Here is a 120,479-nt window from a genome sequence, read left to right as displayed (position 1 = left end):
TAAAATCAGAATATACTAAAAATCATATGATTCATCATATTAGGATTTGAATAGGTATCTATAATAGTTTATAAATAATATCATGTAAATGAGTGATCCATTATAATATTTTGATCACCACAATAAAAATAATCATTATCATCTTGTTATTAATATATTATCCTTTTTTTATTGTAATGTGGTGTGTTGCCTCACATGGTAATCTGCATCTGGTTAATTCTGATGCTTCTTGGTTGACAGGAGGAAGACAAATGGGAACTCATCGTCCTCAACTCAGCCTTTGATGCAGCAACAACAAAGAGCTCCATCCATACTGCTTATAAAGTTCAGCTGATCTAAATGTACTACTTTCTGGCATTGAGTTTGGCAGGAATGATGAGACCATGGATGATATAGTAGCTACTGTGGAGGGAGCACAAGGTGAACTGCTCAAGTACCTCAACAGTGTATCCAGCAACAGGTGGCTGATGGTCAAAATATTCTTTGTTCTCATGGGGTTCAATTCAGTGTTAATAGATTTACTTATTTTCTATATGAATAGCTTTCCTACGTTCTCAAGCTCTCTTGCTATGTGACATTGGATCATCACCTGCAGGTCAAATGGAACTCTCAAATAGCAGTGATACTAACACCAAAAATAAGTATCCAGAAACAGTTGAAGCTTGCAATGACCAACTAGCATGTTCCATATTGTCTAGCTTTTATAATGATTTTAAGTTTTATAATGGGATTATAACTTTTTTTATTTGTACTCATTTCCATTAGGTTTATGTATTTGCTATGTCCATACATGGCTGAAGCACTTCCTTCCTCATTGATGGATTGTTTGTTAGATTTGAACATTGATTGTAAGTTGTCTTCTTTAATTGTAGACAATTGCTCTACCAATGATGTTGTGATTTCTATTTTGTTAGATAATTTTTTTTAGAATTCAGAATTATTTCATATGTGTTGTTGTGCCTACATATTGAATCTGATAGAGATGTTTTTATAATGTAGAAGAAGATTAGATTGTTGTGATAAATTGAAGTTATTTTTATAATGTTATAGAGATATTTTCAAGAACCAATATCCCATGGTGAATCTTTTCTTCTTTGCTAAGGTTTGTGAGCTGAGATTAGTAATTTCTAGTTGCAATGAAATTAGAACAGTAACATATAATATGGTAGAAAAGTTTGCAAAATATTGGAATGCAATTCATGAGATAACAGGAGTTACAACCATTTTGGATCCAAAATTTAAGATGAAATTGATTGAGTATTATTTTTCAAAGATTTAATATGCTGATTCATCCTAAAAATATTCTCATTTTGATATTCTCTAAATTAGATATCCTTTTTTTTAGAATAAAATAGTAATCCTTTGTCAATTTTCGATAATATTACCAGTGATAATGTCAAATAAGAGAGAAACAAATATTTGGATGAATTTTTCTTGCCATGACTTTCTAATAAAAATGAATGAGATTAAGTACCCTTCATTACAATATATATTGATTGAGATATTTTAATAATTCTAATATATATTTATTGCATTAGAGTCTATCTTTAGCACTGGTGGTAGGTTTGTGAGTCCACAATGTCAAATTAGAAGCTTTAATATATATCCAAGATTGGTTATGGATGAAATATATGGTATCAATTTTAATTTGAGTAAAAAAAATTTTAATTTTATTTATTTAATATTAATTATTTATACTTATTTAATAAATTAATATTTAATAGTAGAGGATAAAGATGATTGGGAGATAATTTATACATATTTTATTTTAATAATATTATTTATTTTTAAGTTTTTATTGATTGATAATTTATACTTTTTCTTATTTACATTGGTTCCATCTTGCATGGATATATGAGCATCAATTATTAATTTATAGATTTTATTTGGACATATTTATAATAGAAAAAATAATATTTTAATATTATATTTATTTAGTCATAATTATATTTGGATATATTTGTATTTGAATATTATTACAATGTGTAAACCTTATAAATATTATTGTTATTATTTTATAATAATAATTATTATTAATTAATTTGATATTATTTATATATCTTCTATTTTACCATAATATATAATTATAATTATTATTTTTTAATTATATTATATTATGGCCGACTAATAATTCGTATTTTGTGATTTGGCCTCTGCATGTGCTTGCTCGACTGGACGTCTCTTTTCATTAGGCTTTAGCCCATTCTTCATCATCCCGCCCGGCCCACGATAACGGCCTTTTGCACCAAACTTGTGCGCGTTTCTCTTCATCACCCCTCGTCGGCGGATGGTCTCCGTGGCTTATCAACCTTGATTCGTCGCTGCATCTTCGCCTCCGTCGACCCTCATTTGGATCTTGAAATCTATCGAACGGGATCCCCTACTACTGTTCTGTCTCCGGGACTACGAGCCCGGATCTAGGGTTATCTTCTCCTGAAATCGCAGATTTTCGTTGATTCGAGCCGCAAGAGAGGTTGAGGTTGGTTTTTTTTCTGGCGATTGTAGATCTGGCAAGTTGATTCGACTCTGAGTCTTGGTAGCGATTCTGCCAGTGGATTGATTTGGGATCCCTAGGATCAAGATTGGCAGTTAGAATTTGTACTTCTTTGAGGTGATTGTTGGGGCTCTAGGGCTAGTTGGCGATGAATGCGAGGCATGGGCAAACGTCTTACCGCGATCGGACGCAGGAGTTCATCAAGACAATCGAGAATCTAAAGAAGTCCTCATCCACACCGGATGCACCGAGCAGCAACGCTGTATCAAGGTTGGAAGTACCGAAATCGGCTGCCTCGATCCAGTCGGAGTTCAGTAAGCGAGCTTCGCAAATTGGTCTCGGGATCCATCATACCTCCCAGAAACTTACCAATCTTGCGAAGTGTAAGTATTTTACCATTCTCACGAGAAATTGCTTTCGTTTTTGGAGTTGAATGTGAACGTGAGATGCTTGTCATCAGTTGAGAATCTCCGTTTGATATGAACTGTTTAGGGCTGCTATAATAATTAGATTAGCATGTATGCTCTATACAAATCCATCACATTTTGAATTCCGATTCATTTGTATGTGTCTTTCAGTCTCCTCGTCCGGTAGTTAATGCTTCTATATGAGTTCCCAGATCTTGGTGATGATTTAAGTTACTGTACGCACCAGTATGTTTAGTAACACTATGCAGCACCAGTATTCTTCTGGCAGCCCCGAACTAGGCAGTTTAGAACACGCCATAAATTGGAACGTCTTAAAAATTATCACCAATAAATAAAACTTGATACCCAGCTAAAGATATTGCCTTTTGTAATTCTGATTTCCATATTACTACTGCTTTTTGCTCCTCCTCTCCACCTCTCCCTAAAGGCCAAATGTTATCCCTAATCACTAAAAGGGTCCACTTGCTAGCATGATTCAGCATATGACAGCTTTGTATAGTTTCAGTGTGTTGATCCAAGAGAGCAAGTCAGGTCTAGCTTTTAGTTCTCAATTAAAGAAGAACTTCTACTTGGTTTTGGTGAGAAAAAGGACTCTCAAACTTTGGTAGAGAGTGTACAACTCATAAAGGGATTGGACTGATTTTTCAGTCTAATATTTAAAATATTGAATTTATCAGGATTTGGATTGTGTTTGTAATTCATAAAGGGCTTAGATTGGTTTATCATCAGAAAGTGGACAAAGATGTGAATCATAAGATGTTCTCTAATGATTTTTATGATCGTGAGTGTTTTAGTAATTATAAACAAACAATAAGATCTATCATTCAGCTGGGAACCATATGAAGTGAGAACAAGTAAGAACCACCTCTTACAAACATAACCTAGAAAAAACTTACCAATATTATTTTCTGTAAAATGCCTTAATTTCATGAAAATTCAAAACAATTCTGTCAATTGGTAAATTTTAAAACATTATCTTTGAAATGCTGAATTATAGTTTTCTCTTTTCCTAAAAGTTAAATAACATAATATTACCTTTTTAAAAATATCTTATCAGCTCCATATGGCAAATAACTTCGAAAATGAGAAGTTATAGAACACAATTGATTCAAACAAGATAATACTTTGTGCTCTTTATATCAGAAAAGTTGCTTGAACCATGCAACAGTTAGCTGGCTTTGGCTATATGGCATGTCTTGGAGATCCCAGGCACAAGCGCACATAAGAATCTCTTGGATGGCCATACTTCAGTAATGATGGGATGCTTCTGTTTTACTATGCTCACCTTTCGTAATTTCTAACCATATTTAGGACTGTTTACTCACAGCTAATTGTTTACTAGACAAATATAGTCAAGTGCCATATGTTGAGATGCTTTTGTTTTTCTAGTGGCAAAAAGGACATCGGTTTTTGATGACCCTACTGTTGAGATTCAGGAACTGACAGCAGTTATCAAGCAGGATATTACTGCCCTGAATTCTGCAGTTGTAGACCTGCAACATCTTTGTGATTCACAGAACAAAGGTGGAAATATGTCCAGGGACACTACCAATCACTCAACAACTGTTGTTGATAATTTGAAGAACCGTTTGATGAGCACAACGAAGGAGTTTAAAGAAGTTTTAACCATGCGGACTGAGGTAAACCAAATGTTACCTCTTCTAGCTCTGTCTTGGTCACGCATTCCCCTTTCTTTTTTTAATATCACCAGAATCATTAACTAATGTGTTCTTTTCATATTCTTTTTGAAAATTTACCTATAGAATTTGAAGGTTCATGAGAACAGAAGACAGTTATTTTCTTCATCAGCCTCAAAGGATGCAACCAATCCTTTCCTTAGACAACGCCCACTGGTTTCCAAGGGAAGTAATGACTCTTCTGCTCTGGCTCCCCCAGCACCATGGGAAAATAGCTCAACATCTTCTTCTCCTTTGTTTCCCAGGTAATTTTACGAACTGCTCAATTAATACTCTTAACTTATTACTGGTTATCATAATTTCCATAATTCAATTTGAATCTTCATATTACAATAATCTATCTATCAAGATGGAATTGTCAAGGTTAATTATCATTTTGTTATTAATATGATATCCTTTTTTAATTGAAATGTGGTGTGTGCCTCCAGTAATTTCTGAGTTCAGTCTACATTGTCCATATGGTGATCTGCATCTAGTTAATTCTGATGATTCTTGGTTGACAGGAGGAAGACAAATGAGGACCCGTCATCCTCAACTCAGCCTTTGATACAACAACAGCAGCAACAACAACAAATAGTTCCAGTACAGGATAGTTACATGCAGAGCAGAGCAGAAGCTCTTCAGAATGTTGAGTCAACAATTCATGAGCTGAGCAATATTTTCACACAACTAGCTACCATGGTTTCACAGCAGGGAGAGCTTGCAATCAGGTCACTTTTTTTCTTGCTATGATAGTTTTCTTGTTAGGATTTGCATTCTTGTTAGGATTTACCCCTCAATCATCTTAGTCATGAGCCATTTAGAATCATCCTTTAGTAAAATATAAGAACACTCAAGATTCTCGAATACACATATTATTGGATTATGTACTTGCTTTACAGAAAGGTTGCTCTTTTGGTGATTGGGATTTCAGTCATGGAAATAGAGTTGCTACTTGTAGGGTTAAAGCTGCATATATAGACACCTTCCAAACATCACATCAGTGGGAGCTTTGTATACTAGACTACCATATTTTTATTTGATTATTTGTGTTTATATATCTCACCTGCCATGATAAATCGTAAACCAATGTACCATAGTTATCTTGGTATTGACACCGTTACTTGTATTGATGGATGGAGTATATGTTCTTAATCTTCATTTGATTACCATGGTTGTAACTTTGTCTGGAATCTCCAAAGAGTACATGTTCTTAATTTTCATTTGATTACTCTAGTTGTAACTTTGTCTAGAATCTTCAAGTTTAATCATGCATGAATTCTTTGCGACAAATATTCACAAAGCCTGTCTGCTGTTATATATGCTGAGTTGAACCAATTGTGTTTTCTCTGGCATCTCTTGTTCAACCTATTCATGCAGTTCATGTTGTTTAAAGTTCTAATCTTAGATTATTTCGTTTTTGAATCTCGATTTGGATCAATTTCTTCATCTTTAAAAATGGACGTTATAAAAAATCATCAATGCTGTCGCGGTTAGCTTTTTAAGGATGAAGACTTTGGTATATAACTAGCAGCAAGACTGCTGGTGGCAGGGATAGAATAAATAAGATACCTTGGTTGAACATAGTCAGTGGTGTGGTAATGCATAAGTTGAGCTGATCCAACTGCTTATAAAGTTTATAGTACTTTTATGTGTGGAAACTAATTAACTGGTATTGACTATCTCAGGATCGATGAGAACATGGATGACACATTAGCTAACGTGGAGGGAGCACAAGGTGCACTCCTCCGGTACCTCAACAGCATATCCAGCAACAGGTGGCTGATGATCAAAATATTCTTCGTCCTCATGGTTTTCCTTATGATCTTCCTCTTTTTTGTTGCATAATTCTACCACACACCTTCAACCGAACAATCTCCGGTACCCATGATCTGCATTCTTTGTACCCTTTTCGTTTCCACAATTATTTTTCCCTCGTTACCTCTGGTGATTGACAGAATACATGTTCTTCCATCTGGGGCTTCTTTTCCCATTTTCCTAGCAGATCCAAGGTGCAGGTTAAGTGGGAGTTAGGAATTGTAGGATCAAGTGAAAATACTCTACAATACAGTGATTGTATCTTATCTGTTCTTAAGTGGCCATTCACTTCTCCCGCGAATGATCATTCCACCATTGATAACTGTGTTCTTAAACGGTGAATATCTCGTGTTATGTAACTATTCCTTTCCCTAATAGACTTTTGATACTTAGCCATCGATAATATAGCATCTTCCCATCAGCTTTGTGGTGTTCTTGGTTAAAGAAGTACGCCATTTTGAGGCTTCCATCCCTAGCTTTCGTCGTGTGTCAGTCAAAACCTCATTGTTTGTCCCTTTTCTTAATGGAGGTCTTCGTACCGTGCCACTTGTTCGGTAATTCAAGAAACAAAGAAAACCCTACATTTGGGTCAAATCAAATTTGTCATGAGCCTTTAGCATGCTCGATCTTCAAATAACAAATATTATTTCTGAGATCAAAATATTATAGACGTAACGAAATGTAGTTCTTGAATTTAATATACTGTTCTCTTCCTAAAAGCTGGTCGTGAGTAGTGTACCAATCAACAACTAATGTTACGTTCTGATCGTGTACCAAAAGAGCTACCAGCTGAGTTGTAAATAAAATAAATTGAAGTAATTAGATCTTTTTTATTTTCCAAGTGGTTGGTAATATTGTTATTACATTTTCCCCTTTTTTTTTTCTTGTTGTTATCGTTGTTGATGGTGGTACTATTGTTACTCGAAACCATCTACCCATTGGAATCTCGTTGAGGACGAATCTAAAGATTCTCCCGCGAATGATCCGAGAATCGTTTGTATTAAGACAGCGCTAAAACTAGCCCAAGCAAAAGCCACAATTACCAACCTATCCTTGGACCACAAGTCATATATCCAAGCAGAGGACGTCCCGGGCCCCACCCAACTTATATTGCATCGGAGCAAGAGAAGAGGAAGGGGCACGTATACCTCCCCAATGGCATTGCACCGTAAATCACTGTGATGGTTGGGGCATTTAAGATGTGGATTCGACCAGAAAAAGTAAAAGAGTCGAGGCGCCTTTTAGAAATTTCCGTTAACGATGACCTGTCGCACGGCAGGCCCAAACTCTCGCTATTGCTTGATCGGATCCCACCCGTCCGTAGCATCAACGAAAACGATCTCCACCGTTCGTTTCTTCGCGGTGGAATAAAGATTTTGGAATCCAGCTTGATGCCGTTAGCTCCCCGGTCGTCGCCACAAGGAATTCAGACCGTCCGATCGAGATCTGACGGGCGGATCGTGCCTAGTCCTTTTCCGAGTAACTCGCTCTTTTTCTCATTTTCCTTTTTTTTCTTTTTTTTTTCCGTCCCGAGCCCTCACGTCCCTTGGAATGAATGAAACCCTAGGCCCCGTCTCTTTCTAGGGTTGAAAAAATCACCGTCGAGAACCTCGATCAATCGGGCGATTCCTGCGGAGGGAAGGTGGGATTGGACTGCGGAACCGGTTTGTCCGTCGATTGCGGATCCTATCGATGGGGGATTTGGCTTGCGTCGTCGTTCCCGGTCCAGGTATGTGGTTGTGTCATCTCCGCTCTTGATCGCTTCGATTTTGTTGGGGGATCGATGGGGGAAATGGTTGTGATCGGTGATTTTTGTTGTTTAGGTTTGATTTGGGAGAATTTTGGGATCATGCGCTTGGTGTTATGCGTCCGGATCCGAAATTAGGGATTCAGTTTCCTCGTCATGTATGATGGGTGGTAAAATTTGGGGGTTTTCTTTCTTTCATTGGGATTCAGGAATTGTAGATGGAAATTAGCCTCGAGAGAGCTGAAGCATCCGACATACCTAAGAAGCCGAGATCTTTGGATCTCCAGAGCATTTACGTGAAGAAATCAAGTAGTTCAGTTATAAAATCCTGGGCTGGGAGAGAGGTTTCGAGGTTGGAACAAGAATCCAAAGTTCCCAAGAAGAAGCTTGGGTCATCATTCGATGAGGTAGGAGAGATTCTTTCAGAATCCACAAGGAAACCAAGTAGAAAAGAGGTTTCTTTGAGCAATCTCCAGCCTGATTCTAGGAGGCAGCGCGGCAGTTTGAATGTCTCAAGGCCAAAGCGAAACTACATTTCCACCAGTGGAAGCGATGCCACACATGATCTGGATGGGTCAAATGGGAATGCACAATATTTAGCAAGCGATCTTTATTCGCCACTGCCAAACAAGACAGATCATGAATCTCCGAGTGGTGTAACCTCTAAAATCAAGAGCTATTTCGGAGAAGATCTCTTTATACCGAAGCGGCCTAGGGGTATTTCTAAGTGGAGAAAAGCTAAAGATCCTATCAGCTTCGAAGTAGCTTTTAGTAATTCTAGTTATGAGAGGATTAATACTGATGCTCAGAATAACAAATCTTCCATCGGTGAAAATTCGAATTCACAGGTGTTAAATGACAAGCAGATGTTGGAAGCTGATGATTTTGAGCTGAATGGGTATCAGAAAGATGATTCTGCTCCTTGCACCAGTGTTGAAAATGACAGTCATTTTAAGTCTGATTATAGAAATTACGGAAGCAGAATAAACTTGAAGATGTCTGAACAGGGTTGTCTCGAGAGCGATGCACCTCTGATAGATGACAGTGGGGATTCAGTTGAGGTTTCTCAGGATGATGACGAGGGAAACCTTGAAGTGGATGCTGCTAGAATGCTTTCTTCACGATTCGATCCAAGTTGCACTGGTTTCTCCGGGAAAAGGACTACATGTATGGCAGAACCAGTAGAAGGTTTAACATATTTGCAGTCCGACCATGCAATGTCGAAGGTCTCACAGGCTGAAGCTTGTTCAGTAGATGCTACAGGCCGGGTGCTGCGGCCAAGGAGACACATTGGTAAAAGCTTTGCTAGGAAGCGTCGCCACTTTTATGAGGTCTGCTCGAGGGATATGGATCCCTATTATATCGTTAAGCAGCGGATCAGAGTGTTCTGGCCTTTGGATAAAAATTGGTATTTTGGCCTGGTTAAGGGTTATGATCCTGTAACTAGGTTGCATCATGTTAAGTATGATGATCGTGATGAAGAATGGATTAATCTCCAAAAGGAGAGATTCAAGTTATTGCTTTTCCCCAGTGAAGTTTCTAGCAAGTTTAATTTTGGGAAACAGGGGTCGGAATCAAGACAGAATAACACAGAGGGAGAGCCAGAAGCCATGGAGAGCAGTTACATAGGCAGCCTCCTGGAATCAGAACCCATTATTTCATGGTTGTCACGAACTACTCGCCGCGTTACATCCTCCCCTTCTAGTACCATAAAGAAGCATCTCAGAGTTAGTCCTCTGAAGGACATCAGTCCTGTGTTACTAGAATCAAAGGAAAGTATGTCTATGAATCCATTGGATAAGAATCCAAATAAATTATTTTTTAATTGCAATGAGTCGGAGCAGTCATGTGATCAGAACTTTAACAGATTTTCTGAGCTGAAGAGGAGTGTTGACTCTGAATGCAGGAAGTTACCTTATGTTTATTTCAGGAAACGGTTTCGCAGTAAAAGGGACGTTTTGGACACTAGAGTGGTGCAGGGTGCTGCTCCTGGTGGTCCAGGTGGTTCAGTGAGAATTCATGCCTCAGTTGCTAACAGCAAAGCAGCTGCAGAGGAACTCAATATGATTGTGACATGGAAAGAATTTAAAGTAGTGATATTTAAACTGAACCTACCGCCTCAGTGTACTCTGGAACTCACTTTTCAAAGAGAAAGTCTTTGGCTCTGCCAAGCCCTTTATATTATGCATCATGGTGAACTAGTTCATGCATGGCCGGTTGTTCGCATGGAAATATTTTTTATTGACACTGTTCCTGGATTAAGGTTTCTTTTGTTTGAGGGTTCTTTAAAGCGTGCAGTGTCTCTTTTATGTTTGATCATCACAACAGTCAGTGGACATGTTGTGAAGAGTGACTTTGCCGAGCCAGAAAGTCCTTGCTCATCAATTGGACTTAGGATTTCAAGCTTACACAATTTAGGTAGGAAACTTCTTTTTGTTTTGAGTACCCTTTCCAAGATAGAGAGTTCAAAATGGAGATATCTTGAAGATAAACTGAAAAAGCTTTTCGCAAAGGAGGCATTATCTACAGCTGAGTACATGTGTTCAAACATCCAGAACCTTGCTAGTAGTCAAATACTCAGCAGTTCTATTAAATCAATCAAGGTACTCGTTTCTGTTTGTTAGGCTTGTTTTGCTGATTAAATGTAGTCGTTCTGAGTATTTTTATTTATTTCTTTTTACTGTTCTTGTCTGCAAAAAAATTGTTTTGGATTATATGAATTCAGATGATGACACATGGAAAATTCTTTGAGGCTTATTTCCTATTAATGAAAAATGCCTATTCGCTTGTTTCGAGATTGGAGAAACCTAGACTGATTCCAATGTAGGTTTGGTTATAATTGGGCAGTTGTGAAATAAATGTTATGGGAGCACATCTTGGACATTTACTTGGTTGGCAAGTGGTGGTATATGAAATTTCTTCTATATGTTACATTATCACTATCTACATGTTATTCAATTACATATTCATCTACTTCATGGTTCTTATGCCTATATGTGGAATTTTTTTAGCCAATAAATTTGCCTGCATGCATTGTTCTATCATGTTTTTATTTTAGCTTAATAAGCAAACATGTTTTTCATTCATCATGTGGAGGATCAGAACCATAATTTACCTAAATGCAACTAAAAGCAGTTGACATATTCCATGCAGTGTTTTCTGAAAATTTTGACTGCATCTCTGGGAGTCTGGAATCTATATCACCACAGAATTTTGAATTTTGATGGATTTTAGTTGCTTCTGCTAACTAAATCCTGTGAATAGTGTTGCACTTATTTTTGCATTTAGTATAGTTCAAGGCATCATGTGTTGGAGATTTGTCATACAAAGAAAATAGTTGTGCTATTAGTTTCTTTTGGACAAGCACCTAATTACCAAGGAGCAATGCCTAGCTCCTTGAAATATAACACTTATCTATTTACGGACTAGATATATTTTGTCTTGTTTTCATTGAAGTACTACCGAAGTAGACTTGACTGGATCCAGAGACCTTATTGTTGTTACTAGTCTATTTTCAAAGGGTTAATAATTGTGCCAGATGGGCTGGACGCAATATTTGCTAAACCTGGAATTTGTAGTTTGATAAAATCAGAGAAGTATGTTGTCAGCTATCCTTACCTAGTTGGTTTCATGGACTGCACCTTGTTGGTTTAGGCAATTCTTAGTGTCTTTGCACTTTCCTCGTGATTTTTGTGCAGTTTAAAAGGATAACTTTCTTTTAGAAAGGTTTTCTTCACGTCACTTTAATAAACTTGCAGTCAAGCCAATATTTACTTTGTCTATATCTATTAGTGAATTTGGTTTGACAAATTTCTCTATGTTTTTGCTTCTTTTTCAGAGATTCTGGGGAAGATCAAGCCTAGTTCATAGATTCAATCTGAAGAAATTGGTTGATCCAAATGTGAATTCTGTCATTCATTATTTGGCTCAAGATCAGAAGAAGCCTCTTCTCTGTTCCCTTTATTTTGCTGCTGCGCCTTCATTTTCACTCGGTCTTCATCTCAAGTTGTTGAATGAGAAAGACACAGCTTCTCTTTGTTCTGGAGACTTCAATATAGTTTCTTCACAAAATTATGCAGACAATAATGATAAATTGACAGCTGATGGTCACACTTCTCTTGAGGATCCTTTTAAGCATGCTCTGGAAAAGCTTGATAACTTAATATCCTCTTTGAGCGAGGCTGAAGCAACTCATGGAAGACCAAGCTTAGATGCTTTGTCTGCTGGGAGTAATAGCGATTTGAATAGAGTTACTAAGAATTTCTTTACTAGCGAGGATAATGTGATTCAGAATTCTGTAGATAGTAGTGCTGTGGGGAAAAGCATTAGTGGTGAGGGAGTTGTTCAATATGGAAGATTCCAATGTGAGGATGGAACATCTCAATTTGCTGAGGATACTTGTTCTGAATGTCCTGAACAGTCTTCTTTTACAGACAAGTCTCTTGCTGGAGGATGCAGTTCTTTTGTCAAAACTGCCAATGTGGAGGTTCAATTGTTTGAAGTTGAAAAACATTCTCTTCATAAGGGATTGCTGTCTGCTGACTCTACATCCAACTTGGTTCTTGATCTGAATGAACACACAATCCACAGTCCAACTGCTCCACGAAGCATGTGGCATCGCAATCGGCACACTTCACTTTCACGGACATTTATTCACCACCCAAGATTGGGTTCAAAAGATGATGTAGAAAATGCTTTCACTAGTGGCTACAAAAGGCCCCGGACCCAGGTTTCATATTCACAATTATCTGGAAGTTATGGACACGCTGCAAAATCCCAAAGCAATCACCAGAAGGTACAATCTCATAAAAAAGTTAAGACTGTTATTGCAAATGTTTCATCCAATTGTTCCAGAAGTCATCAAAGTTACCTGGACTCGTTAGCCTGTGATGCTAATGTCCTTGTCACTCATGGAGACAAATGTTGGAGAGAATTTGGAGCCAAGGTTCAACTTGACTGTGATGATCAGAAGAATTGGAGGATAATCATAAAGGTTTCAGGGGCTATTAAATATGCCTACAAGGCACACCATGTTCTGCAGCCTGGAACCACAAATCGTTACACTCATGCTATGATGTGGAAAGGGGGAAAAGAATGGATGTTAGAGTTCACTGACAGAAACCAGTGGTATATTTTCAAACAAATGCATGAAGAATGCTACAACCAGAACGTTAGGGCTGCTTCTGTTAAGAACATTCCCATTCCGGGAGTTCGCCTACTTCCAAATGGTGATGATGGTTGTGTTGAAGTGCCTTTCATTCTCAGTTCATCGAAGTACTTTCGGCAGGTGGGAACTGAGGTTGACTTGGCCCTGGATTCTTCTCATGTGTTGTATGACATGGACAGTGAGGACGAGGAATGGATATCCACAGTGAGAGCTAATATGGATGCCAAGGATAATAAAATGACTGAGGTTACAGATGATATGTTTGAGAGGGTCATGGACATGCTTGAAAAATTTGCATACACTCAACAATGTGAAGAGATCACCAATGATGACATAGAAAAATACATGGCTGATGATGGACCAGCAGACACAATTGAAGTTATTTACGAGCATTGGAGGCAAAAGAGAAGGAAAAAAGGTTTACCTCTGATTCGGCAATTTCAGGTGAGTCTAAATTGGTTTACATTTTTTATGCTAGTCTGTTCTCTTTCTCATATGAATAAACTTAAGTATGCTGCTTGATTAAGTCTGCTGCCAGATAGCTGATTTGCTCATCAATTGTTTTAGGGTTTAGACTATATATGTTAAGGTGCTAAATGTCTGCTAATTTCTTGAAGTCTATTTCCTATCACTTTATTCATGAAAATTGTACTTTCTTTTCATGCATCACATGTTTGCAGCATACACAAACTATATGACTATGGTCGCCTGTTAGTGTTAAACAATTAGCATGTTGATTAAGTTAATGTAGCTCTTTTACTAGATTATGACAGACACAGATTCAAAGTTGCTAGCAGTTCTATTGGAACTGGTGTTGTATTTATCACACATTGAATTGGTTCCAGGAAAGCAAAGGCCTGGAAGTACTTTAATGTTTGACTACATGAGAGCAATCAGAACTTCAGAAGTTTCCAAGATGCCTAGTTCTTGAAAACTTGAATTTGGCTAGGAATCAGCTGTAGTTAAGCTCCAAGAACTGATGCATGAGAAGAATTTTTTTTTTTAATGCACTTAATCTTGAGCATGATTGCATGCTGATTTAGCTTTTTTTTTTAAAGTTGGGTTTTAACCAAAATGATAAAAAAAAAATATTTTTTGGAAATTTCATTGAACTTTCATGTCTTACTCTCATATACCAACCAATAGAAGCCTAATTTTGGTAGTTTGAAGTTTTAGTTCCATGAGACTATATTTCCGAAATTCCTATACCCCGGCATGCTCATCAATTGATGGGATTTATTTCAAAGTTGATTCTTAAAGTTCTGATGCCTGGATCTTGTTTTGAGCACTTTGCATTTTAATGAAATTGCTGCTATCTTCTAATTCTCCTGTATTATTTTTTTTGTCTTACTATGTTTTCAAGTCATTTGCATATGAATGCTATGTAATGTCATATTTGTGTTACCTTGAGAAATTACTATACAGTAAGTAAGCACGACAAAATGTCCAGTGCTTATTTTACCACCTTTTGTCAAGAAAAACCAAAAGCGACAAATCCAAGGAGAAATCTTAGGATATCTAAGTTAGTGAGGACTACTTATTCAACTGTTTCGATCATTATCGACTGCCAAGCATTACAACTTATTCAACTGTTTCTATCATTGTCAGCTAACAAGCATGACAATGAAATCCCTATTCTTCCATTGAATTGCCAACTACGTATGAAGTTGGAACGAACTGTGATTCCATCACAATGATTGAAACTGATTTTACTTAATCTGATCGATTTTGACAGATCTAATTGTAGTCTTTTTCCATTTATTTAACAAATGACCTATTATTAAACTATGCTGGATCTGTTTAAATGCTCATTTGCTTCTCTTTTCTTCGAAAGTTAAGGATGACCCTTGGCCCGTGGTTGTAATCATCTGATGATTGCAACAATCCTTAAACGCCTCTTTTTGGTACGATAAAGTGCTTAATCTCATCTATTCTTATTTCATGGCTTTTCAGCCTCCTCTGTGGGAACTTCACCAGCAGCAACTAAACCAATGGGAATCAAACATGAACAAAACGCCACTGCAGCCCGTAGGCTGCCATGAGAAAGCACATTCATTGAAGAAACCGCCTATGTTTGCCTTCTGTTTGAGACCGCGAGGCTTGGAAATACCAAACAAAGGTTCAAAGCAGAGGTCTCACAAGAAGCTCATATTCACTGGCCACCATAATGTTTTAATGAGAGAACAAGATTGTTTCCATACACCGGGTACTTCTATTATTTTTTATTTTTTATCCTAATTCTTTGGCTTCTTTGTTGATAGTGTTCCTGTTTCTTGTTGTACCAGGGAGAAAAACGGATGGAATTTCAGTTGGGGAGGTTGCTATCTCGAGCTATGAATCTTCCGATTCTTATCATGGGCCTCAGTCTCGATCTACCTTTTCACCAAGGGATACTGCAAGCACAGAATCCTTTTTCACTAATGATGGATCAGAGAGATGTCCAGACCCAAAATTTTACAGAAGTACTTCAAAGAAGTTTGATCCGTTCCTGTCTCCCAGGGATCCTCAAGGGTCACCATTCTCAGGTAATCAAAGATCAAATAGGAATGGACTTAATAGATGGAGTTCTGAACTTTGTGAATGGTCCAACACAAGGCAATCTCAATCTACTGGTTTTCATAGACATCATGCCGACATGGATGAGTTCAGGTTGCGCGATGCAACAAGTGCAGCTCAGCATGCATTAAACATGGCCAAGCTTAAGAGAGAGAAAGCACAGTGGTTGCTACACAAAGCAGATCTTGCCCTTCATAGAGCTACGGTTGCACTTATGACTGCAGAGGCAATAAAAGCGTCTGAGAAAGATATTATCGGTGATGGATAATATATCGATATCGTGGATTTACTGGTCAGCAGTTTTTCATAAGTTTTATATCATTTTGCTGGACAACAGCTCTTTTGGAAAGTGACTTTGGCATCATTTTCTTGCAAGAGATCATTATAGTCGAATGAATACCCATGAATTCAAAGTGATATTGACACATGGACGCTGCGTGCAGACAGAATTGCTCTTTGAAAATTTTGCTCAGCTGCTTCAGTTTAACGATATCAGCTTCCTGCTGTAGCTTGCGTCGATGGGGATTCGTATCCCCGGAGGTAGTGTGTAGTTTTTGGTGCTAATTTTGTACAGAAATTTTCCGTCTTCTACCTGTATTCCTGAAATCTCTAATGATAGCGCCTTTCGTACTAAATTTTACGCTCACTGAAATTTTCTTTCTTATTGGATTACTGGCTATCTGATGAGTGAAGTCGATAATATGTTGTTCGTTTGTACTCGTCATTTCTGAAATTATATATTACCCAGTGTTGATCACTTCAAAATTCCAAAATGTAAGTGAAGTGTGTGAACTTAATGTTATGAGCATCACGAGATACGGAGATCTCTCCATCATTTTATACTGTTGTATGTTTTCTAAGTTTAGATTAATAATATATCCATGTGAAATCTTTCATTCATGACAGTCTTTTATTTGCTTTTAGAGAAATGGAAATGGATTTTTAATTTGAATATTGGATGACTATGAACTGCAATAATGGGAAACATTGGATGTTTTCGATCAGATGTTGTCGTACATTAGATCTCCACTTGGCTCGGTATGTACCACCAATTGCAGGCGCTCGTCAGCCATATATAACCATTGACAGCAGAGTCATCGTCGTCCACAGGCTCACACCCACAGTTCTTGGTGGCCACTCGGTAATGGAGCTGAAGCAGCAGCAGCACTTCTTGGTGGCCACCTTCCCCTTCCAAGGCCACATCAATCCGGTCCTCCACCTCGCCAAGCACCTCGCCCACTCCGCCGCCGGCCCCCTCGTCACCTTCTCCACCACCCTCTCGGCTCACCGACGCATGTTCCCCTCGGCCCCCGACCACCACGACGTCTACGACGGCCTCCTTTCCTATGTCCCCTTCTCCGACGGCTTCGACGACGGCGACCGTGGCGGCTTTGCCGGGTTCAACCGTTTCATGGCCGAGTTCAAGGTCACCGGGCCCCGCAGCCTCTCCAGCATCGTCGCCGGCCTCGCCGCCCGCGGCCGCCCCGTCACGTGTATCGTCTACACCATGCTCCTCCCTTGGGCCGCCGACGCGGCGCGCGAGTACGGCATCCCCTCCATCCATTACTGGATCCAGCCGGCCACCGTGTTCGCCGTATATTACCACTACTTCCATGACTACGGTGCTGTCGTGGACGCCCACCGCGACGACCCCTCGTTTACGGTGACCTTCCCGCGGCTGCCGCCCATCAAGATTAGCGACGTCCCGTCCTTCCTCACCTCGCCTGTGGATCACCCTCTCTCCTCCGTCTACCTGACCTTGCGCGAGGCGTTTGCGGCGCTGGACACTGAGAAGGCCGCATCCTCGTCGAAGCCGAGGGTCCTCGTTAACACGTTCGACGAGCTGGAGCCGGACGCGCTGGCGGCGGTGGACGAGATCGACATGCTGACCATCGGGCCACTGATTCCGTCCTGGTCGTTCTCTGGCACCGCCGCTCCCAAAGACACCGAGACTGGCGCCGGCGGCGACATCTTCAAGCCAGACGACAAGGGGTACATGGAGTGGCTGGACTCGCAGCCGGAGTGGTCGGTGGTGTACGTCTCCTTCGGGAGCTTGCACCACTTCACCAAGCGAGAGCTGGACGAACTGTCGGCGGGCCTGGAGGAATGCGGCCGGCCGTACATGTGGGTGGTGCGGCGGGACAATAGGGAAGAGGGGAACCTACGAGAAGGGAGCGGTCAAGGGATGGTAGTGGAGTGGTGTTCGCAGGTGAAGGTGCTGTCGCACGCGGCGGTGGGCTGCTTCGTGACCCACTGCGGGTGGAACTCGATGCTGGAGAGCCTAGCGTGCGGCGTGCCGACGGTGGGCGCGCCGCGGCTGTCGGATCAGAGGACGAACGCGAGGATGGCTGACGGCGCGTGGGGGACCGGGGTGACCGCGGAGCTCAGCGAGGACGGCGTGGTCGAGGCCGAGGAACTGAAGCGGTGCGTGGAACTGGTGATGGGGGAGGGGGAGGGAGGCAAGGAGATGAGGAAGAAGGCAGAGCAGTGGAAGGAGAGAGCCCGGGCGGCCGTCAGCGAAGGAGGGTCGTCGGATCGGAATCTGACGGCATTCCTTGAGGAGATCGGTAAAGGGTCGTAACGAACATTTGCAGTGGCAAGCAATATTTAGAATAAATAAACCTCTTTTATTTTCGATACCGAACGTTTGTCATTGATGACCGTAATGTAACTCTTTTGTGGTGTCTCGTGGGTTCAATCTGATCACGTTTATCTCACCGTCCGATGGAACGAATCATCATTGATCTCGTCCAAAGCTTCCAATCGCTACACACCAGATCGATGGGACCCAGACGTGACCCTGTTGCCCACAGGACAGCTGACACCGCACCGCTCGTCACGTGAGTGGGAAGGAGGCGGCACTCGCTCGGAAAACAAAGGCGCCGATGAATATCTCACCGTCCGATGGAACCAAGCATCATTGATCTCGTCAAGATTCCAATCGCTACACCACAGATGGATGGGACCCAGACGTGACCCTGTTGCCGACAGGACCGTTTACCTCACCCCTCGCGTCGCTCTCTGCGTCGTCACGTGAGTGGGAAGGAGGCGGCACTCGCGCGGGAAAACAAAGGCGCCGATGAAATGGGAAGAAGACTAAGTCAGAAAGGGCACTCGGTTGCGTCGTCTCGTCTTCCTCTTCTGTTTCTCCTTCAATCTTTCGAGGGTACAAACGAAAAAGAGAGGAGCGCACTCTTTTCCGCCACAGGTCATCGAGACTTCGAGACTATCGAGCAAGTCCAACAGGCCTTGCCCAATCTCCGCATTCGGAGTTGTTCATGTCGTCTTGGGTTCCCCTCCGAATCCCCAGTTGGAAGCCAAAATCGGTAAGGTCTTGATCATCTCTGCTTTATGTCTTAGATAGCCGTGAGATCCGGTTGATGTAGGCATACTCCATTTTGGCCGCTAATTTGAATTTCGAAAGGAATGGCTGACTTTAGAGGAAATAGTGATGCTCGATGAGGATTAGAAGAATGAGAAGATAATTCGAGGGCATCAATTGGACTGATATGGTGTTATTGGATAACGGGACAAAATGATTTTATATTGACGCAGATCTATTAACACAGATCTATTATTTGGATTTCTCAATTTTAATGTGCTAAAAACCTGACGGTATGGGATGGTTGTATTTTTGTAGCACATTCTTGTATCATACAAAATTGGTTCTGTTCTAAATCACATTAGGTTTTGACTGTATTGGACTACTCTTAAGCTACTGTACTTTGTAGAGGAAGTTAATTCTGATAAATCTGCAGCAATCAATTATTGTTGTTAGTTTCTACAGTCTAAGTTTCCTTAGACCGGCCAAACTCGTAGTCAACTGACTTTTATTTTCCCTGCTAGGAGAATAAATGTAAAGTCATGCATATATTGTGAAGTTAGATCTGTAGACAAATTGAATACACAACTTTGATCAATAGTGTTAGGTATATGCATAAGAAATGCAAAAGAATAAGTAGGACACATTAATATTAGAACTAAATGATCGAATGTAAAGGTCAAAGTAATCGATCTTCTAGAAAAGTCTAACTCAGTAGTTTGAGACTTGGAGGAAAATGGTATGCTATTATCAGAGTAGTATGAGACTTGCAAGAAAAATGATATAGTATCACATGGAAATATATTGCTTGGAGATTATAACAGTCATCGCATATCTTTGAGGACGATGAATTGGTGGTTTGATGAAATCCAAGATGAAACTATGATGGAAGAACATGAGATAATGTTGCTATTAGTTTACCTAAGGAGATAAAGATGAAGTAGAACAAAAATATTACAAAAAATTGGCCAGGATTACTGAAATTGGCCTTACTATTCAAGAAGAAATTGTACTACCAAGATTATATTGTCTTAAAGAAAGCTATGATGTTTTCTCCTTTTTTTTGTTTTTCTTATTAAAGGTTTTACTTTATGTTGACCTAGACTGATGAGATAAGATAATTGTTAATGGATTATACTTTCTTATGATATGTATTCCCACAGCTTAGAGTATAGATAATAAGACTTCTCTTCCGGCTTCCTATGCTTTTAGGTTGGGGTGTCTATTCTGTTTTATTCACTTTTTTCACTGGGTCCTGGGAGTTCTGTATGAATGGCTGATCTTGAATACTCTTGTATTAGGATGGTTCTCATGGGAGTCTTGATGATTATAGTAAAAGAAATGAGCTTTTGCTTAAGTAATTTTTTTTCCTTGTTTAGGAGTTCTGTGGTTTGCATCTTATCAAGGAGATTGTTATTTAGGAAACTAAATTGTGAGAAGCCCTCTCTGGCAGAGTCCATACCTTGTCCCAGATAATTCTAACCTATGTACGCATGACTGTACTGTTGAAAGTGAGGCATCGCCCGACATGTCTAGTCAACTCACTAACAGAGAAAAGGATTAGGTGTTTTATGATGGCCTCAAATTTAAATCTACAAGTGAGTTGACTCAACCCAAAAAATCAGAAATTAAAATATATTGTTTGACAATAAGAACAAAAGAGAGCATAGAACGAAGTCAAAACAAATACATCTTAATCTGTCAATGGTGATGATCTGGTGGTTGCTAGATTTTGTGATGGTCGGTCATGGATGCCTGAGTAATGACTATATTTTAATACATGAGATCCTGTGAGAAAAAGGTCCAATAAACTAGATTGTCAGATTCTTGGTAGCTTTGATCTGCTGACAACTTTACTGGAAATTTAACCTGGACGTAGTGGTGTGGCTTGTATGTTCCACCTTGAGTCAATGGAGAAGGGTACATGACTTGAGTCAGAGGGAGCATGGAATACCATACTCAGGTTTATATTAAGAAAAAAAGAATGAGAAGGAAAAAACTGCAGGTGTGCAAACAGAGACTATTGAACTTGGGTTGCCAGTAGGTGTGCTTCCATATCTTAATCTATTTCAGTCAGTATAAAAAAAATAAATAGATGTTGTGTTGAACTTGGGTTGGTAGTAGATGTGCTGCCAAATTTTAATATATGTCAGCCGGTATAGACACCTCTCCTTATATTGCATCGTCAGCAATATAGTGTGGTATACATCAGGGTTATGTCCGGTACACACTGAAACTATGATCCTTGCATCTAATTTCCTGGAATCAGCTGACAATGCTGTCATAGACCTTCTATCATATTCTACAATGAGATATGATGGACTAAGACATGTATGCATCAGATCTTGTAATATGTCACTGAATCACACCCTAGTGTCATTTGATTTTTTTTTTTTTTATCTGCAGGGAGGGTCAGTAAGTCCCAAAAGACATACTAGCTGTAACATTGATGTTTATGTTCATTGTAGTGCAAGATTATGGTGTTTTAAGAATAGTCATTGATTTCTTTTCGCTCTATAGGCATATATATGCCCCAAAGTACATTCTAGCTGTAATTTTGATTATTTTTTTCATCGTAGTGCAAACTTTTTGTGTTCCGCTAAATAGTTTCTTTGTATTTCTTTGTATTATTCCTGTTAAGTAACATTTGCATAGTTTTTTAAACTCTGATTTTGTTGGTCTAACAACGCTAACATACAAAATCTTGACAGGAGCCACAGTATGTTTGCACAAACCTCTGGACTTGTATTCTTTGTCAGCATGGTATCATTCCCACTTAATTTAGCTTTCTTGTAAATTTGTTCTCCTGTTGTGGTTCACCCACCATGTTAAACCCATTTGTTTCTAAATTTACTGCTCTTCAAGGAAATGATCAGATATTTCATAAAAGTAATAACATGAAGCCTATTAAGGTGCCCTCTGTGAGAGACATCTTGGGTGATGTAATGGACTCAGTGTTGCTGATGATTCTGCACGGACGAAGGTGAGTTTTTAAGTTGCTGATGGAATGACTACTTGCATATCAAACTGATGTCGCATCTTTGTTTCACGCAAGTCGTATTAGAAGCCATACTACCAATCAGGGATGTTTTGCATATCACATGCTTATTGCGTATCTTCTTTCGAGTATACTTGTTCCTGCCATATGAATTTGATAACTCATCAATGTCTTGTGATTGTTGTCCCCTTTGTCATTAGCCAAAGCTGCTCTTACTTAAGTTGATGTATTCTTATTTCTTTGGTGTTAAAGCAAACAAAGCTGGCAAAAAGAAGATGAATCATTTTCCAAGGATACAACAACAACAACAACAACAACAAAGTCAAAAATCATAACTATCGGGAGGTGGTCATATGAATCTTTTATCGTCTACAATTGTCTCCCATAGCCAGCGATGATGAAGGAAGGGACTTTCCCCACATTGCAGCAGCAACGTGATAGGTAGGTGGCTTTCATAAAGGTGGAGGCCCTCTTTCATTCGACAGGTAGATCTGTAGTCGCAGTCGATCGCAATTTCTTTCCACTTCCTTGGAAGGGGGTAAAACTACTTACCATCGACTGCTTCCTAATCGTGCACTCTTCTTTTTAGTTGGTCAGTGGCTTAAATGTGCATGCAAACGATCTAATTTTCTGTGCCATTGAAGTTTGTCCTTTGTCTTGTTCCACAGGAACAGTCTTTAAGCATCTGCTTCCGTGCTCTGTACCATGCAGAGACAAGTTCTGTACTGTTTACAGCAACGAGGACTCCGTGCAGATGCCTGAAATCTCACCCTCCGCAGCTCATCGGAAATAGCCAGTATGTAAGAGCTGCCATTCTCTCACATTGAAGTCTTTTCCTAACTTTATGAGGTAATCGATTGCATGATTTATGATTGTTGTCCACAGAATTATTTGGAGAGCGACACAAAAATCCAAGGAAATGAAAAGACGTTCCTCCATCCATCTCGTCCTTTTGCGCCTTCTTTTATCAATGCCCATCTGGTATACGATGATAGTGTGGAAGCAAATGGGATTCGGTGAACATGGGTGGGAATCATTGGATCCTTCTCGATCTGACATCGTTATTCCACGACGAGTACCTGATGAAATGCGCTCAAACGAGGAACAACTGCTAGGCCGAGTTGGGACAGACTTCCACCGATGAAGATGCTAATCCATGTATGTATGCATTGGTGCAACGTATGTGAGTATCGGTGTCATATAAGTTTTTTTTTATTTTTATGAATTAAATTTAGATCGATCCATCCATCTATCCGCTAAGTGTTTATGTACGTATGACAGTGACTCTGTTTCTCTCTCTTGCCGCAGCAGCGAATCAATACAGCTTATGGCCACCGCTCTTAACTCGTCCTCGACTCGGTGGGCCCCACGGCCCAGCTGGGCTGCAGCCCTTTCCGTGGACGACACGCAACACGAGAAAGAAGCCCGCGCTCGCGACTTGCGGCACGACGTCAACGTCACGAGTTGGACTCCACCGTTATCGTGATGGTGCCGCGGAGTTAACGCCCTCATGTGCCGCTGCTGCCGTTCCTCGTCGGCTCATCACAGCGGAGCGGGGCGGGGCGGGGCCCGCCGCATGTGCAAGGTAGGTGCTTTAATCGACGGCGATGCCCTTCTTCCTATTCCCCGCTAAGCGTGGTGGGCAAGCCGATCACCAAGTCAACACTGGTATCATCATCTTTGTCACCGCCGCATAAAGAATTAGGCATGCGGCGAAAGAAGCTCGCAATCATCACCGACGGGTTCTCGATCCAACCAATGGAGGAATTCCCACATCCAAACCCACATGCTGCATCTCAGTACTTGATGTAGAATGCGTCCAGCTCAAGGTTTTCTCCTACTGAATCCAAAGCTTGATCTACAGAAACGATGGAGGTTGAGAAGATTTTAGCAAAAGAAGGCAGCTTTACGTGATATAAACCCAATCGAGAGTAATCCACCGGTGTTCATAATATGAGAAATACAAGTGAGAAGAACAAACAAAGTATAGCAAGAAGATAGTGATGCCACAATTTGATCTGCATGTCTGCAATCTCTCATGTTCTCTATACATACATTTGACGCTGCACCCTACGATCTCGATCTGTCAACCATTTATTCACAAGCCCAAACCATTAAATTACTGTGGAGAGGTTCCTGCTCTTCCCCTTCGTCTTGCACAGTGTCCGCCGATTCTCTGAGCTGTAGTGGTAGGAAATGCTAATTGGCGGAGAATAATGACGGTAAGGATTGCTGCCTGATAATGGAGGAGGAGGAGGAGGAGGCTAGCAATCAACGAATGAATTAATAGAAAGGAGGGGGAGGAGGCGAGGCGTATGTGACTCCGACGACGGGTGGCAATGGAGCTTCGTAGTAAGGTGTTGGCGGAGGTGGTGAGGTCTCCGGTGGTCCTGTACATGGTGGAGGCGGGGGTGGAGATGGCGGTGGTGGCGGAGGGGGATAAACTGGTGGAGGTGGTGGTGGCGGCGATGGAGGAGGCGGGGATGGGGGTGGCGGAGATGGAGGTGGAGGGGACGGTGGAGGCGGAGGAGGTGGTGACGGCGGTGGCGGAAATGGCGGAGGTGGTGACGGAGGTGGAGGTGATGGTGGAGGCGGGGAAGGTGGCGGCGGTGGGGGAGAGTAAACCGGCGGCGGGGGAGACGGCGGAGGCGGGGAAGGTGGCGGCGGCGGGGGAGAGTATACCGGCGGGGGCGGAGACGGCGGAGGCGGAAGCGACCGCACGAACGGCTTGCACCGGAACGAACTACAGTGCACCGGGTGCGACAAGAACGACCCGCACTGCTTGCCCGACCGCTGCAACGGCCGCTCGGGCAGGCAGTTTCTCCGGTCGTCGAATGATTGCACCTTCAAGCACGACGGCGGCTCGCCGGTGAAGAAGTTGTAGGAGAAGGTGAAGTTCTGCAGGTGCGGGAGCTCGCAGATGGATTCTGGAATGCACCCTGACAGCAGGTTGTGAGCGACGTCCAGCTGCTCGAGGCTGACCATGCCGCCGATCTCCTCCGGCAGCGGCCCCAGCAGCTCGTTGAAGCTGACGTCGAACACGGTGAGCTTCTTGAGAAGGCCGATCTCGGGCGGGAGGCAGGACCGCAGCCCGTTGTTCATGAGGATGATCTCGTTCAAGGTGTTCGACATATTGCCGATGCTGGCCGGAAAGCAGCCGCGGAAGCGGTTGTTGGCGAGGACGATGACGGAGACAGGGGAGTTGCCGAAGTTGTCAGGGATGTCGAAGGCGAACCGGTTGTGGTTGATGAAGATGGCGTCGAGGGGCTTGTCGAACAGCTCGCGAGGGACGCCGCCCTCGAACTCGTTGAACCGGATGTCGAGGAATTTCAGCGACGGAAGCTCAAGGAGGACCCCGGGGAACTTGCCGGCGAAGCGGTTGTTGCTGATGTCGATCTCGAAGAGACGAGTGAGCTGGCGGAACTTGTGGGGGACGGTGCCGCAGAAGCGGTTGGAGTTGATGTGGAAGAGGGCTAGATCGGTCAAGAGACCGAGCTCCTCGGGTAGGTACCCGGCAATGTCGCCGTGGTTGAGGTCGATGCCGGCGACGACGGTGAGGGAGCCGTTGCAGGGGAGCGAGGCGCAGTAGACGCCGTAGTAGTGGCAGACGTCGGGGCCGACCCAGTTGCCGGTGAAGTTGTGGGGATCGGAGAGGATGGCCTGCTTCCAAGCCTGCAGGGCGACGTAGGCGGCGCGAAGACCGGGGTTGGCGAAGTGGAAGGACGGGTCGACCGTCACCCGCTCGCCGCGGTCGCCGTACTCGTCGAGGTAGTACAGCAGCTGCCGCCTACGGATGAGTCCGGCCTCGGCGTCCGTGAGGCCATGGCGGCTGAAAGCAGCCGCTCTCACCGCCGCAAATGCCGCGAACGAGACGAGGAAGAGGAGGAAGAGGAGATGCGTCGCTGATCCGCTTCTTCTCCTCATCTCATTCTGAAGACAACAATCACGCGTATGGGAGGGGAGAAGGAGATCCAGATAGGGGAGGAGGAGTGGGGAGAGCAGGGAAAGGCGTTCGTTCTCAAGGTGTTCGGAGGAAAGCGTAGGAAAGGGAAGAAGAAGACCGAGGACAGCTGAAGCGCAGCTCAAAGCCCACCCAACAACAATGAAGGCGCTGCTTCTCGCATCCGTACTTGGCTCCTCGCCTCCTCTGTGCTCCGCATGATCATATACGGACGGTGCCCCCTCGCCCTTATTAATAATGAGCGCGACTCGCCTTGCGCTCCTGTCTACTCCCAAAGATGCTGCGTTCCCGTCACTCGCGGTGGGCTACGTCAGCGACTCTTCCTCTGCAAGCCAACTCGCTCGTAGTTGGTGGAAGGCGTTAAAAGATGAATGCTTTTGATGCTATAAATAAAGAGAGGAGGATTCGCTCACCACGCTTTTCCGAACGAGTGGCAGCAGTGGTGGGGATTAGAATAAGCAAAAGGCCAAAAGGGGGTTCGACGCGGCAAGCATCGTTAGGCGGTAAGAAGACCGCGGTTGCTCGGAAGCTCAAACCCGGTTTAATTTATGGAAATAAAAAGACTTGTAGGCCGGGTTTATTTATCGATCGATGGAATTGGACCGGCGCACGGAACGCGGGCGGGGGGCAATTCCGTCATCGTGTGGTCTAAAATGCATGGATCGATCCATGCATGCATGGCGATGCGGATGTCGATGTCGACGGGCGACGGCATCACGCAACAGGCGGGGCCCTTCGAGGCCCACCATCCCATGTGAGCGGGGCCCACATTTCGCGCGGATCCCCGTCACGACCCCTGTTACGAATCCAGCCCAAGATTTGGTAGCCACCCGGCTGCAATCAAACTGTTAATAGGATTATTACGGCAGTAATTAACGGCCAGTTAAGCTCTCATCTCCCTTCTCTTAGATCTTAAACCAAAGAGTTAATGACAACCGGAAACATAATGCCGGATCCAACTAACGCAATGGACCACAGTCCACGAGCACTGCAGCTGAGACTAATACAACGCTAAGCCATTAATCATATGACCTCCCCATCAATACGCGGTTGCTTCGTCACGTCAATCTGATGCTGCTGCTGACTAACAATCTCGGTGGGAGGCCACACGGCTCATGTTCTCATCAGAACCACAGTGTCTCGGGTGTGCACAGCCTGAGAAAGAACATCGATGAAGATAAGAAGTTGGAATTTTGGGGATTGGAGGCTAAGCAATTTGTGATGCGGATGCAAAACGTATTGACCTGGGATGCCAGTCGACAGCTATGCCACATATGTTCTACGATAAGGATCGATTCGGCCGCTTTGGAAGGAAGGAAGGAAGGAAGGAAGGGTTCGTAAGGAAAGCATGCATGATTAGTGGAGTTTTGAGGGTGCAAGATACACATGGAGGGTGGGAGAAGCAGATGTATTGGGCGAGTCACAACGCATACATGGAGCCTACTATAACTACAAAAGCGTGTCACAGGTACCCTCCATTAAACAAAGGTTGGAAGCTTCCAAACGAGGGTGGGCATGTGGTTGTATTCCATTAATCTTTCTTCCGTGGCTTCTCCTCCTCTCGTTCCTCGGTAACGTTTACTTTCGACGGTAGGCGTAGTTTATTCTTAGCTCAGTAGTGTCGTAGACATGTTAAACGAATCCTTGATTCCATGGTCAGCTTGGTCTTACACAGAGAGAGAGAGAGAGAAAGGGGTATAACACAGAGAAAGTAGAGTGAAGGTTAAGGGGGGAACGAAGAGCGGAAATTACGATGGGAGGCGAATTAAAAGATGCCGCAGAAAGCGTGGAAAGTGGTGTCGGTCGTCGTCTCTCTCTCTCTCTCTCTTCACGGATGTGGGAAAGGAAAGGAGAGAGAGATGAGGAGATAAGTAAACTCGTGCAAGGGTAAGCAGTGAACACTACTATTGGGAACTTGGAAGGGAGAATGCGAGCCAATCATGTTGATGATGATGACGACGACACGATGGCATGTCCATCAGTCATCACCATGTATCATGCTGTCAGCCTTTTTTTTCTTTTATATTATCCTTATATATTTCAAAAATAACATATATTATCTGTATAGATATAATATTATTAAAACATGCTATGGAGAGAGATTCCGATCCAATCGAAAAGTATGTATTTCCATGCTTCTCATAGGTTGAAATGACAAATAAACAGGATACATAACGATAAATATGTTACTGTTGGAATAGAATGAAGACAAATATAAAACCAATCAATAAGTTGACATCATGATACATGGTGGTGACCGATGGCCATGCCGTCATCGCTCCCACCATGGTCATCATCATCGTCATGGTTGGCTCCCATTCATCCTTCCGAGTCCTTTCCCACCTCTAGAGAAAGAGAGGCGATGGGCGACACCACTTTCCACGCCTTCTGCGGCTCCTTTGTCGAATCATCAACATTTTAATCACGATGAGGTTTGATTTCAGCATAAAATCTAGAAGAAAAAGGAAAGAATGAAGAAGAAGAAGAAGAAGAAGAAGAAGAAGAACATAGTGGAGGCAGAAGAATGACAGTGTAGGCTTGTCATGGATGATGATGCGCTTAAAAAAAGGATGCATGCATGTGTTTGTGCATTAGAAATGGGGTGGGATGCTCTCTTGTTTGTCTATATGGAGAACTCATCAGCAATTCCCAGTTCAAGTAGTAGTAGAAAGGCAAGGAAACATCACACAAACTTAGAGATATACATGCCAATAAAGCCTTGCATTGCATGACTTGGTTTTGAGGTGGCCTTAAGAATAGCCACCATATATATGAGCCATTTTCTCTTATCTTCCTATCTCCGACAGCTACATCAACCTAAAACATCAGCATGGAGAGCAAGTATATGTCTCTCTCTGAGGAACGGAACCTATGGTACCCACAAAACATGATCAGGCTCAGCTCTTTGGACTGCACAAGTAAAACCATTTGATTTATTTTGCTTAAACACTTGGTTTAGATTGATGAGGAAGGGAGCCAAAGAAATAATTGCAGTCATCAAATAGATCTTAGTGTGTAATGTTGTAGGGTTGGAGTTTAAATTGAGGTTAGAGGCTTTTAATGAAGTTTTAGGAAGTTGGATTTCAATATATTTTATAGATACATAATTTATAATAAATATGATTGGTATGGATTTTGACTAATTAAAACTTGACTATAATGTTGTTGTTGTTGTTGTTCACTAACAAAAAAAAAAAATCCTAATTTCATTGCTACTAATGTCTCATGTTTTTTATAATTTTTTGAAATATATAGACCTAGATTTAATATATAATGGAAAGAGTAAGGTTTTTCCATCTATTATTATGAAATATCCCAAAATAATCATAATTTTCATTTAAATTTATTAAAAAGCTCTCTTACAAATTAATCATTAATAATAATTTGATTTTTTTTTTGTACTCAAATTTACTAAGTCAATTTGATAATCAAATTTGATTTTATAATATATATATTTATATATTTATATGTATATATTTCACATGCATGTGTACATGGTGCAGATACGAGTATGTGCATGTTCTCTTCGTATCATGCAGATATCTCAGGACACTTGCGTTCTTATGAGGCATCAACGGCGCGTCAGATCATCGAAGGCCCTCCGGATGTCGTCATGGACGCTTCGATCGTTGAGCTCGAGGTAGCGGTCGAGCAGCCTCCGCATGAAATCCCAGTCGGTCTTCTCCCCCAAATTCACGCAGTTCTCCTCCATCATCTCCATCATCGACTGCCGGAAGTCGAAGTAGGGTTCCTTCGAGTACTTGACCACGGCCACGCCGCGGGTCCTGGGATGGCCGGGGCTGCGGATGTCGCCTCCCGTGGGCCTGACATCGGTACTGCCTCCGTTGCCGTCGTCGTTGCTGTTCGGATGATGATCGTGAAGGGTATCGGACCTCTCGACGACTAGATCGGCGAGGGAGACGTCGACGCCGGTGTCCGGATCGTTCCTGGAGTCGAAGGACAGGGTTTTGGGGCGCTTGCAGCTGCTGAAGAACCACTCCGCCATGATGGTCGGTGAGGGGCTTTGTCTTCCTCGGAGGAAAGCTCGGGTTATAGAGAGAAGGGAAGGGGAATTGCACCGAACGACGGAGGAAGAAAGCAGTGATGAGCGTATCCAGGATGAGATGTGCTGCTGCTTCTCGGTGTCTCCATCGGTACGTGCATGGGGAGGAACGAAGGAATGTACCTTCTGGCAATCTTCTCTTGGATGCGGTGAAGTGGGTGAAGGATTTAGGATACCAAGGCAATAGATATTGGCAGAAAGGATCAGAGTGCATCGATCTTTGTTGTGTGTACGAGATCTGCAAGGAAGAGCGGTAGATCTTCGTACATAGGAATCGCACTGCAAAAGGGTTGACTCAAAAGTCAAACTGTGTGGTCATAATCAACATAGCCAATAGAAAGATCAACATCAAAAATTGAGATTTTCGAAGCCGAATTCGATAATTTAGGTTTGGGATTCAACTTACGATTTAATCTCCATGAGGCCAACAGTGAGTGCAACGACTGCTTTCACTCCTTAAACTTATTTAAGAACCAACAACAAATAACATCCAAAATAAAAAGAATATTAATATGCATGAGATAAATATTTATCCCAACAACACGTGACAAATGAGATTCACATTTGAGCCACGTGCATGGTAGTCCAAAATAAAAATATTTCACTCATATTATAAAATATTTTTCGATTAAATTCACTGTAATTTTTCATTTCAATGCTAACTAAAACATTATAAGGTGAACAAGTATTTAAGTATTTTTTTGACTACATCAAACTTCTTATATACATGTGCTTAGATTAAGTCAGACTAATTTAACTATCATTCACATTCATCGTATTATTTTAACGTTAAAAAGACTATAGGAGCACTGATAAATATGTTTAGTTTTATTTCGATCGATGAATAAAAGAATCAATACCTTATTAGTCTCATGGTCATATTTTATCCGCGAGACACCTTTTAAGCTCCTTGAAAGGGTAAAATCATACTAGCTTATTTAAATCGGATAATTTTTCGTGAGTGCTTGTACTTACGCTTAATGACAAGAAATAGTGATTCATTAAATATTATTAATTTTTATATTAATATGAAATAGTGGGCTTGGGAAAGTGGCAACTCAACCACTGTAAAGTGCAGTCAACTTTCAAAGTAAGGCATTGGAAAAAAGCTCATAGTAATAGAAAGGTGGCAAATGCTTTCCTTGGATCACAAGAAACGTACAAGACTTGGTGGACTATTTTATGCTTCCACCTACTCATTGATTTTGTTTATTTCATGTGTGTTTGATGAAGATTTCGAATTGGGTGAATCCTAAAAGCTGAGATCGATAAGAAATGATTTGATATGTATTAAACTCTTGACATATTCGCATGTAAGATTTGTATTGAAACATATTATATAGATATCGATGAAACACCGAATAAAATAGAGATGGCTAAGACAAAAAGTAAATATCTCGATTGATTTACCAAAAATCTCATAAGCTTAATATGGTACATAAAGAAATATTTATTAAGAATATAAATCAGATTACATTATTTGTGGCCTTAAGCTTGTAGGTGAGATGAACAAAAAGGTCTTGTGTTTTCAATATTATTATTCTATAGATGACATTAATGCAAATATATTCATAAATTTGTCTTCTCCATCACATAATATTGTCTTTATATAAATATTTATGATAGAATATTATAGCCAGAAAAAAAATCAGATTAGAATCATAATTTTTTTTATATTTAATTAAAAAAAATTAAAAGTTATAAAAAATAATAACTAATTTATTTTCTAAAAAAAATTAAAATTGATGTAAAACTATAATAAACAAAGTTGATGTAAAAAAATTATAATCAAACTAAATACCTCTTTTGAAAAGAAAAATAGAATTAAAAAATTTGTAGTCAAACTAAATTTCTATATGACATCCCAGATTAAAAAAAAATTACAGAAGATTATTTTCTTTAAATTCAATTCCTTATCTTTATAATACTAAATATTTTTAACTTAAAAGATAATAATATCTTCTTAATAGGTTCACAAAAAATATTTTCCACACAAAAAAAACCATACATCTATTATTATAAAACAGTGAACCACTTTTAATTTTAAGTTCTATACACATCATAGATTAGGTGGATTATCAAATTGGAGTTAGAATTGGATCAGTTTTATTATATTATAAATAAATTTTGGATCTAAAAGCCCTCCTATTATATTCTTTATATTATTAATTATTTACATAATTGCAATAGTTTTACCGATCCTTTTTTTTACGAGGAAATATTTCGCAAATGTATATTATTTGGATGTGATCACTCACCCAGATCATTGGGGTTCATCTCGACCGTCCGATGCTCCATCGACGGACGTGATGGATCGTCCAAAGCTAGGCGGCCCAGGAAGCAGGCTTGTAAATGGGTCGGATATCTAATCGTAACAGGTTTGATCCGTTTTCGAGTTGAATCGGGTTTGCGTTAGATCCTGAAACCCTATATAAAGCCGAATGCTGTCGACCAAAACCTAAAGCGCCCATCACAACCAACTCATTTTGCTTCTTGGAATCCCCCGAATTCATCGGGGCCGCCGTCTTCGTCTCTCGAGTGTAATCTCTTCCTCTCTATCTCTCGATCGCCCATGGCGGACGGAATCGAAGAGGCGGCGAACAGCGTCTCCAATCTCTCCGTTACTGATACTACCGCCGCGGAAGCCCCGAGCAAGAAGTAGTCCCTTCGGTTACTCGGTCTCTTTCCATCTGTTGTGCTCTACTGATTGATCATTATTCTCTGTTCTTTTATCTTTTTCAGTGCTCTGAAGAAAGAACTGAAGAAAAAGAAGAAGGAAGAGGAGAACCGCCTGAAAGAGGAAGAGAAGAAGAAGAAGGTTCTTGTTTTGTGCCTGCCGATTTCTTTTCTTTGAATCCTTTTTTTGTTTACTTCTTTGCTTTGGTTGATGTTCTAAAAAGACCTAATTTTGCTGCTGATTGAGAAAAACCTTACTTGGGATTCAATATGCCGAAAGCTGGTCAAGAAAAGTTGGCCTTTGGAATCTAAATGTATTCTAAGTTCTCACTTTTTATTGCTTAATTTTCAGGTTGCTGCAATGCCACAGTCGCAGAAGCCGTCGTCAGCGGACGATGAGGATATGGACCCAACGGTTCGTTTGGCCTCCCTTTTCTTTAGCAGAAAAATAGGAGGTTTTAAGCATCTTTGGTTTGAATGTCTCAATCTTGGTGCATACTCTTTGTCACAGCAATATTATGAAAATAGGTTGAAAGTCCTTGCATCAGTGAAAGTGGCCGGCGGCAATCCTTATCCTCACAAGTTTCAAGTATCCATGACTATTACAGAATATATCGAGAAATATAGAGTTTTGAATGAGGGAGACCACCTTAAGGATGTTGAAGTCAACATTGCAGGTAGTGTTGCTGTCTGGTATGATTACTGTACAAGTATTTGATTTACATGCTTCTTCTGGTAGCTATTGTTGATTGTTCACTGGATTTGTTGCTTATTTTAAGGGAGGATTATGAACAAGCGAACATCTTCATCAAAGCTTTTCTTCTATGACTTGTATGGAGGTGGTCTAAAAGTGCAAGTGATGGCTGATGCTAGGTATCACTTGCTGAGATCAATTTCTAGTTTTGGCCCATTTCTTCTTCTTCTTCTTCTTTTTACCATATTTGTTTCTTCAGCTAAATTTAGCCACTGATGCATATTGGGATGGAGCTTTACTATTAGGGTTGAACTTGGACTGGAACTTAACAGTCAAGTATTCGGCTCATATCTTTCTCTATCTTATAGTTGGCACTAAGGGCTTGTATTACCTTTATTTGGCTAGTATTAAGTACGAACACATGCTATGCGTAAATCATCACTTTTTTTAACTACATGCTGTGGAAATACACTGTTCTGCATTTTTTCATTATAAAGCAAGCCTTGTGTATAAGAATATCTTATAATATTTGTACTTATTGCATATTATCCATTACACATAGAATGGACTTTCATCATTAGCTAAAAAGAGTGATATGCAACATCCTGATTGGTTTGAAGCGGGCATGATTAAGATTGGCTTTTAAGGATCTGATGAGTATCATAATATCAATTTTAGTTTAAACATTTTGGCCAGTGATTTGGGCCAAGCGAAGTTGATAGGTCAATTAACCCATTAGGTCCAGGTCGTGACATTTGATATCAGAGCCGATCTAGTATTGAGTATGGTGAGGCGGCTCGAGTAGGAAAGAATTACTTGTGGATGGAGTCAGAGGACTCGTCATGGTGTGAAGTCACCACTGGGCTACGCCTCACATGCACCATACTAGGATTTGATATGAGCTATGCACCATGCCAGTGATTTGGGCCAAGCGAAGTTGATAGGTCAATTAGCCCATTAGGTCCATATCGTGACATTTGATATCAGAGCCGATCTAATATTTAGTAGAGTGAGAGGGCTCGAGTAGGAAATGATTACTCGTGGATGGAGTCAGAGGATTTGTCACGGTGTGGAGTCACCATTGGGCTATGCCTCATATGCACCATGCTAGGATTTGATTTGGGCTATCTATGCAGGGTCTTGAGGAAGTCGTCAAGCCCTTGAGTGGGGAAAATTATAATACCCCGATTAGTCGCATATCGGAAGTGGACAAGATTAAGATTGACTTATAAGGGTTTGATGAGTGTACTACTATCTACTTCAGCGTAAGCATCTTGGCCAGTGGTCTGGGCTAAACGAAGTTGATAGACCAGTTAGCCCATCAGGCTCGGGTCGTGACATGATACCTATGCTATGTAGAAGTGGTTTTTCAAAAGATTCACATAGCAAATCTAAAGCATTGTATCTATTCCAGACACGATACGGAGAAAGAATACCATGATTGCCATTATCTTATACCTTCGTGCTTTGTCGTTACCATGTCTTTGAGAAAGGAACTGAAGGCAACTTTTGTTGATTAAATGGAGACTCAAGATTGATTATTGATTTTACTTTTCATGGAATCCAATGATATAATTTTGATGCAACTAGGCTTATCACATACATCAATTTCATGTATGCGTCTTAACTATATTGTTTAAGCGGTGACTTGACGTCAATCTTGCATCATGCAGTCAAAGTCTAGTTTGCATCTCTCTTTTCTGTCATGAATAAAATAATATGTTATGCTAAAATATTTGCTTTTACTTCACCAAAGACTGTTCAACATCTTGATTTTACTGTTAACTAGGGAGTCAGATATGGATGAAATTGAATTTGCAAAATACCATTCTGGTGTGAAGCGCGGTGACATTGTCGGGATATGTGGTTATCCAGGTTGGTAGCATTTTATTTAGGTACTAAAATAGTCTTACAATATTTAGAGGACTCTTTCCAGTATCATTTTTATTTTTATTGATCTTCCTGTTAAAATCAGGGATATAAATCTCAGTCCAATATCACAGATTGGTAGTGCTAATATATCGGGTGATATATCTGTGCATATCATCTGTTAACATTGAATAAATCAATAAAAAGTATTTTAGCAGTATCAAGATATAACTTTGATACCATAACTTGGTTGGGTGGATAGATACCTATCCATAGATATAATTGAGTTTTGAAACCTTGGTTATGGCTATATCCTTTAAGAGGTTTTGTATGTAGATAGTTATTCATAGATCTGTAAAAGCATTTGTAATAGGTCGAATGAAGTAATGGCATCAGTTTATTTGGTTAGACTAATTTCTGGCACTAATGATCATTTCTGAACTAAAAAAAATGTAAAATGAATGAAATTCAATTACAATTGTAGATATGGCAACACTAGTTGTGTTCTGCAATACAATTTTGAACTAATTCAAAATTTTTTGGTATTAAAATTCACCTTTCATGAAGCAAGAAAACTCAGTGTAACTTAATATTCATTTTCTAGCAAGGTTTGATGAACCATGTTTATTATGCTGAACTTTATCTTTTAACATGTCTTGATTGAAGATGCCCTCTCTCTACAAAAGCTCTGCATAGAATCAAAAGTTTTGCAGGTTGATTGTTGTCACGATTGGCCTTAATCAATAATCTAGACTTTTAAAGGAAAACACAACACTAAAATTGAAATCAAATTAGAGAATACTGCTTTTTGAAAAGTGGCGATTACAACAAGACGTTATGGATCCTTAAGTTTTCTTTTTGTATTTTTTGGTTCAAAGTTGCAACATTAGCCTGGAAAAAGGAACATGTACTGTCCTTACTTTCTTCATATGCAGGTAAGAGCAAAAGAGGAGAGCTTAGTATTTTCCCAAAAAGATTTACTGTTCTGTCCCCATGCCTTCATATGATGCCAAGGCAGAAAGCTGGTCCTGGCATTGAGAATGCTTCTGTTAAGGTATAAGCACATATAATAACTCTTTGATGCAAGTATAATACTATAAGCTTTAGTTCATATGATCTCATATAGTTTGTCTGTTCACTCACTAAAAATGGTTATGACCACTTCACAGAAGAATGAAGGGAAAGTGGCATCAGATGTTTGGGTTCCTGGAATGACAAGGAACCCTGAAACATATATTCTGAAAGATCAGGTATCTAAATTTTTTTTGGTTTGCTTGAACGTTTTTTTCCTTAAATATGCCAACAGCATGTATGATACTATGATTTGTGCTTTCCTAACATACAATTTTACTAACTGGTGCTATGTTCATGCATATTTTGGTACTGAGGGGGAATTGTTTGTCTACCATTACATGTGTCAAATCAGAGGATCTCTTGATGCTGACATAATATTACTCTGATTTCTGCAATGTCACCCTTTCTTAGTATATTTGTGCTTTCTTACATGCAGTTGACCATTACTTATGTACTATTCCAAAAGAGCTATGTGGTCAACATTATTGCTTTTAAAAGTCATATAATGATTGCTTTGATCAGATCATGGCCTATTTTCCATGAAGATCCTTGCAAAATTCAACTGTTTTTTTTAATGAAATCATTCTCAAATTTTTGTGTACCAAACGAGGTCAAATCTGCATTTATCTGCTTTGTTGAGTTTTCTTGTACATAATTAAATTGGATATAATTTGATAGAATTTTATTTCCAAATTCAATCAAGAGGTATATGGGAGAGCCTGGTGTCACACACTTTATATTCTAGTTGACTGGGATTCAAGTCACAGAAACAACTTCTCTACTAGGAGGGATATTGCTCATTATGTTGACTTTCCCAAGATCTTGCATTGACAGGATCCTTGTGCATGGGACTGCCGCTTAAATGAAATTGATTGACCAAATCAAATTCTTATGCTATTTAGTCTTATGTCTTTAATGCTTGTTTTCAGATACCTTGTGTCTTCTGGGTTGTCTTCTCCCTCAATTGGCACTTGAAATATTTTCATTTTTTCAATGTGTTGCATGACATTTTCTGTATGTTTAGATGAAGATCCTTTTCTGAACTATCAGTGTGTAATATATATTTGGTTTGTACTTTCCTTTCAGATTTTACTATCATTTTGGTAGCTGAACATTGGCTTTATGTTTGTGGTCTGAACTTTCATTTAACTAGTATCTGTTTGGTGCAATTTAATTTAACTGAACAAGGAGGAATGCTGAACTTTTAAATTTTTGGTGCTAGGAAACACGTTATCGTCAACGTTATCTGGATCTGATGTTAAACCATGAGGTTAGACAAATATTTAAGACTCGTGCGAAAATTATCAATTATATCCGGGATTTCCTCAACAAACTTGATTTCTTGGAGGTTGGCTCTAATCCCCCAATATTTTTTATTTTATGGTAACTTCGATGCAATTTTTGGCTATAAACTTTTGCTTTACCAGGTGGAAACACCTATGATGAACATGATTGCTGGAGGAGCAGCTGCCAAGCCCTTTGTCACTCACCACAATGAATTGAACATGAAGTTGTTCATGCGCATTGCCCCTGAACTTTACTTGAAGGAGTTGGTTGTTGGTGGGTTGGACCGTGTTTATGAAATTGGAAAGCAGTTTAGGAATGAGGGTATTGATTTGACTCATAATCCTGAATTTACTACGTGCGAGTTTTATATGGCTTTTGCGGATTACAATGATTTAATGGCTCTCACAGAAGAAATGTTATCTGGTAAGAATTTCACCTTCATGTGATTTTTTTTTAATTGGGTGTCAAAATGATTTCTAGTGTTGAAATTATTAAACAGGAATGGTCAAATCTTTAACTGGTGGTTATAAGATTAAATACCATGCAAATGGAGTGGACAAGGATCCGATAGAGATTGACTTTACTCCCCCATTTAGGTGCGACTGTAAAACAGTTCTTTTGTATAATTTTTCAGAGTATCCGGATGTAAGAGAATTAAACATACTTGATTCCCTTTTTCAGACGGATTGACATGATTGAGGGATTGGAGACTATGGCTAATCTTTCTATACCAAAAGATATTTCAAGTGAAGCAGCAAACAAGTACTTGTTGGATGCTTGTGTGAAGTTTGATGTTAAATGTCCCCCTCCTCAGACAACAACAAGGTTATTGGACAAGGTTGACTCGTCATTCTGTTATCTCACAATTCTTAGCTTAGAGAAGTGACAATTGATTTCTTCTACATGATTGGAGAAGAGCTGTATGGGCGGTAGAAGCATTAGAAAGCTGCATGGGGTGGCAAATGAGATGGAAAAAAAATCTATCTTCTTTTGATGGAAGAATATAGCTATCTTAATAACAAAAAAAGATCAACCACAAGTCTTTATGTTTCATTCGTACAATTTAATCATCAGTTTTCATGGATGATTATCTGATCGAGTAGATCCTACTTTCATTCTATTAGTGCATGACTTACTAAATTATTTTATATGGACTTGTTCAATAGCTTGTTGGGCATTTCCTGGAGGAGACATGCGTCAACCCTACATTTATCATTAATCACCCTGAGATCATGAGTCCATTGGCAAAGTGGCATAGATCGAAACCAGGTCTGACTGAGCGGTTTGAATTGTTCATCAACAAACACGAGGTATGTGACTTCAATCTTATCTTTTGCTATAAACTAATACATCATTTTGATGATGTTAACATGGGATTCAGGTTTGTAATGCATACACGGAATTGAATGATCCAGTTGTACAGCGTCAACGATTTGCTGAACAACTTAAGGTACTTGTGAAAAATTACTGAATATCATAACTGGGTGTTATTGAACTTTGGCTCTTTAAATTTATTAAACTTACCCAGATTCTAAATCAATGTCTAGTTGTAATTTGTTGGTGGTGATATCAGGACCGACAATCAGGTGATGATGAGGCAATGGCTTTAGATGAAACATTTTGTACTGCTCTTGAATATGGCTTGCCTCCAACTGGTGGATGGGGTTTGGGGGTAGATCGCCTTGCAATGTTGTTTACAGATTCTCAGAATATAAAGGTCTCATTTATATCATTGATTCACACATCCCTTTTATAGTCATGAATTTTTACCAAACTTGTGTTACATCTAGCTAAATGATTAATGAATATACTCGAATATGCGTCACAGGAAGTTCTGCTTTTTCCTGCCATGAAGCCTCAAGATGAGCCTTTGACGAAAGGTTAGCTGGTATCTCATCGCTCTACTTTGTTCTACGTTGTGAACTTTGATTTGGGTGCTTAACTTTCTAGCTGAAAGTATGGAGAACAAGAAAATTATGTCTAGTATCATCCTAGTTTCTGCTTTTTTTAGTTCTAAATAATGACCTGAGTGATGACACTTGGTGATGTCATAAAATTGATGATCCCACATCAGCTAGACGTTGGGGAGCTTAAGGGTCTCGAAAGAGCTGACAACTACTCTCCAAAAGGCTGTTATAGGGCTGGACCCTAGACGACAACACTGTGCAGGTTGTAGCCCAAAATTGGAGTACCTTTCTTTGGGATGTGCATTGAGGGTGGACCTCAAGGGACAAAACCATGCATGCAGCTATCATTCAAAGTGGGATGGTACCTTGTGCCTTGTGGTGCCCAGGCTTCATTGGCCATAGATTTGTGCATCATCACCAATTAGCGCTGATAATTTGGATGTTCTTTAGCATGTAGACGATGATGCATGTAGCAAAGTTCTGGAACTTGCATGAGTTTTAAATGAGTCAAACTAACACATCACCTCAGATTTTTAATAGCCTTCAAGGTGTGGGTAAGTTGATTATGCTAACACATCACCTCAGATTTTTAATAGCCTTCAAGGTGTGGGTAAGTTGATTATGCCCTAGAGACTCGTAGTTGTAGTTGAATCAGTTGTTCAATCAAGTCAAGATGTTACGGTTATCATACATTCTTTGGAATTGTGTCCAGGTCAACAACTAGCTAAGATGGAGCTTGGTCATACTTACTAATATTGTGTATAACGTTAGTAATCCACTATTATTGCAAGCAGACATGGAAAATTATTTCCTTTGCTTAAATGCCAATAATGATTTTTACACTAAATCATTTTCGCTTTTGCAGGTTAGTCTGCTGAAGGATTGCCCATGTATTTATTTTGGAGAGGCCAGCAAGGATCGAGAAAATACACTTCTTATCTGAGATTTGGATACTCGAGACTTGTTATCTGAGATTTGGATACTGGAGAAAACACGTTTGGCATTTGCGCAAATATTTTGTCCTCCGTCTCATTTCCTGCCGGTGGTGTTAGAAATCTGGTCTGCCAGTATTTATACTGATGTAGTTCTTACCCATCTCGATTGACAGTGACTATCCATTTCGACTACATCTTGTCAATATTATTTGGCGTTTGTTTCTGAAACACATTGACAATGTTGGCTTGCTGTTTCTTTTCCTGGCTTGCTAAAGCCTTTTGTTGGATCTTGTCCATGAACATGCGTGACATCAAAAGATATTACTAGATTTATTTGCTTCAGCATCTTGAACTTAAACAGGTGTTCTTATGATACCATAAAAGAATTATTATGCAAAATGACTTCAGCAGCATGCAGCTATCACAAACGCTATATTGCTAGTTAGGTTTGTTGTATATTTTGCTTTAAATAAATATATTTCTCGTAATGAATTCTAAGCATATTGTATCCTCATCAATCCCAATGAGCACACGACTTATACCATTTCTTTGATGGGTTGTTGTTCATAAAATTATGTTAATGTAATTATTAGATATTTGTTTTAGCCTTTAGATGTAAAATCCGATATATCTAGAAAGTGTGAGTAAGAAAACGTATAAAATCGGAAACAAATATTTATTTCCAAATTAATCATTCGCAGTTTTCTGAAAATGAAAAGGAATTGATGCACATTCCAAGAAAAGCTTTGAAGCTTAAGCTCCGCATATGAAGTCAACGCCGACCAAAGGTCGGCTTGGTTACGGTGGTTGTTGGTGGGAAACGCTCGAACAATTGGACGGTGGGGCGTTGACCACAATGCGCTTGGATGCCGCGTGTCCCACCGTAGAAATGCCTACGCCGGAGCCAACGAAGGCAGGACCGCCTCCCACGGGATCCCACCGCAATAAAGAGCCTCGACTCGCGGGCCGGAACGGAGTCGTGTGCTGTCTTCGGTTAGGTTCTCGTGTCGCGTGCGTCTCCGGCGGCCGAGAGCTTCTATCCTGCTCGTCTTGCATCCTCTCGGTATGCCCCGCGGCCTCCCTCTGTTCCGTTCGTCTCCCCTATCGATTCGCTTCTTCCGAGCAAAGTCCATCGGTTGCATTCCTTTTCCTATAGTCTCTTCACTTTGGGATTTCGATTCGTCTTCCTTCTCGATCGGGTTTGCAAGAAGAAAAGGCGGCCTTGTTTCTGCTCTGCTATATATGTCTCTGCTCTGGAGTTCGATTCCAACGAGCATTTGGGTTCTTTCTTGCAGAGAATCGTCGGTTCATGTGGGGTTTGGCCTCGACGGTCTGTTGTTCGGTTGTTTCTTCGTTCTTCTCTACTTTCCTTGGGGGTTGTTCGGCAAAGATGGGAGTAGCCGAGATTGCGGAGGCGATCGAGGTCGCGGAGCGGATTCCCAAGGAAGCGAAGCGGATCCTCTACGATTTGGCGTCGGCGTGGGTCGACGTCAAGGATTCCAAGGCGTTGGAGGTGGTGCAGCTCAAGGGGGCGATGACGAACGAGGTGTACCAGGTCAACTGGCCCACCCAGTCCAAGGACGGCGTCTCCCGGAAGGTGCTGGTCCGGATCTACGGCGAGGGAGTGGACGTCTTCTTCGATCGCGAGAACGAGATCCAGACGTTCGAGTGCATGTCGCAGCACGGGCAGGGGCCGCTGCTGCTCGGTCGCTTCGCCAACGGCCGCGTCGAGGAGTTCATCCATGCTCGCGTACGTTCCTCTTCCATCAAAAACTCCCCCCTTCCCCTCAAAGCTTAATAATTGCTGTTGATTGAAATATTGCATTGCTCCAATTGATGAATCCTGAAATGCTACTTTTACTGTTTGGGTAAACTAATGAAGATTAATAACTTACAAGTACAACTTTATTATTTCTTGAATTTAATCAATTGATTTCTATATTATCCTTTATGTGATGTGCCTGAGATGCTGTCTGGAGAAACCTTGAAGCATCTTCTGCCTTTCTGGAATCATAGGTTGGGGGGGGGGGGGGGGGGGGCGGTTCCTTTTTCTCTTGGTTTCATTTTAGATGTTTTGGACTTCATGTGCTTGTGGGGTCTGCTCAGTATATTATGGTTTATGCTGTCCCAAATGCTATGCTACAACACATAACCTCAACTTTTTAAGTTGTGGAAAGAGGTGCAATCAGGACCTTATTCCCTGCTATTATTGCCTGTGGATTGTTAAAATAACGCTAGATCGGAGTCCTGTTTTTGTGAGCTAATTGTCAATTAGCAGCCTGATGGCACATAGAACAATCATGTATCTTGTCGTATTCCTTATGTGTGTTCTCATAACATTTGGTTCAGTTTGCTTTTAATTTTTGTTCATCGGTAGCCGTATCTTACAGCTTATCTGATTCTTTTTCTTGTTTGGATATTCTTATAAAGGCATAAGGAAACTATTAGTAGAATGCCAGAAGTTGATTCTTTAGTTTGCCACCTGGGAAGCCCACCACCTAGAATCAGTCATTTATCAATGAGAAATCACTGTTTCGGTCGTATCCAAGTTGGGGTGCATTAAAAAAATACCACCATCAGAAAAATATTTAATGTGCTACACATGACTTGATACAGCTTACCCTTATTATACTCTCTTCGGTCAGACTTTTGGCATCTAATCAGGGCAATTCTTTGTCATGGTATCATTGTGAGCATGTTTTTGTAAGGAGACGCTCATGAAAAACATGCTTTAAAAATTCTGAGAAACGCCTTTTTCAAGGGACATTTTTAAGGAGACATTCTTTGTGTTCAAATCTCATGCAAAACATGCTTCAATTTTTTGGTCACACCTTTTTAAAAATACATTGTCCTCCATAAGTTTAACTCATGTATATGGAATAGCAGAAGTTAGGGCTGTGGGAAAATAATCTTTAATGATATGAAAATTTAGTTTTTCATTGCTCTCATACTATGAAGGAAGTAACTGTGGGTCCCTTTGGTATCCAGGAAACTTGCTGATTATTATAACCTTTGTAGATACCTGGTAGAGAGTGGAGTCAATCTGGGGAAGTTTTCCTCTAATGCATCTTAAAAGATTGAAGGATGGACCCAGTTATAGTACACATACCACAAGCTTTAATGCATATCAAACTCATGGCAGTCATGTTGTTGTAGTCTTGATGCAGTGGAACAATCTTGACTCTAGTAATTAAAAAAGATAAAAACAGTAGCACAACCAGTATACTATGTTTCCTCTCACTTTTAGCCGCTCACTAGAAGTTATCCACAATAAACAGTTAGCATAGAGCAATGTCACACTCGAAATACTGTGGTGATATCCAAAACATAATCTGGGTGTGGACCCAATTGTTGCATTAATATCATGTCTGAGGATATGGAATCCTTCAACATCTTTATTTTAAATGTAGATATAAGGTTAGTGTCCTTGCCATGCATGCTCTTAATAGATTGGTCACGCAAGTATATATTTTTCTATGGTAATACCAAACTAATCCTGATGCTTTTGTTATTTCAGACTCTCTCTGCACCTGATCTTCGTGACCCTGAAGTATCTGCTCTCATCGCATCAAAGTTGAGGGAGTTCCATGTTCTTAACATGCCTGGTCCAAGAAAAGTTTTCTTGTGGGAAAGATTAAGGTATATCATCGTTGTTTATAGGATTTCAAACTTGAATGTGAGCACTGAAGTGGTGGCTCATGCTACCTACTCTTTTGTCAGACATTGGCACAAAGAAGCCATCAAAATGTGCTCCTCTGAGGAAATCGAAGAATTTCGTTTGGATACATTTGATGATGAGATAACTACTCTGGAAAACATATTGTCCACAGAAGATCAGAGCATTGGATTTTGCCATAACGATCTTCAATATGGCAATATCATGATGGATGAGGAGTTCAGACAAGTGACTATCATTGTAAGTTTAACCTGATCTTGATGGCCTCTTGAACTCTCTGTATTTTCATGGCTAGGCTGCATCCTTTGGCATTCTGAATCATTATTTCTATAGTTTTTTCAAATCTGAAGAAGGCATTTTCTGAATTTGTGTCCAAATCATCTTTCTCACTCTTTGGTTTGTTGTAGGACTACGAGTATGCAAGTTTTAATCCTATCGCGTATGATCTCGCCAATCATTTTTGCGAGATGGCTGCAAATTATCATACAGAAACACCGCACATTTTGGATTACAATAAGTACCCAGGTTGGTGATTGTTATCATTGTGACTTTATGACTACTCTGTTATAAAAGTTTTTAGTATTTTGGTGATCAAATTTCGCTAAAATTGCTTATTTGGCAACAGATGTCGAGGAGCGCAAAAGATTTATTCAGATATATCTTTCTTCAGGTAATCTCTCTACAATCAAGAAAGCACAACTGTCTACTGACCTTGTGTATCGTAAAATAGTTCAATAGGCATAAACTATTCCCGCTCCTGATTAATCAGACAATTTGTCTGAATGATAAGGCACATCTGTTCTGATATTCAATATAAGTGAACGAGTCACCAATTCCTTGTCAATCTCATGACAAAATACAAAGCTGCAGGACTCTTAGGCTTTTGGCAAACGTCCAGTGGTCAGTTTGGTGAAATTTTGCGTTTAATTGAGCTGGCGGCATATCGTGGTTTTTCAGCATTATATTCTGTTGCAGTAGAAACGGAGAAATCATGTAGCCAGTAGTGGTTTTTCTATGGTCGGCGGATGTGTGTCTAGTTTTACACCGATTCTGAACCTTTATATGGTTCTCATTTCTTGGAACCTTGTTTAGGCAAACTGCCATAATGCTATCAATTCTATGTAACCATTGGGCACACCAGTGATCCAATTATAGAGTGTTGATCATTTGATACGAAGGTGTATGAGGACAAATGCAAATTTGTCGGACAATACTGTCGACATCCTTATTGATCGGAGCAGCATGTATAGAATGCCATCTTTCTAACTTTTATTATTTTTCTACTAATGATATAATTAATTACCACTATTGCAGGCAACGAAACATCAGAAGACGCGGAAGTCGAGCAAATGCTGCGGCTCATCGAGAAATATGCTCTTGCCAGTCATCTTCATTGGGGTCTATGGGGAATTATATCGGTACGCTTCCATCTTCTGTTTGTTGTTCTTCTATGTCTGGTCTGGTCAAATGCTGACAATAAAATCTGCTTTACCCACAGGAACATGTTAATGAGATCGACTTCGAGTACATGGAGTATGCAAGGCAGAGATTTCAGCAGTACTGGTCGATGAAGCCAGAAGTGTTGTGATTCCAGTGAATTGTATGCTTGTAGTATCATCAAATGTGTTCATTGCTGAACCCTTTACCGGTGTGTATTCATGTAGGTTCATTACTAAGATTGTAAAATTGTCAGGGAATAATACAAACTCTTTTGATGAAATTGTGTAATCCTTTCCCTCCATCTTCTCTGCTAATTTTGGTTCCCCTTCATATTTCTTATTTGATCGATGTCGGAGTTAGGTGCTGATAAATATTTGTTTGTTGTATAAGCCAGTAAATCGTTAGCTTATATTTATACCATTCTAAACGCAATCAGTGTATGGTAAAGAATTTCTAAGATCATCGCAAGTCTTATGATCAAAGTTCACCTTCACCTGTTACCTTTATAAACAAAAAACAAAATCAAAATATATTATCCCCACTTGACAATATTTCAAATTTCATATTAAAACTCTTCGGAAATTAGATATTTTGATGCTCAATATCTCTCTCTCTCTCTCTCTCTCTACAAAATGAAGACGTATCCTTCTTTCATAAGTCATCACGAAAAAGGTTCTTACGTTGTTGAATGCCTCACCCAATGATAGATATCTCCATCTATATGCACTCGAGCCCGTTAGCGTCAAATGACAACACTACATTATGTTTCAATAAGAGCTAATCCAATCCGGGAAACTATTATCTTGTCCTTACCGCCACATCTCATCTTCTTCTCATCACGCTTCGTTACCGACCTCTAAACTAAATGTACATCTATATGTGCTTGTTGATAGATATATCCCATCACCGTATTAGAAGATACATATATCTTTCCATCAACGACGACTTATGGTCAAAAGCACTTGCACAATGAATGACCTGAAGTCAAAACACCTCAAGGAAATGGTCAAACGAGGATGACATCCGATCACGATCGATTCAGCACAAAACTCATCTCGGAACACAAATAGAAAAGAGTTCCAACCATGGGAGCGAGGAAGAGCAAACACGAAGCGCAACCACTCGTCCCTGGGAAGACGCAGTCATCTCTCTCTCTCTCTCTCTCGTGGTTGGATGACAGCTTTTGTAGGAGAGCCTCGAGCGGCGAAGCCAAATGGCAGCCACCCTCAATTTCTCTACCATACTAACCCCACGCCCTCCTCCTCCTCCTCCTCCTCCTCCCTCTCCCTCGAGAGAGGGCCATCTCTGAGCTGGCCTCATTTGGCTTTCATTTGAGGCCTCTCATGTGATGCCGCTCTCTCTTCGCCCTCCTAGCCACTCCTCACCTCCCTCCCTCCTTCCTTCCTCCGCACCACTCTCGAACCAATCTTAATCGGATCGGCTTTACCAAGGGAGATAATGGCGCCGTCTCCGATCCTCGAGACTAGGCTCGACCTTCCTCTCTTCTGATCTCCGAGACCTGTTCGGTAGAAGCTTCGGTCGTATATTGAGGTTGGATCCTGACAAGAGACAAAATGAACGACCTACTCTCCACCACCTCCTTCAAGAAGTACACCAACCTGAAGCAGCAGGTGCAGATGGACCAGATGGAGGCGGGCATGAGCGAGATGGGCGCCGTCGCCGGCGTGAACCTCGAGCAGTTCTTCGAGGAGGTGGAGAGCGTGAAGAAGGACCTGCGGGGGCTCGAGGGCCTCTACCGCCGGCTGCAGGACGCGAACGAGGAGAGCAAGACGGTCCACAACGCGAAGGCGATGAAGGAGGTGCGCGGCCGCATGGACTCCGACATCGGGCTGGTGCTGCGGAGCGCGAAAGCGGTGAAGGCCAAGCTGGAGGCACTGGACCGGTCGAACGCCCAGCACCGGAACGTGCCGGGCTGCGGGCCGGGGTCGTCGGCCGACCGGACCCGGACGTCGGTGGTGAGCGGGCTGGGCAACAAGCTGAAGGACCTGATGGACAGCTTCCAGGGGCTGAGAACGAGGATCGCGGAGGAGTACAAGGAGACGGTGGGGCGGCGGTACTACACCGTGACGGGGACGCACGCGGATGAGGAGACGATCGAGACGCTCATCTCGTCGGGGGCTAGCGAGACGTTCGTGCAAAAGGCGATACAGGAACAGGGACGGGGCGATGTGATGGACACGATATCGGAGATACAGGAGCGACACGACGCGGTGAAAGAGATCGAGAAGAGTCTGCTGGACCTGCACCAGGTGTTCCTGGACATGGCGGCGCTGGTGGAGGCGCAGGGCCACCAGCTCAACGACATCGAGAGCCACGTCGCGCACGCCAGCTCCTTCGTGCGGCGGGGCACCGTGGAGCTGGAGACGGCACGGGAGTACCAGAAGAGCTCCCGGAAGTGGGTCTGCATCGGCATAGTCGCCGCCGCTCTGCTCATATTCATCCTGTTGCTCCCTCTTCTACCAACCTTGATTACCTTGCTTAGATAGAGAGAGAGTGTGTGTGTGTGTGTGCCGTGCATAGAGAGAAAGAGGCAAGAGGGAGGAGCAGCACAATTGCCCTTTTTCTTTTCTAACAAGTCATCCCCGGGATATTTATTCCATTTGTCTTTCTTTCTTGGATGCTACTAGATTCTTTGGTGAATCTTGATATCCTTGTAATGGTCTCTCTTGATACCGAATCTTTACTCTATAAATTTCCTTCAAATGGTAAAAGCGACGAAGGTCAACATGCTTGCGGCTAACTTGCCATGTTGTTTAGCAGTCGACATGTTAATGCACCTCAAGTTATTATAATGTCCGGATTTTGCAGACGGACTTTCTTGCTTTTCTGTTGATGATCGCACCATTGATATGATGAGTGTCTGACTTCTTTGCCATATTCTTCTATAGATGAATTGTTTGAGCAACTCTCATGCGATGAGCAAATCGGCAAAGCGCTCGATGATGATGATCATCAACTGAAACAAGAAACAATGTGAAGGTTTGAGATGTGAATCGAACCAGCACGTTGTCGATGAGCATTCATTAACCCTTTTCCATCTCTCTCTTTTGCCTTCAACCTCTGTTGGGGCCATTATTAACACCAATGTAGCATACCCACATTCCCTACATAAAAGGCGAGCGGTTGAGTTTACAGCCATAGTACATAATTCAAATAAAAAATGTGCAGGAGTTACTCCACAAATCATTTTTGGCTATCTGTACAATTTAAGGTAAACTGACTTATATATAAAGAACACGCCAAGTAACAAATACACGGCGACAAGAGCCACCGACAGACAGACAGACAGACGATATATGATTTCTTTTTCTTATGAATAAACAAATAGTTAGCAAAAGATGGGTAGTGAAAATAGTCCATTACGGAGTACAAACAATTTATGGTCTCGACGGGACTAAGAGGACCATCACCGAGGTGAGAGAACTTTACAAAATGAATTAATCACACTTGTACAATTACAAACAACATCAAGAGACGCGCACCTTCTTTTCCTGTAGAGGATGAAGAGCAAACTTTAAGTTGGAATCAGACGTTGATATCAGCTCTATTTGGTTTTGTGCTGCCAATTTCAGGCGACACAGATGGTGAGAATCTGTGGAAGCTGTAGTTCTCAGAAGCTGACATGGGCAGCTGGGGGTACAGCGTAGGAGGTGGTGTCAGGTTCAGCTGAGCGGGAAGTGGTGGAACCACATTATACTTGTAACCTTCACTGCTTAAACTGCAAGAAAACGGTTGACATAAGTACCATAATCAATCAAACAGACGACATTCCACTGTGTTGATCACCAAGACCAATCCACAAAACAGAAAATAAATTATAAAAAATGATTTAAAAAATCAGAGATAATATAATCAAGACAGTTTGGGTTCTCATCCATAGACTGAGATACAGACAGTAGGTGTGTACTATTACAACAGGAATGTTGGAGATACAAGCATCATCCTGTAACATATTGGGCATTGGGTAAATGAACGTTAAGTTCTGATCCGATCACATACAACTTGCGGAAATGCACAGATCAGACCTAACAATTAGTATCACCAAAAAAAAAGGTATCTGTATCTTATAGCTTCGGATAGCAATATTTTAACTTTCAAAATGGTAGTAAGAACAGAGTTAGAAAGTCTTTGACACTAAATTTATAGAGGAGATGCGGAAAGATAGAATTGCCAATTAACCCAAAAGTAGTGGTCAAGGAAGAAGTGAATCGAAACTACTAGTTTTTGCATATGAAGCACTAGACGAAAAATTTCAACAGTCCTACATTTTGATAGTTGAAAAACAATATACCTCACTCTTCTGTGAAATTGATCTTCATCACTTGAACTCTCGCCTGTACGATGAGTGGAATTTGGCAACGGGCTCATGGACCATGGACTAGAACTTGGTAGTTCATCAGAGAAATATCTTCTCCTGATCAACTGAGAAAACAGATAAAGGGACATAAGAAAGAATAGAATTATCCAAACATAGTCTAAGGAGCAAAATTTGTAGAGTGATACATACCACTCGAAAAAACTTAATCACAGATTCCTTATCATATCTGGCTTCTTTGGCAGCCTGGAGATGATGAATAGAGTTAGAAATAGTCATGCATTCCAGAATAATCTTGAACCTTAAGTCAGTATGCAACCTATCTCAGAAACCTTGGCACAGAGAAGTAACTTTGATACATTTCCAGTTTAGCCAACAATGATAGATGCACACCGTTGTCCCAGATGGGGACAGGAGGAGGAGGAAGATAAGGCAAAGGAAGAAGGGGAGGAGTACTCAATGGGCCAATGACTGCTAATGGACTGGTGGGGTGCGAGGGAGGAAAGTGCGTGGAGAGGAATAACTAAAAGCATCATCATATACTTATGTTGTTCACTGAAGATCTAGATGGTACATATCAGATACCAATTAACTACTACAGGTGACATATTCAGAGTTGATATTCAACTTTTTAATTGAAATGAAAAGCAAATGAATCAATTAAAATTTCAATGTCTAGTGTTATATGGATAAAGAATAATTGCAACTGAGGATAAAGGTAAATCTTCACCATAATAGAAACCTAAAGTGCTGATAGAAGTATTCAATTAATTCAAGCTTCAAAGATGCAGTTCTGAGTTCTTACTGCCAAGAGGCCTGAACTTCTAGGAAAGCTATCTGTCGACGGAAGTTCTTCACTAGAAGGAAGAAGACCTTGTTTCTCAACCCATTGACGAGCAACATCAACTAGATTTCCACTGCTTACCCTCGTGCCCTCTTTGGCAGCAATATCAGTTTTGTTTCCGATAACAAGATAAGGCACAGGAAGACCTCCGGGACCACCAGATCCCAGGGGAGTTGAGAATGTACCAGTTGTTGCAATCTCAGAAGCCCACCTCTGCAAGTTGGACTTGGTCCTCCTTTGTGTGAGATCATGAACAAATATAACACCTATATAAGGGTTTCAATTAAAAAGGGAGTGAATGTATTCACAGTAGATAGAGTATGTAAGAACAACTCAATTAAGAAAAAAAAAAGATATGCCCTGAATTGATCAGTTATCCTTGTAATTGTTATATATCATATAGGAGAATTGTGACAAATTCTATTATGTTGGATAGTCCATCATGATCAGATCAGAACCAGTGACGGTGACAGATTCAAAACCCCCTTTCAATTTCAAGAATCATGTTCTCCTGAATAAAGAATTGTCATTTGAAGCTAAAGAAAATGTACAGTATGCTATTAGTTCCAATTCTATGGCACCAAAGATGAAAGTATCTTTTTATATGGAAGTCGCACAGGACCTTAGTGGAATTTAAAGACCAATAACTTAAGAATTCCAGGAACTAGAAGACATCATGACAATGAATTGTTTTCAGATGATGAAGCTTTCAGCTGAATAGCTTGTATAGTTTAATGCATAGCATGGATGAAAGGATTTCTTATTTCCCTATTCTGCATATTTTACAAAGCAGCCTTCGATCAAATTATATACTTGAATTCCCAAAGAACATAACATCATCAAGCTTGCCAATCCATCTGTGCCTACCAAAACTCAGAGTGCCTTTCTGAAACATTCTAGCCCTTCAACTCAAAGATTAACGAACATGATCAAGCAGAAATTTTGTACACTTTAATAACTAAACCTGACTCAGTTTTCATTCAGTTACTTAGCCCACATCCATGTCAAACAACTTTAGCAATGTAGTCAATTAAACTAATCTCAACATTGAACAAATCATTACTGATAGATTTCCAGTTCAGTTATGTGGACAGATAGTAACCAACTGCATACTAAGAAATTTTGCAGTTTATATGACATACAATATTAAGATACTCAACTACAACCTGAAAAATCAAATAACAACACGGGCAATACCCTTATTTTTTTCATGCTTAACCTTTGGGGCATAATCCATAGCATAGACTGCAAAAGTCCACCATTTACTCAAAGGAAGTACCGATTTTCATTAGCAATTTGAACTTTAGGCATCCTGTTTCTGAGTTCTCCATCTTTCTCCCCATGATATAATGAAAGTAAAAGTTTTTAAAGTTCTTAAGAGATTTCAGATTATCATAAAAATGCAATTAAAACATAAAAGGCAGAACCAGCAAAATATTATATAGCAACCAATGAAAATAGATCACTAGCAGTACATTTTTCACCACTCTTGCTTTTGAAGATGCAAATAATGATTAAAATACAAAGCAATCATGACATATGTAAACCAAGATTAGTAATCTTAAACAAGGCCATGGCAGATCTAACACTAGAAAAGTGGCGAAGACAGAATATCGTCACAATACGGAAGCAAATATTTACCATTAATTTGTGTATAAAAAAGTGATCGACAATCCTTGTAACGTTCATGCCCCGAGACATCCCAAAGCTCAACAAAGAAGTCTCTTTGTGCATCACCTTTTATGCTATTAGAAGAACTGCTAGCACTTCCATAAGAAATATGCTGGGTAAGATAAAATTAATTGACTTGTGAGGCTAAAATCAAAAGACTTCCCAGAAAAAAAATGACAAAGATACATACAAAAATTACAAAAGAAAAAAGAGAATACTTTTACCTTCACACCCACTGTACAGCCAACTGTTTGCGAAGGTCGAGCAATAGAAGAACCCTTCAAGATTAGGTGTACTAGGGATGTCTTTCCAACACCTGGAACATGCTCAGAGATCAAGATATAGTGGATAAACTACCAACTAATATCTGTATATAAAAATGCACATTCAGATATGTGCATTTGTCCACAAACAATGTGCCAGTACATTTAGAAGGAGTAACGGTCATGGAAATCAAAATTTCATAAATGGAAACACACAAAAAGATCAACTCAAAAATCACAAATAGATAAATTATTACAAACTAAGAAAATCTTGGGCAACAAAAGAGAAAAGCCAATGACCAGATAGCAAATATGAAACGATGGGCTTTTGCAAAATCATTGAGTGTATGAAATAATGCCCAAAAGAACACTTCAATTTACTAAATCCTACATATTCACCTTATTCTATCAAAAGTATTCATTAATAAGAAATTTGAATGTTTATCAAGGATTTGGAAGTATATTGCGATCTAAAAGTGTAGTCACATAACAGTTCCCATAGATCCCTCTTAGCAAGAGAGGGTCCTCATCGACTAAGCTTGATGAAGCAAGAACAACATAGTTAACAATTAATATCTAGGTATCAACTTTGAATAATCAATGTTGCAAATACCAGCCTACAGTACTAGGTCCAGAATACTTTTCATAGATCACAAGTTCTAATAACAAAATTTTGCTGCAGACAGGTAAGGCAACATGAGCTACAATATACACTCGCAAAAGGGAGGGTAGTCCTCCATCTTGAAACCATACATTCAAGAACGAGTTGAACACTAATGCTCAAAGATACCTGTATAATCGTGCATTTGTAGATGGGAATTGAAGAAAATTTGCAATAACAGTTAGTGCCTTCCCAAACAATTTGCAAAAAAGACATTCACGAAGCAACAAGAAAAGCAACTAACGATGCGATGATCAGTAACTATATAGGACGAGCAGCAATCAGATACCTGCGTCGCCGACAACGAGAACGCGGACCTGGCCACAAGGAGGACCGCCGTTCTGATCACCGTCCCGCTCCCTTTCCCTCCAAAACATGGTGGTCTTCCCAGACCCTTCGGTCAGAAGAGAATCCTCCTCCTCGGCCCAAGAAATCCAGAATCAAAATCGACCTCCCTCAGATCCGAGACGGAGACGACCGGCCGCGATCGCATGTCATCAAATCCCGACAAACGACCCATCCAAAACGAACACCACCATCCCAAGATCCAGGGAAAGAACCAACGAGAAGCCCCGATCTCCACGGCAAAACCCTCACGATCGATCGAGCAAGTAACGGCGCGCCCAGATCGAGTGAAGTTTGCGATCAGAGATCCAAATGGCACGACGAGATGCGACTCACGAAGCTCAAAGAAATCAGGAATTATAACGATAAAAACATACACGAATGATGGGTCATTTATATTAATTATGTCCCTCTCTTTGATTTAATGTTTCAGAATAAAAATATATGGCTAAACATTATATATTATACGACTAAACGTACTCTTTCATATATATAATATATAATTAACTATCTTAGTATTTTAATTTTTAGACTCTTAAAAATTACAGGAAAGTGAAATATTTAATCGTTAAGGAATATTTAATCTCAATATAAATTTTAAAAATATAAGGATTGAAATACATATATAAGTAAAAATTATATATATATATATATATTATTTAGTTGGATTGAATGACTAATAGAAAAGAAATATATTTCATAAAGTATATTAAAGTGATAATTTTTTATATTTATGAAGTACTTAAAATATTTAAGCTTTTTATGATCCCAATATTCCCCACTATAATCCATGTTTTCGAGTTTATATCATATAATGTTTCGTTACTACTACATGAATTGTTATTATTGCATCGAAAACAAGCAAGTCAGTATGGGATTCGAAAACTCCGATCCCATTCCGTACATTAAGGAAGCATCGATCATTTACCCTCTCTCTCTCTCTCTCCTCCTCCTCCTCCTCCTCCTCCTCATCTCCCACGAAACTGACCCAAACAAGTCCATGCTCCTCCTCCTCTCTCGGGAGACGACATCCACGTTAAGGCTGTGGCTCCCCTTCATTCTCTCCTCTCTCCTCTCTCCTCTCTCCTCCGCCGTATATAACCATCCCATTCAACTCCTCAAACCCTCATCACCACAGGCCGAGAGGACGATGGCCGTGGCTTTCTGATCACCGTCACTCCGCTCCCCTCCTTTATTCTGCTACTCCACCAACTGAGAAGAATATATACAAATATATATATATATTTATATTTACATATATAGATTTGTAGGATATATATTTCAAGGAGGGAAGAAGAAGAAGAGTTCACAATGGAGTCCAGCCCCAGATTCTTCTTCTTCTCCCTCCTGTTCATGGCGGCCGCTGCCTTCTGTAACGCCCACATCGCCGAATTCGACGAGTACTGGCAGAAGAAGGAGGCGATGGCTCGTGCCAACGTTCAAAATGCCTACAACCCGAATCCCGAGTCCGTCACCAAGCATTTCAACGATGCGGTGCTCAGGTGCGTCCTCCTCCGCCTCTTGGCTCTTCTTCTTCTTCTTCTTCTTCTTCTTCAAGGAGAATTTGCTGTCGTACTCCTGTACCGGATGACATGGCTGCAGGGATCTGGAGAAGAACAACACGAGGAGGGGGCTTCGCGGCAAGAGACGATACGACGGCCCGTGTATGGCGACCAACCCGATCGACCGGTGCTGGCGGTGCCAGAAGAACTGGGCTCACCACCGGAAGCGGCTGGCCACCTGCGCCAAGGGCTTCGGCCGCCATGTCACCGGGGGAAAGAACGGGGACTTCTACGTCGTCACTGACCCGTCCGACTTGGACCTCGTCAACCCCCGGAAAGGCACCCTCCGCTACGGCGTGATCCAAGACAGGCCGCTTTGGATCGTCTTCGCCCGCGACATGGTCATCCGCCTCACCGAGGAGCTCATCGTCAACAGCAACAAGACCATCGACGGCCGCGGCGTGGACGTCCAGATCATGAACGGCGCCGGCATCACCATCCAGTTCGTCGACAACATCATCATCCACAACCTCCGCATCCACGACATCAAGGCCGGCAACGGCGGCATGATCAGGGACTCCGAGCACCACTACGGCCTGCGCACCCGGAGCGACGGCGACGGCATCTCCATCTTCGGCGCCAGCAACGTCTGGATCGACCACGTCTCCATGTCCAACTGCATGGACGGCCTCATCGATGCCATCCAAGGCTCCACCGCCATCACCATCTCCAACGGCCACTTCACCCAGCACAACGACGTACGTCAAATCTCACCCACCCAACACCCGCATCCTCCATTTCTCACAAAGACCGCACCGTGCTGTCCAGGTGATGCTCTTCGGTGCCAGCGACGCGTTCTCGGGAGACGCGGTGATGCAGATCACAGTCGCCTTCAACCACTTCGGGAAAGGCCTCGTCCAGAGAATGCCAAGGTTACAGATCCAGACCACACATCCGCCGCCCGCTGCTCCATCATTTCTCTCCTCCTCTTGATTCATTCACGTACCTTCTTCTCCGCAGATGCCGGTGGGGTTTCGTCCACGTCGTTAACAACGACTACACCCATTGGATGATGTACGCCATCGGCGGCAGCCAGCATCCTACCATCCTCAGCCAAGGCAACCGATTCATCGCGCCACCGACCCTGTTCGCCAAGGAGGTAAAACTAGTGACCTGCACTGGTTTCCTCGTCCATGCTCGACTGCTGAAAGATGGAACACACGATGTGAGTGTTGCAGGTGACGAAGAGGGAGTACTCACCGGAGGAAGTATGGAAGAGCTGGCAATGGAGGTCGGAGGGTGACCTGCTGAAGAATGGAGCGTTCTTCGTGCCGTCAGGAGCTGGGAAACTTGGGAATGTATCCTACAAGGATCTCATCAAGGCCAAGCCGGGGACGTTCGTGACACGACTCACACGCTTCTCCGGTGCTCTCAAATGTGTTCCCAACCGGCCATGTTGAGGAGGACGAGGTGGGGGAAGGACGACTGGAAGAATACAAATCTATGGATGTGCTCAAGGGAGAGTCGAGAGGAGACGAACACGCCTGCAAGGAGTGGAGTTGAGAGATTCATAACTATCATATATGTATTTGATTGCATGAAATATATAAAGGCTAGCAGTCATCGGTCCGTGATTATTATTATTATGGAATTCTCAGAACACACGTTGTGAATTGCACGCTGCAGACTGTACACAAGAAGTAATATTCTCGCAAAATATATTCACAATACTATTCGGGTAATGCTTTCTATCATTATATGCAAATAACAAGCAAAGAACACACACATTGTGAATTGCACTCCGCAGAAAGTACATAACAAGTAATACTCTCGCAAAATATATTCACAATACTATTCCGACAATGCTTTCTATTATTATATGCAAATTACGAGCAAATCTCATACATAGAGATGATTAGTAAAAAAAAAATCGGATGATGATTTCTACATTTATTTGATCAAACACATCAATTCGATTAATAAGATGCTATTTTTTTCTTCCATATGCATATAGTCTAACCCAATTCTACTCAGGTTTTCTTTTCTTTTTTTCAAGTAACAAGTAATGAGTTCCAACATAATAGCAGATGTGGTACCAGAAGAAATCTCCAAAAAAGAATATATCGATTATCTTAAAGTTGACCAATACAAATTTTCCTTCTTCCAAGTAACAAGTAACGAGTTCCAACATAATAGCAGAAGATGTGATGCCAGAGGAAATCTCCAAAAAAATTATATCGACAATCTCAAAGTTGACCAATACCCGTATCAAATTCTATAAAATAAAAAAATAAATAATAAATAAATAATAAATAAATAGTAATAGTAATAATAATAGTAATAGTAGTAACAATAATAATAATAATAATAATAATAACAACAAGTTAAGCCAAATAGAATCACCAAAAGCTCTATCTAAACAAATGAGCCAATGCGAGATTACCCCTTCACAGGAACCAACAGAATCAAATGATTATGAAAATCTCAGATGAAGTTAGAGATAAAACTCATGACCAAATTATCAATCTTAATACAGGAAATATCATAGTTATGTCATTTATATATGGTCAAGGGATTACCATATCAAATCCACTAGTTCAAACAAGTGTTGGTCATAGAAAAAGAATCCTGTCCTATCAGATTTCAAATGTTCCAGCTTGAATGAGTATTGGGCAGAAACACCAAAAAAACAAACTTATTTGGTCTGACAGCGAAGTGGACTTCCAATCTCACTACTAGTGCAATGCTTTGACAAATCGAGCAACCTATCCATTTCAGACCAACCACGTAGGCAGTCCTCAACAGGTAGCTCCAAACTTTATCGTTCCACAAATGAGAGAACATGAGAAGAAACAATGGCTATCTGATCTCAAGTCAACTTAAAGGATTATCTTAGAGTCAGGCCTTGACTTTTGAGACATGGAATCGCTTTCATGGCATTGACTACACTTAGTTTAGTGGAGATTACTTTCCTCATGGCTTTGACTCAACTTTTTCTAAGTTCAAGGAAGGCAGACTACATGAATGTGGATCACCAAGGTTTGAAATTGGTATACCATTATCCAATGAAATAACTAAGAACCTTCCTTGGAGAGCACACAACAACAGCGCCAATCTTTTCTCTGAAGAGAATGATCAGAAAAGAATATTTAATATCCATGCATGTTTCATTAATATCAAGATTTAATATAGTGGAATAATGGATTGAAACAGACTATCCCAATACTATTAAGAACAATGCAAGGCGTCATCCTCACCTGGACCTAGAAGACGTTGCCGCCAGCTCCAAGCCTTTTCACACCATGCAACGTATTGTGCCAGTTACCTCCCTCCCGCTGCTGCCTATTAGTTTGGAGCAGCAGACAGAAGAAACAGCATCCCATCCTTTCTCAGTATGGAGATTCCAGTAGTCTTTTCTCCAAAGCTTGCGTTGTTTCTTCTCCTGCATGGTATCCTCTTCCTTCCATGCATGGGTTCATCGGCTTCCACATCGAATGAGACCGACCTCCTCGCTCTCCTCTCTTTTAAGGCTTCCATTGCCATTGACCCTTCCGGAGTCCTATCCTCGTGGAATGGCACCAGCAATTTCTGCAAGTGGCCTGGTATCTCTTGTGGTGGCCGGCTGCACCCTGACAGGGTCGCAGCACTAGATCTCGACTCTCTGAACCTGACAGGTACTATATCCCCCTCCATCACAAACCTCACCTTCCTCAGGAGGCTCCACCTTGCTTATAACAAGCTATATGGATCCCTACCACAAGATCTTGGTCGCTTATCGCGACTGCAGTTCCTCAACCTCAGCTACAATTCTCTTGAAGGTAACATCCCTGACAGCATCACCAGATGCTCTAAGCTCCGATGCATCTGCTTAGGTGCCAACCAGCTTGAAGGCCAAATTCCAGCTGGTCTTAGCAATTGCACAGAGCTACAGATAATAAGCTTGAGAGCTAATAAGTTCCACGGAACTGTTCCCATAGAACTAAGCACCCTTCCAAAGCTGGTTAGGCTGATCCTGGGCACTAACAATCTCACTGGTACCATCCCACCCTCACTGGGGAACTTAACAACTCTATCGATATTTGATCTAGCTGATAATAATCTGGAGGGCAGCATTCCTGAAACACTTGGTCAACTTATAGGGTTAGGATCCTTTCAAGTCTGTATCAATCAGCTCTCAGGTGTGATTCCTCCCTCCATCTATAATCTATCATCCATCTGGCACTTCCATGTGGCCATTAACCAGCTCTCTGGAACCCTTCCCCGAGACATTGGCCATGCTTTCCCTAAGCTCCGGTACCTTTTCATGTATGAAAACCAATTTGAAGGACCCCTACCAGTATCACTGTCCAATGCCTCTAGCTTAGTGAGAATTCAACTAGCAGGGAATAGATTCACAGGACCTGTACCTTCCAACTTGGGAGCACTACAGGACCTAGTTGAGCTACTCCTGGCTGCAAATCATGTTGAAGATGGAGAAGCTAATGGGTGGAGTTTCCTCAGATCTCTGACCAACTGCACCAAATTAGAGATATTAGACTTGTATGGGAATAGGCTCCAAGGCAGATTTCCTATCTCTGTTTCCAACCTTTCTACAACTCTCCAGAAACTCTCAATGAACAGAAATCAAATATCTGGAAACATTCCTGATGGGATTGGGAACCTTGTTGGCTTAACTTCTCTTTACTTAGAAGAGAACCAACTCACAGGCCCTATTCCAGCCATTATTGGTAAGCTTCAGAGATTGCATGTCCTGAGTCTGCATCAAAATAAGCTTTCTGGGCAAATTCCATTCTCCTTGGGCAATCTTACCCTCTTAAATAGATTAACTCTAGATGGATGTCAGCTGGACGGGACAATTCCTGAAAGCTTTGGGAACTTGAAAAATCTGGAACTATTGGATCTTTCTTTTAATAGGCTCACTGGTACCATACCCAAAGAAGTTGTCAGCCTCTCCTCCATCTCCAGATATTTTGCTGTGTCCAGCAACACCCTGTTTGGTTCCCTGCCAGCCGAAGTAGGCAGCTTCAAGAATCTTCAACTTCTTGATGTCTCTGAAAACAAATTATCTGGTAGTATTCCAAGTACTCTTGGAGAGTGTCAGCTCCTCATGTACGTATATATGGGAGGTAACGACTTTGAAGGAACTGTTCCTCCGTCTCTAAGCAGCTTAAAAGGTGTACAAGAGTTAGATTTTTCACGTAACAACTTGTCAGGGAACATTCCCAAGTTTTTGGAGACACTATCATATTTGCTGCTTCTGAATCTTTCTTTCAACAACTTTGAGGGTGAAGTACCTGCAGGAGGAATTTTCAGTAATATGACTGCTGTTTCACTTGAAGGAAACAATAAGCTTTGTGGGGGTAACCCAGGATTGCATTTGCAAGCATGCCCAATCAAGGCCCCAAGCAGGAGAAATAGAACACTACGACGTACAATTATTATCTCAGTTGCCAGCGGAACTTTATGTCTACTTGCGCTGATTTGCTTTCTTATTGCCCGCCGCTATCAACAAATATCAAGCAGAAAATCCTCATCTGATGCCTCCTTCTTAAAAAAGTATCCACAATATTCTTACTCTGAGCTGTTTAAAGCAACTGATGGGTTCTCACAAGCTAATTTAATGGGTGTTGGAAGCTTTGGTTCTGTGTACAAGGGAACTCTGGATGAAGAAGAGAAGGTTGTTGCTGTGAAGGTACTCAACCTCCAACAAAAGGGAGCTTCAAGGAGCTTCATGGCTGAATGTGAAGTCTTGAGAAACATCCGACATCGCAATCTTGTAAAGATCATAACTGCATGCTCCAGTATGGATTTCAATGGTAATGATTTCAAGGCACTAGTTTTTGAATTCATGCCCAATGGGAGTTTGGATGAGTGGTTGCACAGTGAGGGCAGAGGACGCAGAGCAGAAGGAAGCTTGAATTTTATTCAGAGGCTGAACATTTGCATCGATATTGCTTCAGCTCTAGATTATCTCCATCATGGCGGCACGAATCCAATTGTCCACTGTGATCTAAAGCCGAGCAATGTTCTTCTTGACAATGACATGTGTGCTCATGTGGGGGACTTTGGGTTATCCTGCTTTCTTTCGAGATCACAATCTGCATCATCAAGAAAGCCAAATAGCTCAAGCAGAATTATAGGGACAGTTGGGTATGTTGCTCCAGGTATGTATTCCTTTTAGTATTCATTTCCAAACTCACAAGCAAATGATTGCATTAACATGAATATAGTAACAAGATGATCCATGAGGTTGACATGGTTGTAGTTGCAATGACACTGAACTTTTTTCCCTTTTCATATTTGCAGTAGTCTAGAAGATAAAGCTGGCAGAACACTTCTGCAATGCATTTATTAACTAGATAGTTCAGTTCTCTAGCGAGTAGCCAAAATGATCGATTTAAGTTAGAAAAGATAATATAAAGCTGAATACTTTATGTTGCCATCTTAGGAATTTACATAAGAATGTCTCATCATTGTTTGGAACTAAGTTGTGCTTCTCCATGAAACCAAAAATGTATTTACAAATGCTTTGTCAAGGCTATATGGAAAAAACTAAGGCAGGAAAGTTTACTTCATACATCCGAAAACTTATTTATGATAATTTGCTGATTTGTTGATTTAGAAAGATATTTAGTGTACTCTTATATCTGAGAGGAACTTTTGAAATTAATCACTTTTCAAAGTGAAAATTTTCTAAAATGTTCTCGACAAAGAAGACTATTTTACCACTAAAAATCTTGGTAAGATGAGTTTATGTTTGCACCTTTTGAATTGTCGTTAATAATGATGAATATCAGAAGAAACCACATCCGCTAAGTTGATTTTCCTTATACCATCTTTTTATTCTTTTCTTGTGCTTAATAAATTTTCATCAGCTACATATCTAACTCTGCAGCTTTAAGCCTCATCCTGCACCAAATAGCTTCCAATTGTAAGAGCTTAATAAGATGAATCAGTAAAAGAAAGGAAAACTTAATTGAGTGTCATTTTGGTAAACCTATAATAGATGCATTTTTATTCATTGGTAAGATGGCATATTGTCTTCCATATATATCAATATGACCATGTATGACCCTAGTATTCTCTGCTCATACATGTACAGAGTATGGAATTGGTAGCCAAGTTTCCGTTGAAGGAGATATATATAGCTTTGGAATTCTTCTACTGGAGATGTTTACAGGAAGGATACCAACTGATGAGATATTTAACGAGGGATATGGGCTTCATAAATATGTTGAGATGGCTTTTCCTGAAGGTGTAATGGAAATCATAGACCCACATTTGCATTTCCGAAGAGAAAATGGAGAAGACACTGAGCCTTCCAATTGCTCAACCAATGCAACACAATTTCAGAAGTATCTAGTTTCCATAATTGGACTTGCGATTTCATGTTCAAGGGATCTACCAAGAGAACGGATGAAAACGAATGATGTCATCAAGCAACTGTGTGCAGTGAGGGATGAATGTATAGCAGAATATACATCTTGACTTAGTAATATGCCAAAATACATTGTGACCTCCTTGCAAAGGAGCAACCATACTATTATACATCTGCCTTTATCCAGCAAAGTACCTGAAAATAAATTTTATGTAATTTTATAGAGTAGTCAAGGAACAAGTCAAATTTAATTTCTAGAACACCTTATAATGGTCTCTACTGTTAAGTGACCATAATCAGCCTCCACATTTACTTATCAACAATGGGTTTAATCAATATCAAATTTTCATGGGATCAGGTCAGACTTTACCAAAGCATCGTACACAAAAAAATCTGATTAAATAAAAATCTCTGGTTATAAATAGTACAAAATAGTGAATCAGCATATATGATCTCTTTTCCAATTACAAAACTCTATTGGTTCCACACTTACACTCCGTTATGCAGCACAAAGTAATTTCTAGTTATGTGTAGTGTGTACTACTAAACCAAAAGTTCTTTTTTTTTTCTTTTTGATAAAGGGTAAGTGACAAAAGCAGGATTCGGGCATAGGACCTTGCAATATTCTGTCAAGATCTTTGCCATCTAAGTTAACTGACACTTTCATACTAAAACCAAAATTGACATAAAGATTCAAAACTACCTGAAACTATAAGCAACAACTCAAGCCAAAGATGCTAAAAGTTAAAAAGCAAGATTCAATATCAAATCTAGTACGAAGTTTAAAGAGAAAAATACAGAATGCCATGATCGAGAAAAATGCAAGTGACTATAGAATTCATCTAACTAGTGACCTAAAAGAAAGTAGATCATCTAGCAACAAGGCCAAAGATCATATCAAGCATGACTTGTTTCCGCATGTTGCTCAACATAAAGCTACATTTGGAATTGGAATTTAATTCTGGCAAAAAGGAAAAGGTAGTTGGGGTATTACAAATTCTCATCGTCGTCATTGTTGCAGTTGTTGCTAAGAAGCAAAACGACTGAGATGTGTCCTTGAGCTCCCCATTTCCTGCTAAAGCTACCATCAAAACTGACATGGAAGAAATCAAATAGAAATACTCCTGACTTTGAAACTGATGCCACGAGGAACAGAGGGTCCTTAAAACAAAGTAGCGAAGCCTCCAACTGTTCTGATGCCTCAAAAACTAAAATGTGAATTACAAAGAGAACATGATCTGATGACCTCAATAAGTTGGCAGAATCCACCTGCTCCAGCTTGTGCTTCAGCAAATTCCACATTGGGACAAATTCAACATGCTTGAATTCCTCAATAAGATTTCTATCTTCGCCATGTGCAGCCATAGAGTTGAGAACATCGATGACACGAGTAATTGTATAATTTAATGCGGCAAGGACATTCTTATAGGCTGCATCTCTCTGAACAAAGGACAAAGATGTGGACTCTAAGAAGGGTCCAAATGCAGAGATTGCTCAAGGCTCCAATTGTAACCCACCTGAGTACTTTATTGCAGCAAGCTCCAGGATAGGCGAGTGGGAAAGACACACCTCTGATGGACTGAGCCAATGAGCGATCCCGATTATGGATCTGTGTGATCCATAATCTGATGCAGGCACTTCGAATCGCAGCATTCTATCAGCGAGAGTACAATTCTCAAAGAGGAGGCTGGGGTGTCAGACTTCATGGACCCAGCAACTGCTATAAGAACAGATTGGGCACCTCGAGACCGCTAAGGACCATTTAGGAGGGGTCTTCTCCGATTTTGGGTGACCATGGACTGACGCCAGAAGGTGGAACTGTGTGAGACATCGCCGGAGTCACAGGAGTCGGTTTAGGGTTTGGACGGCCAGCCACGATTCAAGAAGTAGATGAAGCATCCGAAGGCGGAGTTCGCATTCTCCTTCTGGACATTCTGCCGGACGACGATTAAATGATTAAGTCGGATTTAAATGATTTTACACACAAAAAGAAAAAAGAATGTTCGGAGATTAATAATCAAATAAATATATTAAAATATTAATGTAATATTTGCAAGATTTAACGTAACTCTCATTTATATCCTCCGAGAAAAATAAATCATATTAATTATAAAATCATTAAATTATGTACAAATTATATATCCTCTCACATAAATAGTAACAAAATTATTTTTTTTATCCATTTTATAAACTATAGAGAGCAGTCTCTCTTGACATCATAAAGAGATTATTATAAGTTTTTTTTGTCTCAGGAATCATAAAATATTTATCAATCTCATTATTCTTGCAACACTCATTATTCAATTAAGAAGGACATATTTGAATGCTTTAATCCTAAACAAGCTTGCTAAGAGCTGTCAAGTGGGTAGGTATTGTCAATCTCAGTTGCAGTCAATATCTTTATCTCATTATTAGACCAAGCATTGACAACTAGATTTTGGCCTCATTGCCATTTGATAATTCTTCTTGCAACCAGGAAATTAATTATAAGCCATGATTTTGCTTATAAAAATGAGGCATTTTGAAGTGTCACAATCAAATAATAGAGTGGTTGTGTTTTGTTGACCTGAAATGGATGATGGCATCAACCAATGACATACAGTAGACTTCTTGGGTGTATATATATGTCTGAATTCAATGAACACTCTTGATGACATCCATGATTTCATATGTCATAGTGATACAATGAATAGATCAGTCAACTCTAAGCTGTGATGCAGACCAGAAAGCAAGTGAGCATGTGATTCCAAGAACTATTGGAACACATGTTTGGATGAGTTAAGAAAGGATTTAGACTGATTAAAATGTTCTAACAGTTCCAACTCGAACATTGATAGGTAGGCTAACTGGGAACAGTAGTTGGAATCTCAAGTCTTTTGGTACAGCTAATTGATGCAGATCCACCTCATTAGTTGACCGATCCATGCACCTTCCCAGTCTTCGGCTGTCTCATCACTGGAAGTGAAGTCTTCCTCTTGCTATTATTTTAGTGGTCTGATCATTTGTGGAGCTCATCAAACCCAAATTTTGATTTGGCGCAATGTAATTAGACCGTCCATGGAAAGGTTGGGATGAGAGGACATTTCTGGGCTCTTTTTCTGTGTTTTTTTTGTGGAGATAAATCCTCTTTCATACTCTTATTATAGGTTTGCTTGCAGAGGACAAGTCAAGAATTGTAGAGAGAGAGAGAGAGAGAATGGTTTATTGTATATGTCCCATCCGCCATGAGCAAACTTCCGTGAATGATTGGTGGACGACGGCGCCGACAGTTGACCGACGGAGGAGGGTGTGAAGAAGCTTCACCTACTCGGAGAAACTTCAAACGGGTCTGCGGACTGCGGCTTTGAGGAGAGTTCTCTGATGAGCTAAAAGCTTACGACATGCATGCGCATGCATGTCGCGAACGTTGAAACCCCTTCTATTTCTTCTTCTTCTTCTTCCCTCGTTTTGTTTGTCTCTGTGATCTTTGGAGCTGTTGACATCGTGAGACGTATGGCCTGTTAGAGAAGCTCTCGGTTCCAGTCAACGACAGGAAGCTTCTCTTTATAAGGAGAGAAAAGGAGTGCGAGATAGAGGCGGAGGAGATTGCTCGGCCATGCTGGCGTTCAAAGGAGCTGCTGTTAAAGAGGAGGTATGTGCCGCCGATGAACGGAGCGTAGAAGTTGGAAAGGTTTGGCTTCTTCTTCCGCTCTCAAAACCTTTCTTCTTGTTTCATCGATTTCACTAGGGATGAACAAAGCACAGGAAGCTATTTCCTCTTCATGCATGATTCGTGGAAGATTAGCCATGTCAAGTCCCTTTAGCCCACATATGATTACAAATTCCTGACAAATTAGTGCATCTCCGGACAGTGAAATCGAACTGTTCATTCGTTGAATTCTCTGCGATCCTAAACACTCTTCACCAAGTCATCTTCTCCAAACCATAGGCATGGATCTTTCAGTTTTCAGTGATTACAGAACTATTCTGTCCTCTCTTATCTCTGCGATTTCATGTTATAATTCGAGAAGAGAAGACCAGCTCTCTTTGTTTGCTTTGTTAAAGATTATGAGTGTCCATTCCTTGCTCCAAGATCTAGGAAAAAGATAAACTACCTACCTGATTTCTTGATGTTCTTCAGCAGCCTCGCAACCTGATTTAGCTTTTGATCTTGTTAAAGAGAACTTAAATGATTGGGATTCCAAAGGCCTTTTAGAATCTCAAGTTGGCAGTAGTATGCAAATCTGTATCTACTTAGATAGTCATGTTATCAGTCTTCAGCTTCCAGTATAAAGATCACAGCTGCTTCTAATAATGGTTTGATGGTGTAAACCTAATTATGTTTTCTTTGGTTCTTTTTCTTTTTCTTTATTGATTTGTTTGTTTTCTTCAATTCCGTAACGATATAAATATATACATACGAGACCTTCGGACGTAATATTCAAAAGAGATGAAATGATTAATGTTAGTGAGACAATTTTTTTTAATAAAAATTATAAATAAAAAAATTAAATAATCTAAGTTTAACTAAATATATAACTTTCATCGACATCTCCTTAGATCCACTTAGAGGGTGCAACTAATATGCATGAATGAAATTATTTTTTGGTTAATAAATAGCTTTTCCAGACTTGGATATATTCTGCAGAATCACAATGAAACCTCTTTCATTAAGGTTGTAATTTTTATTTGGTATTCATAGGAGGAGCAACTAAAAAATACTAAAACGGAAATGGATGAAGTGAGGGAAGAGAATGATAGATTGAAGACGATATTAGCTCACATTATCAAAGAATACCAGCATCTCCAAAAGCAGTACTTCGATATAGTTCAGCAAGAGCAATCTAAAAGGCCTCTCGAGACCACCAATCCCAGCGACGTGGAAGAACCTGATGAACTCGTCTCACTGAGCCTTGGAACCAGTTCAACTGGGCAAAAGAAGGAAGACGTGATCAGCACAAAGAAAGAAAGAGAAGAAGATGGAAAAGGTCTCACTCTCGGACTGGGCTGCAGATTTGAAGGAACCAGAAAGAGGAGTCCCAATGAGCACGAGTCAAACCTCTGCTCGAACAGTAGCTCCGAAGAAGCCAAGGAAGAAGAGCCAGGGGAGCCACGGCCACCGACCGAGATACTGATGAGTCTCGGAACTGGTGATGATGAGGTCCCGCAGCAGCTCCCGGTGAAGAAAGCTCGTGTGACTGTCAGAGCAAGATGCGATGCCCCAACGGTGTGCATTCTCTACAAGATTAATGTCAAATCAACGATTGGAGTTCCTACGTGATCGTGATGTTGATATCAACAAGTTGGGTTTATTGCAGATGATTGATGGATGCCAGTGGCGGAAGTATGGGCAGAAAATTGCGAAAGGGAATCCCTGTCCACGAGCATACTACCGATGCACAGTTGCAATGGGATGCCCAGTGAGGAAGCAGGTGACGATTTCTTCCTTCACCGTTAATTTGTCGACGTCATTCTCCATCTTTATGTTCGTATCATGTTTCAGGTGCAAAGATGTGCAGAGGACATGTCGATCTTGATCACCACCTACCAGGGCACCCATAACCATCCTCTTCCGATGTCAGCCACCGCCGCCGCCGCCGCCGCCGCCGCAAGCATGCACCTGTCGGGCTCATCGGCCTCCGAACAGGGCATGGAGGAAGCCATTGGATCACTGTCGTCCTCCTCCGCCGCAATCACGAGCCTGAGTGGCCTGAACTTTGGCCTGCTGGGGAGCACTTTGAGTGCGAGACAACAATCTTCCTATCTCCCAATTCCTTCACCCTCGCCAGCTTCTTCCTATTCCACCATCACGCTGGATCTCACTGCACCACCGTCATCCACATCCCAACTCAGTCAGCTCGGCAGATTCCCGTGGTACTCCTCCACGAGGTTCAACTTCCCATCCTCGGAGTCCTCCACCGTACCAGCATCATGGAGCAACGGGTACTTGAGCCATGAGTTTCGTGCATATCACGATAGGCCATCTCAGGACTCGTTCTGTCAGTCGATCCTACAGAAGGCCATTGACGCGACTACAGCTCCTGCTCTAAACCAGCATCCACTGGCGGACACGATCGCGAAGGCTATCACGTCGGATCCCAACTTCCAGTCGGCGGTAGCAGCGGCCGTAACGTCGTACGTCGGAGACCACAGAAGCCGAAACGGGAAAGAGGATGTAACCCATGGCATGAAGCTGAAGCGGAAAATCGTTCCAACTGTGAGATTTGATTTATAGTTATCTAGATAATTATCATGATCTAGTAGTTATAGGGTAGTTTCAATAACTACCTCAATCATAGGTGACATAGTGATATGAATAGTTACCACTAGGTCCTATAAATAGGACCATAGTTCATGAAATAAGGTATATAAAGAGTGTGTGCACTTGAAAATATCTTGTAAGTGTTCTTGTCAATCTTCTCGGGCAAATACTATAAATTTTGGAGTATCAAGATGAAGACACTATTCAAGTTTCAAGATCTTTGGGACTTAATAAAGAATGGATATGCAGATTCCTCTAAAACTAGACACTCCGCAGATTCTAATAAGTTCATTGTCAACCTGTTCAAATTCTGATTCCTCGGATAAAACCCCTCCGAAAAATTTCAGATCACTAACAGAAATTTATGGTTTGTTTATTTTAGATCCTATAAAACTTGGGAGCTAATGGATCTACCGAAAGAAAATAAAGTTATTAGGTTAAAATGGATGTTCAAAACAAAGTTTAATGCAAATGGAAGTATCCAAAAGCATAAGGCTCTGATACTTTTTCTCCGGTTTGATTTGAAATCGTGAGAACTTTTTTCGTCAGCTCACTTGAGTTGGCATGTTTATCAATTTGATATGAAATCTGCGTTTTTAAATAAAGATTTACACGAATAGGTTTTTGTTACTTAAGGTTTTTTGGTTAAAATAATGAAGAAAATATGTATAAGCTAAGAAAAGCCTTTTATGGGTTTAAACAAGTTCCGAGAGCATGTTACTCTTTATTGAACATAATATTTATTATTATTTTATTCAAAATAGATTTAAAAGGAGCAGTGAACCTACTCTTTATTAAAAAATGAAGGTGAACATAATATTCTAATTGTTTGCTTCTATATTGACGATATTATATATATGGGTTCATATAACTCTTCTGTAGCAGAATTTAAAAAATGCATGATGAATAGTTTTGAAATGTCAAATCTAGGTCTACTGCACTATTGTCTTGGGTTGGAAGTGAAGCAAGGATCAGATGAAATTTTTATTTCACAAAAAAAGTATGCAATGGATCTACTAAAAAAATCTAACATGATTAATTGTAAAGTTGCAGTAACACCCATGAATGTAAATGAGAAATTGAAACTTAAAGATGGTACAAGTCTGATAAACGTAATACACTATAGAAGTTTGGTTGGAGGTTTGATTTATCTAACTCATACTCGACTATATATTGCATTCTCTATTGGTGTAGTATCTAGATTTATACATAGCTCAAGCAAACATCATCTCGGAGCTATTAAAAGAATTATATGTTATATTGCTGAAACTACAAATTATGGTATTTGGTATTCTCATAATTTTAATTGTAAATTATTTGATTTCACTAATAGTGATTATGCAGGAGCTTTAAATGATTGAAAGAGTACTTCGGGTAATATTTTTAGCCTCGGATCGAGAGCTATATCTTGGAGTTCTAAAAAGCAAGCAACAACTGCGTTATCGACATAGGAAGCAGAATATGTAGCCGTAACATTAATAGCTTGTCATGCAATATGACTTAAAAAGACTTCTTGAAGATCTTTATTAAGAACAAAAAGAAGCAACAGAAATATTTTATGACAATAAAGCTACAATTGCAATGATGAATAATCCAACATTTCATGGAAGAACGAAGTATATAGAGATACGCTATTATTTCATCCGAGATCTTGTAGCAAGTGGAGTCATAGCAATAAAGTTTTGTGGAACAGATGAACAAGTTACATATATCCTCATCAAATTGCTTTCAATTCAAAAGTATGTTTATTTTATGTCGTAAATTGGTGTATGCAACTATGAATCAAGGGGGAGTGTTGAGATTTGATTCATAGTTATCCAAGTAATAATCATGATCTAATAGTTATAGGGTGATTTCAAATTATCTCAATCATGGGTGACATGGTGATATGGATAGTTACCACTAGGTCCTATATATAGGACCATAGTTCATGAAGCAAAGTATATAAAGAGAGTGTGCACCTGAAAATATCTTGAAAGTGTTTTTATCAATCCTCTTGTTTTAAATACTACAATAGCTCCTCCATCCCCAACACCAACTCCTCAGTTCCACACTTACCCGCTGCAATGCCGATTGCGAATGCTTGTGCATCGAGCTAACCCTTCGAGTTCGAGCCAGCAGCCGAACTCGTTATTCCTTCAGCCATCACTGAGCTTTCCCGGCTCAAAGAGTGCCTCTGCCAAGATGGTGGAAGCATAAACCGACAACCATATGTAGCTTCAGATTTATTTTCTCGTATACTTCAAATAATATTAAAAAATAAAATATTTAAATCATGTTCATATTTAAGCATCTATCGGAATTAAAACTAATCCAATCCGAATCGATTCATTAAAAGTTTGATTTTGAAAACTATAAATGATTTTAATTTAAAATATTTTGTACTTTAATTAATTGATTTAAGTTGAATCAAATTAATTTTAATTAAAAAATATCAATCCAATTAAAAGATCTCAAACATTGGTGTTGACCTAATTTTAATATTATAGATATTAACAATTAGATTCAAACGGATATGAACATCCCTGGTAAGTTTCCAGATAGGATCCTAATGTAGATGCTTATCTCTACGTCATCGCTTCGGTTGCACGTTGTCTCGTCTCTGATGAGCTTAGACCGGTCCTGGAGACAGTCAACTGGCCACATCAACGTTCCTTGGTCAACAAGACAGATGCTGAGAGCGAGGGAGTAGGTCTCTGGGCAGATCCCACTTCTATCTCGATGCGTTTGTCCTCGTCCTCCTTCCTTGGGCACGAAGGAAAAGGTTTTTGAGTGGGTCCCGTCACGGACGGACAGGTTGATGGCGTTTGACACTTGTCGTCACGTCTATTTTGACAACGAAATCGCGTGTGACTGTGACAAACCATTTCTCCTACTCGGTCGATTGCAAGCCACGCTTCGCTTCCGATCGACGCATCATACAGAATGAGAACATCAGATGGTTGGTCTATATGCATCGACCATCGTCCTCCCGGGACTCATCATCTCATGGAAGGAGCCGGAGGCACCAAGCTCAGCCACCACCATTACGATAGCAGACCAGCAGCACCGCCGGACGGCGATGTCTGCTCCAGTTTGCTCTGCAGCCTTCTCAACAAATCTGCCTTGCTCTACCTCAGCATCAACGTCATCGTCTCCGCTTACCATTCGCGCAGCACCCCATCGACGCTAACCTTCATCCTTTTCTCTTACTTCGACTTGCTGTGTCTCTTCTTCTGCCTCAGGCGGTTCGAGAGGCTTGGTCCGGGCAGCTCGCCGGAAAAGAAAGCGAGGATGAAGGCGGCTATTTGGTTGCTGGCCACGGCGCTCAACCTCGCTTTTGCTTGGAGAGTCTCCGAGACCGTGCCATGGCAATTAGCAGCTGCCGTGTGGGCCTTAGCAGGATGCGTTGCTGTCGGCGGATGCTATGGCTTCTTCCTGTACAAAGAGCATGCTTAGTATTGGCCTCTTGAAGTATAAATTAAATGCAAACCATATATGTGCTCGGATAATGATCGATCCATATTATGGTGCTTCTTTTGCTACGTTCTTGTGAACGATCATGTTGGTCTTTCTACATAAATGTACAATGAATTTGTGATTATACTACATGTATATATATATATATATATATATATATATATATATATATATATATTCGTATCTTTTTTACAATAAGAATTTTGGTTGATCAATCATTAATCCGAACATTTCGTCGAAGCAATGTTAAATCAACAAAAAAGGATCGTATGTGCTTACGTTTCGTTTCGCGGCATTTCCGTCAGCGGTGACGAACATTTCGTTGTCAACGGAATCTGCAGTCAACGCGTTTATGGGGATGCAACTATATATATATTCTCCTTGCTGCCTTCCCATGCCCATCCGGAATCAGCTGCCTCGCTCAACCATGGAAGGAGTCGAACACAAGCAGCAGGGACATCAGGGCGATGACAACCCTCCACCAGTGCCGGCGGCCCAACACGGTGGTGCTCGTGGCGGTTGGCAACTCGACCCCGCAATCCTTGCTCTGCTGTTCCTCAGCGTCAATGTCGCGATCGGCGTCTACAGGTCGCGCGGTGACCTGTCAACGTTGGCCTTTCTGTTCTTCTCTTATGTCGACCTGCTCCTGCTCTTCTTCTGCCTCAGGAGGTTCGAGCGGCTCACTGCGGACGCCCGGCCGGAGGAGAAGACGAGGCTTAAGGCGACTGTTTGGCTTCTGTCGACCGCTCTCGTGGTGGCTTTCAGCTGCAGAGTCTCGGAGGTAATGCCATGGGCTTTAGCGGTTTTGGTTTGGGTTATGGCGGGATCCGTCACAGTTGGCGGATTCTACGCTCTCTTTCTGTTCGAGGAGAAGGATGATAAGAGGGAACGATGATGTTCTTCGTCCCTCTTCCATCTCTCTCTCTCTCTCTCTCCGTTTTCTCCCGCCGACTCAACCTCGATCTCCATCGCTGAGCTTGCAACCCGGAAGAAGCCACGCAGCCACCGCCTCCGAGGAGAAGGATGATAAGAGGGAACGATGATGTTCTTCGTCCCTCTTCCATCTCTCTCTCTCTCTCTCTCCGTTTTCTCCCACCGACTCAACCTCGATCTCCATCGCTGAGCTTGCAACCCGGAAGAAGCCACGCAGCCACCGCCTCCGAGGAGAAGGATGATAAGAGGGAACGATGATGTTCTTCGTCCCTCTTCCATCTCTCTCTCTCTCTCTCTCCGTTTTCTCCCACCGACTCAACCTCGATCTCCATCGCTGAGCTTGCAACCCGGAAGAAGCCACGCAGCCACCGCCTCCGAGGAGAAGGATGATAAGAGGGAACGATGATGTTCTTCGTCCCTCTTCCATCTCTCTCTCTCTCTCTCTCCGTTTTCTCCCACCGACTCAACCTCGATCTCCATCGCTGAGCTTGCAACCCGGAAGAAGCCACGCAGCCACCGCCTCCGAGGAGAAGGATGATAAGAGGGAACGATGATGTTCTTCGTCCCTCTTCCATCTCTCTCTCTCTCTCTCTCCGTTTTCTCCCACCGACTCAACCTCGATCTCCATCGCTGAGCTTGCAACCCGGAAGAAGCCACGCAGCCACCGCCTCCGTGGAGAAGGATGATAAGAGGGAACGATGATGTTCTTCGTCCCTCTTCCATCTCTCTTTCTCTTCTCTCTTCTTCTCCGTTTTCTCCCACCGACTCAACCTCGATTTCCATCGCTGAGCTTGCAACCCGGAAGAAGCCACGCAGCCACCGCCTCCGCAAAGCAAACAAGATAACGTGTCCGAGCAGCACCGCCTCTCCCTCAATTACTCGTCTTTTACTACTTGGACTTTGTAAAGTGACGTGCATGGCTCTCGAGAGACACGTGCATGTCCAAGTGTGCTCGTCGCAGTAAGGGTTGATGTAAAATAAATCGATTGTATCATCTCGCATTTGGTTGTATTGTTGTATTAATTTTATTGTAATAATTTATTATCAGAGACTTTGCTGGTCAGCATATTATTTTTTTTTATCTTTATATAAGTATTTTTATGTAATCGATCACAAGTAATTAAGATTTATAATTTTATTGTTATTGTTATTATTGATAGTCTGTTTGCTCGAACACCATTTGAAATGAAGCTAAAATTAACTAAATATTTAGTTGAAGAAATGAAGATAAATAATTACATATGTATCATTATTATAATAAAATACAAACACGAAATTAATTTCTCTATTATCATCCTCTCTCACTAAATTATCTAACTCTAAATGACTAGGTCGGTGGTGATAGCTTGCGTATCCGATGCATCAAATTATTCTAGAGGATAATTTCTATGTAAAGAGAAATTCATCGCAGTGTGTATAAACCAATTGAAATTTTTGGCAAATATGTTTAATCCATAATAAATTCGATGTCTTGAAATGTACGTCTTCCTTGCCTTGCAAGTGAAGTTTCGTTGCCCTATATATTAACCTAGCTCCAAGCTACCATTCTCTTGCTAGTCTCCTCTGTTCATCATGGAAAGTGATCATCGTGATCGAGCACCATCACCACCACCTCAAGCAAGAGGTGACGAACATGATCTCCTCACTTGGCTCTTAAACAACCCGCTGCAGGCCTTCGCCCTGCTCTTCCTCACCTTTAACGTGGCCGTCTCCGCCCGCACGTCCCTCGGCGACCCCTCCACGCTGTCCTTCGTGCTGTTCTCCTACGTCGACCTACTCCTGCTCTTCTTCCTCCTCAGGAAGTTCGAGCAGCTCGGCCCCGGTGACTCGCCGGAGAAGAGAAGGCGGATGAAGGCGGCCGTGTGGCTGCTGACCGCCGCGCTGGTACTTGGTTTCAGCTGGAGAGTTGCCGGAATCATGCCGTGGAGCTTGGCCGCTGTGGTCTGGGTCATGGGAGGCTCGGTCATCCTTTCTGGCTTCTATGGCCTCTTCCTGTACAAGGAACCTATGTAGAGGAGACGAACTCCGTTTCCAGCGTCCATTACTGCAACATTGTATACCGTCCTGCAGTTATCTCATCAGTCACCATAGTAATTCCATAATACTGTCGTTGCATGGATTAGTGTGTGGCACACATGTAGTTGAATTATTTCTTTCTTGATTTATAGCTTTCATCTTTTCTCAATGAAACTTGCAGTGCAAGTGTTATTAAGTGGAAAAGGCATCAGTGTGCTCCTCACAAGCGTAGGAATCAATCCTACTTTTGCCACAATATCAACGGGAATCGTGTTCTTGATGAATGGAACAAAAATTTAATTACTCTCAAAAGCTAAAGAAAGGACTCTTATGTTTCTCTCGAGAAACAACTCTATGCTTCTCTCGTCAAGTAATGAAAAGATCTAGAATGAGAATTATCAGGAATAGCCCCCAAGAAAGCGTCGTCCGTTGATTCAAAGATCAACGGCTCAGATCAGATACTGGGAGTCTCGTACAATTTGTAAGGAATGATATGAATAGCGTACAAATGGGGAAAGAGGGGTTTCTCGTAAAAAGCTCGACGGTTAGGGTCAGGGTGTAAAACTAGTCACTAAAGCCTATAAATATCGTCCAAAGAAGCAAGAAGGGGGCAAAAGGCATTGGAATATGGCGGAGGGTCAGTGCATCGAGCGCTTCAAATCGCAACCGCGCCTCCCCGGATTCGCCATTCCGAGGCGATATGATCTCTTCCTCAGGCCCGATCTCTCCTCCTGCAAGTTCGCCGGGTCCGCCCAGATCGCCGTCGACGTCGTCGACGACACCAGGTTCTTGATCCTCAACGCCGCCGACCTTGACATCGATGGCGGCTCCGTATGGTTTAGGAATCCGAGCTCCTCTAAGGTGATCTTGAATCCGCTTGCTACATTTTTCTTGGGAAGAAATTGGATTGTGAGATCATTGGATTGTCTCAGGAGGTCCGGCCGTCGGAGGTCGTTCTGGTGGAGGACGATGAGATCTTGGTGCTCCAGTTTGATGAGTTTCTTCCCCGTGGTAGCGGCGTCTTAGGTATTGGCTTTCAAGGAACGCTGAACGATAGGATGAAAGGGTTCTATAGGAGGTGATGCCCTTGCCTTGTATCGTCTCTTTCCTTCCGTTTTAGGGGTTTGTTATTTATTTATTGATTTTCCTTTCTCAGCGTGTATGAGCATAATGGGGAGAAAAAGAACATGGCTGTCACTCAGTTCGAACCTGCTGATGCTCGACGATGTTTCCCGTGTTGGGATGAGCCCGCCTTTAAGGTTAAGTTGCCTTTCTCTTTTTCCGTATCACTGATTCGTTGCAAGGGTAATATCTTTCAAGACATGCAAACTCTGTCCTAAGCATGCTGCTTAAATTTATGAAAAAAATTAGGTCTGTTTGAAAGTTGGACGTGGGTATGTTTTTGGTCGAAAAGCAACTTAACCCAACTTTCATCAGATCTACGTAGCTTTAGCCATTGATAAACTTTGGTGCATCCATCCTTTGCTTCACTTAGGTGTACAAGAACGCATTTGATCTTGTAAGGTTGTAGAACATTTTGTCAAGAAGAAAAAAAACCTTATCATTTAAGACCTCAAGATGTTACAAAGATTTCGTCACTTATGTCCTTTATCCCTTGTGCTTTATATATATGTGAAATATGATGCATATACATTGATTCATTAAAATTGTCTGCACTGCACAATAACGACCTTTTGTTTCATGTGTATATTTGCACATGTTGGTTGCCTTTCATCATAAACAAATCTCCCATGATTGCTCCCCGGTCCCTAGTGTTGTGGTGATCAGCAATAAAGTGCTGCGAGAAACTGAGAGGACAAGATGACACCCCACATTTTTTATTTACAAGATAATTGTGATTGTCCATAAAACATCATGCTGGCTTTCGCAACAGTCTAGAGCAAAAAAATGGTGAGTGACACTTCAATGGTTCTTGTGGAGTTCCTTTTTTCCCAAAAGAAAATTTTATGACCCAGACCCCACATTGGCGGGAGCCCCATGCACTGGGGTTCGTCCTTTTTTTGAAAAAAATATATGACCCAACCGTAGCTTGTGTTGCAGTGGGTTAGTATTATCACTGTAGAATTCTCCTACTATATGTAATCATAGCTCCCATGACCTGTCTGTTCTAATTTTACACCACATTGTTGATAAATAAAACTTATCACAAACTTCATCTAGTATTTCCTTGAATCAATTTACGCATGAGGATAACATCTAGGAAGAAGATCTTTATCACCTTTAACCTACCACTTGATTTTTTTCTACAGCTTAGACGACTAGGACTGGATTGACTCATATACGTAGGACACAGTATATACCCTTCTTTATTTTTTATTCTCTCAGTTCTGAAAATATATCTTGGCTGAGTAACTGAATGTTTTTATTCACTAAGGCTTGCTTTGGTAATATATGGTTGGCATGTAACATACAATAGACATAAGAGGCAAGGCTTCTCGAATATTATTGAACCTCTTATCCTGACTAAGTTGTGGTTTACTCTAATTTAATGGTACCCTTGTTGTAGTTTATCTATACATATGCCCGTTTTTTCTACTACCCTTACGACAGGACTTTCTGTTTGACCTTCATTTTTTTTCAGGCCACATTTAAAATGACATTGGAAGTGCCATCTGATACCATAGCTTTGTCAAATATGCCCGTTATGGAAGAAAAGCTTGATGGCCTTGTCAAGACTCTTTCTTTTCAGGAATCACCGATTATGTCTACATATTTAGTAGCTCTTGTTATTGGCTTGTTTGATTATGTGGAAGCCTCAACCTCTGATGGTAAGGGCCTTAGTATAACTTGGAATTTTTGTTTTCTCTTATGGTTAAGTATAGGGAGTTAGCTAATCATGTAACTGATTATGCTTGCACAGGGATAAAGGTTCGAGTGTACTGTCAAGTTGGGAAGAGTAGCCAAGGAAAGTTCGCTTTAGACGTTGCTGTGAAGACACTGGATTTATATAAAAAGTAATGCTGTCAAATTTGTGTTCGTATTTACTTGATCTTATGGCTTCTATGTATTTGGCATGCTTGCTGTTGAGGTGCTCTGATTCTTGCCGAGCAAATTTACATAGACAGTAGTGCTTATCTTTATCAGTTGATGCTTATATAGCAGAATTCAGTAACCATAATCTTAAGTAAATATCATCAGATACTTTGCTGTCCCATACTCACTTCCAAAATTGGATATGGTTGCTATTCCTGATTTTGCTGCTGGGGCTATGGAGAACTATGGTTTGGTCACATATCGAGAAACAGCATTGCTGTTTGATGATCGCCACTCTGCAGCCTCAAATAGACAACGGGTAGATTCTATGCATTTGTTTTTTTGTCCTCATTCTTGATTCATGTTCTAATAACTGATTTTTTATGCATTGGGTAATAAATTATTTTGTCATTTTACTGGTTACTTTCAGTATAAACTCATATAGGAAATAGTGAGCAGCATCTTTTATTTAATATGCCCATAACAATATTAACAAATAAAAAAATTCTTTAGGTGGCTGTTGTTGTAGCTCATGAGCTTGCACACCAGTGGTTTGGGAATCTTGTAACAATGGAATGGTGGACTCACTTATGGCTAAATGAGGGGTTTGCGACATGGGTATTTGAATTTTGCTTTTTATTTGTCATACATAAAACTCATACATTGCACTTCTAATGGAATAATTACTGTTTTGCTCTCTTAATGCCCAAATGGTTACAGGTCAGCTATCTAGCAGCAGACTCCTTGTTTCCTGAATGGAAAGTTTGGACCCAATTTCTTGATGAGACCACCATGGGGCTTAGATTGGATGCACTTGCTGAATCTCATCCTATCGAGGTAACATTTCAATTATTCGTGTCACTAGATTTTTGAGAGGGCTGCATGGATTTTCAGTGCTACACACAACTTCATACATGTAACATAAGAAATGATATCGTGATCATCTTTTTAGATGATCTTGTGATTGACTTTTTTGTTTCACAAAACCTGGAAATGGTACTTTGGAATTTAATATAATTAAGTGGTTCTAAATTGAACATATCCTGTTAGTGTGCACTAAACTATTGTTGTTTCAAGCAATTGCTTTGGATCCCAGCATCTGGTTGGTAAACAACCTTACAATTCTAGACAATCTTTGTCCAGATCATTACATATGGATATGCATTCGTAGTCCACATATGCGAGAACATATGAAAAGAATGCAGGGCCAAGCAAGTGCCAATGTATGTAGACTTACCGTTGCAAGCAGGAAGATTCTTTCCATGACGCAAGCGCCAGTCACCCAGATCAAAAAAGAGCAACTTACTAATACACCGAGATCCACACTACACATATATGAGTAAATAAACATTAAGATATTGAATACTTCTTGGAGTGGACATATGTCTCCTGTCTGGTTATGATAATAATAAGATAGATCATGCTATTATCATCTTGATCTTTTATTATATTATACTTTTGTAATCTACTTGTAAATTTGCTATTTGTTTGTTAACCCAAATATAATGGATTATCTTAATTTTGAGTATTTTGCAGCTGCAGCCTGGGCTATTCCTTGGGCTATGGCTTCTTTAGGCTTATTGATAGCATGGTGTGTTGTATGGAATAATCCGATTCCAAAATCCTATACATCAAATTTAGTTTGGGTTACTTTGACCATTGTGCATAAACTCAGTTAAACAAGACTTTTATGGCTATTGATCCTAAATAGCATATATAGCTCGATCCAGTCCAATTTTGATTTTTGCCGAAATGGACAACCCTGATTTTGGCCCTGATTTTTTAACCATTTACATGGTGGTGATATGATAGTGGCTAATTGAACTTATTTTGTCGCTTGGAATTTCTGATTGTTTTGACCAATCCAATGGCAACTGATGGTAATAGTAGGAAATGCCATTCTGGTTAGTGTTATTCTTCTTGCTGACAAAACTGGGGTTGATAAAATGTTTCTTTTTAATACTAACACTGACAGTAATTAGTTTCAAGCTCTAACACACTGATGTTGCAATGCAAATAACTATAATAATCAGCACAGGTTTAGATATTTTATTGTTAGTTTTGCTACATATGATGATGTTGCAATACAAATAACTATAATAATCAGCACATGTTTAGATATTTTATTATTATTTTTGCTACATAAGGATGTGTAAAGCCTTGGTGGTAATTTCAGTAATTATTTGGTGTGTTCACCAGAGTTTTACGACACATTTAATATTTAAAAAGTTTGGTAAGGATCTTTTTGTATGACATTTAACTGTTTATGCTGTCATAAAAATTTTCATGTCATATGTTTTAGGTTGATATAAATCATGCCAGTGAGATTGATGAAATTTTTGATGCTATAAGCTATAAAAAGGGAGCCTCTGTTATTAGGATGTTGCAAAGTTACCTTGGCGCTGAGTGCTTTCAGGTTTGTCTTCTTGTTTCTGGACTTCATTCTGCAAACTTTACACTATTTCTAGATAAATATAATGTGGGGTTCATGAGTCCGTTATCTTATTAACTCATTTTGTTACAAGATATTTCTTGACCAGTAGTTTTAATGCTGCCACTTCTGAGTATAAGTAGTATCACTTCTTCAATTTCAATGATTTCTTGTTCATTAACTTGTCCATAAACAAAGCCTGTTAATTTTTAGGTGTTGGTTTATTTTGTTAACACATACTGATTTGACTCTGGTCCATTTAAATTTTCTCTTCGTGATTTATTTTCTGAAGCTATTAATTGCTAACCTTGTTTTTAGAGATTAAATTTATATTGCAGTGAAAGCATGTCTCTTGATCATGCCATGTCAGTCTGTTCGTCTGTGCTGGAATATATTGGTTGATGTTTTATGAGAGGCACACCACATTGGAATACATCATATCATTTTTCGTTGAATTTTTAATTTTTTAATTTTTTTGTCTTGGCGAAATATTTTGGAAGAAAACCTTGTTGTCATCACAGTCGTACAATTATGTCCATTGGTTGGTTCGTTCCTTCTTCCTCCTGTTTTTTGTGTCTTTTTAATATTTAGTTGCAAATCTTGTAGAATTTTGCAACTTCTTGTTTGTTTATGCTTTTCACCATCATAGACTTCCAACTAAGGGTCCCTTTCACAGACTAAGTGCTCAGTATACTCAATTAAATTCCCATGTATATGTCAAGAAAATTACAATATTCATTTTGTCATCCTGAATCACACATTAGATTTTCTGCAGGGGAAAAATTAAAATAAATTCTGATTACATGGTGCTAAATATCAGGTTTACCAAGAGAGTATGCCAAGTGAGAGAGATAATGCCATACCACTCTAAAGGTAGGCAGTCAGTTTGAGATCTTGAAATGTGAATCAATGTCCGTTCATCAAGTACCTTGCAAATAGGACTCACACTTGCGGTTAAAAAGAGTGTTTTGATTAGACTTGATATCTTGTGGTCTACATGTCAAGTTCCATATCACTGGACTTCATGGCAGTTTCTCACACTTTGTGTAGAACTTATTACAGTTCGTGGGGCGAATTTCATGCCAGGAGCTGGTGTCTCTGAAGTGTTAAGGTTGTCGTAAACTGTATTCATGAGTAGTAGTTAGTAGCATTTATCCATCGCTTGCAGTTCATGAGACTATGTTTCCTCAGTATGTTTAATCCAAAAAGTATATGCAGGTATCTAACAACCTATTGAATAGGTATGCAAGACAAGTTTGATTATTTTTGGTGATTCTTGTAATCTCAATAAATGTGGAACTTGATACAGTTCAATAGAAGCTTGCTATTATTTTGCCTCGAGTACCCTTGGAGTTCAATGTCTTATTTGACACATGTAATAAGCAGGTATATGTCAGCCTCCTAGCGAGTTACTGTTTGCAAAACTAGTATGGGAGCCTTGTTTATATGAGACATCTTGGTGCAGGTGTTTCATGCCATGTGTTTTGACATCTAGTACACTTGCTGATAGATGGTTGAAGTGTGTAATTATCTAGTAGACCTATTCTGATAATTTATTGTTTTGAGGTCAATCTGACATGGAAGTTGTAAATGTTCTTTTGTTTACATTTTGTACATTTTGGTGGTAAAGCTCTGCGGATCTTCTTATCTAAACTTCTGACAATAATATATTTATCTTGTAGAGGTCATTGGCTTCATACATAAAAAAATTTGCCTGTTCAAATGCGAAGACTGAAGATCTATGGGCTGTTCTTGAAGAGGAATCAGGTGAACCAGTAAATATGTTGATGAATTCTTGGACAAAGCAGAAAGGTTATCCTGTTGTTTATGCAAAAGTTAACAATGGGAACTTGCAACTTGAGCAGGTTTGTTGCTGCAATGCTTGTTTTCTTCTTCTTTCTGCTCCTTTTCCCTAGGCTGAGCATGGTTGATTGTATCCTTTATCTATATTGATTTCTATGTCCTTATATAACATATAGACTTACTCCATTTAACATGTATGTGCAATTTACAAATTGTCATATGCTATTACCACCCAGTGCCTTTGATTTATTATCGTCTGAATTATTTTATCTTTTTTTGTCATCACAGACACAGTTTTTGTCAAGTGGGTGCGAAGGGAATGTACAATGGATTGTCCCTATTACATTATGTTGTGGTTCATATGCATCTCAGAAGAAGTTCCTATTGAAAACAAAATCTGAGAAGTTGGATGTGCCAGAACTGTTCAATCCAGAAAATCAGAAGATAAGTGGAAGTGTCTGGATTAAATTAAATGTTGACCAAACAGGCTTCTATAGGGTGAAATATGATGATGAACTTGCAGCAGGACTAAGACATGCAATAGAGGCTAATCAACTTTCTCCAACAGATAGATTTGGTACATTACTATAAAATTCTTCCCTTTTTTTGTATGGTTCTATTAACTGAAATATTGCTTCGACTATAGGTGTTTTGGATGATTCATTTGCCCTTTGTATGGCTTGTAAGCAAACATTGTCATCTTTGCTGTCTCTGATGGCCTCCTTCTCAGAAGAGGATGAATATACTGTTCTTTCTCAAATGATCACTGTGTGTCTCTCTCCATATCTTGGATGTTTTGCTCTTGCGCAATTGCAACATCTGATATAAGTACTTTTCACTGAACAGATTAGTTACAAAGTTATTAGTACTGCTGCTGATGCCACTCCAGAGTTGCTCGCGGACATCAAACAGTTCTTGATCAACCTTCTCTGGCATTCCGCAGAGTATGTGCTGTTGCATTATTTTGGCTAATTTATTTAGATATGTTGATATGTAACGATCTCTTGATTGTCTTTTTTCTTTACCGAGGTACTTCACATATAAAACATGTTGTTGATCAGTTTTTGCATGTGATGCATACTACAGGAATTCTCAAATTAAGTCTCTTTCTTCAATGACTGCTAAACATATTGTTAGGATTTACAGCAGCAAGAAATTGTAGGATGGAATTACAAACATACTTAAGGATTAGGAAAAGGAATATTAGAACTTGTTTTCTATGTTTTAGGAAGGTCTTTGATTGGAGAATTTGTTCATTGGTAAAAATCTTTTGGAAAAGTTCATACATATAACCACATGTACAATCTCCTTCAGCATTGTCCTAGTTTTAAGGAATAAAATGGGAACATAGTTTATTCTCGGTATCTGCTTATCTGTGCAAAAAAATTTTGATACCCTATAATATTAGGAAAGAAGCATTTTTTGCTTGAACAGAGATATTGGGGAAAAAATTGGGTGGGTACACATAAAACCTCCTATTTGTTTTTGTAGCACCTGAAAGCTAAAACTTGCCTGACTAGATATTTTACAGGTTATATCTAAGAGACCATAATTTTATAAAATGATGTTATTGAACATTAAGAAATTGCATTCTCTAACATAATAGGTTATATGTCATCCTTCAGCATGTTGCTTGCTCATTCTTAACAGATTTATGTTGCTACTGGTCATCTTATTACCAGGTACATAATCAATCTCCCAAAACAATGGTTTTGGAGGATTTAGTGACATCGATATCTTTTTTCTTGTGGTGTTTGATTTCCTGGGTAATTTCTTCTACAGGAAGCTAGGTTGGGATCCCAAAAGCAATGAAGGCCACTTGGATGCAATGTTAAGGGGAGAGTTGTTGACCTCTCTTGCAGAATTGGGGCATGATATTACTACTAAAGAAGCAGTCAGACGTTTTTATGCCTTCCTAGATGACAGAAATACATCACTTCTTCCTCCAGATATAAGGAAGGTAAGGATTTGGCTTTAAATCTTCAATTTTCATACTCATTACTCATTGTTGATGTTTCATTTAAAATGTCCTGTAGGCTGTATATGTTGCTGTGATGCAGACTGTCAACAGTTCGAACAAACTAGGATATGAATCTCTTCTGAGGGTTTACAGAGAAACTGATCTAAGCCAAGAAAAAGGCCGTATATTAAGTATGTTGATATAAAGTTCTATCTGAAAGTGAAGAAGTTTGAATTGTTTTGTGATCTTGAAGGTCTTTTTCTTCATTTGAGCTAGGTGCCCTAGCATCCAGTCCTGATCCTGCTGTTGTTCTTGACGCCCTAAACTTTCTACTGTCTTCAGAGGTAATATTTCCTTTTCTTCATGATTAGATATTTTTTTTCCAATCTCAACCTCTTCCATTGATAACTTGTTTTGATTTTCTTTTCAGGTTCGGAATCAAGATGCTGTTTTTGGGCTTGCTGGAATTAGTAAAGAAGGGCGAGATGTTGCATGGGTGTGGCTGAAGGTACCCAGTTATTAGGTTTAAGAATATCATGTTAGTACCACTAAATAAATTAGAAAAGAACTTTACCTATATTGTGGCATGTATTCTTTTCTGAAATGCTACTTGCCTGACTTAATGTTTGTTGTCCTTATTTTTGCAGTACGACTTTCATTTTTAATCAGCTTGCTTGCTTATGTTCTTTTAGATATTTTTTCCCTATAAGCAGCTAAATCGAAGGATGTGTTGTCAGATACTTCTAAGGTATATAAGGGAAGAATGTCAGGAGTGGCAGACAAAAATAGTCCTCTCTAAGTTGGACAACAACCAGAGATTCTAGTGACATTATTGGATTCCATATTTACAGGATGAATGTTTTTTTATTAATCTCACCTTATTTAGAATATCATGATCATTAATGTTCTAGAAGTGCATTGATGTTAGAGAAGTGGGTAAGTTGTCATCTATTTTCTAGGAAATGTGGCAATCTTCAAAGCTGCCTAGAAATCAAAATATGTTAAAATTCTCAAGAAAGACAAAAAATTGAGCACTCAATATCCAAATATCTATCCACACAAATTGCAAGCTTCAGTTGTTATCACTATATAAGAGGCTGGTAAACCCATTATAACAGAGGAGTAGAAGTAATTAAGGCTACTGCATTTAGTATCACGTTAGTGAACTTTCCAGTCATTGATGTATATGATTTCAGATATTTATTGTTCCAAGTATATAGAGCGCACCTCATAGAACACTGGTACCTTAAGGATCAATTGAGTTATCAAAATTTTTATTGAACTGGTATTTAAAATCATGGTATATATTGTACAAAATTGGGTCCACCAATGATTTGATGTCTTTTTGAAGACAATCCTTAAAACCATACTTAACAATAAGAGTAAAAAAATAGGATGAAAATCATTTACAAAGTACCCTAAACAAATTCAACTGAAACCCAATCTGACTAAAGTTCTAAATTGCACCCTTGACTAAATGACCTTGGTCTCTGCATCACATAATTTATAATTCTTTTGTGTATATGGATTTGCTTGCGACTTATGAAATGCCTGTTTCACTTTTATATTAAATGGTTAGATTAGATAGTACTCAGGCGCTGCCTGCAAATATATAGGGCAAACCAACAGTTGCAGTTCAAATGTCATTTATGTTATGTTCAACAGAGCAGTGGCAAGCATTGTATGTCCTAAGTGAGGCAAAACCTAGTACTGAAACGGTTAATAAGAAAGTAGATGTTGTTCATGTTGTGGTTGACAAAGCACACTGCAGCTAGCACATAGGAATTTGTGATACCAAAATAATTGCTATGCTTTTCTTCTTTTGTTACGAAATGTTAGTATGTAGATTTTGTTTCTTATAAATGGTTTATAAGGATCGTGTGCTCTTGGGCTGCAGGAAAACTGGGATCACATTTCAAAGACATGGGGCTCTGGATTTCTGATCACCCGCTTTATCAGTTCCATCGTGTCACCGGTCTATATCGATTTCTTTTCTAGTTATTCTAATTGCTGCTTTCTGAGGCAGATAAGCATTCTCACAATAAAAATACTAAAATGGCCATTTGTCTGGCTGCTGTCTTTTCAGTTCAACTCGGATGAGAAAGCCAATGAAATAGAAGAATTTTTTGCAAGCCGGACTAAACCTTCCATCACCAGAACGGTGAAGCAAAGCATTGAGCGAGTCAGAAACAATGCAAAGTGGGTTAAGAGCATCGGGAGCGAGCAGTCGCTTGGAGACATTGTGAAGGAGCTTGCAGACAACAAGTTGCACCCATCGCTTTGATATCAGATCCCTCTTGTTGGCAACACGTAAGTAGAACTAACTCTTTGGCAACAATGTGTGTTTGAAACGATGTAGCTCTATCAGTATATCAATAAAACAAGTTTCAACTTTTTGTCGTCTGGTGAATCAGGACAGTTACAGATCAATTAATATCGTACCATACGTATGACAACTGCTATAGTATTATATCGCTCATTTTAACAAATGCCAGTGATATTTATTTTTTTTTGGGTTTGAAGTTCTATAATTGGAAGGTCAATAAGGTAGAGTAATAGATCCATCGTCCTACTTAACATGCAAAGCAGCCGATGAAGACGAAACCGCCATCACCTCTTCTTGAGTGAAAAAAACCTATGAAAGGCTTATGAATGGTCCAAAATACCAACCTCCATTTATTTACACCTCTGTGGCATTATTGATTGACAAATTTGTTTGTAGCAGTTGAGTTACATTTGTCCAGTGGCCAGCTTCCTTCTCTCTTCTGTTATGATTGCATCTTTTCTTGTACAAATCCTTTTTATTTCTGATGGTATTTCAACTTTTAATGTCAGATATAATTGGAAAATATATCAAAATCCTTTTTATTTCTTGCACAAGTCTGTTTTTTTTTTTTGGTGTTAAAGCAGACTTATAAAAGATACATCAAAATATCAATTTATAATAAATATTAATCAGAACAACATAAACAATAGAATAATAAATCAATCATAAAATGAGACATCGAATTTTTACTTTAAAAAACTCAATGTGAAAAAAAAAAGATGTCATAATTCACTTTAAACTTTTACTATTATCAATAATAATAATATATTTATAATAAGTCTTATTCAGAATAAATAACTAGAGGATCATAATAACATAAAGAACATATATCTTGGCTCAATAATAATATATCATCATTATTATAATTAAGATGATAGAGTTTATTGTAAGAATTTTTTATATGAAATTTGAACTAAAATTGTTAGTAGTTTGATCATTTAGTAAAAATCTCAAAATCATAAATTTCTCTTTCTCTCTCAGTTACTTTTGTATGCGTCATGGTTTCACACGCAACTCTCAAAATCTTAACTTTCATTATCTTTTCTTGATTTCTAGGTATACCTAGAAAATTAGCGAGGGAGAGAGAGAGAGAGAGAGAGAGAGATGAACGTGGCTGACTTGGGCCACTATCCTCCAAAACCATAATATTTCTTTTTTATTTTATCTTGTGGTGGGCCAGCGAAGGTTGAACGAAGAAAAGAAATGGGCATGTTGAACCAAGAAATGCGGATGGTGTAATGTGCATCTTCTTGTGTGCCAGCCATGGTTGGACCAAGAAATAGATAGGGGAATTTGGTTTTTAGGGACCGAACAATGATAGGAACCACACAATGAAGGGTGTGGTTTGGAGTGGTGTGCTTCCCCGCTATCATATGATAGTAGGGATTCGCATTTCTTGGTTCAACCATGGCTGGAAACACATTACATACATAGATCATGAAAGTGGTAATTGAAAGAGAGAGAGAGAGAGAGCAAAAGTTATTTCATGACGAAAACTTTTGAGATACCTCCGAACCTTGTGATCAATTGGTACCTCCACAAGGTTTGGAGGTATCAATTGGATTTCTTATCGTTTCCACATTGGATTGGTCAAAACGATCAGAACTTCCAATCGATACTCTCCCCTCCACATTGGATTGGTCAAAATGATCAGAAATTCCAAGCGACAAACGAAGTTCAGTCAACCACGATCAGAAATTGCAAGTGCGCTGCATTCTTTCATCGACGAAAACCAGCTTAATAAAAACACACACACGCACACACCGCTCCAACCCAACACACGTCCCCGTCCCCGCTTCCTCCTCTTCACCCTCATGGCAATCCTCATGTATCTTTCTTCACTGATCCTACGCCTCTTCTCCATCTCTTTCTTCAAGAGCCTCTCGTCCTTTGGTTCGACCGGAGTAGTCGGCACCCCACCACCATCACCACTATCTGATATCGAGGAGAGCCCTCACATGTCGTCGGAGGTGCCCCCAAGGGCGGTCCGCCTGCTGAGCCCAACAGCACACGCTCCCGCGAGCCCTTCGAGCTCAAAGGCCACTGTCGAGGACGAGATCAAGAGCAGCTCCACGAGCTTGACGGAGCTTTTGGCTCCGGCCACCTTCTGCTCCGGGATCTTCTACAGCATCCCGCCGATGGTCCAACAGAACCACCACGGCTACCCGCTCTACGAGCTCCTCCTCGCCTTCGTCTTCCTGGGGGTGTTGTCGAGCGTGGTGGCCGTCTTCTGCGCACGCAGGAAGAGCCACCGCCGCGAGGCTGAGGCGGGTGGTAATGACAAGGAGTCGAAGATGTTAGACGTCGGGTTCGTCCACTCGGTGGTCGCCTTTGTGCTCCGGATTCTGCTCCAGCTCACCTTCGCCACGTTGTTGCGTGTCGTCATGTTCGTCGTCATCGGCTGCTTCGCAGGCGGTCTCTACATGTACAAGGTTTGAAGCTATCGATCGATCACAAGGTTTGAAGCTATCTCAAAAGTTTCGTCTTGAACTAGCTTTTGCTCTCTTTCAATTACCACTTTCACGATCTTTTCTTGATTTCTATGTATGAAAATTATAGAGAGAGAGAGAGAGAGAGAGAGAGTTGTGTGTGAACCCGCCGTGTCTTACACCACTTGTTTGTTCGTGTTCCTTTGCTTGCACCTAAGATTTTTGTTTGGTTTCTCTCTCATTTTTTATGTGGAATTCAAGTATCGTTAAGATGAGGCAACCATGCTTCATCACCTCCGTCTCTCATCATTGTGAGAGAGGCATCAAATTTTTAATGAAAAACCTAATGTGAAAAAAAATCACGTAGAATGGATATAATTGAACGATTGTGATGACAATGAGGTTTTCATCGATGAAAGCTCCCCACTTTAGCTCTCGGATGAATATAAGATTTTGAATCTAAAGATGGTACTTTTACGGATCATACAAAGATCTATTTTCAGATAACATCAAAAGATCACATAAAAATCTCTTTTCAGATGACTTCAAAAGGTACGTATCGTAAAATCGATCTAATGTTATTTAATTTTAATCATAACATAAAAGATTATTTCTGCATATAGTATACTATATGTTTACAAATTTTATGTTTACTAACAAAACTTCCGTCAAGGTTTTAAGATACCTCTAAACCTTTATTAAAGTTTTGAGATACTTCCAAATTTATAACCTGGTTGGATTGCAATGATCGACTCCAACCCAAAGAGTCAAAGGAGAGCTTTCATCGATGAAAATCAGATTGACTCCAACCCAAGAGTCAAAGGAGGAGTTTTCATTGACTAAAATCGGATTGACTCCAACCCAAGAGTCAAAGGAGGAGTTTTCATTGACGAAAATAGACTTAATAAAAACACACACCCCTCACTCCATTTTTATACCATTTAAGAATGAATATATATATATATATATATATATATAAAGTGATGAAGAAGAGATTCTAAGTTCATGACCTTTTAAAAAATTTACCGATAAATAATTTAAAAAAAATTCTCTCATCAAATATGTCTCCTAATGAATCTTACATTATATTTTTTATTAATCAATAACCATAATTAGATATAATTATATATATATATATATATATATATATATATATTATTTTACATAATTAAAATAAAACCACGTAATATAAGAGTTCTCATAACTTCCTCAACCACATCAGGCTCAAACTCAATATCAATTCCTAGCCACTTAGCAGCAGGTAGCTTTTAATCTGAGGGTTGTTTTTAATATAAGGGTTGTTTTTAATCTGATATTGTTTTTAATCAGCGCCACCTGCGTCCTCTATCGCATGCATTTCCTGTCACAATAGACTTGTCACTATTTGTATCCAAAAGTATATTTGGCACTTCAGTGTCATTCAAGCTCAAAGGCCACAGTCGAGGATGCTGTAGAAGATACAACCCTTAATGATACAACATTAAGCCTTTCGGATCGACGGGATGCTGTAGAAGATACCGGTGCGAAATATGGTCAGAGCCAAAAGCTCCGTCAAGCTCCTGGAGCTGCTCTTGTTCTCGTCCTCGACTGTGGCCTTTGAGCTCGATGGGCTCACGAGAGCGTTTGCTGTTGGGCTGAGCTGGCAGACGGCCCTTGGGCGCACCTCCAGCGGCCTGTGGGGTTTCTCCTCGATATCAGGTGGTGGTGGTGGGGTGCCGAAGACGCCGATTGAACCAAAGGACGAGAAGCTCCTGAAGAAAGAGACGAAGAAGAGGCGTAGGAACAGTGAACGAAGATCGATCCTTACTGGTTTAAATATTGATCCAATATTGGTTTAAGAGCAAATTTAGTATTTGGTACTTGGAAAAAAAAAAAAAAAAGGATTTAAATATTGGTCCAATATTGGTTTTGGTAGTTTTTCGGTAGTCTGGTATACATACTGCTGGTGTTTAGGGCAGGACAGCAATATAAAATAATTAAAAATTCAAAATGAAGTGTTATGTGCTGCTATTGGGCTATATGTTTTAAATATGGTACCTAATCAGACTGGTAAACATGAGCTATATAGGCTTTTAAAACTTTGATATGAACTTCTCGTTTTTAGCCTTTTTTTTTTTTTTTTCGTTTCATGTACGTTCCTGTTGACTGATAAGAAAGAAATTTTTTTTTTTTAATATTATTTATTTATTATTTGATAACATGAACAAATGAATAATGTTCATTGATATGGAGTATTAACAAGTTTCCATTGATCATCATATGACCCACACTTTGTGGAAGGAAAAAGATAATGGTTGTGATATAATGAAATGATTTTGAGAAAAAAATATTTTTGTTAAATGTAAAAGCTATGAATGTTTTATTTTATGTTTTGGATAAAAATGAGTTTAATTATATTTGAACTTGTGAAACTGTATATGATCATCTCTCCGAAAAAATGACAATCTAAATGTTACATCAGATCAACCATGGCTAGTCCAAGTCCACCAGAGATAGGGGCAACTTTCTGTTTTGCATAGCACGGGTCGACGACATCCCCGGTCCACCCCGCACCCCCTACCCCTTGCTGCATGGCATTGCCATGCAACGCGTTAAGGGAGGATGTGGCGGGGCTCTCATGAAGAGTGCAGTGTCATGCAACACGTTACATGAGGAGGGAGGATGGAGGAACCGTGGGGCGTTGCATGGCACTGCACTCTGTTTCACGAGAGCCCCGCCACATTCCTCCCCAACGCGTTACATGGGGAGGGGGGGAACTGCGGGGTGTTGCATGGCAATGGCACTGCACTTTGTTTCACATATGTGTGGCGAGCCCCACCAGAACTACCCCCCACCACATTTCAACGTTAATAAATCTCATGTTCCCCTCAACATTGACATTCTGAAATTTGTGTTTCAGAGAGCGAGCGTTGGCTCCTCTGCACCCGCCCGGTGTGTTTCAATTTCATAACTTCATCCCATCTTTCAACCCCTCGACATTGACATTTTGAAACTTCTGTTTATAGGCACCTCTGCTCCCCGGTGTGTTTCAGGTTTGCAACTCCATCCCACCTGTTAAATGCCACCATCATCACCCCCTCATAGCTAGGCGATCGATTGGTTGAGCCCAACAACACATGCTCCCACGGAGCCCTCGAGTTTCAAGGCCATTATCGAGAATGAGATCAAAAGCACCTTCAGGTGCTTGATGGAGCTTTTGGCTCCAACCACATTCTACACCGGAATCTTGTATGACATCCCATCAATGATTCGAGAGAATCACTACGATTATCGGCTCTACGAGCCTCTCCTCGCCTTCGTCCTCTCAGGGGTGCTGTCAAGTGTGATGGTCGTCTTCTACGCTCGCAGGAAGACCCATCATCGCGAGGTCGAGGCAGATGTTAATGATATGGAGTCAAAGCTGCTCGACGTTGGGTTCGTCTACTCAGTGGCCACCTTTGTGCTCCAGATTCCACTCCAGCTCACCATCGCCACGTTGCTGCGTGTCGGTGCGTTCGTCTTCATCGATTGCTTCGCAGGTGGCCTCTACATCTACAAGGTTTAAAGCGATCAATTGATCACAAGGTTTTAAACTATTCCTTTTCCTTCTATTTTCTTACGGATCGAGACTAAGAAAACAATGTTAATACAATAATTACAATATTTTCCTACTATTCTTGAAAACATTACAATGTAATTCAAAAATATTATTGTATAATATATTTTGTTGTGTTAGTGTGTATTTTTGGTATTATTGAAAATAATATAGTATAGTATACAAATATTATAATTAGATTGACTTAGGAATTCATCATCGTCGTTATTACTATTATAATAAAATTATTATATGCTTTCTATTTTTTTTCAAAAAAAATATTAAAACTTTAAAAATCTAGCGAAAACTGTATAAGAGATTAGTCGTGGGAGGAGATCTCTGATGTTGCAAATAGTATGCTCCGTGGAGGTTCTGTCAGCCAATGAATCACAAGTCATCGTTTATTTACTCTTTGCAAAAAAAGAAAACAATTTAAAACCGTAGGGCATCGACCGGTTGGAAGAAATTAGGGCAAGAATTCATCCTCATACCAAAATTCTGATTGATTTCATCAATCCATGATTAAGATTTTATTTAATTATTTTGTATCTTTTTTTATTTTTTTCAAGAGTGAATTTGAAAATGTGTTTCGAATATGCATTGACAATCCAATGCATATTTCAAAGTAAATTGATTATCTTTTTTTGATGCCGTAGTGCAAATATTCAAATACTGATATTATCTTAGAGTAGCATTAGCATTTCAATATTGACGGGATATTCATGTAATTTTTAAAATATGCTATAACATTATCTAAAGTTATTACATTATCAAAATGATTTGTTGAGAAATCAATATGATCTATGAAATTTTATTTATTTATTTTATATGAGTCTATTTATTATTTATTATATATTTAGACCATACAAATTTTTTTTATAAGATTACATTCATTTTTATTTATTTAATTAATTATTTATTTAAATAAAATATATATTCATTTTTAAATACATATTAAAAATATTATAAGGATAAAATTGTCATAAATTATTTAATGAACTTTTGAAATACGAATTTATCAAGCAACACTTACATTTTTCATTAATTATTTATCAAATACTCAAAATATTTTACAATGATGTATTCATTCAATCTCTTTCTTAAATTACACATTAAAAATATAAATATATTTGTAAACGCAGCCTCATTGGTTTTAGAGGATTTTTTTTAATATATAATTTCGATCCTTCATTTGCTGTCCAAAAATTTACATCCGCATGTCAAAGTGGGCGTGCATGAAGAAATGGATAAACTCACAACAGAACCAAAAATAATTTAAGATTTCACGAGTATAATTCAACCCTCTGTACACAGTTAAGAGGATAAGAGTCTGAATTCATCATAATCATCTAATGCTATATAATATTTGAATGTAAAGAATAATATCTATATGTACAAGACAACGCAAATGTCATTTTGGATGTACCGAGATAAGAGGCGTAGGATCAGTGAAGAAAGATACATCATGGTTGCCACGAGGGTTTTTTTTTTAGGTGAAGAAGAGGAAGGGGGGAGATGGGGATTCCTAACATCTGGTGGGGTGACGTTTGTTGGGTTACAGTGGCGTGTGTGTATTCATTGTGCTCTTTTTCATCGACGAAAATGAGGAGGAGCGGGGATTTAAAACATCTGGTGGGGTGATGTGTATTGGGTTGCAGTGGTGTGTGCGTTTTTTCATCACGCTGGTTTTCATCGATGAAAAAAAGGAAGGGGAGAGACAGGTTCTTACAACATCTGGGTGAGGTGACGTGTGTTGGGTTGCAGTGGTGTGTGTGTGTGTTTTCGTTACGCTCTTTTTCGCCTTCGTCCTCCTGAGGGTATTGTTGTGCATGGTGGTCATCTTCTGCGATCGCAGAAAGAGCCACCATTGTGAGGCTGAGACGGGTGGTAATGACAAGTAGTCGAATAGGGACTTATATCTCAACATCAATATTTTAAAATATAAATCAAAATTAATTAAAAAAAAATTCTATCACTCGTCGATTATCCCAACATCATCTTCTTAATCCTCGGCTCGACGAGGAATGATTAAAGAAGAGCCCCCTTAATATAGGAGAAGATAAGACATCTCCCCAAAAGATAAGCCATCTTCCGCTTCTTTCTTATCTCTCTCTCGCTCTCTCTCTCACACCACCCGCTGATCAACCGTAATCCAATACGCGTTGCCGCTGGCCCTCCATCTTATTATGCATCCAGACCCTACATTCTCCATCGGACGGCCGATGTCTTTTCTATAAATGTCTTACATCCGTTTATCCAACGGTCCTGCTTCTCCCTCAGTCCCAAGTGTCTTCCCGTTATATATATATATATGCACTGACTCTTAGCCCTATTTCTGCTGTCTCCAACTGCCTGCCCGAGAAGAAGACGAAGAAAGGGGGAGAGGACCTGCATCGAGAAGCGGGGGACGCTCGGTGGCAGATTTGTTGAGAAGGCTGCAGAGCAAACTGGAGCAGACATCGCCGTCCGGCGGTGCTGCTGGTCTCCTATCGTAATGGTGGTGACTGAGCTCGGTGCCTCCGGCTCCTTCCATGAGATGATGAGCCCCGGGCGGACGATGGTTGATGCATACAGACCAACCATCTGATGTCATCCACTTGCTCTCATTCTGTATGATGCGTCGATCGGAAGCGAAGCGTGGCCTGCAATCGACCGAGTAGGAGAAATCGTTTGTCACAGTCACACGCGATTTCGTTGTCAAAATAGACGTGACGACAAGAGTCAAACGCTATCAACCTATCCGTGACGGGACCGACTCAAAAGCCATTTCCTTCGTTCCCAAGGAAGGAGGACGAGGACAAACGCATCGAGATAGAAGTGGGATCTGCCCAGAGACCTACTACCTCGCTCTCAGCATCTGTCTTGTTGACCAAGGAACGTTGATGTGGCCAGTTGACTGTCTCCAGGACCGGTCCAAGCTCATCGGAGACGAGACACCGTGCAACTGAAGCGATGACGTAGAGATAAGCATCAACATTCGGAACCTGTCTGGAAACTTACCAGGAATGTTCATATCCGTTTGAATCAAATTGTTAATATCTATAATATTAAAATTAGGTCACTGACTCTTTGCCCTATTTCTGCTGTCTCCAACTGCCTGCGCGAGAAGAAGAAGAAAGGGGGAGAAGCCGGCGGCGATGGCGAGCTTGGCGAGGCGGAGGGCTGGAGATGTTTTCCGGCCGGAGGCGGTGCGCCGAGCTGCCGTGTTCTGCCGGGGATTCGCGGCGGCGGCGGACGAGAACGACGTGGTAGTGATCGGCGGCGGGCCCGGTGGGTACGTGGCGGCTATCAAGGCCGCGCAGTTGGGGCTCAAGACGACCTGCATCGAGAAGCGGGGGACGCTCGGTGGCACCTGCCTTAACGTCGGATGCATCCCCTCGAAGGTGAAAGATCGTCTCATCCCTTGTTCCACTCTCCTCGTTTTCCCTTTCCGATCCCTTTGGCGTGTAGCATCTGTCTTGTTGGTCTTTGTTTCCGATTCATGTTTTCTGTTTGTTTAGTGGTTTTCATAGATTGTGGTGTTCCTCAGTTCTGATTTTTGACAAGTATTTCTAACAAGTAGATCGAAAGATGCCTCGACTCTGCTCCCCAACTCCTTCCGTGTTCTTGTGGTCTTCTTATGGTAAACTGGAATCCTTTGATTGATTTGGGTTTCTTGAGGTAACGGTAATTAGTTGGAAAGGTGGTGGAAACGGTGAGGCTTAAAAGCGGGATAGCATTGTTTTGTTTCGTCCTTTTTGTTCACTATTTGAAGCACTGCATTACATGTCTAGTATTTGCATATCCATTCTACAAATCCACTCTGGACATATGCTGATTTTATGTTCTTCAGATAGAAATTGAGTCTAAGGTACCCTATTTTATCATTTTTGGAGGCTTTTTTAGGTATCATTTACTAGTCAGATGATATGCATTTGCAATTGATTACAAAATGTGGATTATTCATATATATAGGAGAATTGGTAATAATTTAATTTTTAATTTTTAATTTATTTTCATAAGAGAAATATAATATTTATTTCTTATGATCACATGAAATTGGAATGTCAATTATTTACTTCCTAAAAATCAAATCACTTATTAAGAAATAGATTAATTAATAATTTAATTGATTAATAAAATTTGTAACTTATCAACATGATTAAGAAAATCAAATCGAATCATTTTCTTAATTATAATACACAAATATATAAATTAATAATAAAAAAAAAATATTATTTATAGTAATTAATTTATATTAATGAAAGAAATTATCGTTATAGTGGTGGCCATCATCTGCTCTGCGCTCACAGGAAGGAAGAGCCACCGCGAGGCTGATTCCGCCATATAGGAGTCGAAGCTGCTCGATCCAAAAAGGATGTAGCTTTATTTTCTAACAACTTTGTCACTACAGTAAATAAAGGCTAAGTTAAATTCAGTGTAAAGTTGGGGTTGTGGACAGATGGAAGGAACCACCTTTGTGCTCTGGATTCAATGAACCATGATGACCAAAGAGGATGGATCATAGGACCGCTAAAGAACCTCAAAGTTTCTGTATTTTCTTTTAGGACCAAGAAAGGGTTTTGCGGTTATGATCATATAATGTTTACCGGTCTGATTAGGTATCATATTAAAACATAACAGTTCATATTTTGAGATATCTTCAAACCTTATGATCGATTGATAGGTAGATAGATGTAGAGGCCGCCTGCGAAGCAGTCGATGAAGACGAACATGACTACACGCAACAGCATGTCGGCGGTGAGGTGGAGCAGAATCCGGAGCACAAAGGCGACCGCCGAGTAGACGATACGGGCGTAGAAGACGGGCACCGCGGTCGATATGTGTATTATATGAGATATTAAATAGGATTATAGAGGTTTCTAGAAGAAATGTATTATCTTCAATTGGCATAGTGTCAATGAGATTTAAGAAAAAAATTTATTGCTTACATAGTAGAAAGAAGAAGACATAAGCCCCCCCCCCCCCCCCCCCCCCCCCCCCCGAGAAGTAATAACCCTTCATTATATAAAGGTAAATGAATGACAAAAGTAAAAGGCACAATAAATGTATCATGAATTGCAATTACATCCAAATACATGAATTGTGCAAATTAAAGAGACATGAAAATGATGCAACTCGACTTCTTTCCATGTCCAAAACCAACATTTACAAGTATGCTAAAAAGTGTAGTGTCCTCCAGTTGCAATCTATGTGTAATCTATGAAGCACGGACACGCTGGATTGAAGGGCACATACGTGTTGGACACGGATTCATCACCGACATAGCTGGACACAGACAATGTCTGGACACGGATTCATCACTGACACAGCTGGACACATGTCGTCGGACATGCGTCCAACAGTGCCTTTTTTTTTTAAATTATGTTGGATACGACATGGCGTGTGGGATTTCAGCTTCCTCATCGTGAGTCAACTGCTGAGGTATCATAACATTGGGATTCCTCACCACTGGGCGGACTAGGAAGGCATCATGCAACATCTGAAATCCTTCTTCCTCATGAATTTAGCAAGGATTTACAAACAAATCGTTAGCGTTAAATACCTTAGGGCCCGACCAAACCATTCTTCCTCACCGATGAAGCCTTTGCCCTCCACCTCGAGTCCCCCTCTCTGTTGTCACGCGTTGTCACACTCTCGAGCCCTGAGCCTTGAGCCACCCTTTGCCGTCATGCGCTCTCGTGCTCTGGAGCCCTTCGCATGCAGCACCCCTCGAGCCCTCGACGATTTCACCAGCGTCCGACGAAACATCTTCCTTAGTGGTGCCCGACGTCCAACGAAGGTAAATTAATTTACCTATTTTTATTTTTTGTCTTTTAGTCTATGTTTTTAATCTGAATTTTTTTTTACTGCTAATCTAGGTTTTTTTATTGCTGATTATTCTAGTAGGTAAATTAATGTATTTTTTTAGTAGTTAAATTGCTAACATATTATTCTACTAGTTGTTTGTATGGACTAACAGCAACTTGCAGTGTTCTTCGTTACAAAAAAATCCATTTGGTTTAAGGCCAACATGCAAATTAGATGTTCATTAGTAACACAGAGATAGCAGCATCATGACTACAACATTAATGAGCTCCAGCATCATGTCGTATCCCGTGTCCATCTGTGCTTCATAGGTTGGGTTGCAATAGATTAAAACTTCCCAACTTTACATCTACTATGGGAAAAACCTCTATACAGATGACTTGCTACAAGAAAAAGAAAGGATTCGAGAAAGCAAACTCATTGGTGACGCTGTCTGTTTCTTCTTCTATCTCACTTTCATTTCCATCATCTATCTGCCTCTAGAAAATATTTCTGAAAAAGGTGATAAAATTAAAGTATTACATTTACATTTTAAATATGTAATCAGCAGCAGTAATTATTGTGAAAGCACATTCAAATTGAATATTACGTACGGGTTCTAGATGTTAACAAAACAGAAATGAAGTGTTTTTCTTTTGTGGCATGAGCGCAAAATAAAAGATACTGCTGCTAATTATTATTTCAACTCTTCAAATGCCAGCAAGAAGGGCAAAGAATAAATTAAAAAAATAATAATAATCAGTTTAGTGCATGAGATCAATAGATATATTGTCAAAACATCTCATTCTCACAAAAATAACCATTAAGAAGACGAAAGGAGTTACTCTTGCTCGCATCATCTTCTGCTACTACTTCACCAGGAACTGTAATGGGCACTGGTTGAGGTCCCAACTCTTTTTTGTAGATTTTTTGCATCTCATCAGCAACAGCTTGAGCCAATGAATCCTATATTAACGACAGCATAGTAAAGTACACTAATCCTGGGCCTACATGTTTGAGTTTTATTTCACCATTTTTGTCGGATACATAAATCATGATTTTCCTTCACTTATGAGCATTTTCAGGTGTCACATATGAGCGATTCACGAGCTACTTCATACAAGCATATATCCTTATAGGTTCAAAGTTTTACAACGAGGATGATGCATTTCTTAAATATGCTCATGATTATATTGTTTATTTGAACTAAATATTAATGATTTACTCTTATCTATGATCTAAGAGTCGCTCTAGTTCGGTTTTCGACATGCGACTCGTCGGCACCAAACCTAAGCCCAAGATCAGTCACTTGGCCCACAGGTCCAATCCTTGCTCGGGTCGCTCCAGATCGGTTCCCGACTTACGACTCGTCTGCACCAAACATAAATCCGAGATCAGTTACTCGACCAAAAGGCCATCTCCTCCCAACTCACACAGTTCGGTCTCCCGACCAGCGGCTCACCAACATCATCCTGCACGAGCCCAGCCACCCGACCGACAACGCAAAATCATTCCCAAAGCACGGGGTGCTGCCCTTGAACTGCCTCACGACAAGCCAATCCAGCTTCCCCCGCAAGCAATCAACACAATCGTGGCATTCCAACCCAGGCACGCCTCTCGCCCCTTCAAGGGCCCCACGGCACGTCACAACCAAGTCAGCAAGAGAAGCATCCCCACGCGCTGAGCCAGCAACAGTACAAAGACGTCACTCGATATGTCCCGTCTCGGTAAGCCCGGGACGGCGTCGCATGACGCCGTTTCGCACGTCCCGGGACTACGGTCGCACAAAGGTACCATCTCATCCCTCAAGGATCAGTCGTCGCGCCAAACTCACGTACGATCGACCCTCGTACAGTAGTATAAAAGCCTCTGGTCGGCATCCGGCCGGGGGGAGAAAAAAAATAGGCAGAAAGCAGAACCCCACATTGACTTACTTGTCGAGGGGTCACAGTCGGTAACGACCCGACGGGGTCTTCTGTGCAGGAAAGTAGCAACGTCCGAAGCGAGGCCATCCCGATCGATAGAGGTGTCCTTCCTCCCGATGCGCCAATTAGCATCCCGACAAAGACGTTAATCAATATTACAGTGCCAACACACCGATTGGAGGGCTCGATCGATTCTGGCATTCAGCTTAGTCAATCGAAGACTCCCGACATCGTTCCGTGGATCAGGCCATGTTGACTCATCAGCCACAGCGCATCAGTTCATCAATATCCCCTTTGGATGGGTCGATGTAATTATTAGAACAGGTAGGATATATTGGTCCATATCCAACTTTATTTTCACCTCCTCACTTTAATGCTTCATGAGAACTTAATTCTTCCTGACAATTGCAGCTGCTGCAGTTGTAGGATTTATATAGATAAGATTTTTCCGAGGAAATCTTTCTATTCGATTGAGGTCGATTCCGTTTTGGAAAATTTTTTCTTCAATATGTATAAATAGGAGAGAGAACATGTTAATGTATCGAAGTATTTTTTATTTCTTCAATAAAGTTTCTTCAATAATTGTTCTTATCTTCTATTCTTTCCATCATATTACTTTTAGGAAAAGTTACGACGAGTGTTTATGTAATTGTAATTCGTGTATATAACGAAGGATTTCTTCTTCATTCCTTATATGTAATTAATCTTAGAAAAATAAATAAAAATATATGGAATTGCCACGTGATAATATGCGCGCATGCCCCATAGCATGTTTATTGCATGCTCACCACGTAACTCCAAAGTGATCAAGATATTATCATCATCATCATGACACTATGCGAGCATGCCGTATCGCATGTTGACTCGTGAGTTGTCGACGAGTTTCGCAGATGCATCCGACGCACGATCGGATGGACCAAATCAAGATGGACGGACCCGTCACCCGAAGCCCACGGCAGGGTCTTGAACCCGACTAAAACCCTTCCGCCCTCCTCCGAGACGGCGGCGTCGTCCCGTCCCATGGCGAGCTTTGTCCGAACCCGCCTCTGCGACCGCCGCGCGTCCGCGGTCTCTCGCTCCTACGCCGTTGCGGCCGACGCCAGACCTTCTTCCGCCTCGCCCAACTCGGCGAACGAGAGACCTGCCGCGCTGAAGCCGGCGACGGTGGATGAAGAGGAGGTCCCCACGTCGGGCATCTGCCGCCCCCTTTCGGAGATCCTCAGGGAGCTTAACAAGAAGGTCCCGGATTTGCTCATCAGGACCCGCGTAGAAAACGGCGTGGCCACCAGACACATCCCTTGGTTCGCCTCGCCTCTTTCCACCTTCCTATCTTCTCGTCTTCCTTCCTCTCCTGCTTTCATCCAGCTTGCCCTAACTGTTGCGGTTCGAACGTAACTTCTCTTTTGACCTTGATGTCATGGTTGGAGTGGTGATGCAGAGTCGTGGTGCTATGTTTGGTATCAAAGACGAAATCTTTGGTGCCTAACTTAGGTTGGGAAGCTAACAAGCTTCGTGTCTTGCTGGGCCTGCTGTATATATAGCTTTCATCATTTTAGCTTAAATTGGTGTCGTTTTACAGAATTTTCAGTTTACTTGGTGATGTATGATGTATTTTCTGAAGAACAATTCACTGGATCTTGAATTTGTTAAAATAGGGTTTCATTCTACCTGTGGAATGAAAGGGAAAATTGTGGTAGCTTAAAATTTTGAGTGGAATCTCGGTCTTGTTAGTCCTTAAGCAAAGATGTGTGTTTCCTTTTGTGTTCTACCCTAAAGTAAAAAAGGATGACATGTAGGTTTCTTGAAAGCTTAAAGGGATGACATGTAGTTTTAAGCATCTATGTTGTTTTTTGATAGAAATTTTGAATGTCTTGTACTTTGGGAGGTTCCTTGTTTTGACTTGTTAGACATTTGGGTATCTGTCGCTCTGTTGTGATTGAGATCTTTGTAATGTTTTATTATCTTCCTCATGTTGATCGGTCTATATTTAACTTTGATTGTTGCATGTGTGTTCATGTTATCATCATTATTATTTGGTTGGCTGTTGTATTTGCTCTATGCAGCATGCAAGTTCATTGATCACGATCAGAAGTAAGATGTTTATTGAGACACATATCAGTTCTGACATTGTTTGGTATGTTTTGTTTTCTCCTGCAAATTCTCAAATGAAGTTCCAATATGACAAAAACTGAGGTTAGCATGTACTTTAGACTTTTTCGGTTGCCTGAATAGTACAAGATGTATGGGCATCCTTAATCATATATTTACTACCTGATCCCATTTTATTCCAGGAGTCAGTAGTCATTCTTTATGTGCATATTTGTTGAGTTGAGCATTATTTGAATTTGCAAGTAGGACATTTCCATCTACCTTTGTACGCTCCTTTGTGACCTGGGAGACCAGAGTTGAAGTCACGAAGATAACTTAATCTATGTTTAGAGATGTAAGGTCGCATATAGTGACCCTCCCTAGACCCCACATTGGCAAGAGCCTTGTGCATCAGGTATGGCCTTTTTACAATTCAATGTCAGCACAAGGCCTAGAAATTGAAAGAGCAAGAACTTTGGATTGAAAACTTTAATTTAACCTACTTGCCAACCTCTTGCTCAGTGAAACTGCATCGGAACCTAAGATCATCAACGTTACTACAGTTCCGCACAGCACGTTTTTAAATCGTGACTACAGATCCGCACAGAACATTCTTAGCAACTGTATCGACATCCTCAAACCCATTTAAGGTCCAACAATGCAAGAAGCTGAAGCTGCATATAAACATCTAATCCCTATCTATACATAGGTTGAGAAAATGGAGTTTTGAGGCTTCCTAGTATGATTCCTACTATGTGTAGTTTCAGTGCTCATTTCTTTGGATCAAAGATGAACCTTTGCTTGTCTTATGGTAAGGATGTTGTTTTACAAATATGTTCATATCTTCGACACATATTGCAAGCTTTCATTCACCATTTCTCACATCCACTGCTTGCAGGCACTTCATCAATCGAATTCTGAATGTACATGCTCCTGGTATCTAATTTCTTTTAGCTAACCCTGTCGAACTTCAGATATCATTGCAAATGATGGAAATTTCAAATATTCATTTGCTTTTGTTATGTTGTGTAGAATGGTCTGGTGAGATTCGAAGCATTGTGTATTCAACGGATGGGAGTTCAGTCTCAGTCTCTGAGGTACATTTTCATCAGACCTTGCAAATTTAGTATGAATGTTGTTGAAGCGAGATGACATACATATTCACATTTAGGCCTGCATACCGAGATAAAAGGGTTTATGCATATAACCGCTACATATTCACACCATGGTCCACCTTAAACATGTCGCAGTTTGGTACTACTTCATGAAGTTTTCCTGAGGATTTTAACTGTAAGATAAATTACACACATCATATAGCCTTGTGTATCAGGACAAATGGGTGCATGCAACTCCGATGAATTTTCCACAGAAAACCTGCTAGGCTTGCATGAGATAGCTTCTCTGTTGATACAATGACTTCATATCAAGATCACTTAAATATGTATAGATGATTGATATATATCTCCAACTGTATGATGCTTTGTAATTTTCTTCTTATTTGGATTCATCAGTTAATTCACCTTAGTGAGAAACACCTCATCTGGTATTAATTTACATTCCCATGAATTCTAGGATCCTCCCCTTCTGTGTAATCAGATGACTTGTTTATCTATTATGCTGATGAAAGCTTCATTCTCACAAAATAACCATTAAGACAAAAGGAGATACTTTTGTTCACATCATCTTCTGCTACTACTTCACCAGGAACTGTAATGGGCACTGGTTGAGGTCCCAACTCTTTTTTGTAGATTTTTTGCATCTCATCAGCAACAACTTGAGCCAATGAATCCTATATTAACGACAGCATAGTAAAGTACACACACTAAGATTCTAAATAATAGAATCAAGCAGACCACTTATTCTAAATGTACAAGTAGAAGCCAGAATAGTACTTGATGAGCCTCCAAAGGAGGATTGAATGAACACCCAGGTGGCTCAACTTCAACAGCAGGAATGAGACAGGCCTTGTGCTTGTGGAAGATCAGAAATTCGGGAAGAAGAAAGGAAAAAATCATGCCTCAAGTACAGAGGGAGACTCTTATACAGCATACAAGAAATAGAAGACTACTCAAAGACCAAAATTGTTTATTTCAACAATCTCTCTCTGCAATAGCATGTACAACATAAACACTACGAAAGGCATGAAGAAGTTATTAGTAACTTGACAGAAGAAGAATGCATTGATGATATTTTATTTAATGAAGTATTGATTTGTTCTCCTATCATTACTATTGTTTAGGAAACTGCGTTGTTAGGCTATATTTATTTACAACTTATGTTTCAACTGCTATTTGTCTATAATGCAATTCATAGATTTAAGTTTCTTATAAAGGATTTTAGGTATCTAAGATTTTAAACAAACTTAATAACTATTTAGTATCCAATAAATATAAGCTATTTTCACATTACGTTATAGTTTTTTTTTTCGATATTGTTGAAAATATTATAACATAGTATAAAAATATTATAAAGAATTGTTTACCCAATAGATCGGGTCATAAAAAAAAAAGAAGAAGAAAGGAACGGAAAAAAAATAGATGATTAAAGGACTTTAAGGTATTATGTAAAAAAAAGATTATTTGAAAATTCTAAAAATGAATGAGAGAAAAAAAAAATCCAAAAAGAAGAGTTCTTTAAAGAATTTGCAACTGAAACTATGATGTTTTATTTTTTTATAAATCATATACTATTAGCAGATTATTTTTTGTCTCTCCTAATTTTCTCTTTATATATTAATGATCCATCCTCTTTGGTCATCACGGTTCATTGAATCTGGAGCACAAAGGTGGTTCCTCCCCTCTATCCAAAACCCAAATCGTAAATAAATACATTGAATTTAATCTTTATTTCTTACAGTGAAAAAGTTACCAGAAGAATAAAACTGCATCTTTTATGGTAGTATATAAGTCCGACCTCGAGCAGCTTCGACTCCCTATCATTACCACCCGCATCAGGCTCACGGTGGCTCTTTCTACGGCCACAGAAGATGGGCCACCACGCTCGACCACACCCCCAGGAGGACGAAAGCGAGGAGGGGCTCGTAGAGCCGATAGCCATGGTGGTTCTCTTGGACCATCGGCGGGATGCTGTAGAAGATCTCGGTGCAGAAGGTGGCCGGAGCCGAAAGCTCCTGGAGCTACTTTTGATCTCATCCTCGACGGTGGTCTTTAAGCTCGAAGGGTCTGCAGGAGCATGTGCTGTTGGGCTCAGCTGATCGACCGCTCTCGGGGGCACCTCCGACGGTCTGTCAGGGCACTCCTCGATATCAAGTGATGGTGGCGGTGGCATCTTGGTGGATGGGGTGGGGTGTGTGCGTATGCGTGTGAGAAACCATGCCATAACGCTCGATTGTTCATGTGAATCCGTTCAGGTACCAATTCGTTGTATGTTACCGCTAAAGAACCTTTCTTTCCTTTCCATAACTCTAGCAGTAACATACTAGAGCAGGAACCTTTCGACAAGAAAGGTTCTTGTGGAGTTCCTTTGGTGACAGTCTAGAGCAAACACCGAGAAGACTTGCCTCTTATGTCTATTGCATGTTACATGCCGACCATATATTACCAAAGCGAGTGAGGCTTAGCGAATAAAACCATTCAGTTACTCAGACAAGATATATTTTCCTAGTAGGTCTAAAGCTGTAGAAAGAATCAAAGTGATAGGGTCTTCTTCCTAGATGTTATCCTCATGCATAAATTGATTCAAGGAAATACTAGTCGAAGTTCATGATAAGTTTCATTTATCAACGATGAGGTGTAAAATTAGAACAGACAGCTATGATTACATATAGTAGGAGAATTTTACAGTGACAGTACTGACACAGGAGGTGCCCCCAAGAGCTATGATTACATATAATCAGTATTCATACTGATAAAAATTACATTTAGGTTTCAGGCACCAGTTTAAGAAAAGTGTAGACTATCTTAGTAACTAGATTATATGCCTGGTTTGTATAATAGTGAACTTTTAAAGTAGGAAATTGACATATCTAAGTGGTTGTCAGCTAAGATATTTGCTGATTTTATCTTAGAATTAAAGTATGTATATTTTGTTAAGGAAAACAGCGAATCCAAGTGTTGTCTTCCTTGCACCACTAATGTGCTATTTGTTTACGAGTCCAAATTTAAGATATCAGCATTGTGTCATTACGAGGCATCACAAGAAAATGTTTCTTGTGCTTGTGAAATCTGAAATGTCCAGTCTAAGATTATTATCCGTGTTGATTATTTTTTAGTAGGACAGATTGCCATACTTGTCAAAAATTTACTAATGTACTTCAATGTGATGCTGCATTTGAACCTCGTAGATGATGGGTTGCTCCTGGACATATTTCAATGCACTGTGTTCCTTGTAAATGTGGATCGAATGACACTGAAGTGCCAAATATAATTTTGGATACAAATAGTGACAAATCTATTGAGAGATGATCTTGCCGGGTGACAACCATTGTGTTTTTCCTTCCACAAACTTGTTCGTACTCTATATCAATGAACATTATTCATTTGTTCATGTTATCAAATAATAAATAAATAATATTAAAAAGGAGAGAAAAGCACAAAAAAAAAAAAATCAAATCTTTCAACAGAAATGTACATGAAACATAATGAAAAGGGCTAAAAACGAGAAGTTCATTTAAAAAGCCTATAACATATGTTTACCGGTCTGATTAGGTATCATATTAAAACATATAGCCCAATAGCATCACATAAAAGATGTACAGGCGGCCGCCTGCGAAGCAGCCGATGCAGACGAACATGCCGACACGCAACAACGTGTCGGCAGTGAGGTGGAGCAGAATCCGGAGCACAAAGGCGACTACCGAGTAGACGAGCCCGGACGTCGAGCAGCTTCGATTCCTTGTCGTTAACACCCGCAGCAGCCTCGCGATGGTGGCTCTTCCTGCGGGCGCAGAAGATGGCCACCGCGCTCGACAGCACCCCCAGGAAGACGAAGGCGAGGAGGAGCTCGTAGCACCAGTAGCCGTGGTGGTTCTGTTGAACCATCGGCGGGATGCTGTAGAAGATCCCGGTGCAGAAGGTGGCCAGAGCCAAAAGCTCCATCAAGCTCCTAGAGCTGCTCCTGATGTCGTCCACGACAGTGGCCTTTGAGCTGGAAGGGCTCGCGGGAGCGTGTGCTGCAGGGCTCAGCAGGCAGATCACCCTTGGGGGCACCTCCGGCGACATGTGAGGGCTCTCCTCGATATCAGGTGGTGGTGGGGTGCCGACTACTCCGGTCGAACCAAAGGACGAGAGGCTCATGAAGAAAGAGATGGAAAAGAGGCGTAGGATCAGTAAAGAAAGAGATGGAAAAGAGGTGTTTTTTGTGATGAAGAAGAGGACGGGGGGAGACGGGGATTTATAGTATCTGGTGGGGTGACGTGTGTTGGGTTGCAGTGGTGTGTGTTTTCATCGACGATTAAAAAGAGCGTAATAAATCCCCATGCATGCGTTGGGTTGCAGTGGATTTATTACGTTACGTTCTTTTTCATCGACGAAGAAAACCACTGTAACCCAACACACGGGGATTTATTACGCTCTTTTTCATCGACGGTGAAAAAGAGCGTAACGAAAACACACATACACCACTGCAACCCAACACACGTCACCCCCACCCTGATGTTGTAAGAACATGTCTCTCCCCTGCTTCTTTTTTCATCGATGAAAACCAGCCGTGATGGAAAAAAAGCACACACAATTGCAACCCAATACACGTCACCCCACCAAATGTTTCAAATCCCCGTCTCCCTCCCTTCCTCTTTTTCGTCGATGAAAAAGAGCACAATGAAATAACGCACACACCACTGCAGCCCAACACACGTCACCCCACCATATGTTATGAATCCCCGTCTCCCCTCCCCTTCTTCTTCTTCACCAAAAAAAACCCTCGTGGCAACCCTGATGCATCTTTCTTCACTGATCCTCCGCCTCTTTTCCATCTCTTTCTTCAAGAGCCTCTCGTCCTTTGGTTCGACCGGAGTAGTCGGCACCCCACCACCACCTGATATCGAGGAGAGCCCTCACATGTCGCCGGAGGTGCCCCCAAGGGTGATCTGCCTGCTGAGCCCTGCAGCACACGCTCCCGCGAGCCCTTCCAGCTCAAAGGCCACTGTCGTGGACGATATCAGGAGCAGCTCCAGGAGCTCGACGGAGCTTTTGGCTCCGGCCACCGGGATCTTCTACGGCATCCCGTCGATGGTCCAAGAGAACCACCGGGATCTTTTTCACCGCAGTAAATGAAAGCTAAGCAAGAGTCAGTGACTCATTTATGGTTCGGGTTTTGGATAGCTGGGAGGAACTACCTGCGACGATTAGCGATAAGAGATGCTGTCGTAGCCGTCGGATGGGAACAATTTTGCGATCTGGAAAAGCCTGCGATCGCATATAATGCGAGCACAAGAAAGCCTCGAACGCAGTAAGTACAGGTCACTTTTATTTACGGTGCAGGTTTGGGGCGTGTGGGAGGAATCACATGCGACAGGTAGCGGTCGAAGAAGCTATCAGAGCCATCGGATGGGAGAGATTTCGCAATCTGAAGAAGCTCGCGAACGCATGTTATGCGAGCGCACGGAGCCAGTCGACGTGCCAGAAAATGATTGGCAGTTTTTTCGGTAATTGCTGTTCGTCTGATGGTAGGACCAGCATGTTAGTTGTCTCTAAAACTCTACTCGTTTTTTTAATTCGATGAACTATGATGATCAAAGAGGATGGATCATCGGTTCTTCCATCACCTTACTAATAGATATATTTTTTATTCTTTTTTTATAAATTAAATTAAAACTTATTTTTATTTATCTGAAGTTTCAATTGAAAATTTAAAAATAATATAAAATAATATTTGTTTACTATTATCCAAGATATAAATCACCATATATTTGACCCTATGATCTGATCTGAATTTGGTTTGAGGGCTTTGTATGAAAATTAATTAATTATGATGAATGTAAAATCATTTCTAACTTGCACATTTGTGTGTGTATATATATATTCTATTCTACTCAAAAGCTATATAATTTTAAGAGAAAATTAGGAGAGACAAAAAAAAAATCTACTATTAGCATATGATTTATAAAAACTGTTTCTTCTATAAATTCATTAATATCACACTGCAACAAACCATCAATTTTCATTTATCAGTCATCCGATGACGTTTCAGAGGAAAATTTAAGAGAAACTTGTAGAATTGGACATAGATCATAGAGCAACTAGAGTTATTTGAGTAGATAGAAATCGTGATTGACGATGAAAAATATCTACTACAGAGGATTGAAATGACTGGAGTCGAGATTAACAATATGGATAGAGCAACTTGAGTTATTTGAGTAGATAGAAATCGTGATTGACGATGGAAAATATCTACTACAGAGGATTGAAATGACTGGAGTCGAGATTAACAATATGGATAGAGCAACTTGAGTTATTTGAGTAGATAGAAATCGTCATTGACGATGGAAAATATCTAGTACAGAGGATTAAAATGACTGGAGTCGAGATTAACAATATGGATAGAGCAACTTGAGTTATTTGAGTAGATAGAAATCGTGATTGATGATGGAAAATATCTAGTACAGAGGATTGAAATGACTGGAGTCGAGATTAACAATATGGATAGAGCAACTTGAGTTATTTGAGTAGATAGAAATCGTGATTGACGATGGAAAATATCTAGTACAGAGGATTGAAATGACTGGAGTCGAGATTAACAATATGGATAGAGCAACTAGAGTTATTTGAGTAGATAGAAATCGTGATTGACGATGGAAAATATCTAGTACAGAGGATTGAAATGACTGGAGTCGAGATTAACAATATGGATAGAGCAACTTGAGTTATTTGAGTAGATAGAAATCGTGATTGACGATGGAAAATATCTAGTACAGAGGATTGAAATGACTGGAGTCGAGATTAACAATATGGATAGAGAAACTTGAGTTATTTGAGTAGATAGAAATCGTGATTGACGATGGAAAATATCTAGTACAGAGGATTGAAATGACTGGAGTCGAGATTAACAATATGGATAGAGCAACTTGAGTTATTTTAGTAGATAGAAATCGTCATTGACGATGGAAAATATCTAGTACAGAGGATTGAAATGACTGGAGTCGAGATTAACAATATGGATAGAGCAACTTGAGTTATTTGAGTAGATAGAAATCGTGATTGACGATGGAAAATATCTAGTACAGAGGATTGAAATGACTGGAGTCGAGATTAACAATATGGATAGAGCAACTTGAGTTATTTGAGTAGATAGAAATCGTCATTGACGATGGAAAATATCTAGTACAGAGGATTGAAATGACTGGAGTCGAGATTAACAATATGGATAGAGCAACTTGAGTTATTTGAGTAGATAGAAATCGTCATTGACGATGGAAAATATCTAGTACAGAGGATTGAAATGACTGGAGTCGAGATTAACAATATGGATAGAGCAACTTGAGTTATTTGAGTAGATAGAAATCGTGATTGACGATGGAAAATATCTAGTACAGAGGATTGAAATGACTGGAGTCGAGATTAACAATATGGATAGAGCAACTTGAGTTATTTGAGTAGATAGAAATCGTGATTGACGATGGAAAATATCTAGTACAGAGGATTGAAATGACTGGAGTCGAGATTAACAATATGGATAGAGCAACTTGAGTTATTTTAGTAGATAGAAATCGTCATTGACGATGGAAAATATCTAGTACAGAGGATTGAAATGACTGGAGTCGAGATTAACAATATGGATAGAGCAACTTGAGTTATTTTAGTAGATAGAAATCGTCATTGACGATGGAAAATATCTAGTACAGAGGATTGAAATGACTGGAGTCGAGATTAACAATATGGATAGAGCAACTTGAGTTATTTGAGTAGATAGAAATCGTGATTGACGATGGAAAATATCTAGTACAGAGGATTGAAATGACTGGAGTCGAGATTAACAATATAGTTATTTGAGTAGATAGAAATCGTCATTGACGATGGAAAATATCTAGTACAGAGGATTGAAATGACTGGAGTCGAGATTAACAATATGGATAGAGCAACTTGAGTTATTTTAGTAGATAGAAATCGTCATTGACGATGGAAAATATCTAGTATAGAGGATTGAAATGACTGGAGTCGAGATTAACAATATGGATAGAGCAACTTGAGTTATTTGAGTAGATAGAAATCGTGATTGACGATGGAAAATATCTAGTACAGAGGATTGAAATGACTGGAGTCGAGATTAACAATATGGATAGAGCAACTTGAGTTATTTGAGTAGATAGAAATCGTGATTGACGATGGAAAATATCTAGTACAGAGGATTGAAATGACTGGAGTCGAGATTAACAATATGGATAGAGCAACTTGAGTTATTTGAGTAGATAGAAATCGTGATTGACGATGGAAAATATCTAGTACAGAGGATTGAAATGACTGGAGTCGAGATTAACAATATGGATAGAGCAACTTGAGTTATTTGAGTAGATAGAAATCGTCATTGACGATAGAAAATATCTAGTACAGAGGATTGAAATGACTGGAGTCGAGATTAACAATATGGATAGAGCAACTTGAGTTATTTGAGTAGATAGAAATCATGACGATGGAAAATATCTACTACAAGTGTTGAAATGACCGGAGTCGAGATTAACAAGGGATGCCGCCAATCAGATCACCGTTCCGACGGGCAAACTCCGCAGCATACCGAGGGGTTTATGCACGGAACAAATGAACAAATAACACGTCAGCACGGTTGAGGTACTCAACATCAAGAGGCAAAGTCCACCACCATAACCTAGGAAACGAACAAAGAGAAGGAAAGACGGCGCAACATCATGCAACAATTCTCACCGAAGGAGTGGAGGCGGAGACGAAGGGCACCACCACGCGGCAGCGAGCGCCGGCAGATCGCACTGCGGAAGCGACCGATCGCCTCGAAGCGCCAAGCATCTTCTCTTCCCCCGCTGTGACCTTCGCGAGCGACCCCCGAGTGTTTTAGAGATGGTAGAAGAAAGACAGAGAAACCCACAAGGAAATGAGGGGAGGAGACGAAGCGAGGCGTACTCGTCTCCGTTTTATAGATTGGCGGCGGAGACGGGTAGGGTTTTGGTAGGGTTTGCGAGGCCGTCGAAGCAGGGTTTGAGCGGAGTCTTTTTCTATTTTTCTTTTGTTTTTTCTTATGTCTATAATGGCCGGGAGGCGTGAGGAGCACAAGAGGGCCAGGCCAGAGCCACCCCGGCAGCAACAATCCGCTGCACCACGGCCCAGGTTGGACAGATCTGACCCACCGACACCGAGGCCCCCTCTCCCCACCTTGGGTTCGGCCCAAACAGAGATATTTCTCCACACAAGGGAGAAGGGACTACTTAAAGATCCCCACCCGATGAAGTACCATCGTTTCCACCGGCAGAATGGGCATGACACTGAGCAGTGTCGCAAGTTGGAAAGGCAGATCGAGGAGCTTATTCGTAGAGGGCACCTCGGCCAGTACCTTCGGCAGGACAAAGAACTTTCGCCGTGCCCGGAGGGCCCCGTCGAACAGCACATCGACGTGATAGCGGGCGGACCCGCATCTGGCGGAAACTCTATGACCGGAAGAAAGGCGTACGCCCGAGTCGCCCCGGCCGAAGCTCCTGGGCGCGGGCGGGCCTGAGCCCGCGGTCACTTTCCCGGCCAAGGCATCCGAACAACCCGAGCACGACGATGCGCTCGTAATATCGGCCAGGATCACCAACGCGCAAGTAAGAAGAATCATGGTCGACACCGGGAGCTCGGCCAACGTGCTCTACTTCGATGCCTTCCAAAAACTCGGCTTGTCTCGAGAGAGCATGAAGCCGATGTGCTCGGCGCTCACCGGGTTCACCGGTGATTCAATCTCACCGCTGGGGGCAATCACTTTGCCCTTGACCCTTGGGGTCCCGCCGAGGTTGAAAACGGTGATGGCCACCTTCTTAGTGGTTGACCTCCCCTCTGTATACAACGCCATTCTCGACCGTCCAACCCTCAACAAAGTCAAAGCCGTCGTCTCGACTTACTACCAAACCGTAAAGTTCTCGACCCACGCTGGGGTCGGGGAAGTCATGGGAAGCCCCCGAGAATCCAGGCGCTGCTACTTGACCGCAGTTTCGTTACACAAGAAAGCAAGGGTCGAGCCGCCGCTGGGAGATCCTCGGGAGACGAAGAAACCAACCCCCCATCCTAAGCCGAGGGGATCCACCATCGACTTGCCGCTACTAGAGGGTCGGCCAGACCGGACGATCAAAATCGGGTCGGAACTGCCAGAACAGGAACGAAAGCGGCTCGTCGGCTTCCTACAGGAAAATACTGATGTCTTCGCCTGGTCGCCATCCGACATAACGGGCGTCGATCCGGAGGTCGCGCAACACCACCTCAACATTTCGCCCGACGCCCGCCCGGTGAAGCAAAAACCCAGACGGCAGGCCCCTGATCGGCAACTTGTCGTACGAGAAGAGGTGGAACGACTTCTGACAGCATGTTTCATAGAAGAAGTCAGATACCCACGATGGCTATCCAATGTAGTCCTCGTAAAGAAACCCAATGGGAGCTGGAGGATGTGTGTTGATTACACTAGTCTCAACAATGCATGCCCAAAGGATTGTTACCCCCTCCCAAAGGTCGACCAGCTGGTCGATGCAACAGCCGGACACGCTCGCCTCTCATTTATGGATGCCTTCTCAGGATACAACCAGATCAGAATGGCGCCCGAAGACCAAGAACTTACGGCCTTTCTCACCGATCAAGGGGTTTACTTTTATAAGGTCATGCCATTCGGACTAAAGAACGCTGGAGCTACGTATCAGAGAACAGTGAACAAGATGTTCGCCCACCAAATCGGGCGGAACATGGAAGTTTACGTCGACGATATGATTGTAAAAAGCCAAGAGGTAGGAGCTCACCTTGCCGATCTGGCCGAGACATTCGCCACGCTGCGCAAGTTCGGCATGCGACTCAACCCCGCGAAGTGTGCCTTCGGTGTCACCTCAGGAAAGTTCCTCGGGTTTATCATACACGAAAGAGGAATTGACGCCAACCCGGAGAAGGTCCAGGCAGTCATCAATATGCAATCACCTCGGATGATCAAGGACCTGCAGCGCCTTAACGGAAGGCTCGCCGCCATGTCCCGTTTTCTTGCCCGATCGGGTGATCGTTGCCTCCCCTTCTTCAGGGCATTGAAGAACCCGAAGAATTTTCAATGGACGGCAGAATGAGAGGAAGCCTTCAAACAAGTAAAGCAACGCTTGGCCAGCCTCCCCCGACTTGCCTCAGTGTCTCCCGGGGAGAAGCTCGGCCTTTACCTGGCTGCCTCCCGGCACGCAGTCAGTTCCGTTCTGATCAAAGAAAACTTCGGCGAACAGCTACCGGTCTACTACGTCAGCCACGTCCTGAACGGGGTCGAGGAACGATACCCACCGATTGAGAAATTGGCACTGGCGCTTGTGCTATCAGCCCGGAAGCTGCGCCCCTACTTCCATGCTCACCCAGTGGAGGTCATCACCGACCAACCGCTTCGGCAGATCTTGTCTAAATTTGATGTTGCAGGACGTCTTCTCAAATGGGCGGTGGAGCTCAGCGAGCATGACGCACGATACATACCAAAAACCGCTATCAAAGCCCAATCTGTGGCCGACTTCATCGCGGAATTAACTCAGATCGAGGACGTGAATCTCGAGCAACCTTCTGAAGCATTGGTCCTGCACGTGGACGGATCGGCCAACTCAAAGGGCGCCGGCGCGGGGCTGGTGCTACTAGCTCCCGACGGGCGTTTGTTCGAGCGTTCCCTCCGCTTCGGGTTCCAAGCCACTAACAACGAGGCGGAATACGAGGCGCTCCTAGCAGGACTCAGGTTGGCTCTCGAAATGCAAGTGGTTGCCATACACGTCCTCACCGACTCGCAGCTAGTAGTCGAGCAACTCAGCGACGGGTACGAGGCTCGGGACCCGATCATGGCGAAGTACCTGGCACAGGTAAAGAACCTGATCGCCAAGTTCCCTCATTTTACATTATCTAATGTCCCGAGGGGAGAGAACGAGCGATCCAACGCGCTAGCTAAGATGGTGTCGAAGTCATCCCCCGAAGCTCGGCCCGAGGTCGAGGAGCTCCCTGCCCGTGCCATTGAAACCGCAGCTGCGGCCTTGGGCGGCGCGCCAATCATGTGGGTACAAGAGTTGCTACGCTTCAAGCGGGACGGGACCCTTCCCCCCGACGAGGCTACGGCTCGGTGCCTACGCCGTATGCATGCGTGGTACTCCGAGGTGGGCAGACGGCTCTATAAGCGGTCCTTCACATACCCCCTCCTACGGTGCTTGGAGCCCGACGAAGCTCGGACGGTTCTGGCCGAGGTCCACGAAGGAGTCTGCGGGGAACACATTTGCGGGCGAACCCTGGCGCACAAAATACTTCGCCAAGGGTACTACTGGCCAACCATGTGCCGGGACGCGAAGGTCTACGTGCAACGGTGCAGTTCGTGCCAAGAGCACGCCTGCGCGCCCCGGCAGCCCGCGGTCCCGCTCACCCCCATCGATTGCGCATGGTCGTTCGCACAGTGGGGTTTGGACCTGCTCGGACCTTTCCCTCCAGCCTCGGGACAGCGAAAATACATCGTCGTGGGAGTGGACTATTTCACAAAGTGGGTTGAGATCGAACCACTGGCGACCATCACGGAGCGACAAATTGAAAAGTTCGTGTGGAGGAGCCTGGTGACTCGGTTTGGCTTGCCCAAAACCATCATTACAGACAATGGGCCTCAGTTCGCCGGTAGAAGGTTCCGGGAGTTCTGCGCAAGCCACGGAATCCAGTTGAGGTTCAGCTCGGTGGCTTACCCTCAGATGAACGGGCTAGCGGAGGTAACCAATCGGTCCATTCTAGACTGGCTCAAAAAAAGAGTGTCTGTAGCCCGACACGGAATCCAGTTTTCGTTACGCTCTTTTTCACCGTCGATGAAAAAGAGCGTAATAAATCCCCGTGTGTTGGGTTGCAGTGGTTTTCTTCGTCGATGAAAAAGAACGTAACGTAATGAATCCACTGCAACCCAACGCATGGGGATTTATTACGCTCTTTTTAATCGTCGATGAAAACACACACACCACTGCAACCCAACACACGTCACCCCACCAGATACTATAAATCCCCGTCTCCCCCGTCCTCTTCTTCACCTCGTCGTTCAGGTTGTATTCCGTGTCCTGCTTACAGAGTGTTCTGACATTGTAGTGAATTAAAAGGATGAGAGCTTGTGTTTCTATTGAAGGATTGTCTTCTTTTTTTCTTTTATTCTGTATTTTGACGTGCTTCTTTGGCAGCAATATGAAACAATAAAGGTTCACACCGATGTTGACGTACAATATTGCTGTGGAGCCAAGGCGGTGGATGCGTGGAACATTGCCTCCTGGCAGAAGGAAGTCTCCACTTACCAAGTAAAATTTTCTACTTGTCTTTGTATGCAATACAAATTGGGATCACAGAGGTTCTCTTTGCTCTTTCGATCTTCCTCAAATATATTGTTTCTAGTATTCATTCTGGGATCAACCTATTAAGTGCCAAACGTGCTGTATCTTTAGGTCTGTGTATTTTACCGATTTTCATTTAGTTTGCTATTTTATCGCACTTTTGATCATTTGCTTAAGATGTTAATATCTGTCCATATTTCGAAGAAATTTAGTAATAATTCTCTTGATTAGTGGCGCTTCACTAGAACATTTGCAATTTGGCTAGGCCATGCTTTGGTTCTTGTTCTTTATCAATTTTCGCAAGTAATGTGAACTTCAACTGTGATTTGCAGGTAATGGTCATGACTCCACAAATTTTGTTAGATGTTCTGAGGAAAGGTTTCCTCAATCTTGATATGGTCCACCTGATGGTAATTGATGAGTGTCATCATGCATTGGGCAACCATCCCTACAATAGATTGATGAAGGTATTACTAAATGAGAAAAATAAAAGAACTACTAAATTCTAGTTGCTTCCTTTGATCTTGTAATCACTTCTGGGTTTTGATGCAGGAGTTTTATCACAAGTCTGTGCTGAAACCACATATATTTGGAATGACTGCATCGCCTATCTTAAGGAAAGGTAAGTTTGTTTGCTAGGATATTTGTCCAATTTTGATAACCCCTGCTCTATGGCTTTTATGAATTATAAAAAGTTGAGGCCTTTTACTTAGGATGCAATAGATGAGTACATGTACTAGTGAATAAGATTTGCTTGAAAAAAAAGAAGAAAAACTAAGACCTTGATAGCCTGATTTCCCGCATTGATTTTTTTTGTACTTCATTATTTAGTAAATAACTTGATTATATTTTATGTGGTTTATTCTCTTAAGAATTTATTTAATTTATATTACTATTACCTTTGATTTTTATGCATACACAATTTATTTAATTTATATTACTATTACCATCAAGTGCAGAAGCTAAACTTAGGACCATGGCATTTGGGATTTGTGAACTAAATTGGTTAAAGATGATACTTAGAGACTTGAAGATCCTATGTTGTACTATGACAACAAAACAACAATAAATATTTCCCATAACCTAGTTCACCATGATATCCACAAATTAGCTGGCTCATGCTTTGATGAAAGCTTAACTAAGTCCAATGTTCCATAAATTACTTGAGAGGCTTGGATTGCAAAACATATTTGCAATCACTTGAGGGGAAGTGTTGGAGAATCTCATATAATATTGAAGTTGTATTCCTAAAATATGAAAGTTGTATTCTTATGTGTCTGTAAACCTAATTAGAATATAGCTTTATTCCTAAATTGTTATATTTCTATATAGTTGTATTTATGATTAAATAGGATAATTGTCTAGGATTTACATGTGTAGTTGTATTATTCCTAATGTAATAGAATCGTTGTATCCTGATTATTTTGGAATTTCAATCCTTCTTTTAAATTTCTAAGCTCATTCATGATGAAGCAAGAAATGAAATACTCATCTCACATCTACTTATGAAATGCATCTTCGTGCTAGGCATATCATCAACTGCTGATTGTGAAGGCCAACTATCGGAGCTTGAGGCTATACTAGATTCCAAGGTGAAAAGTTTTTGGTCTTGCAACTTGTCTTACTTTTGATGCATAATGCTACTTTTATATGATTGTTCAGACTTATTTATAATATTGTTACCATATGATTCTTTACAGATTTGTACAGTGGCAGATAGAAGTGAGATAAACATGTTTGTTCCTTCAGCTAAAGAAGTAAACAGATATTATGATGCCAAGCTGTTCATCCATGAAGAATTGAAATCAAAGTTGAGGTTATTGTTGGATAAGGTCTATCCATATCTTTCTCTTTTAATCCTCTATTTTTTCTGTCATTATTTTCCTTTAACTTTAATTTAGGAGTATCAACATAATGCCTTATCTATTTATTCAGTATGATGCATCACTTGTTCAGTTGGGAAAATCATCACTGGATAATTACAACGACACTGATGACATCATCAAGGCTCCAAAAAAGGATCTGTCTAGTTATTACGATAAGATCTGCCACTGCATGGATGAGCTAGGCCTGGTCTGTGCTATTGAGGTATCCTAATTGCCACACCCCTCGTATAGAACAGGCATCCGTTTTCTTGTGTGTGTCTAGGATTCTGTTATTCACTGTATCGTATCATTCTTTTCTGATCCTATAAAATTTCACCATTCTAATTGTAACAGGCTACTAAGATCTGTATAGATGCTGTAAGGTCTTCAATTTCTACTGATCGTCGCAACTTTGTCATGGTGAATGTAGCTCAGTGCAAATCTTTTCTTGAGGAAGTATTTCAAAAACCTGCAGAAAGATTGCCAGCAGGTATTATAACCAGGGTCTGTCGTACCGAGCCATACCGCTCGGTACGGGCGGTACATACCGGTCCGATAGGTTGTCGGTACGTGGACCGACTGTTACCGGTCCGAGAGTACTGTAGCACGTAGCAGTGTATGCTACAGTACTCGGTACACCCAGGTGTACCGCTTGGTACACCTGGGTGTACCGCTCGGTATACCGTACCGTACTGGTACCGAGCTCAGGTCGAAATACCGATATGGTACGGTATTGCGAACCTTGATTATAACACAGTTTCATACTTGATTTTTGTAATGATTTTGTTGTATTATTCTTTTAATCATTTTGTTCTATAAATGATTATGTGGTTCTCTGGTTATTGGTAACTTGATTATGTGGTTCTATAATTTTCCTTGAATATGACAATGCAGGTGTACAACTTCCATGTTGCCATGAATAATGCATTCCATTTATTGATTTAGGGGGGGGGGGGGGGGGGATAATAGTTAGACATGCTATGTTTGGGTTTGAGTGTTGACCGAAACCCAGACTAGCTTGTACCATATTATACACTGGATTTGTGAGGTTTATCAGTTGATATGCCTCACCACCCGGTAAAGTCGAAATTCGATCGTTATCGATTGATACTAGTTGGTAATGGTCGGATTTCAACTGATACCAGGCTGAATTTATCATTTTAGTCCCTAATGGTTGATTTGACTATTGGAAGCTCTTTTGGGCTTAAAAAAGCCCCTCCCTATCACCTCTTTTACTCTCTCTTGCTCACTTCTCATTCTCAGTCTCATTATCACTCTTTCTGTTAACTTAGGCTCTTAAACTTGTCTATTATCCCAAGTTGGCGATTGGAAGGTTGATTTGGATAAAAGTTGGATTTAAACATGAGGTCTAGTGGAACTTGTATTCATTTGAAAGTATGTACCTTCTCTTTAT

The 120,479-nt window shown here is 40.7% G+C and overlaps 17 protein-coding genes across 31 annotated transcripts; 14 read left to right on the top strand and 3 right to left on the bottom strand.

The window, feature by feature from the left end:
• Positions 1–2,262: 2,262 nt before the first annotated feature.
• On the top strand, positions 2,263–7,257 carry LOC135625440 (syntaxin-32-like). Of its 4 annotated transcripts, none has more exons than XM_065130259.1 (6): positions 2,264–2,473; positions 2,553–2,877; positions 4,312–4,562; positions 4,686–4,864; positions 5,123–5,329; positions 6,287–7,257. In XM_065130259.1, exons 2-6 carry the CDS (start codon positions 2,643–2,645, stop codon positions 6,444–6,446), a joined length of 1,032 nt encoding a protein of 343 aa, XP_064986331.1. In that variant the 5' UTR covers positions 2,264–2,473; positions 2,553–2,642; the 3' UTR covers positions 6,447–7,257. The 4 variants fall into 4 exon arrangements, with proteins under 4 accessions (XP_064986332.1, XP_064986331.1, XP_064986330.1 ...); XM_065130258.1 differs by having other exon boundaries at positions 2,264–2,479; XM_065130260.1 differs by having other exon boundaries at positions 2,263–2,877; positions 4,359–4,562.
• A 683-nt stretch (positions 7,258–7,940) lies between these two features.
• On the top strand, positions 7,941–16,550 carry LOC103969453 (uncharacterized). Its single transcript, XM_009382979.3, has 5 exons — positions 7,941–8,145; positions 8,240–10,766; positions 12,002–13,774; positions 15,284–15,536; positions 15,616–16,550. The coding sequence occupies exons 2-5, from the start codon at positions 8,382–8,384 to the stop codon at positions 16,152–16,154; spliced, it is 4,950 nt and encodes a 1,649-aa protein (XP_009381254.2). The 5' UTR covers positions 7,941–8,145; positions 8,240–8,381; the 3' UTR covers positions 16,155–16,550.
• Positions 16,551–16,979: 429 nt separating this feature from the next.
• Positions 16,980–18,570, top strand: LOC135625439 (UDP-glycosyltransferase 75C1-like). Its single transcript, XM_065130253.1, has one exon. The coding sequence runs from the start codon at positions 17,031–17,033 to the stop codon at positions 18,465–18,467; it is 1,437 nt and encodes a 478-aa protein (XP_064986325.1). The 5' UTR covers positions 16,980–17,030; the 3' UTR covers positions 18,468–18,570.
• Positions 18,571–18,715: 145 nt separating this feature from the next.
• Positions 18,716–24,229, top strand: LOC108951528 (uncharacterized). Of its 3 annotated transcripts, none has more exons than XM_065130254.1 (6): positions 18,716–19,212; positions 21,920–21,971; positions 22,085–22,191; positions 22,875–23,002; positions 23,092–23,389; positions 23,515–24,229. In XM_065130254.1, the coding sequence occupies exons 1-4, from the start codon at positions 18,971–18,973 to the stop codon at positions 22,885–22,887; spliced, it is 414 nt and encodes a 137-aa protein (XP_064986326.1). In that variant the 5' UTR covers positions 18,716–18,970; the 3' UTR covers positions 22,888–23,002; positions 23,092–23,389; positions 23,515–24,229. The 3 variants fall into 3 exon arrangements, with proteins under 3 accessions (XP_064986326.1, XP_064986327.1, XP_064986328.1); XM_065130255.1 differs by having other exon boundaries at positions 22,875–23,006; XM_065130256.1 differs by having other exon boundaries at positions 22,074–22,191.
• LOC135625438 (leucine-rich repeat extensin-like protein 3) lies at positions 24,118–26,485 on the bottom strand. The gene is made up of 2 exons (XM_065130252.1): positions 26,268–26,485; positions 24,118–26,136 (listed from the first exon to the last, which is right to left on the bottom strand). Exon 2 carries the CDS (start codon positions 26,128–26,130, stop codon positions 24,490–24,492), a length of 1,641 nt encoding a protein of 546 aa, XP_064986324.1. The 5' UTR covers positions 26,131–26,136; positions 26,268–26,485; the 3' UTR covers positions 24,118–24,489.
• A 3,253-nt stretch (positions 26,486–29,738) lies between these two features.
• Positions 29,739–30,173, bottom strand: LOC135625812 (transcription repressor OFP14-like). Its single transcript, XM_065130898.1, has one exon. The coding sequence runs from the start codon at positions 30,171–30,173 to the stop codon at positions 29,739–29,741; it is 435 nt and encodes a 144-aa protein (XP_064986970.1).
• A 2,503-nt stretch (positions 30,174–32,676) lies between these two features.
• Positions 32,677–41,014, top strand: LOC135625432 (lysine--tRNA ligase-like). 2 transcript variants are annotated; one of them, XM_065130244.1, is made up of 17 exons: positions 32,677–32,888; positions 32,973–33,048; positions 33,259–33,321; positions 33,418–33,583; positions 33,686–33,779; positions 35,390–35,475; positions 36,405–36,523; positions 36,639–36,719; positions 37,766–37,891; positions 37,971–38,253; positions 38,330–38,426; positions 38,512–38,668; positions 38,997–39,140; positions 39,212–39,280; positions 39,404–39,547; positions 39,659–39,710; positions 40,603–41,014. In XM_065130244.1, the coding sequence occupies exons 1-17, from the start codon at positions 32,803–32,805 to the stop codon at positions 40,605–40,607; spliced, it is 1,848 nt and encodes a 615-aa protein (XP_064986316.1). In that variant the 5' UTR covers positions 32,677–32,802; the 3' UTR covers positions 40,608–41,014. The 2 variants fall into 2 exon arrangements, with proteins under 2 accessions (XP_064986316.1, XP_064986315.1); XM_065130243.1 differs by having other exon boundaries at positions 32,692–32,888; positions 39,659–39,718.
• A 540-nt stretch (positions 41,015–41,554) lies between these two features.
• Positions 41,555–46,089, top strand: LOC135625434 (probable choline kinase 2). Its single transcript, XM_065130246.1, has 8 exons — positions 41,555–41,735; positions 41,968–42,422; positions 44,190–44,311; positions 44,393–44,588; positions 44,756–44,873; positions 44,974–45,018; positions 45,663–45,766; positions 45,847–46,089. Exons 2-8 carry the CDS (start codon positions 41,982–41,984, stop codon positions 45,934–45,936), a joined length of 1,116 nt encoding a protein of 371 aa, XP_064986318.1. The 5' UTR covers positions 41,555–41,735; positions 41,968–41,981; the 3' UTR covers positions 45,937–46,089.
• Positions 46,090–47,214: 1,125 nt separating this feature from the next.
• LOC135625437 (syntaxin-124-like) lies at positions 47,215–48,520 on the top strand. Its single transcript, XM_065130250.1, has one exon. It carries the CDS (start codon positions 47,363–47,365, stop codon positions 48,293–48,295), a length of 933 nt encoding a protein of 310 aa, XP_064986322.1. The 5' UTR covers positions 47,215–47,362; the 3' UTR covers positions 48,296–48,520.
• Positions 48,521–48,659: 139 nt separating this feature from the next.
• On the bottom strand, positions 48,660–54,255 carry LOC135625436 (small GTPase LIP1-like). 3 transcript variants are annotated; one of them, XM_065130248.1, is made up of 8 exons: positions 53,853–54,255; positions 52,864–52,955; positions 52,610–52,751; positions 50,930–51,234; positions 50,317–50,370; positions 50,101–50,231; positions 49,292–49,527; positions 48,660–48,913 (listed from the first exon to the last, which is right to left on the bottom strand). In XM_065130248.1, the coding sequence occupies exons 1-7, from the start codon at positions 53,938–53,940 to the stop codon at positions 49,335–49,337; spliced, it is 1,005 nt and encodes a 334-aa protein (XP_064986320.1). In that variant the 5' UTR covers positions 53,941–54,255; the 3' UTR covers positions 48,660–48,913; positions 49,292–49,334. The 3 variants fall into 3 exon arrangements, with proteins under 3 accessions (XP_064986320.1, XP_064986321.1, XP_064986319.1); XM_065130249.1 differs by lacking the exon at positions 48,660–48,913 and having other exon boundaries at positions 49,094–49,527; positions 50,930–51,060; positions 51,154–51,234; XM_065130247.1 differs by lacking the exon at positions 48,660–48,913 and having other exon boundaries at positions 49,094–49,527.
• Positions 54,256–55,267: 1,012 nt separating this feature from the next.
• On the top strand, positions 55,268–57,039 carry LOC135625433 (pectate lyase-like). Its single transcript, XM_065130245.1, has 5 exons — positions 55,268–55,410; positions 55,511–56,168; positions 56,239–56,342; positions 56,431–56,569; positions 56,649–57,039. The coding sequence occupies exons 1-5, from the start codon at positions 55,331–55,333 to the stop codon at positions 56,868–56,870; spliced, it is 1,203 nt and encodes a 400-aa protein (XP_064986317.1). The 5' UTR covers positions 55,268–55,330; the 3' UTR covers positions 56,871–57,039.
• Positions 57,040–58,734: 1,695 nt separating this feature from the next.
• On the top strand, positions 58,735–63,026 carry LOC135625431 (probable LRR receptor-like serine/threonine-protein kinase At3g47570). The gene is made up of 2 exons (XM_065130242.1): positions 58,735–61,574; positions 62,513–63,026. Exons 1-2 carry the CDS (start codon positions 58,805–58,807, stop codon positions 62,896–62,898), a joined length of 3,156 nt encoding a protein of 1,051 aa, XP_064986314.1. The 5' UTR covers positions 58,735–58,804; the 3' UTR covers positions 62,899–63,026.
• Positions 63,027–66,243: 3,217 nt separating this feature from the next.
• Positions 66,244–69,141, top strand: LOC135625913 (WRKY transcription factor 72A-like). Its single transcript, XM_065131050.1, has 4 exons — positions 66,244–66,458; positions 67,470–67,994; positions 68,086–68,199; positions 68,271–69,141. Exons 1-4 carry the CDS (start codon positions 66,384–66,386, stop codon positions 69,000–69,002), a joined length of 1,446 nt encoding a protein of 481 aa, XP_064987122.1. The 5' UTR covers positions 66,244–66,383; the 3' UTR covers positions 69,003–69,141.
• A 5,827-nt stretch (positions 69,142–74,968) lies between these two features.
• On the top strand, positions 74,969–75,593 carry LOC135625430 (uncharacterized). Its single transcript, XM_065130241.1, has one exon. It carries the CDS (start codon positions 74,994–74,996, stop codon positions 75,432–75,434), a length of 441 nt encoding a protein of 146 aa, XP_064986313.1. The 5' UTR covers positions 74,969–74,993; the 3' UTR covers positions 75,435–75,593.
• A 449-nt stretch (positions 75,594–76,042) lies between these two features.
• LOC103969965 (aminopeptidase M1) lies at positions 76,043–87,024 on the top strand. Its single transcript, XM_065130240.1, has 19 exons — positions 76,043–76,298; positions 76,370–76,515; positions 76,594–76,696; positions 78,040–78,226; positions 78,319–78,412; positions 78,597–78,750; positions 78,945–79,049; positions 79,152–79,268; positions 80,734–80,847; positions 82,545–82,727; positions 82,954–83,242; positions 83,312–83,433; positions 83,512–83,609; positions 84,448–84,625; positions 84,702–84,816; positions 84,902–84,969; positions 85,056–85,133; positions 86,523–86,600; positions 86,712–87,024. Exons 1-19 carry the CDS (start codon positions 76,065–76,067, stop codon positions 86,907–86,909), a joined length of 2,661 nt encoding a protein of 886 aa, XP_064986312.1. The 5' UTR covers positions 76,043–76,064; the 3' UTR covers positions 86,910–87,024.
• Positions 87,025–95,170: 8,146 nt separating this feature from the next.
• LOC135625429 (uncharacterized) lies at positions 95,171–97,884 on the top strand. 2 transcript variants are annotated; one of them, XM_065130237.1, is made up of 2 exons: positions 95,171–96,337; positions 97,625–97,884. In XM_065130237.1, exons 1-2 carry the CDS (start codon positions 96,092–96,094, stop codon positions 97,796–97,798), a joined length of 420 nt encoding a protein of 139 aa, XP_064986309.1. In that variant the 5' UTR covers positions 95,171–96,091; the 3' UTR covers positions 97,799–97,884. The 2 variants fall into 2 exon arrangements, with proteins under 2 accessions (XP_064986309.1, XP_064986310.1); XM_065130238.1 differs by having other exon boundaries at positions 95,278–96,337; positions 97,621–97,884.
• A 3,467-nt stretch (positions 97,885–101,351) lies between these two features.
• On the top strand, positions 101,352–104,979 carry LOC135625428 (DNA repair RAD52-like protein 1, mitochondrial). 6 transcript variants are annotated; one of them, XM_065130232.1, is made up of 4 exons: positions 101,515–101,967; positions 103,653–103,690; positions 103,787–103,851; positions 104,085–104,979. In XM_065130232.1, exons 1-4 carry the CDS (start codon positions 101,687–101,689, stop codon positions 104,133–104,135), a joined length of 435 nt encoding a protein of 144 aa, XP_064986304.1. In that variant the 5' UTR covers positions 101,515–101,686; the 3' UTR covers positions 104,136–104,979. The 6 variants fall into 6 exon arrangements, 5 of the variants coding, with proteins under 5 accessions (XP_064986304.1, XP_064986306.1, XP_064986308.1 ...); XM_065130234.1 differs by having other exon boundaries at positions 101,517–101,967; positions 104,685–104,979; XM_065130236.1 differs by having other exon boundaries at positions 101,518–101,967; positions 104,664–104,979.
• The last annotated feature ends 15,500 nt before the right edge of the window (positions 104,980–120,479 follow it).

This window comes from Musa acuminata, chromosome BXJ2-10 (assembly GCF_036884655.1).
Source record: "Musa acuminata AAA Group cultivar baxijiao chromosome BXJ2-10, Cavendish_Baxijiao_AAA, whole genome shotgun sequence".
Lineage (NCBI taxonomy): Eukaryota > Viridiplantae > Streptophyta > Magnoliopsida > Zingiberales > Musaceae > Musa > Musa acuminata.
The sequence above is the reverse complement of the archived record's forward strand: the minus strand, read 5'-3'. Positions and strand labels throughout refer to the sequence as shown.

Bases quoted from the DNA above. Each gene is read 5' to 3' on its own strand.
- LOC135625430 (XM_065130241.1), top strand. From the start codon at position 74,994: ATGGAAAGTGATCATCGTGATCGAGCACCATCACCACCACCTCAAGCA.
- LOC135625429 (XM_065130237.1), top strand. From the start codon at position 96,092: ATGGCGAGCTTGGCGAGGCGGAGGGCTGGAGATGTTTTCCGGCCGGAG. The intron at 96,338-97,624 runs GTGAAAGATCGT...ATTGATAGGTAG, and splicing joins TCGGATGCATCCCCTCGAAG to ATAGATGTAGAGGCCGCCTG.
- LOC103969453 (XM_009382979.3), top strand. From the start codon at position 8,382: ATGGAAATTAGCCTCGAGAGAGCTGAAGCATCCGACATACCTAAGAAG. The intron at 13,775-15,283 runs GTGAGTCTAAAT...ATGGCTTTTCAG, and splicing joins CTCTGATTCGGCAATTTCAG to CCTCCTCTGTGGGAACTTCA. The intron at 15,537-15,615 runs GTACTTCTATTA...TTGTTGTACCAG, and splicing joins AGATTGTTTCCATACACCGG to GGAGAAAAACGGATGGAATT.
- LOC135625431 (XM_065130242.1), top strand. From the start codon at position 58,805: ATGGAGATTCCAGTAGTCTTTTCTCCAAAGCTTGCGTTGTTTCTTCTC. The intron at 61,575-62,512 runs GTATGTATTCCT...ATACATGTACAG, and splicing joins AGTTGGGTATGTTGCTCCAG to AGTATGGAATTGGTAGCCAA.
- LOC135625434 (XM_065130246.1), top strand. From the start codon at position 41,982: ATGTGGGGTTTGGCCTCGACGGTCTGTTGTTCGGTTGTTTCTTCGTTC. The intron at 42,423-44,189 runs GTACGTTCCTCT...TTGTTATTTCAG, and splicing joins AGGAGTTCATCCATGCTCGC to ACTCTCTCTGCACCTGATCT. The intron at 44,589-44,755 runs GTAAGTTTAACC...GGTTTGTTGTAG, and splicing joins TCAGACAAGTGACTATCATT to GACTACGAGTATGCAAGTTT.
- LOC103969965 (XM_065130240.1), top strand. From the start codon at position 76,065: ATGGCGGAGGGTCAGTGCATCGAGCGCTTCAAATCGCAACCGCGCCTC. The intron at 78,413-78,596 runs GTAATGCTGTCA...AAATATCATCAG, and splicing joins ACACTGGATTTATATAAAAA to ATACTTTGCTGTCCCATACT. The intron at 78,751-78,944 runs GTAGATTCTATG...AAAATTCTTTAG, and splicing joins CAGCCTCAAATAGACAACGG to GTGGCTGTTGTTGTAGCTCA.
- LOC135625437 (XM_065130250.1), top strand. From the start codon at position 47,363: ATGAACGACCTACTCTCCACCACCTCCTTCAAGAAGTACACCAACCTG.
- LOC135625432 (XM_065130244.1), top strand. From the start codon at position 32,803: ATGGCGGACGGAATCGAAGAGGCGGCGAACAGCGTCTCCAATCTCTCC. The intron at 32,889-32,972 runs GTAGTCCCTTCG...TATCTTTTTCAG, and splicing joins GCGGAAGCCCCGAGCAAGAA to TGCTCTGAAGAAAGAACTGA. The intron at 38,669-38,996 runs GTTGACTCGTCA...CTTGTTCAATAG, and splicing joins CAACAAGGTTATTGGACAAG to CTTGTTGGGCATTTCCTGGA.
- LOC135625436 (XM_065130248.1), bottom strand. From the start codon at position 53,940: ATGTTTTGGAGGGAAAGGGAGCGGGACGGTGATCAGAACGGCGGTCCT. The intron at 52,752-52,863 runs GTAAAAGTATTC...TATCTTACCCAG, and splicing joins GCTGTACAGTGGGTGTGAAG to CATATTTCTTATGGAAGTGC. The intron at 50,232-50,316 runs GTATGTATCACT...CTGTTTTCTCAG, and splicing joins TGATTAAGTTTTTTCGAGTG to TTGATCAGGAGAAGATATTT.
- LOC135625440 (XM_065130259.1), top strand. From the start codon at position 2,643: ATGAATGCGAGGCATGGGCAAACGTCTTACCGCGATCGGACGCAGGAG. The intron at 4,865-5,122 runs GTAATTTTACGA...CTTGGTTGACAG, and splicing joins TCTTCTCCTTTGTTTCCCAG to GAGGAAGACAAATGAGGACC. The intron at 5,330-6,286 runs GTCACTTTTTTT...TGACTATCTCAG, and splicing joins CAGGGAGAGCTTGCAATCAG to GATCGATGAGAACATGGATG.
- LOC108951528 (XM_065130254.1), top strand. From the start codon at position 18,971: ATGGGAAGAAGACTAAGTCAGAAAGGGCACTCGGTTGCGTCGTCTCGT. The intron at 19,213-21,919 runs GTAAGGTCTTGA...AAATCTTGACAG, and splicing joins CCAGTTGGAAGCCAAAATCG to GAGCCACAGTATGTTTGCAC. The intron at 21,972-22,084 runs GTATCATTCCCA...GGAAATGATCAG, and splicing joins TTGTATTCTTTGTCAGCATG to ATATTTCATAAAAGTAATAA.
- LOC135625913 (XM_065131050.1), top strand. From the start codon at position 66,384: ATGCTGGCGTTCAAAGGAGCTGCTGTTAAAGAGGAGGTATGTGCCGCC. The intron at 66,459-67,469 runs GTTTGGCTTCTT...TGGTATTCATAG, and splicing joins GGAGCGTAGAAGTTGGAAAG to GAGGAGCAACTAAAAAATAC. The intron at 67,995-68,085 runs GTGTGCATTCTC...GGTTTATTGCAG, and splicing joins CAAGATGCGATGCCCCAACG to ATGATTGATGGATGCCAGTG.
- LOC135625812 (XM_065130898.1), bottom strand. From the start codon at position 30,173: ATGGCGGAGTGGTTCTTCAGCAGCTGCAAGCGCCCCAAAACCCTGTCC.
- LOC135625439 (XM_065130253.1), top strand. From the start codon at position 17,031: ATGGAGCTGAAGCAGCAGCAGCACTTCTTGGTGGCCACCTTCCCCTTC.
- LOC135625438 (XM_065130252.1), bottom strand. From the start codon at position 26,130: ATGAGGAGAAGAAGCGGATCAGCGACGCATCTCCTCTTCCTCCTCTTC.
- LOC135625433 (XM_065130245.1), top strand. From the start codon at position 55,331: ATGGCTCGTGCCAACGTTCAAAATGCCTACAACCCGAATCCCGAGTCC. The intron at 55,411-55,510 runs GTGCGTCCTCCT...ACATGGCTGCAG, and splicing joins TTCAACGATGCGGTGCTCAG to GGATCTGGAGAAGAACAACA. The intron at 56,343-56,430 runs GTTACAGATCCA...TCTTCTCCGCAG, and splicing joins CTCGTCCAGAGAATGCCAAG to ATGCCGGTGGGGTTTCGTCC.
- LOC135625428 (XM_065130232.1), top strand. From the start codon at position 101,687: ATGGCGAGCTTTGTCCGAACCCGCCTCTGCGACCGCCGCGCGTCCGCG. The intron at 101,968-103,652 runs GTTCGCCTCGCC...CACTGCTTGCAG, and splicing joins GCCACCAGACACATCCCTTG to GCACTTCATCAATCGAATTC. The intron at 103,852-104,084 runs GTACATTTTCAT...CTTGTGTATCAG, and splicing joins GTTCAGTCTCAGTCTCTGAG to GACAAATGGGTGCATGCAAC.